This window comes from Odontesthes bonariensis, chromosome 17, assembly GCF_027942865.1.
Source record: "Odontesthes bonariensis isolate fOdoBon6 chromosome 17, fOdoBon6.hap1, whole genome shotgun sequence".
NCBI classification, from domain to species: Eukaryota; Metazoa; Chordata; class Actinopteri; order Atheriniformes; family Atherinopsidae; genus Odontesthes; species Odontesthes bonariensis.
Genome location: NC_134522.1, coordinates 998678 through 1142856, shown reverse-complemented (window position 1 = coordinate 1142856; position 144179 = coordinate 998678). Strand labels below are relative to the sequence as shown.

The following is a 144179-nucleotide window of genomic DNA, read 5'->3' as shown; positions in this document are numbered from 1 at the left end:
TTGTATAAGTAATCAACTGAGGAAGTTTCATGGTGATATCTATTATTTTAAAATATTACCCTATTCACCTGTAGCGTCTCGCCTTAAGCGGCAGAATGAAAGTTCTTTTCATGCTTCCAGCGGCCCGTTTCGTGCCTCCTCATCATGTCCGATGGGACCTGCTGGTTATTGGACCCTCCCCGTGGGGCCCTCAGGAACAAACACAGCTGTGGACGTCCACCCCTCCGACGGGCCACGTCTCCACCACGGAGGCCGGAGCATCCGCCGGCCCGAGGGGCCCGTGCCCCGCGCTGCGTCCCCACCCCACGCCGTGCACTTTGTTTACTCGCTGGTCACATGACGGCGGCTCTGGCAGAAGCAGTCGGCTGCTCCTCGCTCGCCCTGCAGATGTTGCAGAGGTTTATTTGTGTTTAGAGCGCCTTTGTTTTGCTCGGTTGCATCAGTAAGCTGCTCCTCCACCGGTGGGGTCGCATGCCTTTGTGTCGGACTGTTTCCAGCAGCTGGACGGCTGAGGCTTCATGGACTGCAAAACATCCCCACAGTTTGTCATGGAATTTGGGCAGTTTTCCTTTATTAAACTGCCACTTTTTTATTGCTTTTTTGATTAAGATCTAATTCAGGGACTCAATCTTCAATCTTCAGTCTCTCTTTTCTTAACTCTCACATAATGATCACATTGCACATCTTCACAGTTTGGTCCCCTTCCCAACACGTCAGGGCTTAATTCTGCCCCAAGATGATAAGAAAATAACGTGGCATTCATAGATGGATAACCAAACTTTATCATGAACCTTTTGTTCATGAAGAAAAACAAGGGCTGGGCGAGTTATTATCGCGTTAACGTGTTGAGTATTTTACGACGATAAATATTTTAGCGCGCATTAACGCAGGTTTTTTTTGTTTTGTTTGTTTTAATTTTTTTTTTTAAGCGGGCAGAGAGAGGGGGAACAACATGCAGCACAGGGCCGTCCAATGGGGGACTCGAAAATTTATAAAATTTATAATTTTTTTTTAAAATAAATAAAAAAATAAAACCTGCTTTAATACGTGATAAAAAATGTATCAGCGTTAAATAATTAACGAGTTAAGCCCTATTTTAAATCCTTTCTGTAAAGCATCCTTGAGTTTAAATCCTTGTAAATTTGAACTGTTGTTATAGACCCGAACACCCAAACTGACCTTTGTCTCAAAGATAAAGTGGTTTGGGTGGAAAGCTGGTGTCCCTGCTTTCTCTTTCCAGCTTTAAACAGAATTGTTTCATAACGCACTGACTGTAAAGCAGCAAAGCTTCCCTTCAGTCCATCCCGCTCGGACATCATCAAAGACGGAGGGGACGCCGATCCGGCGGACCACAGGAGTCGTGTCTAACAGGGAACATACACAAACAGCGGAGCCCCCCCCGGCCCTCCGCGGGGCATCATGTCACTTCCTCCTGGGAGCTGAAGGTCATCGGACGGCTGTAAGTTGTTCCACCTGCTCCTCTGGTGTGAAGGCCGGCGCACCGACAGGAGTCAGAGCGCCGTGTTGTTTCAGCTTCCTCTCATCCCGAGCGTTCCCCGAGGAGCCGATCCTGGGAGAGACGTCCCGTGTCCTGGAGGGACGACATGTCCAGGACACGGTTAGAGAGGGAAACGCTCAGGAAAACACGCTTTGATGTCCACTGTTCCCTCAGCTAAAGGCAGCCACACACACTCTGTGTTTAGCTTTAAAACAGAAGAAACGGATCAATTATCCTGATCTCAGTTAAACCTGCTGAATCCAGGATAAAATGTTAAATTCTCCCTCTAACACACGAAGCTCCTGATGACCGAAGCTGTGCCGACTCTCAGAGTCAGAGACGGGCTTCGCTGTTTAACTCCTTTATCAGAAAGATAAAAGCTGGTTTCCTTTGACTTTTAAAGCTTTGAAACAAACAGAATCATTTCTTTTTTCTTTTTTTTTGTTGATAATTTCTTTTTATTGTTTTTCTTTAGCAGTGTATAACATTATGCAAGGGGAAGGGGAGTGGGGGGGGAAACAAATAAAGAACAACAAAGTGAAAAAGAACATGTTGGATCACCATGTTTCTACAGTTTGATCAATTTTCGATGTCAATGTGATTGTCCTTGTCCTGTCGTTTTTATGTATTCGGTCCATTTCTCCCACTTCCGGCAGTATTGATCCTCTTGAGTCCTTATTTTATAAGTCAGTTGTTCCATAACATGTATTTCGTCCTTAACTTTCAACCAATCTTCCTGGGATGGTGGATCTGTCTTGTACCATTTTCTTGTAATTGGCTTTTTACAGGCTACTAACATAATTTTCAATTTGTATCTATCATCTTTCAACACAACATTTTCCGCAATAACATCAAGATATAATACTTGGATACAACATAACCCAAAATTCTGCACATAACCAAATTAAATGAATCTTCCCAGATTTGGTGCTTTTAGGACAGAGCCAGAACACATGTGAGTGGTCCACATTTACATCTCCACAGCTTCTCCAACATGGCTGTGGTAATGACGTATGTTTATTCCTAATTTTGGGTGTTATGAAAAATCTAATTAAATTTTTCCAGCAATGTAGTCTCCAAACACGTGATAATGTTGTTGACTGCTGTGTTTTCCAAATATGTGACCATTCATCATCAGATATGTTCACACCCAGCTCTGTCTGCCACTTCAGCAGAATCATTTCTTTTTACTGAAATTATAAAAGATTAATGTCCTTCTGCACAGTTTGAATGTCAGATATTTAGCATTTTAGAGTATGGTATGTGAGGGTTTCTCAGGAGTTTGTTTCCAGCTTTGGCTGCAGCAGCTGTGTTGCTTTTCATTCTGCCACCCGTTTTATTCAGAGTCAGGAGGCCTGCGTTGGGTTACTGTGGAACTCCACTGTTAGTTCAGCCAGATGACCAGAAGCAGTGATGAAATGTGACCGTGAAGAAGCATTAAACCTTCCGCTGTCCTTTCCTGTAATTGTGCAACAGAACCGCTCCAGCTCGTGGTAATTCAGAAACTGTGATTAGCAAAAACAAAAAAAAGTTCATGTTGGAGGGAAAATGGATAAATGATACGTCACACAAGCTGTGAGAAGACTTTATTGATGTATTTTCTCCTTTAGCAGCAGCTAACGCTAACAGCTAATGTTTATATTCACATCAGATATTTAGCATTTTAAAACATAATCTTAATCTTAATCTTAATCTTAATCTAACGCTAACAGTTTAGCTAATGAAGGTGACGTACACCAACTTCTAAGGAGTTATTGCTGTTATTTTCTGCTTTAGCAGCAGCTAACGCTAACAGCTAATTCTAACAGCTAACGCTAACAGCTTAGCTAATGAAGGTGACATACACCAGCTTCTAAGGAGTTATTGCTGTTATTTTCTGCTTTAGCAGCAGCTAACGCTAACAGCTAATTCCCACAGCTAACGCTAACAGCTTAGCTAATGAAGGTGACATACACCAGCTTCTAAGGAGTTATTGCTGCTATTTTCTGCTTTAGCCCCCCCCCCCCCCCCCCCCCGCCGCCCCTCAGTATTACTTAATATCTCCAATCTAATTGTAAATAAAAATAAAAAACGAGCACAGACCGCTCAGTCACACATCACACAACCTGACTATCGACTGCTAACAACAATGATCAGTAACCTACACAAACCCACACACATAATGGCTCGGCGGCCAGCAATCGGATAAACCAATGAAGTGAATCAATCCTGTGAAAGAATGAAAACAAGTGAATGAAACCTGCACTCACCCATTATGAAGTTAACTCTGCCAGCCCCTCCATAACCTGCTCAGCCAACTCCTTGACGTCGGGTATGATTGGTAACGTTACGGCGGCTAGCATTAGCAACGAGGCTGCTAGGCTTGCTAAATCGGTAAGCATTAGGCTACTGAAGAAAGCTAGTCTTTTTAGCTACGTTATATTATCATCTTTCTTCTCGGCTATAAGTTAACCTTTGTTTACGGCCACTGGCCCTAACCTGACGCCCTAGCTGTCAAATCACCGGAAGTTTTCACCGGAAGTACTCGCGCACACACAAGCTCTCTCCAGACATATCTTTCTTTCATTCCGCCCAGATGAAATTTAATGCCACTCTTCGAAAATTGGCAAAATTTAAGACATTTTATCTGCCGGTGAACCCAAGTGTCCATTGTCCTGATAAAGATCTAGCCTACCAGCTGTTGTGAGGCTTCACTTTGACAGCATTCTCAGTGGTTTAAGGTAAAATAAATTGAGGCAATTGTCACAAAAACAAATAGCATCCGTTTTACACTGCCAAATGAAATACTGGCTACACAACGAGCCCCTCGTAAGCCCTCATCATCAGTAAATTTCTGAGTGGGTGCGATCAGTCTTGCTTGACTTGCGTGTTGGAATGTCTCTCTCTCGGGCATTTGTAGCTTGTCAGTGTTGTGCCAGTTCACAGCTTTTCTGAACTACTTCAAGTTCAGTTCATACATGCTCAAAGGGAAGAGTTCATGTTCAAAGTTCACAATTTTAATTCTGAACTAGTTCAAAGTTCAGTTCATTTTACTTTTTTCGTGAGATATTCAAATAAATACTTTTTTTCACACTACGAGCTAGAAATCACTATACGTTCTTTGAAACTGCTCATTGTAGACATTTGCTCATGACACTGCAATTGTGGGTTTCTTACCAGGTGATGAAACTTGCAGCAGTACAGACAAGGTAGACCAGTTCTATACTTAGTGCAATGAAATCTACCAGCATTTAATTAAAAAAAGAATATATAACATGAAATGCCGTCAGGGTCTTGGTTTGCAAGAGTGTACAATTGTTTTAAATGTTCATAAGGAGAATCGGTGTCTGTCTCCGTGCCATCACTTCCACCTGCCTTTTTTTTTTTAATTGCAGCGCGCTCTCTCTCTCTCGCTCGTCATTGGTCTGTCACTCTCTCTCTCTCTCTCTCTCACTCTCTCTCTCTCTCTCTCTCTCTCTCTCTCTCTCGTCGTTGCCTGCTACGCGGCGTTGCTATGCCTACCCCGCTCTGCTGCAACTCATCACGGGTAATGTCGTGGAAGCCAGTATGTTATTCAACTATTCTCAGCCGGACACTATGTTGCCCATAATGCATTGCGCACACAATGTCAAAACCATTTCTGTCTGGTGATACATGATTTAAGCGGCACCAGCGAGAATACAGGAGGGAGGAACTTTCTCTCGTTGCGTTTCAAAAGAGAAAACAGATGTCACTCAGTTTTCAATGGGAAACAAATTCCAACGTTCATTTACAGTGATGTCTGCCGTTCATGACACATAATGTGAACTAATTCACGTTCAAGTTCTTTATTAAAAAATGTGTTGCGTTCAGTTCAACGTTCACGAAAAAATGAGCGTATTCAATGAACGCGTTCTTTTGAACTCGTTCACGCACAACACTGGTAGCAGGTGCAGCCCTATTATTTTCATGGCGAGCTGTCCACGCGTGTGGTGCTGAAATCGCGTGTCGGAATGGTGGTATGTTGAAAAGAAAAAATCATACCGCCATTCCGACAAAAGAAAAAATGAAATTCGGAATGACGGGACGTTTCCTTTCTTAAAAAAATGTCACCATTCCGACAATTGAACGTCAATGTCGGAATGTCGGTATGTCGGAATGGCAGCATGTAACCACATTATTGTTCCCACATTACTTTGTTAGCTGAAGCTTTCTAGCTGCACGGTGCCGTTCTCTAACTCATAAGGTGTGTGGATAAGGTGTGTTTCCAACACAACACCGGTCCTCTCCTCCTGAGAGCCGCTGAGCTTCAGCCAACCAGTGACCAAAGCCTGTTTCATTCATCTCAGTAAGACCTCAGAAAAATGTGTCAAATGGTCAAAAAAAAGAAGAAAAACAGGAGCCTCAAGAAGCATAAACTTAAAGATAGTATTACAACTACGGAGCAGAACACATCCTGGATATGTGTAACCTGCCTTGTAGGACAGGACTCCGCAGTTAGGGGGTCAAACATGGATGTTCCAATGATGAAAGCATCTGAGTGGAGGAGCAGCAGACTAACAAACATCTGCAGATGAGCTGCTGTCAGGAGGCAGGCTGTTAGTTTTCCACTTCCTGTGGGTTTTCAGTCATTTTCTCCATGAGCTGCAGGACTTCTGTGGGAAGCTTGCAAGTCTGTACGTGACTACGTCTTGGAGGAAGACGTCTCTGTGCAGCCTTCATCTGAAACCGAAGCCGGCCCAGCATGCGGTACCTCTCAGATATTATCCTCACTCTCATCTCGGCCATGTTGACACAAAGCTCTCTTGTTTGGACAGTCACCAACTGATCACATAAAAACTATAAAAGGAAACTCAGCTGCCTGCGTGCACTTCCCTCTCATCCGAATGGTTTCAATAACCCATGGCGGATATAAAGGGGCCTTTTAACAACCCTAACTTTGAATATCTAATAACATTCACCCCATGAAGCACCGACGGCCTTTTCGGCTCGCTGCTACGGATCAGCGTCTCCGAGCACTCACGCTGGAGATGCTAAATTGAATTCAGCTGCTCCCTTTTTCTCTGGGATTCTTGGATTTCTCTGCTTCAAATGTTGCAAGCAAAAACTCCTGAGATCAGATGATTGTGTTGCGCTGATGATGCCGTCAGCTCGTGTCATGACATCCATTCAAGCTCCCCGCAGAGTGCCAATTTGGGATGCTCTTAGAGCATGAGAACACCGACAGAAAATCAGGCCGGAGTGCTCGCCTGTCAGCCCGTTTACATGTGCTCTCACTCAGCGGATTCTTAACCAAATGAGAAACAGCCTAACATGTGTCACTCCGTATCAGATGGATCCATTTGGCAACTCAAAGTTGCATTGCAGAAGAAACGCCACTAAATCCAGGAATCTTTTAACTGGAAAACAAGCTTTTTCTGCCTCCAGTGGCGAACGACCAAGTTGTCTTCATCGTGCCGTCATCGGTTCTTACCTTCGTAATTGTGAAATCTTTTAGCCATGAAGCTAAATTAAGTCCCCTGAGAAGACGCCTCACCTTATTTAACTTTGGGAACTCTTGCTGTGCTTGTTACTGTTCAGCAACCCTGGAAACCAGGACTAATAAACGGAGAATAACAAAATGTTAGAATCAGCTTCTGTCGGAGGAGCTTAACCAGAGAAAACAGAACGATACCATGATTTCCAAAGGTAACAAAGTGGTTACCAGCTCTTTTGGAGGGACGCTGAGGTGTTCCTAAGCTATGCAGAAGGTATCCTGACCAGAGGCCCGAACCACCTACCCTGAGGTACCTCATCCTGACGGTATCCTGACCAGATGCCCGAACCACCTCCCCTGAGGTACCTCATCCAGAAGGTATCCTGACCAGAGGCCCGAACCACCTCCCCTGAGGTACCTCATCCTGACGGTATCCTGACCAGAGGCCCAAACCACCTCCCCTGAGGTACCTCATCCTGACGGTATCCTGACCAGAGGCCCGAACCACCTCCCCTGAGGTACCTCATCCAGAAGGTATCCTGACCAGAGGCCCAAACCACCTCCCCTGAGGAACCTCATCCAGAAGGTATCCTGACCAGAGGCCCGAACCACCTCCCCTGAGGTACCTCATCCAGAAGGTCGCCTCCTAAGATCTCGCCTCTTCAGATCTAGGCTAAAAACCTACTTATTTAGGATTGCTTTTAATACCCAGTAGTATGATGACAACTTTTATCTTATTTTATCTTATTCGATTTTGTTGTATTTTATTGCTTTCACTGTTCTTTTATTGTTTTTATTTGTTTTTACTTATTCTTCTCTTTATTTATTACCTGCTGTAAAGCACTTCCCATGTTACCATGTGAACATCGCACCAATTACACTCTTTTCATGAAGCTCATTGTGCCAAAATGTTGGTAAAAACAGGACCAGAAATTCAAGGGTTTCTACCACAAGAACTACATCAAGACTGTGTAAAAATTTGTTATGGATACATGTTACAATAGAAGGAACAGAGGAAGCAGAACCACATCAGGGGAGCTGTGTCAGTCTGTCCTGACAGGCCGCAGGATCCTTTAAAACCTCTTGAACTTGTTAAAAATGGTTCTCCGGAACATTTTTGGCTTTGTTTGGTCCTGAATTCCAGCTCATCTTGTTCTGTCTTCTCTTCCCCTTATCATCCGTGCAACATTTGATTGACCAGGAGGACAGCCAAGGCCATCAATTTCACAAGAAAACACGTAAGCACGGTTTATGTAACCTCTCTGCTTTCCCCATTAATCACTTACTGTATTTGGGGGGGTGTTCCACACTCCATATCACGCTGCCATTTTGTCATCCTCCACTTGTTTTTGCATCAGATATGGAAGTGCACACGCCTGGCATGCTAACATGGGAAACAAGAGCAGTGCGAAATGGTGCGTTCCGGTTCTATTAGACTGGAGGAGACCTCCATCTTAGAATCAGATAGGACTTATCCCTCAGATATTATTTAAGTGGCTCATTTTGAAGGAATTTTTCTGAATGAACGCCTGTCTGCAAAACTGACAACGTTCTGACGGTGTTCGGAGAGTTAATCAGAAAAAATCGGAACTCCAAAGTTGTGTCAGAGGCCTGCGAAGGTTAGAAAATGAGTCAAATAGATGGTGGAGTTTGTTAGCTCTAAGGTGAAGGCAGTTTTTACACCTTTTTCTTTACCTTTCGGATCGTTTCCACATTTCGGGAGTCATTCTCTGCACCGTTTCCACTTGTTCTTCTGAGCAAAAGTGTTCATCCCGCTCTCATTTCTTTCTGTTTTCCAGAAAAAAAACATTCAATAGTTGCGACAATTTATTGAAACGTGTGCAAACTTTTCCACAGAACTGTGTGTAGCCCCAAACTATTATGGTTTAGATTGAGCTGAAACACGGTTTATTGGACACAAAACATGTGAAACCTGAGTGATGAACAGTCCTACGAATCAGAAAAATCAATGGGCCTCATGCAAGAACATTTACGTGTTTTTATTCTAAATTTCTCTTACTTTTTTCGTACGAGATCTAGAATGAACAACTTTAGGGGCTGATGGGTGATAAACTGATGAGAGTTCTGATAACCAAGGGGAGCGCACGACTCACAGAGGACTGGGACACCCCCGATCTGTCTCCAATCTCCCTCTGAAAGGTTCCAGTGGCCAAAAATCCAAAGGTGGTGAGGACCTGGACGTGTGGTGGAATTGGGTTTGATCGGCGTGTTTCTCTCTGGAGTTGTGGCTCCAGCAAGCTGCATATTTGCAGCAGCACAGCCCTTGGGAATCTTAATCGTGATGTCAGCCATTCATCTGTCTCCGCAGGATATCTACACGGTCTCGGAACACACGCTCTCTCCCAGGAGCCGCTGGTTATGCTTCCCATTGACCTTGTTATATACAGAGTCAGATTAACCTTTAATTAGTGCATAATTTAAGTCAAACAGAATAATGTCAGCATCATTATGGGGTATAATGTATATTTATTTATGTTTGCTTCAAAGTAATTAAATATACAATCCATTAGTCAAGCAAACTTGATTGGAATAACAGCGAACTATTATAGGAAACTCCTACGACAGGTCTGGATCACTCGTGAATTCTGTTCGTACCTGAAAGAAAACGTAAAATACAAAAAAATTGGTGAATGCGCAAATTCTCCTAAATCACTCGTACGCACGACTTAAGAACAAATCTGTGCGTACGAACGGTTGTTGCATGAGGCCCGAAGTTCTGAAATGATCTTTCATTCTCCACCTTACTTAAACTTTACTTCCTGTTTTATGTTGAAAGGGTTTGAAAGAAAATAGGGCCAAGAGATTGTGAGGTCTGACTTTTTCCTGGAGAACCATTTTGTGATGCAAATGTATTACTCTGTGGAACGCATATTGTTTTGAGAAGCAAAAGGCTTTATTTTTTAAACCTCAGCCAACTAGCCGGACTACCTTCATCAACACCAAAACGAGGCTGGAACTCTGCTCACAGGACGCAGCAGGGGGTAAGAAGATGTTCAGAAATGATGTTGCTGATATGGGATGTTACACAGCTTCATGTCAGAAGAGGAGAACTGTCCCTTTAAGGTGGTCGCCTACTTTAAACCCTTTGTTTCTCTGATCAGACTCATTTTAACCAAACTGAATGAATGTTTCCCCCTCTGAGCATCTTTTATCGCCTCCTTGGATCTGACACCTCGTCCTTCCATCAGTTCTGTTGCATCATCTGAAACCGGAGCAGGAAAACATGAACCGGTCCGTCATCTATCAAATTAAGCAAAGTTAGGAAAACACGAGCTGTTGGTTTTGGAGTTCCAGGGCGTGATGTCACCATGACATCACGCCGTGTTGAAAGCAGCAGAAAGCGATCCGAACAGCGATAAACTCCTGATGTCCTGATGAACCAGCCTCTCATAACCGCTGGTCAGGTATGTAGCTGGGAGACAAATTATGTTCCAGGCTGCAGTTTGGGAGGTTTTCATTGGCTCCCAGCTCTGACATCATACATCTGCCCTGCCTCATAGGCTTGTTAATCAATAGTGATGACTTCATGGGCCCATTGTGTCACGCCCAGGGACTCGTTTTTAGTTTTCATGTTTTAGGTTATGCTTTTGTTTTTCAGTCCATGCTTAGGTTTTAGTCATGCCTTAGTTTCCCTGCACCCGTGGGACGGTCCCCGGCTCCTCCTCCCGCCACGCAGACGGAGGTCTGGGCGTCCATCGGACCACCATCTCCTGCCGCCGCGCCAACGGAAGTCTGGGTGCGAACCAGATCACTGCCTGCTGCCACGTCATCGGGGGTCCGGGCGTCCGCCGGGGGGGGGGCTCTGTCACGCCCAGGGACTCGTTTTTAGTTTTCATGTTTTAGGTTATGCTTTTGTTTTTCAGTCCATGCTTAGGCTTTAGTCATGCCTTAGTTTCCCTGCACTCAGTTTATCAGTTTCACTCACTTCACCTGTGTTTTTTCCCTCAGCTGCACTCACTCTCCAATCACTCTCACTCCCTATTTAGTTTCCAGCCTCCCCTCTTAGTTTGCCGGTTCTTTGTTTGTTGCCATTCCTACCTGACCTGCCTCCCATGCTTCCCGTTATTCTCGTTGTTCCCATGTTCCACGTCGTTTTCGTAAAGCTAAGTATTTATTTATTCTTGCCATGCCAAGTCCTTTTTGTTTTTCTCAATAAAGGTAACTTCAGCCTGTTACCTTCAGCCTGTTACCTTCAGCCTGTTACCTTCAGCCTGTTACCTTCAGCCTGTTACCTTCAGTCTGTTACCTGTTACCTTCAGCCTGTTACCTTCAGTCTGTTACCTTCAGCCTGTTACCTTCAGCCTGTTACCTTCAGCCTGTTACCTTCAGCCTGTTACCTTCAGTCTGTTACCTGTTACCTTCAGCCTGTTACCTTCAGTCTGTTACCTTCAGCCTGTTACCTTCAGCCTGTTACCTTCAGCCTGTTACCTTCAGCCTGTTACCTTCAGCCTGTTACCTTCAGCCTGTTACCTTCAGCCTGTTACCTTCAGTCTGTTACCTTCAGTCTGTTACCTGTTACCTTCAGCCTGTTACCTTCAGCCTGTTACCTTCAGCCTGTTACCTTCAGTCTGTTGCCTTCAGCCTGTTACCTTCAGCCTGTTACCTTCAGTCTGTTACCTTCAGCCTGTTGCCTTCAGCCTGTTACCTTCAGCCTGTTACCTTCAGTCTGTTACCTTCAGCCTGTTACCTGTTACCTTCAGCCTGTTACCTTCAGCCTGTTGCCTTCAGCCTGTTACCTTCAGCCTGTTACCTTCAGCCTGTTACCTTCAGCCTGTTACCTTCAGCCTGTTACCTTCAGCCTGTTACCTTCAGCCTGTGACCTTCAGCCTGTTACCTTCAGCCTGTGACCTTCAGTCTGTTGCCTTCAGCCTGTTACCTTCAGCCTGTTACCTTCAGCCTGTTACCTTCAGTCTGTTACCTTCAGTCTGTGACCTTCAGCCTGTTACCTTCAGTCTGTTACCTGTTACCTTCAGCCTGTTACCTTCAGCCTGTTACCTTCAGCCTGTTACCTTCAGTCTGTTACCTTCAGTCTGTTACCTGTTACCTTCAGTCTGTTACCTTCAGCCTGTTACCTTCAGTCTGTTGCCTTCAGCCTGTTACCTTCAGCCTGTTACCTTCAGTCTGTTACCTTCAGCCTGTTACCTGTTACCTTCAGCCTGTTACCTTCAGCCTGTTACCTTCAGTCTGTTACCTTCAGCCTGTTACCTGTTACCTTCAGCCTGTTACCTTCAGTCTGTTGCCTTCAGCCTGTTACCTTCAGCCTGTGACCTTCAGCCTGTTACCTTCAGCCTGTGACCTTCAGTCTGTTGCCTTCAGCCTGTTACCTTCAGTCTGTTACCTTCAGCCTGTTACCTTCAGCCTGTGACCTTCAGCCTGTGACCTTCAGCCTGTGACCTTCAGCCTGTGACCTTCAGCCTGTTACCTTCAGCCTGTTACCTTCAGTCTGTTACCTTCAGTCTGTTACCTGTTACCTTCAGCCTGTTACCTTCAGCCTGTTACCTTCAGCCTGTTACCTTCAGCCTGTTACCTTCAGCCTGTTACCTTCAGCCTGTTACCTTCAGCCTGTTACCTTCAGTCTGTTACCTGTTACCTTCAGCCTGTTACCTTCAGCCTGTTACCTTCAGCCTGTTACCTTCAGCCTGTTACCTTCAGCCTGTTACCTTCAGTCTGTTAATTCAATTCATTTTTATTTATATAGCGCCAAATACAACAAATGTCATCTCAAGGCACTTAGATAGTAAGTCCAATTCAAGCCAATTGGAATTCAATTAATTAATAATAATCATAATTCATAAAATAATCCAATTCGTTCATATAGAGCCAATTCAAAAACAATTTCCTAGCTAAGAAAACCAACAGATTGCACTGAAAACTTTTTGTTTTTCGGTCCAATCTCCCGGCCTGAGCGGCGTGCCTGAGGCGACTGTGGAGAGAAACGACTCCCTTTGAACAGGAAGAAACCTCTGGCAGAACCAGACTCAGGAAGGGTGGCCATCCGCCTCCACCAGCTGGGGTTTGAGAAGACAGAAAAAGGGGGGGGGGGGAGGGGGGGGATGGGGAGGGGGGCAGGGGGCCAACGCGACGGCGGCACTGTAACACCATTCAAAGGATATCTGTTGGAACAGGGAAACACGAGTTAATGACCACAATAATATCACATATACATAAAGAGAGTAAAGTGAGGAAAGGTGTGACAGATGAGGCCCCCCAGCAGTCTAGGCCTATAGCAGCTTAACTATGGGATGTTTCAGGATCACCTGAGCCATCCCTATTCAAGGTAAACACAAGAAACTTGTGCTAACGAAAAAATAAATAATAAAATAAATGTTACCTTCAGCCTGTTACCTTCAGCCTGTTACCTTCAGCCTGTTACCTGTTACCTTCAGCCTGTTACCTTCAGCCTGTTACCTGTTACCTTCAGCCTGTTACCTTCAGCCTGTTACCTTCAGCCTGTTACCTTCAGCCTGTTACCTGTTACCTTCAGCCTGTTACCTTCAGCCTGTTACCTGTTACCTTCAGCCTGTTACCTTCAGTCTGTTACCTTCAGTCTGTTACCTTCAGCCTGTTACCTTCAGCCTGTTACCTTCAGTCTGTTACCTTCAGCCTGTTACCTTCAGCCTGTTACCTGTTACCTTCAGCCTGTTACCTTCAGCCTGTTACCTTCAGCCTGTTACCTTCAGCCTGTTACCTGTTACCTTCAGTCTGTTACCTTCAGCCTGTTGCCTTCAGCCTGTTACCTTCAGCCTGTTACCTGTTACCTTCAGTCTGTTACCTTCAGCCTGTTGCCTTCAGCCTGTTACCTTCAGCCTGTTACCTTCAGCCTGTTTCAGTCTGTTACCTTCAGTCTGTTACCTTCAGTCTGTTACCTTCAGCCTGTTTCAGTCTGTTACCTTCAGTCTGTTACCTTCAGCCTGTTACCTTCAGCCTGTTACAGCCTGTTACCTTCAGCCTGTTACCTTCAGCCTGTTGCCTTCAGCCTGTTGCCTTCAGCCTGTTACCTTCAGCCCGTTACCTTCAGTCTGTTACCTGTTACCTTCAGTCTGTTACCTTCAGCCTGTTGCCTTCAGTCTGTTACCTTCAGCCTGTTACCTTCAGCCTGTTGCCTTCAGCCTGTTGCCTGTTACCTTCAGTCTGTTACCTTCAGCCCGTTACCTTCAGTCTGTTACCTTCAGCCTGTTACCTTCAGCCTGTTACCTTCAGCCCGTTACCTTCAGTCTGTTACCTGTTACCTTCAGCCTGTTACCTTCAGCCCGTTACCTTCAGTCTGTTACCTGTTACCTTCAGCCTGTTACCTTCAGCCTGTTACCTTCAGTCTGTTACCTGTTACCTTCAGTCTGTTACCTGTTACCTTCAGTCTGTTGCCTTCAGCCTGTTGCCTTCAGCCTGTTGCCTTCAGCCTGTTACCTTCAGCCTGTTACCTTCAGCCTGTTACCTTCAGCCTGTTACCTGTTACCTTCAGCCTGTTACCTTCAGCCTGTTACCTGTTACCTTCAGCCTGTTACCTTCAGCCTGTTACCTGTTACCTTCAGCCTGTTACCTTCAGTCTGTTACCTTCAGCCTGTTACCTTCAGCCTGTTACCTTCAGCCTGTTACCTTCAGTCTGTTACCTTCAGTCTGTTACCTTCAGTCTGTTGCCTTCAGCCTGTTACCTTCAGCCTGTTACCTTCAGCCTGTTACCTTCAGCCTGTTACCTGTTACCTTCAGTCTGTTACCTTCAGTCTGTTGCCTTCAGCCTGTTACCTTCAGCCTGTTACCTTCAGTCTGTTACCTTCAGCCTGTGACCTTCAGCCTGTTACCTTCAGCCTGTTACCTTCAGCCTGTTACCTTCAGCCTGTTACCTGTTACCTTCAGTCTGTTACCTTCAGCCTGTTACCTTCAGCCTGTTACCTTCAGCCTGTTACCTTCAGCCTGTTACCTTCAGCCTGTTACCTGTTACCTTCAGTCTGTTACCTTCAGCCTGTTACCTTCAGCCTGTTACCTTCAGCCTGTTACCTTCAGCCTGTTACCTGTTACCTTCAGTCTGTTGCCTTCAGCCTGTTACCTTCAGCCTGTTACCTTCAGCCTGTTACCTGTTACCTTCAGTCTGTTACCTTCAGCCTGTTACCTTCAGCCTGTTACCTTCAGTCTGTTACCTTCAGTCTGTTACCTTCAGTCTGTTACCTTCAGCCTGTTGCCTTCAGTCTGTTACCTTCAGCCTGTTACCTTCAGTCTGTTACCTTCAGTCTGTTACCTTCAGCCTGTTACCTTCAGCCTGTTACCTTCAGTCTGTTACCTTCAGCCTGTTACCTTCAGTCTGTTTCAGCCTGTTACCTTCAGCCTGTTACCTTCAGTCTGTTACCTTCAGCCTGTTGCCTTCAGCCTGTTACCTTCAGCCTGTTACCTTCAGTCTGTTACCTTCAGTCTGTTACCTTCAGTCTGTTACCTTCAGTCTGTTACCTTCAGCCTGTTGCCTTCAGTCTGTTACCTTCAGCCTGTTACCTTCAGCCTGTTACCTTCAGTCTGTTGCCTTCAGCCTGTTACCTTCAGTCTGTTACCTTCAGCCCGTTACCTTCAGCCTGTTACCTTCAGCCTGTTACCTTCAGCCTGTTGCCTTCAGCCTGTTACCTTCAGCCCGTTACCTTCAGCCTGTTACCTTCAGCCTGTTACCTGTTACCTTCAGCCTGTTACCTGTTACCTTCAGCCTGTTACCTTCAGCCTGTTGCCTTCAGCCTGTTACCTTCAGCCTGTTGCCTTCAGCCTGTTACCTTCAGCCTGTTACCTTCAGCCTGTTACCTTCAGCCTGTTACCTTCAGCCTGTTACCTGTTACCTTCAGCCTGTTACCTTCAGCCTGTTGCCTTCAGCCTGTTACCTTCAGCCTGTTGCCTTCAGCCTGTTGCCTTCAGCCTGTTACCTTCAGCCTGTTACCTTCAGTCTGTTACCTGTTACCTTCAGCCTGTTGCCTTCAGCCTGTTACCTTCAGCCTGTTACCTTCAGCCTGTTACCTTCAGCCTGTTACCTTCAGCCTGTTACCTTCAGCCTGTTACAGTATGTTACCTTCAGTCTGTTACCTTCAGTCTGTTACCTTCAGCCTGTTGCCTTCAGCCTGTTGCCTTCAGCCTGTTGCCTTCAGCCTGTTGCCTTCAGTCTGTTACCTGTTACCTTCAGTCTGTTACCTTCAGTCTGTTGCCTTCAGCCTGTTGCCTTCAGCCTGTTACCTTCAGCCTGTTACCTTCAGCCTGTTACCTTCAGCCTGTTACCTTCAGCCTGTTACCTTCAGCCCGTTACCTTCAGCCCGTTACCTTCAGCCTGTTACCTTCAGCCTGTTACCTTCAGCCTGTTACCTTCAGCCTGTTACCTTCAGCCTGTTACCTTCAGCCCGTTACCTTCAGCCCGTTACCTTCAGCCTGTTACCTTCAGCCTGTTACCTTCAGCCTGTTACCTTCAGCCCGTTACCTTCAGCCCGTTACCTTCAGCCTGTTACCTTCAGTCTGTTACCTTCAGCCTGTTACCTTCAGCCTGTTACCTTCAGTCTGTTACCTTCAGTCTGTTACCTTCAGCCTGTTACCTTCAGCCTGTTACCTTCAGTCTGTTACCTTCAGTCTGTTACCTTCAGCCTGTTACCTTCAGCCTGTTACCTTCAGCCTGTTACCTTCAGTCTGTTACCTTCAGTCTGTTTCCTTCAGCCTGTTACCTTCAGTCTGTTACCTTCAGTCTGTTACCTTCAGCCCGTTACCTTCAGCCTGTTACCTTCAGTCTGTTACCTTCAGTCTGTTACCTTCAGCCTGTTACCTTCAGCCTGTTACCTTCAGCCTGTTACAGTCTGTTACCTTCAGTGTGTTACCTTCAGCCTGTGACCTTCAGCCTGTGACCTTCAGCCTGTGACCTTCAGCCTGTTACCTTCAGCCTGTTACAGTCTGTTACCTTCAGTCTGTTACAGTCTGTTACCTTCAGTCTGTTACCTTCAGCCTGTTACCTTCAGCCTGTTACCTTCAGCCTGTTACAGTCTGTTACCTTCAGTCTGTTACCTTCAGCCTGTTACCTTCAGCCTGTTACCTTCAGTCTGTTACCTTCAGCCTGTTACAGTCTGTTACCTTCAGTCTGTTACAGTCTGTTACCTTCAGTCTGTTACAGTCTGTTACCTTCAGTCTGTTACAGTCTGTTACCTTCAGCCTGTTACCTTCAGCCTGTTACCTTCAGTCTGTTACCTTCAGCCTGTTACAGTCTGTTACCTTCAGTCTGTTACAGTCTGTTACCTTCAGTCTGTTACAGTCTGTTACCTTCAGCCTGTTACCTTCAGCCTGTTACCTTCAGTCTGTTACCTTCAGCCTGTTACAGTCTGTTACCTTCAGTCTGTTACAGTCTGTTACCTTCAGTCTGTTACCTTCAGTCTGTTACCTTCAGCCTGTTACCTTCAGCCTGTTACCTTCAGCCTGTTACAGTCTGTTACCTTCAGTCTGTTACCTTCAGCCTGTTACCTTCAGCCTGTGACCTTCAGCCTGTGACCTTCAGCCTGTTACCTTCAGCCTGTGACCTTCAGCCTGTGACCTTCAGCCTGTGACCTTCAGCCTGTGACCTTCAGCCTGTGACCTTCAGCCTGTTGCCTTCAGCCTGTTGCCTTCAGCCTGTTGCCTTCAGTCTGTTACCTTCAGCCCGTTACCTTCAGCCTGTTACCTTCAGCCTGTTACCTTCAGCCTGTTACCTTCAGCCTGTTACCTTCAGCCTGTTGCCTTCAGCCTGTTACCTTCAGTCTGTTACCTGTTACCTTCAGCCTGTTGCCTTCAGCCTGTTACCTTCAGTCTGTTACCTTCAGCCTGTTACCTTCAGCCTGTTACCTTCAGCCTGTTACCTTCAGCCTGTTACCTGTTACCTTCAGCCTGTTACCTTCAGCGATTCATTTTTGGATTTTGCGTACAAATGCGATTAATCGTGATTAATCCGGGAAATCATGTGCTTAATTAGATTAAACATTTTAATTGCTGCCCAGCCTCAGTTTTTTCTGATCTCTGTTTTGTTTTCATTTGAAATTTATTGTTGAGTTGCTCATGAAATGCAACCAGGAACGTATCGCTAACGCTACTGAAACCACACACGACATAAATCTGGATTCTTCCCGGTTGTCTGGAGACCTCCACCGGTCCTTGGACGGCTTTCGCAGTGCAGAATGAGGAATGTTCAGGCAGCTCATGTGATGTTGTCTTTTATCACAGTTCTGCCGCTTGTTAACAAACTTTATTATATCATGCACCAACAGCTCTGCTGTGCAGTGACCCCAGCTTTACCCAAACCACTCAGCTCTGCCTTATGAACCTGTCGGGAACAAGTGTTTCTTAACATAATTACTTTTATATGCCTGCAGATTTCCATATAAACAGCTGGAACTAGGAGTGACCTTTAACCTTTAACATGCTGACTGAGGCCTGCAGAGTCTGAGATGTAGCTGGGTTTAAATGGCTTCTTACAGAAGCCCTGCAGACCCCATTATATGCTCACAGGGAAATAAATTCTGCCAGAGGAGGTTCACATACTGTACGTTTTAAAATGAAAACAAAAGCATTATTTCTCCTTTGTAATGAGTTGAAATGCTTTCTGGGTAAATATGTGTGGCCGTCGTTCGCCAAAGCTGTAGCAGATGCATCCAACAGAAGTCTGGGCATGTGTAAGAAAAACATGAATATTCATGAATACTCAGTTTATCAGATGGACGGATCCAGATCCAAACAAGCTAGTGGCAAAGCCAGCAGCAAAGCTAGCAGCAAAGCTAGCAGCATAGCAGCAAAGCTAGCAGCAAAGCCAGCAGCAAAGCTAGCAGCAAAGCTAGCAGCATAGCAGCAAAACTAGCAGCAAAGCCAGCAGCAAAGCCAGCAGCAAAGCCATCAGCAAAGCCATCAGCAAAGCCAGCAGCAAAGCTAGCAGCATAAGAGCAAAGCAAGCTGAAAAGCTAGCAATAAAGCTAGCAGCAAAGCCAGCAGCAAAGGTAGCAGCAATGCTAGCAGCATAAGAGCAAAGCCAGCAGCAAAGCCAGCAGTAAAGCTAGCAGCGAAGCTAGCAACAAAGCCAGCAACAAAGCCAGCAGCAAAGCTATCAGCATAAGAGCAAAGCTAGCTGAAAAGCTAGCAATAAAGCCAGCAGCAAAGCCAACAGCAAAGCTAGCAGCAAAGCTAGCAGCAAAGCTAGCAGCAAAGCCAGCAGCAAAACTAGCAGCAAAGCCAGCAGCAAAGCCAGCAGCAAAAATAGCAACAAAGCCAGCAATAAAGCTAGCAGCAAAGCTAGCAGCAAAGCTAGCAGCAAAGCCAGTAGCAAAGCCAGCAGCAAAGCCAGCAGCAAAGCCAGCAGCAAAGCTAGCAGCAAAGCTAGCAGCAAAGCTAGCAGCAAAGCCAGCAGCAAAGCCAGCAGCAAAGCCAGCAGCAAAGCTAGCAGCAAAGCCAGCAGCAAAGCTAGCAGCAAAGCCAGCAGCAAAGCTAGCAGCAAAGCCAGCAGCAAAGCTAGCAGCAAAGCTAGCAGCAAAGCTAGCAGCAAAGCTTCCGGCGCCTCTTTAATGAGAAAGCAGAGATTTTCAGTGACTGTGGCCGTGAGCGCTGACGGACTCGTGCACGTTCTTTAGACTCTGAGTTAATGAGCGCGTTAACCAGAGGACGGACATGGCAAACTAATGTTCGTAGCTCTGACAGCGTCTCTCTGACGGCTGGACGGGCTTCGGCCTCCGCAGAGGTGCAACAGCAACCTGGTTAACAGCAACCTGGTTGCCATTTCTGCAGCTCCAGATGTGGAACGTCAAACAGCCGCGCAGGGCGCTGATTACACGACGGAGTTTAAAATGGATCGAGCGAAGGTCCGGAGAGAAAATGTAGGAAACTATAATTCATAGCTTGTAAGGAGCCGGCTGTGCCAAAACAACCAAGCTGTGAGGGGTTATAAACAGAGCCGGGCAGAAGAGTTCAGGGGAGTCAGCCAGCATTATTTCACCCTTCACTGCCTGATCCAGCCACAGAGCTGTGAATCATGATGAAATCTCCCTGCTAAGTGCCGGGGCGGACCTCCATGAAGCAGCGCAGAGTCTGCACCTCCACGCCGAGGCGCGCCTCCCCGGCCCCCGAACCTGATTAACATCAGAACCAGTGTTAATGCGGAAAATGGCTACCACACTTTTCAGTGGGTCGCACTTCCCTCGCATCACGGGTTCCAGTGAACCGGCGGGGGGCTTCCAGCGGAGTGGCGGGGGGCTTCCAGCGGACCGTGGGCCGAGCACCATCAGTCATCCCACACGGTGCAGGAACAGGCCTGCTGCTAAGCTGTTTACATGCCCCCAGAACCGCCCTGAGTGGGAAATAAGTGTGAATCACTGAGCTGCCCTGATGCTGCCCAGGCTGACAGAACCTGCTCCGATGATGGATGAGCACAGCTGGATAATTGCATCTGTAATTGTGCTTTGCAAAGTGCGTTATGATGCATCACTTCTGCTTTAATGTCAGACAAACAGCTCCGATGTGGGGAGGAAAGTTAGGATCATACGGATCATACGGATCATACGGATCAAAACCGGCTTGTTGGGCAGGATTAGACCTACAGAAAACTAAAGGTTCCTTTTATATCTGTTAAATCACAGCTGAGAGAATTTTAGAGCTTTGTTCACCAAAGTGAAGGCTGACGAGAATATATGATCAGTTTTAAATATCAGTTTAAAGGTTTAAAACTCTTCAGATGAGTGTCGGACTATCTATCTATCTATCTATCTATCTATCTATCCATCTATCCATCCATCCATCCAAACCGGCTGCCCACCGGCTGCCTGAATCAAACTCAGGACCCTCATGCTTCCTGCACAGAGACTTCTGGGTCTGCAGCAGCTGTTTAAACTCCACTGGAACTGAACTCACTCTGACCTTTGACCTCTGGGCCGGTTCTACTTGCACTCTGTTCTTTAACTGGAGTTAGTGGCAATAAACCTTTAGTACGGGGTAAGTTGGTGTAAATGAAAGTGTCTGACTGCATTAAAGGCACAACACGACACTAAAGGCCTGCTCTGGAAATGCTTGATTTGTCCCTCACGGGCTGCTGTAGTACCAAGGTTAAAGGGACATTTTCCCATTTTTTTTTTTATGTGATGTCACTATAACCGACAGACTGGAGCTTCAGAGAAATAACAAAGAAATAATTTTTACTCATGAAAACATTTAGTTTCCCTGATCTGTTATACATCATTTATCTATTCAATTGATTCATTATTTACTTATAGCTCTTTATCTTCATTTGTTGCTATTCTAAAGTGGCTGCTTTGTGTCTTTTTTTTTTTATGCTTTTTGTTCTTTAAATGATTTAATTTCTGCTTCCTTTTGCTCTGCACATAGATCTAAGGTGAGTTTTTGGCCCTGGAACTTTAAGTTAAGTCAGTTTGGGCAGAAAAAGTGCAGCAGAGGGGTTCAAAACATTCATTTACCAACCCCCAGGTGGGAGTTCATCTCTTCCAGATTCTGTGTTCATGCATCTTCCAAAGGTTTATAAAGCCAAATGAAAGTGCACGTTAAATTCTGATGATTTTCTTTGTGAATCCGCAGCGTTGGGTTGGCCCTCGGGTTTCCGGGGCCTCATCCTACTGGATGGTAATCATAGGCGGGGGGAGCCGAGGTCAGGCCTGTCAGCGGGGCTCCCAGGAGGAGCTCCGAAGGCCAACAATCCCAACTATGTCTGAACTCTTCTGGGGGCTGAGGCCAATCTGAGAAGGACCGAAGCACAGGAAACTAATCAGCTAAATGTGGGCGGGGCTTGTGTTTAAAGAGGTTTACGGACATTAAGAGGCGCATACCTCTGATGTGACCGAGTGAAGACAGGCAGGCCGGTGTGAGCGCGTTTCAGGTGTTTAACCACCACGACTCCCGGGCGTTTTCCCACCAACGGGCCCAAACTCTCTGGAACAAAAGACGGTTTTGGGTTCAAAGCGGACTGACAGTAAAAGAGCACGCTGACATTTCGTCGGACAGTTTGTTGGCCGCGGGGCGAGTTTTACTGATTTCCCCGTTCCCATGGTACCGACTGCAAACCAGATGTTGAGCAGTTTTGTTGTTTATGAATGAAACGGTGATGCTGAAATATAAGCCCCCTGATATTACGTGATAAGCATTTTCCCATTTTGTTTCTGAAAGACTGTTCGTTTTGCAATGTTTAAGAATGCGGAGCCGCGTTCAGCAACACGACGGCAGATTAAACCGCTCAGGAGAAGCATCTGTGAAAGCTTTCAGACGTGTTGGTCATGCACTGACTCTCACTCATCTTTGGACGTGGGCTTAACTTCACAGATCAGCTTTTACCGGCACCTCCCATTCACTGAAAACCACAAATCTGATCAATTGAAAGATCGACTTCTTCTTCTTTCCTTTTCAGACATGAAAAGAAACATTAAAAGATGGTCCCTAGTTCCTTTGGGCCGTGTTCCCTAGTTCCCGATGCCCGTGGTCCATAGTTCCCGAGGGCCATGGTCCCTAGTTCCTGCGGGCCGTGGTCCCTAGTTCCCGATGGCCGTGGTCCCTAGTTCCCGAGGGCCGTGGTCCCTAGTTCCCGAGGGCCGTGGTCCCTAGTTCCTGCGGGCCGTGGTCCCTAGTTCCCGAGGGCCGTGGTCCCTAGTTCCCGATGGCCGTGGTCCCTAGTTCCCGAGGGCCGTGGTCCCTAGTTCCCGAGGGCCGTGGTCCCTAGTTCCCGAGGGCCGTGGTCCCTAGTTCCCGAGGGTCGTGTTCCCGAGGGCCGTGGTCCCTAGTTCCCAAGGGCCGTGTTCCCGAGGGCCGTGGTCCCGAGTTCCCGAGGGCCGTGTTCCCTAGTTCCCAAGGGCCGTGGTCCCTAGTTCCCGAGGGCCGTGTTCCCTAGTTCCCGAAGGCCGTGTTCCCTAGTTCCCAAGGGCCGTGGTCCCTAGTTCCCGATGGCCGTGGTCCCTAGTTCCCGATGGCCGTGGTCCCTAGTTCCTGATGGCCGTGTTCCCTAGTTCCCGAGGGCCGTGTTCCCTAGTTCCCGAGGGCCGTGGTCCCTAGTTCCCGAAGGCCGTGGTCCCTAGTTCCCGAGGGCCGTGGTCCCTAGTTCCTGCGGGCCGTGGTCCTGAGTTCCTGAGGGCTGTGGTCCCTAGTTCCTGAGGGCCGTGGTCCCTAGTTCCTGTGGGCCGTGGTCCTGAGTTCCTGAGGGCTGTGGTCCCTAGTTCCTGAGGGCTGTGGTCCCTAGATCCCGAGGGCCGTGGTCCCTAGTTCCTGAAGGCCGTGTTCCCTAGTTCCCAAGGGCCGTGGTCCCTAGTTCCTGATGGCCGTGTTCCCTAGTTCCCGAGGGCCGTGTTCCCGAGGGCCGTGTTCCCTAGTTCCCGAAGGCCGTGGTCCCTAGTTCCCGAGGGCCGTGGTCCCTAGTTCCTGCGGGCCGTGGTTCCTAGTTCCTTTGGGCCGTGGTCCTGAGTTCCTGAGGGCTTTGGTCCCTAGTTCCTGAGGGCCGTGGTCCCTAGTTCCTGTGGGCCGTGGTCCTGAGTTCCTGAGGGCTGTGGTCCCTAGATCCCGAGGGCCGTGGTCCCTAGTTCCTTTGGGCTGTGTTTCCTAGTTCTTGCGGGCCGTGGTCCCTAGTTCCTGTGGGCCGTGTTTCCTAGTTCTTGCGGGCCGTGGTCCTGAGTTCCTGAGGGCCGTGGTCAGCCCAATCAGCAGGGACCAAGCGGAGGCACTTAGGTGCAGTCGGTGATCCTGCTGATTGTTTGGATAAACCTGCAGATAAAGCGCTGCAGGACCTGCTTCATATGAATAGAAATATACATTTTTGAGTCAGTTTGAGATAAAAAAAAATGTCTAATTTTAAAGTGCAAAAGAAAGCAGTCCCTCTAACTTTAGAGACATGATTAACAATGCCAGGACCTCCAACTTCTCACTGTGTTTCAGAGACAGTGAAATCTGGTATCAACAGAATTTCTGCCTCCAACAACAAGAATTTCAGTTCTAAATGGCTTCTTGACCTCCAGCATTTAATGTCATGAACATAAGTCAGGTCATCAGATAAAAAAGGTGAGCTCGATGATCCGTCTATCATTAGCCTATAAATGGAAAGATCTAACATCTATAGATCTAAGATATGATTCTTTCCCAAGTGGAAGCTTGTAAAGGTTCAAGAAAATGTGGACCGAGAACTGAGCCCTGTGGGACGCCTGATGGAAAATTTCTTTCTGTTGATTTAAAGCCACCCATTGAAACCCATTGATACGTGACATCAGCTGAATGCGTTGAATCAGAATGTAACAATCAACAGAGGGCGAACTGAGGGCGTTAACCCGCTGAAATGGTGAATTTTATGTTTCCTGAAGAGAAACTTTGAGAAACTTAATTTAATTGGTGATGGGTTCATTTTACATAAGATCAGCAGTCCACAGAAATCCACGATGTGCAATAAAATATTTATCAGCGTTAAATAATTAACAAGTTAACGAGATGGTAACGAGTTAACTCGCCCAGCCCTAATTAAAACCATCTCAAGCGAGAGGATGGAAGACTTTTCTTTCTCTTTAATCTTTATCCACCTTATTAACATCTTTTAAATTCAAAGCAAACCCGGCGGCCGTGTCTTCCACACAGCAGATGTTCCAACCTGTGGACAGGTTATATCCCAGATGTTATATCCCAGATTTTATATCCCACATGTGTGCGTGTGTCCCTCACCTGCGCAACGTTAAAGGCGGTTTTCCCTGAAACATCAGGCGGCGTGCAGCTCGGGCCTGTTGCACGGAGTCTGAGCGCTGAGGCGGACCTGGCCCCGTTTCTTCACCTCCACGCCGAGCGCCGGCCTCCATTTATCAAAGCCCAAGTCTTGGCTGGGCCGAGTGACAGGCTGGGACTGCGGCTGTCATCGAGGCCATACATTATGTCAGTTAAAGCTGTTTTTTATTAGCCGGATGATAGATAGTCCTTTAATTGTTTTGTTATTTTTTTTCCTCCTTGTGAGAAAACAGAGCCTTGAACGTGGGAATGTGTGGACTGTGTGTTTGGATAGAAAAACGTCCTGCAGGATGTGGGCTTCCCAACGCAGAGACCTGCCGAGCAACCGTGGTTTTAATTAAACCTGCAACACGGAGTGTTTTATGATAACCAAACAGCTTTAATCTGTCAGTGCTGGAGCTGCTGCCTGTGATGACAAAGGTCAGAAGGTGAGGATTTATTTAGAGCGTCTTCCTGTGACCCCACATCACCGGCTGCATGTGTCCGTGGACTACGAGATCTGCTCATTCATCAAGGAAAAGGTAATAAACACTGTCCGCCATCTCCTTAAAATGTGAGGGTTTGTTGGCGTTTGGCCTTTGACAGAAAACTGAGTGAAGACGCAGACAGGAAGTGAGAGTCGGGAGGTATGAGCAGACGTTCCCAGGGCGTCGGACACAGCTGCTCTCTCAGAGCTTTGCACTTTGTTGTCACTGCCACAGAACACCAGCCGCACCAGCAGTAGCAATTCTGCAAAACGCTTTACAATGGCTGTGTTCGAAACCGCCGACTAGATACTACATACTGCATACTGCGTACTGCATACTGCATACTGCATACTGCATACTACATACTGCATACTGCATACTACATACTACATACTACATACTGATCGATCAGACAGTATCCAGAGTGTTTACCCACAATGCATTGCGCTCCTACCCGAGCCGAAATCAGCCGGCCTGAAGCTGATTTCTCTTAAGCTCTAAACTCTGTAAACTTTAGCAACATTTGAAACATTTTCAGGTGAGAAAGTAGTCGTTTAGATCCCCAACGTGTTGAAAACCTGACAAAATACCGGCTGTTTACAATTTTGTTCCCACGAATTCGGCGCTACTAAAGCTAGCCGCAGTGAGCAACGCACTTCCTGTTATTTTCACAAAATAAAATACCCGTTGCCTTTTATCATAGGGAAAGCCATTACTATACAATTGGTGCTTTTGTTTTGAAAACAGGAAGTGAACCTACCCTCGTTGTAGCTAGCTTGAAACGTTTTGACAGGAAATGGCGATCGGCGATGTTACGTTGCATCTTGGGTAGTTTGAGTATGAGTAGTAACCTCATGATGCATACCCAACATTTCAGAGAATCTAGTATGCATCCGGGAACTTCTTAGGTTCCTACAGGGGGAATGCGGCTATAGTGAGCTGAGGCAGAATGAACTGAAACTGATATTATATATTGTTATTTCTTTATAAAGGGACAAACTTTGAATAGAAAGAATGAACTAAAGTTATCTTCTCAGAGGACATTTAAGCCCCACACTGAAAGTGTTCCTGCACTCTAACTCCATCCAGTCCATTTGAATGTTGTCCTCATCTAGCTTGTGTTCGATGCCCCGTGAGCTCCTTCATGCAGACTTTATGTAAACAAACATACCTGTCCGCAAATATGACGCGTACGAGCCAGAATGCAATGCACCAGAACACCATTACCCATTCTCTGTGGGAAACGAGGACCATTTCATCCCAACTCGCATAACCTTCCAGTTAATGTGAGATCTCCCATTAAGTTCACGGGACATTGCAAACGCCTGTAGTTCCACTTCAGATACTCGTTAAATTCAGCATTTTCATGCAACCATACGGGCTGCAAGGAATGATTTTAAACATTTCAAAGCAACCCAACCACCACCGCAAAGCCTTAGATTCAGTTTGGTTCCGTGAGGCCAGTGGAATTATTGTTTTAAGTTCATATAAATATGACAAACAGAGACCGAAACACATTTTCAGACAACAACGTTTAAGTGAATTAAAACCAACTTCCTGTTTCTGCTCTAAAAAAGCTTGGAAACGACATTATTTTGAATGTTCGTGCTGAATGAACCTTACCCTACGCTGTTCGGTGTTTTACGGAGTTCGAGCTGGATCTCCACAGATGGTTCAGTTGTCATTGTGAGATCTGATCAGATTCATTTACAGGTCTAATAATAGGTAATCATTTTTTTTATTTTAAACACACATCAAATACAATGCAATTTTTCAATATGTAGAAAAAAAACTCCTTAATTTCTGAAAATGGACATTTTTGTCCCCTTTTAAAACGACATAAAAACATCATATATTAATATTTTTTTCCACTTTTTTTTCCATAAATATTTTATTCCACTTCAGTTCTGATCATAACCACCAAGTTTTCAATTATTTTCAAAAAATTAACCCTTTAAATACCAGTGTATATGAGGTAAACACCAATTTCTGTTAAAACACACACAAAAACTGTCATTGATGACCAACAACATCAGTTTTTACAGCTCTTTAGTTTTGATTTGGAAATCAGTCATATTCGTCGCGGTCAGCTGGTTTCTGGCTTCAAATGTAATGAATCATTGCATCGAAAGGCTTTGACCTTAAAGTGTAGTGAGTTCGACTCTATGGGCCACAGACAGCTGTGGACACCAGCGTGTCAGTCTAAAAATACACAGCTGTCCATTAAGTGTTACACATGCAGTTATTAAAACCGCATTCGTTCTTCAGTGTGGATATATATCCACCAAGTATGAGGGTCTCCACTCCAACGTGCTACTGAAAAACCTCATATTCTCTCCGCTGGAGTCTCAGATTTCCTAAATAAATCAGTAAAACCCTTCAGAGACCCCGGTGGCCCGTTGCCAAGAGAAACACAAGAGTCCAACTCTTCCACTTCCACCGCTGGTACCGAGGCCGGGGCCTGTTGTGGTTGGTTTCACAGTTGGGGCTCCACCAGCAGCAATAATGTGGTAATAACATCTGTAACATCTGGAAAGCATTGGAACTAAAGCCGAGCTTGTAACAGACAAATGAGGCGGGTTCCAGCAGCTGAGAGGGAAGCCGCCGCGCTCCGCAGCTTCCCATCAGGCCGGTAGCTGCCGCACAGCTGCCTGCAGAGAAAAATAACTGAACAAGCTACGAGCAGAACATCAACATATTTATGGCTGCAAAGGAGAGCCAAAGGAGGCCGAGTCAGGAAGGTGCAAAGGAGCTCATTAAAGGAACCTTCCAACCATCTCAGAAGCTCATTCTGATCCCCAAGTCCAGCGGTTCAATAAAAGTGACTTTCATGAATCTGCATATTCCAAAAGAACCAAACCAAGATGCAAAACTGTGAACCAGCAGAACACATGACATCTGCAGCAGCTTCAGGCTGGAACTCTTCAGTTTGGAAATGCTTCATTCTTTCATTCGTTTCTGGTCTAACAGACACAGAACCGGGTTCTGGCCATGGTGAGTGAGTGGCAGAGATGGAGACTCGAGTCACTGTTTTGATGACTTGACAAAAAAGAAAAGACTTGAGACTCGACTCGGACTTGGAAGTTAAAGACTCGGCACTTGACTAGAGACACGATGACTTGAATGACTTGAGTGTTATTCAGTTTATGTTTTCAGTTTGAATGTAAAATTAATAAATTAATTTAAAAAATAACATGGATTACCCGGTAGGAGCGCAGGCTGAGGCCACATTTACACATAGCGGGTATTTAGAGAAACGAATATTTCCCCCCCTCCGTTTTCAATAATAACATCGTGCACACAACATCGTTTTCAAAATACTTGTCATTTACATCAACCCGCATAAATACGCCGTCAAGCGCCATAATAACTATGCCAAACCTATTGGCGGCAGTGTAGGGAAAGGAATAAAGCCATGCAAGCCAATCAAAATCCTCAGAATCGAGGACTTTCCTCATGTGAAGGAGGAGATAACGCGAGCAAATATCACAACAAAACTGAAGGCAATAAGAGGGAAATATAGACAGTCAGTGGATACTGGACGCAGGAGCGGCCACGGAAGAGTGATGCTCCTCTGTTTGGAACTGTGCGAGCAGGTTTGGCAAATGCAATAAGGCCAGAATCCTTTGCACAAACGTAAAAATTTGTAGAACTTTAACATCATCCATGATGATCCTGATCAGTAGCCAAACAAACTGTAAACATAAGGCGCTCGCATGACGTTAAGCATTTTCTGGCGCATAATGTGACGTTTAAGAACCTAAAACGCCGTTTCTCCCAGCTGACACGGCAACACATAACCGCCGTTATCAGAAATCTCCACTTTAGCCGGAGGTTTTAGAAATAATCGTTTTCTGTGATAAAACGGGGTTTTGGTGTAAATGAGAGGCCAAACCGCAGGAAAATATGTCTTCCTATCGTGTAAACGGGGCCTGAGAATGGCGTCCTGATTGGATCCCTACCCTGTCAGTCAGCCATGCCCTCTCTGCATACCTTAGTGTTTATTGGAGAGAATAAACTCATATCAGATATGCATCAACATGTCAGCGGGACCGAGAGTCGTTGTCTTCGGCTTTCGTAATCACCATTTTGACGGCAAAAGACGAACAGCACAGTGCAAGACATGCGGCATCAACATCTCAGACAGCCAGACGACAACTGGCTTCGAAAATGAACATTTACATTTTCGCCTGGAGCCAAGGTGTGGCAGCAGCCATACCCAGTTGACGCCCATGCGTGTCCGGGTAGAAGGGGAACGAGTCTGCAACTGGTGTTGCGTGAATATGCTTACGAATAAGGAATCTGAGCATTTCTACATGCAATTTCATGCATGTAGAAATTAAGCAGTCAACAGTCTGGAGTTGAGATTTTATTTTAAAGTCTTCATTGCAGATAACTGTACATTACCAGAACATCACAGTCCTGTTATCTATGCCACACAGTCAGGGTGATAGAATTCTTTCATGATAGTTGGGACAAATGTGGATTCAAAGTTTAGGTTCACGGTAAAAGCAACCACTCTTTAATTTTAATAAAACTTTAATTAACTTTCTCCACTTATCAAGTTATATACTTTTTAAACCCTACAAACAAATAAATTGTCCAGTGACATCGTAACACAATATTATTAGCAATATATTAGCAACTAACGTGACTGATTATGTGTATGTTTTTAAAAGAAGTAGCAGAAAAACGGCAGTTTATCACACTTCCGGGCATTTCAACGGTCGAAATCTCTCCCGGATGTCCAACTGGCGGCCCTGTGAATTCTGGGTAATGAAGTATTTCGGGCTTGTTATTGTCACGTGAGGTTAGCTAGCGTTGAGGGCAGCTTGTAATGCTCGTTACCCGGATCTGCTGCTCTGTAAACGGGCTTATCTCGCCGAAATGATGAGTGGAAAAACAGTGATAGTGACCGGAGCGAACAGCGGGATAGGGAGAGCCACGGCGGCGGGCATCGTGAAGCTCCAGGGCCGCGTGATTATGGCCTGCCGCGACCTGGGCAGGGCCGAAGAGGCGGCCCGGGAGATCCGCCAGGAGACCGGGCAGGAGGCCGGGGCGGACGGGGACCTGGTGGTGGTGAGGCAGCTGGACCTCGCCTCGCTGGCGTCTGTCCGCTGTTTCTGTGAAAACATCTTAAAGGTGCTCTGAGAGGCGGAGTTTTAATGCTTAAAACAGTTAAAGTTGCGTTAATTTGAGCTTAACCCTCATACCTGATTTAAAACACAACTTAATTTCTGAAAGGGGACATTTTCGTCCCCTTTTAAAACAACTTAAAAACATCATATATTAATATTTTCCACTTTTTTTCCCATAAATCTTTTATTCCACTAATTATTTAAAAAAAATTAACCCTTTAACTGGTTTATATGATGTAAACGCCAAAAAACACAAAAACTGTACTATATTTTCAATATATGGATTGCAAAGTGGAATTGTTGAGCAGGGATAATTATGGTCTGGATAATGTCAATGATCCGCAACAACATTGATTTTTAGGGATTTTTATTTTTTTTGTAATGCCCGATTTTTTTTAAAAAAAAACTCTGAAAAGGGACATTTTAATATTTTTTCCCACTTTTGTTTCCATAGATTTTTTCTTCCACTTCAGTTTTGATCATAACTACCAAGTTTTCAATTATTTTAAAAAAAATTAACCCTTTAGATGCCAATTTGAACTTTTTAGCCCAAATTTTAAGCATTTAGGTGCCAGTATTGTCAAAATATGGAACGCAAAGTGGAATTATTGAGTAGGGATAATTATGGTCTGGGACATGTCAATGATTAGCAACGACATTGATTTTCAGGGATTTGTAATTTTTTTGTTATGTCTGATTTAAAAAAAAAAAAAAAAAAAAACTCCTTAATTTCTGAAAAGGGACATTTTTGTCCCCTTCTAAAATTATCCCCAAAACATCATATGTTCATATTTTCTTCCGCTTTTTTTTCATAGATCTTTTATTCCACTTCTGTTCTGATCAGAACTACAAAGTTTTCAATTATTTTCAAAAATTTAACCCTTTAAATACTGGTTTATATGCCGTTTCTGTAATCTGCCATTGCAGAAAAGCTATAAAAACTGATGTTGTAGCTCATCAATGACATATCCCAGACCTGATAATCCCCCATAGAATATTTCACTTTGCACTGCATACATTGAAAATGCAGCAGTTTTTGTGTGTGTTTTAACAGAAATTGGTGTTTACCTCATATAGACTGGTATTTAAAGAGTTAATTTTTTGAAAATAATTGAAAACTTGGTGTTTATGATCAGAACTGAAGTGGAAGAAAAGATTTATGAAAAATAGAGTGGAAAGAAATATTAACATATGGTATTTTGGGGATCATTTTAGAAGGGGACAAAAATGTCCCTTTTCAGAGTTTAAAAAAAAATCGGGCATAACAAAAAAATTCAATATCCCTAAAAATCAATGTTTTTGCTAATCATTGACATATCCCAGACCATAATTATCCCTACTCAATAATTCCATATTTTTGAAAATACAGGCACCTAAATGCTTAAAATTTGGGCTAAAAAGTTCAAGTTGGCATCTACAGGGTTAATTATTTTGAAAATAATTGAAAACTTGGTAGTTATGATCAGAACTGAAGTGGAATAAAAGATTTATGGAAAAAAAAGTGGAAAAAAATATTAATATATGATATTTTTAGGTCGTTTTAAAAGTGGAGAAAAATGTCCCCTATCAGGGATTAGGGTTAAAGCTCACAGATAGCTGCCATGTTTGAGTCTGGAAACTTATGGCAGAAAGTTTTAACATTTACTTTTTAGCCCAGTGATGATGATGATGATTTTTCCTGCTCAGGATGTAATTCTTAGACAAAAGAAAAACAATCGGATACGAGAGCTCCAGCTGTTATTAATCACCATGAAACACCTCTGCAGGGGCAGATGCCTCCAGCCCGAACAGAAAAACACTTTTATGAAAATATGAGAAAACCAAGAGGAGCTTCAGTAGCTCACCTCTCCAGAAAGTGTATTTTATTGCTGATTTATTGCAATTATCAAAGTTTAAATCAAAGTTTCAGCTGTTCCTGAATATAAATTTAAGTTTTTATCGGGGTAATCTAACTGAAAAAGCAAGTTAAACTGGAAGGAATGCTGCTACATGTGGTTTGATTGTTAATAACACAATAAGATGCACAACTTCTGCTATTTTAATCTAACTTTAAGGTGTTAAATTAACCAACTAACTGCTTAAATACACGAAGAAGAACTCAGTCAAGTTTTACCCTGAATCTGAGGCTGTGTTCGAAAAACGGTTGACTACATACTACATACTGCATACTACATACTACATACTACATACTGCATACTACATACCACATACTGCATACTACATACTGCATACTGCATACTACATACTGCATACCACATACTACATACTACATACTGCATACTACATACTGCATACTGCATACTGCATACTACATACTGCATACCACATACTGCATACTACATACTGCATACTTCATACTACATACCACATACTGCATACTACATACTACATACTACATACTACATACTGCATGCTACATACTGCATGCTACATACTGCATACTACATACTGCATACTACATACTGCATACCACATACTGCGTACTACATACTGCATACTGCATACTACATACTACATACTGCATACCACATACTGCATACCACATACTGCATACTACATACTGCATACTGCATACTTCATACTACATACTGCATACTACATACTGCATACTACATACTGCATACCACATACTGCATACCACATACTGCATACTACATACTGCATACTACATACTGCATACCACATACTACATACCGCATACTGCATACCGCATACTACATACTACATACTGCATACCACATACTGCATGCTACATACTACATACTGCATACTACATACTACATACTGCATACTGCATACTACATACTGCATACTACATACTGCATACTGCATACTACATACTGCATACTACATACTACATACTGCATACTGCATACTACATACTGCATACCACATACTGCATACTACATACCGCATACTGCATACTACATACCGCATACTGCATACTACATACTGCATACCACATACTGCATACTACATACTACATACTGCATACTACATACTACATACTGCATACTACATACTGCATACCACATACTGCATACTACATACTGCATACTTCATACTACATACCACATACTGCATACTACATACTACATACTGCATACCACATACTACATACTGCATACTACATACTGCATACTACATACTACATACTACATACTGCATGCTACATACTGCATACTACATACTGCATACTACATACTGCATACCACATACTGCGTACTACATACTGCATACCACATACTACATACTGCATACTGCATACTACATACTGCATACCGCATACTACATACTGCATACTTCATACTACATACCACATACTGCATACTACATACTACATACTACATACTGCATACTACATACTGCATACTACATACTGCATACTACATACTACATACTACATACTGCATGCTACATACTGCATACTACATACTGCATACTACATACTGCATACCGCATACTACATACTTCATACTACATACCACATACTGCATACTACATACTGCATACTACATACTACATACTGCATACTACATACTGCATACTACATACTGCATACTACATACTACATACTACATACTGCATGCTACATACTGCATACTACATACTACATACTGCATACCGCATACTACATACTGCATACTTCATACTACATACCACATACTGCATACTACATACTACATACTACATACTGCATACTACATACTGCATACTACATACTGCATACTGCATACTACATACTACATACTGCATACTACATACTGCATACTACATACTGCATACCACATACTGCATACCACATACTGCATACTACATACTGCATACTACATACTGCATACTACATACTGCATACCACATACCACATACCGCATACCACATACTGCATACCGCATACTACATACTGCATACTGCATACTACATACTGCATACTACATACTGCATACTACATACTACATACTGCATACTGCATACTACATACTACATACTACATACTGCATACTACATACTACATACTGCATACCACATACTGCATACTACATACTGCATACTACATACTGCATACTACATACTACATACTGCATACTACATACTACATACTGCATACTGCATACCACATACTGCATACTGCATGCTACATACTACATACTGCATACTACATACTGCATACTGCATACTACATACTACATACTGCATACTACATACTACATACTGCATACCACATACTGCATACCACATACTGCATACTACATGCTACATACTACATACTGCATACTACATACTGCATACTACATACTGCATACTACATACTGCATACTACATACTGCATACTACATACTGCATACAACATGCTACATACTACATACTGCATACTACATACTGCATACCACATACTGCATACTACATACTGCATACTACATACTGCATACTACATACTACATACTGCATACTACATACTGCATACTACATACTGCATACCGCATACCGCATACTGCATACCACATACTGCATACTACATACTACATACTGCATACCACATACTGCATACTACATACTGCATACTACATACTACATACTACATACTGCATACTACATACTGCATACCACATACTGCATACCACATACTGCATACTACATACTGCATACTACATACTGCATACTACATACTGCATACCACATACTGCATACTACATACTGCATACTACATACTGCATACTACATACTGCATACCACATACTGCATACTACATACTGCATACTACATACTACATACTATATACTAGATACTGCATACTACATACTGCATACCGCATACTACATACTGCATTCTACATTCTACATACTAGATACTGCATACTGCATACCACATACTGCATACCACATACTGCATACTACATACTGCATACTACATACTACATACCGCATACTACATACTGCATTCTACATTCTACATACTAGATACTGCATACTACATACTGCATACTACATACTACATACAAGATACTGCATACTACATACTACATACTGCATACTACATACTAAATACCACATACTGCATACTACATACTGCATACTACATTCTACATTCTACATACTGCATACTACATACTACATATTACATACTGCATACTGCATACTACATACTACATACTGCATACCACATACTGCATACTACATAAAGCCATTACTATACAATTGGTGCTTTTGTTTTGAAAACAGGAAGTGAACCTACCCTCGTTGTAGCTAGCTTGAAACTGCCGTTTTGACAGGAAATGGCGATCGGCGACGTCACGTTACGTTGCATCTTCTCGCTTACTCAAACTCGCTTACCAACTCAAAAAGTTAGTAGGAGAAGTATACGGTTTCAAAATTAAACAGAAATAATACAAAAAAACACAAAATAAAACATAAAACGAAACAAAAACAAAAACAAAAAGAAGTGTCAGGCCTAAAGAACTATCTACAGCAGATGAACAGGAGGAAATCTAACCCAAAGTCACAAAAGAAAAAAGAAAAAACACAAAAGAAAACAAAAAAACACAAAAGAAAAAAGAAAACTACAAAAGAAGAGAAAAACACAAAAGAAAACAGAAAAAAATGAAAAAAAACAAAAGAAAACAGAAAAACACAAAAGAAAACAAAAAAAACACAAAAGTAAACAGAAAAAAACACAAAATAAAATAGAAAAACACCAAATAAAACAGAAAAAAACACAAAATGAAATGATGAATCTGTTGAACAGGAGGAGCCTCGGCTGGATGTGCTGATCACCAACGCCGGAGTCTACCAGTGTCCGTACGCCCGCACCGAGGACGGCTTCGAGATGCAGTTCGGCGTGAACCACCTGGGCCACTTCCTGCTGACCCACCTGCTGCTGGACCTGCTGAAGCGGTCGGCGCCCAGCCGCATCGTGGTCGTCTCCTCCAAACTCTACAAGCGCGGCGACATCGACTTCGAGGACCTGAACAGCGAGCGGTCCTACGACAGGGCGTCGGCCTACGGCCGCAGCAAGCTGGCCAACCTGCTGTTCGTCTGCCAGCTGGCCCGCCGCCTGCAGGGCAGCGGCGTCACCGCCAACGCTCTGACCCCGGGCATCGTGCGCACCAACCTGGGCAGGCACGTGCACGTCCCCGCGCTGGCCCGGCCCCTCTTTGAGCTGGTCTCCAGGGCCTTCTTTAAGAGCCCCGAGGAGGGGGCGGAGACTTCGCTGTATCTGGCCTGCAGCCCGGAGGTGGACGGCGTGCAGGGGAAGTGCTTCGCCAACTGTCGGCCTCAGGTCCTCCTGGACAAGGCCACGGACCAGGAGGTGGCCGGCAAACTGTGGGACATGAGCGAGGTCATGGTGGGCATAGTGACGTGAGAAGTGGGCCGAACTTTGCTGTTTTTCACACATGCAGCTAAAGAAATGGGAACAAATGACGTGTCTCTGTGACAGGCTGCTGGGAACAAAGTGCCTAAAGATCCAGTTTAAAACGGCTTCTTTGCTAAGTTGTCTGTTCTGTTATTGATCAGGACTCTGATTTATTTTGTGTTTTTCTGGGTTTTTTTTTTTTTTTTTTTTTTTTTTGTGTTTTTAGTTTTATTTTGTGTTTTTTTTTTTTTAATTTTGTGTTTTTTTGTGTGTTTTTTGTGTTTATTTTGTTTTGTTTTGTGTTTTTTTAGTGTTTTTTAGTTTCATTTTCTGTTTTATTATTTTATTTTGTGTTTTTGTGTTTTATTTTGTGTTTTTTGTGTTTTATTTTGTGTTTATTTTGTTTTTTGTTATATTTTGTGTTTTTTTTGTGTTTTTATTTTGTTTTTTGTGTTTTATTTTGTGTTTATTTTGTTTTAGTTTATTTTGTGTTTTGTTTTATTTTGTGTTTTTAGTTTTATTTTTTGTTGTATTTTGTGTTTTTTGTGTTTTATTTTGTGTTTATTTTGTTTTTTGTTATATTTTGTGTTTTTTTTGTGTTTTTTTTTCTTGTTTTTTAGTTTTATTTTGTTTTTTTGTTTTTTGTGTTTTATTTTGTGTTTATTTTGTTTTAGTTTATTTTGTGTTGTTTTGTTTTATTTTTTGTTTTTTGTTTTTATTTTGTGTTTATGTTGTGTTGTTTTGTTTTATTTTGTGCTTTTTGGTTTTATTTTGTGTTTATGTTGTGTTTTTTGGTTTTATTTAAAGCTAAAGATCCAGTTTAAAACGGCTTCTTTGCTAAGTTGTCTGATTGGTCTGTGTGGACACAACTCTGGTTCATCCCTTGAGTTAGGAGCCTTTTTCCTGCCTGAATGCTTCAGAACTGTCCCTTTAATCTGGAACCTGGAGGAAAAAGCGGTGCACATGTTGCGGTCTCAGCTCTGGAATCAGGTGCACTTAATGGAATAATGCTCGGCGACTCGCTTCATTAGCAGACGACCTCGTTTACGCCGGCGCTCTGGGGCTCCGGTGTGAGTGTGCAAGGTTCAGATATCAGCTTTTTTTCTGGGCTCGGGTTCAGATATCAGCTTTTTTTCAGGGTCGGGGTTCAGATATCAGCTTTTTTTCTGGGCTCGGGTTCAGATATCAGCTTTTTTTCAGGGCTTGGGTTCAGATATCAGCTTTTTTTCAGGGCTTGGGTTCAGATATCAGCTTTTTTTCAGGGCTCGGGTTCAGATATCAGCTTTTTTTCAGGGCTCGGGTTCAGATATCAGCTTTTTTTCTGGGCTTGGGTTCAGATATCAGCTTTTTTTCAGGGCTTGGGTTCAGATATCAGCTTTTTTTCAGGGTCGGGTTCAGATATCAGCTTTTTTTCAGGGCTCGGGTTCAGATATCAGCTTTTTTTCAGGGCTCGGGTTCAGATATCAGCTTTTTTTCAGGGTCGGGTTCAGATATCAGCTTTTTTTCAGGGCTTGGGTTCCGATATTAGCTTTTTTTTCTGGGCTTGGGTTCAGATATCAGCTTTTTTTCAGGGCTCGGGTTCAGATATCAGCTTTTTTTCAGGGCTTGGGTTCAGATATCAGCTTTTTTTCAGGGCTTGGGTTCCGATATTAGCTTTTTTTTCTGGGCTCGGGTTCAGATATCAGCTTTTTTTCAGGGCTTGGGTTCCGATATCAGCTTTTTTTCAGGGCTCGGGTTCAGATATCAGCTTTTTTTCAGGGCTCGCGTTCAGATATCAGCTTTTTTTCTGGGCTTGGGTTCAGATATCAGCTTTTTTTCTGGGCTTGGGTTCAGATATCAGCTTTTTTTCAGGGCTCGGGTTCAGATATCAGCTTTTTTTCTGGGCTTTGGTTCAGATATCAGCTTTTTTTCTGGGTCGGGGTTCAGATATCAGCTTTTTTTCAGGGCTCGGGTTCAGATATCAGCTTTTTTTTCAGGGCTCGGGTTCAGATATCAGCTTTTTTTCAGGGCTTGGGTTCAGATATCAGCTTTTTTTCAGGGCTCGGGTTCAGATATCAGCTTTTTTTCAGGGCTTGGGTTCAGATATCAGCTTTTTTTCTGGGCTTTGGTTCAGATATCAGCTTTTTTTCTGGGCTCGGGTTCAGATATCAGCTTTTTTTCTGGGCTTTGGTTCAGATATCAGCTTTTTTTCAGGGCTCGGGTTCAGATATCAGCTTTTTTTCTGGGCTTTGGTTCAGATATCAGCTTTTTTTCTGGGCTTGGGTTCAGATATCAGCTTTTTTTCAGGGCTTTGGTTCAGATATCAGCTTTTTTTCTGGGCTTGGGTTCAGATATCAGCTTTTTTTCAGGGCTTGGGTTCAGATATCAGCTTTTTTTCAGGGCTCGGGTTCAGATATCAGCTTTTTTTCAGGGCTCGGGTTCAGATATCAGCTTTTTTTTCTGGGCTTGGGTTCAGATATCAGCTTTTTTACAGGGCTTGGGTTCAGATATCAGCTTTTTTTCAGGGCTTTGGTTCAGATATCAGCTTTTTTTCAGGGCTTGGGTTCAGATATCAGCTTTTTTTCAGGGCTCGGGTTCAGATATCAGCTTTTTTTCAGGGCTTGGGTTCAGATATCAGCTTTTTTTCAGGGCTTGGGTTCAGATATCAGCTTTTTTTCAGGGCTCGGGTTCAGATATCAGCTTTTTTTCAGGGCTCGGGTTCAGATATCAGCTTTTTTTCAGGGCTCGGGTTCAGATATCGGCTTTTTTTCAGGGCTCGGGTTCAGATATCAGCTTTTTTTCAGGGCTCGGGTTCAGATATCAGCTTTTTTTCAGGGCTTGAGTTCAGATATCAGCTTTTTTTCAGGGCTCGGGTTCAGATATCGGCTTTTTTTCAGGGCTTGGGTTCAGATATCAGCTTTTTTTCAGGGCTCGGGTTCAGATATCAGCTTTTTTTCAGGGCTCGGGTTCAGATATCAGCTTTTTTTCAGGGCTTGGGTTCAGATATCAGCTTTTTTTCTGGGTCGGGGTTCAGATATCAGCTTTTTTTCTGGGCTTGGGTTCAGATATCAGCTTTTTTTCAGGGCTCGGGTTCAGATATCAGCTTTTTTTCAGGGCTTGGGTTCAGATATCAGCTTTTTTTCTGGGCTTGGGTTCAGATATCAGCTTTTTTTCAGGGCTCGGGTTCAGATATCAGCTTTTTTTCAGGGCTCGGGTTCAGATATCAGCTTTTTTTCAGGGCTCGGGTTCAGATATCAGCTTTTTTTCAGGGCTCGGGTTCAGATATCAGCTTTTTTTCTGGGCTCAGGTTCAGATATCAGCTTTTTTTCTGGGCTCGGGTTCAGATATCAGCTTTTTTTCTGGGCTCGGGTTCAGATATCAGCTTTTTTTCTGGGCTCGGGTTCAGATATCAGCTTTTTTTCTGGGCTCGGGTTCAGATATCAGCTTTTTTTCTGGGCTCGGGTTCAGATATCAGCTTTTTTTCAGGGCTCGGGTTCAGATATCAGCTTTTTTTTCTGGGCTCGGGTTCAGATATCAGCTTTTTTTCTGGGATCGCGTTCAGATATCAGCTTTTTTTCAGGGCTCGGGTTCAGATATCAGCTTTTTTTCGGGGTTGGGTTCAGATATCAGCTTTTTTTCAGGGCTTGGGTTCAGATATCAGCTTTTTTTCGGGGCTCGGGTTCAGATATCAGCTTTTTTTCAGGGCTCGGGTTCAGATATCAGCTTTTTTTCTGGGCTTGGGTTCAGATATCAGCTTTTTTTCGGGGTTGGGTTCAGATATCAGCTTTTTTTCTGGGCTTGGGTTCAGATATCAGCTTTTTTTCAGGGCTCGGGTTCAGATATCAGCTTTTTTTCTGGGCTTGGGTTCAGATATCAGCTTTTTTTCAGGGCTCGGGTTCAGATATCAGCTTTTTTTCTGGGCTCGGGTTCAGATATCAGCTTTTTTTCAGGGCTCGGGTTCAGATATCAGCTTTTTTTCAGGGCTTGGGTTCCGATATCAGCTTTTTTTCTGGGCTCGGGTTCAGATATCAGCTTTTTTTCAGGGCTCGGGTTCAGATATCAGCTTTTTTTCTGGGCTCGGGTTCAGATATCAGCTTTTTTTCAGGGCTCGGGTTCAGATATCAGCTTTTTTTCTGGGATCGGGTTCAGATATCAGCTTTTTTTCTGGGCTCGGGTTCAGATATCAGCTTTTTTTCAGGGCTTGGGTTCAGATATCAGCTTTTTTTCAGGGCTTGGGTTCAGATATCAGCTTTTTTTCAGGGCTCGGGTTCAGATATCAGCTTTTTTTCTGGGCTTGGGTTCAGATATCAGCTTTTTTTCTGGGCTCGGGTTCAGATATCAGCTTTTTTTCTGGGCTTGGGTTCAGATATCAGCTTTTTTTCAGAGCTTGGGTTCAGATATCAGCTTTTTTTCTGGGCTTGGGTTCAGATATCAGCTTTTTTTCAGGGCTCGGGTTCAGATATCAGCTTTTTTTCAGGGCTCGGGTTCAGATATCAGCTTTTTTTCTGGGCTCGGGTTCAGATATCAGCTTTTTTTCAGGGCTCGGGTTCAGATATCAGCTTTTTTTCAGAGCTTGGGTTCAGATATCAGCTTTTTTTCTGGGCTTGGGTTCAGATATCAGCTTTTTTTCAGAGCTTGGGTTCAGATATCAGCTTTTTTTCAGGGCTCGGGTTCAGATATCAGCTTTTTTTCAGGGCTCGGGTTCAGATATCAGCTTTTTTTCAGGGCTTGGGTTCCGATATTAGCTTTTTTTTCTGGGCTCGGGTTCAGATATCAGCTTTTTTTCAGGGCTTGGGTTCCGATATTAGCTTTTTTTCAGGGCTCGGGTTCAGATATCAGCTTTTTTTCAGGGCTCGCGTTCAGATATCAGCTTTTTTTCAGGGCTCGGGTTCAGATATCAGCTTTTTTTCAGGGCTTGGGTTCAGATATCAGCTTTTTTTCTGGGTCGGGGTTCAGATATCAGCTTTTTTTCAGGGCTTGGGTTCAGATATCAGCTTTTTTTCAGGGCTCGGGTTCAGATATCAGCTTTTTTTCAGGGCTCGGGTTCAGATATCAGCTTTTTTTCTGGGCTTGGGTTCAGATATCAGCTTTTTTTCAGGGCTCGGGTTCAGATATCAGCTTTTTTTCGGGGTTGGGTTCAGATATCAGCTTTTTTTCAGGGCTTGGGTTCAGATATCAGCTTTTTTTCAGGGCTTGGGTTCAGATATCAGCTTTTTTTCAGGGCTTGGGTTCAGATATCAGCTTTTTTTCTGGGCTCGGGTTCAGATATCAGCTTTTTTTCAGGGCTCGGGTTCAGATATCAGCTTTTTTTCTGGGCTTGGGTTCAGATATCAGCTTTTTTTCTGGGCTCGGGTTCAGATATCAGCTTTTTTTCAGGGCTCGGGTTCAGATATCAGCTTTTTTTCAGGGCTTGGTTAGGCTGCAGTCAGCCATGCTGAGAGCGCTCATTAGCTGGGAATGTTTGCTCTCCGGCTGACCCGCGAACGGCACTTTTCCTCCCAGCGAATGGTAGCGGGACCTCCAGGATTCATGGCTCTCCCACCTGCGCTGCTCATTAGGACATTTTCTGGATCATTTCTGCAGAGCTGGAAAAAAGAGTGGAAGCGTAGAGGCAGCCACTCTATCAACTCCATCTCCCACACAAAGCTCCGTTAAAGGCCGCTCTGCTCTGTTTATCCTGCTAACGACTGTAATTAGTGCCATTACAGAGTGTGGTGGCCTTAATGGGCGCAGTAATGCCGATAGGACCTGGAATGCTAATCTCAGTCGGGCTAAATGCTGTGAGGTCCCACTCATGATGGTTCGATTAAAGGTGCATTAATTGAGTTTGTACCTGAGCTTCTGTTGGACGGAGCGCTCAGATCTCCAAGGCAAGGCAATTTTATTTATAGAGCACAATTTGTACACAAGGCAATTCAAAGTGCTTCACAGCTACATAAAACCACAAGAAGGCAATAAAATCATTAAAAAGAAATTAGAACATTTTTTTTTAATTTAAAAAAATAAATATAAAAAAATAATAACAAAACACTCCAGGCAGAGAATAAAGTAGCATAATAAAGCATAACAAAGCATAATAAAAATAACAGAGATGGGGACTCGAGTCGCTGTTTTGATGACTTGTGACTTGACTTGACATAAAATAAAAGACTTGAGACTCGACTCGGACTTGGAAGTTAAAGACTCGGCACTTGACTTGAGACACGATGACTTGAATGACTTGAGTGTTAAGCATCGAGCATAACTTCGAACTTTGTTCGTCATCTGAAGATCCATTCTGACCAGTAAGTGCTCGTCAAATTAGCTAATATTATCCTGTTAGCCTAGTCGGTAGTTAGCTAACGTTAGCTTGATATGATACGGGGTGGACAGGTTGGACACATTTAGTCCAGGCAAAGTAACTAATTTTTGAGCCAAAAATGGAACTAATTGTAAAAGACTTTTTTCAGCATAAATCATTTCTATGGAGTGTCCAGAACAACATAATACAAGTCCTAAGAAATCCCAGATGAGGAAATATGTTACATTTTCATCAATCCGAGATGTGTGCCAGTAGGGCCAAGCAACAATACACCCCAATGGGGCTATTTTTTCCCCTTACTCCTATCAAAATGAAACTTTTCACAATGAAAGTACCCATGAACAGTAAAATTTTTTGTATTACAAGTTTCTTTGAAAATAAATTGTAATATGCAAATGAGCTATACACTAATCGAATATGCCCGTATCATGTGTGCACATGATACAACTTGGGAGTGGACCCCACCACAGCCCTTTTACAGACAGCCGTTCCACTTCCTATTCGCCCCATTATAAAAAATTTGGCTGCAGTTCAGTTGATTTTCTCTGGGGGCGCTGGCGAGCGAGTGCAGAATGACCATTGGCCATAGGGCTGGCGCTAATAACTCAAAAAATGTCCCCGCTAGCGACTGAAACCTGAAAATATTACTCTGATTTCTGACAGAGGGATGTGGATTTATATCGAAAGTACAATAACCTGGGAGTTATATCTTTCTGTTTTCTTACAGGTCTGGCATTTGCGAGTCAGTCTCCGCTAGCATTTTGCTAACGGAATCTGATGAACGCACGGCAGATTACGACCGGCTGCTTTACGGCACTCGTCCACTGTGCCAGAGTGCTAACCTGGTGCTGCTAACAACAACCAAAGCTAAACCAGAGGCAAGTCAGAGAGTATGTAAAAGGGCTGTGCTGAAATCTGTAACTATTTGAGCTAACACCTCTCTGCTAGCTCAGCGCTAGGACTGACCATGCCGTAAAGTGATGCCACATGCCTGACGTCACTCGTGAGGCAATACTGACAATAAATGTGTATTTTAAAAAAATCTAGTGAGTCTAAAAAATCAAACCAAGTGCCGTTTGAAAGGATAATTTATCCTGCCTTTAGGAAAATGAAAATGAAAAAATATAAAAAATTCTATCCAAAGCAATGGCTGCATGTAAGGTGGATTTCATAGTACCACCATTGAGTTCGGCGTGCTCTGCACTGCTTCGTTGGCGCCCCTAGAGTGCAGTACCACCCGGAAATAGCTGCCAGCTTTCCCTCTCCTCATAATAGAGACTCTCTGCTATTATGAGGAGAGGGAAAGCTGGCAGCTATTTCCGGGTGGTACTGCACTCTAGGGGCGCCAACGAAGCAGTGCAGAGCACGCCGAACTCTCTGGTGATACTATGAAATCCACCTTACATGCAGCCATTGCTTTGGATAGAATTTTTTATATTTTTTCATTTTAATTTTCCTAAAGGCAGGATAAATTATCCTTTCAAACGGCACTTGGTTTGATTTTTTAGACTCACTAGATCTTTTTAAAATACACATTTATTGTCAGTATTACCTCACGAGTGACGTCAGGCATGTGGCATCACTTTACGGCATGGTCAGTCCTAGCGCTGAGCTAGCAGAGAGGTGTTAGCTCAAATAGTTACAGATTTCAGCACAGCCCTTTTACATACTCTCTGACTAGCCTCTGGTTTAGCTTTGGTTGTTGTTAGCAGCACCAGGTTAGCACTCTGGCACAGTGGACGAGTGCCGTAAAGCAGCCGGTCGTAATCTGCCGTGCGTTCATCAGATTCCGTTAGCAAAATGCTAGCGGAGACTGACTCGCAAATGCCAGACCTGTAAGAAAACAGAAAGCTATAACTCCCAGGTTATTGTACTTTCGATATAAATCCACATCCCTCTGTCAGAAATCAGAGTAATATTTTCAGGTTTCAGCCGCTAGCGGGGACATTTTTTGAGTTATTAGCGCCAGCCCTATGGAAAATGGTCATTCTGCACTCGCTCGCCAGCACCCCCAGAGAAAATCAACTGAACTGCAGCCAAATTTTTTATAATGGGGCGAATAGGAAGTGGAACGGCTGTCTGTAAAAGGGCTGTGATAATAGAGACTCTCTGGACCCCACTGAGAACTCAGCTTTCCTGCTCTTTTGACAAATGGCAACATTTGAGGGCAGGGTGGGGGAGGGGATAGATTTCTGGACAGAGAAGACATTTCATTTGACTTTATTTCACACACACACTTCTCATTTGAAGAGAACAGAAAATCGAACTACAGCAAAGCGAACAAAACAGAAAAAAAAGGGCGCGGTGTACAACAGAATAGTGTCAGTCAGTCAAGTCAGCATCTAATTTGAACAGAAAATCAAACTACAGACAATTGAACAGAAAACCAAGGATTTCAGACCAGATTTGCTACGGGCAGAAGTCATTCTTACAAACTGAACGATTCACTCACACAGAAGAACAGGTGTTACTCCTGGTGTAACTGCACACTTCTCTGGTGACATGATCATCCAATCCAGAAAGGACCAGTTCCTTAACAATAAGGAAAACAAACAACGGTTCTTGGTTGATCTCAGTGAAAAACTTGAGAGGGCTGGGTGTATCACAGACCATGCAAAGCATGACGCAGATGTGCTCATTGTTCAAACTGCCATTGCCTCTGCCAGAACAAAAGACACAGTCTTAGTAGGTGATGACACAGACTTGTTAGTACTCTTGTTGCATCATGCTGATCTGAATGCACAGGAGCTGTTTCTGGCACCAGAACCAAAGAAAGCAACAAAAACAAGACGGATATGGTGCAGAAAGCAAATGAAGGAGTTACTTGGTCCCAAGGTGTGTGACAATCTCCTCTTTATCCATGCCATTTTAGGCTGTGATTCTACAGCTCGTCTTTTTGGCATAGGAAAGGGAATGGCACTGAAAAAAGTCAAGAATGACACTAGCTTTCTTGAACAAGCTAAGGTGTTCAGCCAGTCACAGGAACATGTGGGAAAAGGCATCATTATTGCAGCAGGTGAGAAAGTTCTGGTATCACTGTATGGGGGCGAAAAAGCACTGGATATGCTGAGATACAGGCGATTCTGTGAGAAAGCCACTCAGAACTCGTCTCCAGTGGAACCTCAAACTCTCCCTCCAACATCGACAGCTGCAAAGTTCCACAGTCTTCGGGTCTTTTACCAGATAACGGAGTGGAAAGTGAACATAGATCAGCCTGCGGCACCACCAGAGATACTCGATGTAGTCCGCTGTAGTTGCAGGAAAGACTGCAGCACAAAGAAATGCACATGCAGAAGACATGGACTCCCTTGCACTGCCATTTGCGGAGAATGTCGTGGTACTAGCTGCACAAACTCACAGTTGCCTGATTTATCAGATGAATAAGAAAAAAACTAATAAAAAATAAGTAAATAAAAAAATCTAGAAAAAACAAAAACAAAAAATTAAATTAAACTATAAAACACAAAAAAAACTCCCCTGTTGTTGCTACCTTGTTGTTGCCTATTTGGATGTATTTTGGGCATATTCGATTAGTGTATAGCTCATTTGCATATTACAATTTATTTTCAATTCTATTCATGGGTACTTTCATTGTGTAAAGTTTCATTTTGATAGGAGTAAAGGAAAAAAATAGCCCCATTGAGGTGTATTGTTGCCTGGCCGTATTGGCATACATCTCAGATTCATGAGAATATAACATATTTACCCAACTATGATTTCTTAGGACTTTTAGTATGTTGTTCTGGACACCTCATAGAAATGATATAAGCTGAAAAAACTTCTTTTACAATTAGTCCATCGTAAAATGCTACTTTGCCTGGACCAATTGGCCAATGATGTTTACTGACAGTTACTTATATCTTTGTGTTTTCACTTTATTAAGATCAGATTCTGCAGGTAAAATTGCAATAATAAGGTGACTTGACTTTGACTTTGATTTGAAAAGATTACTTGGGACTTGCATATGTGTGACTTGGTCCCATCTCTGTTTTATTATGTGTTTTTTGGGCACAATTAGCTATAATCGGGCACAGTTAGCTCTGCTGAGCTTCACCTGTTAGCTAGCGTTAGCTTCTCCTCTAACGTGTGCAGAAGTTGGTTTATAATCTCACATAAAAATGTTTTTTCTGCTGCTTTTCTGATGCAAACAGCGAGGTGGACTCTCCACAGGGAGCCATTCGGATGACTAACTGTGACTATAACTCAGGCATAACGGGATCAACGCGAGGCATTCTGCTGTCGGGGCTGAATTTAAAGCTGCAGAGTGTGAGGGGGAATAAAATCTATGCCTTTCCAGTGAAATCTGTAAATCTGAAATGCCTTTCAGCCCGTTCCTTCTCCTCTGCAGAAGGAAGCTGAAAGAGGAACAGAGACTAAACCGAGACCAAGCTGAGTAGTTCTTAAGTGTAAACACTTCTGCTTCCTGACAGCCTGCTAGCCGCTAAGCTAACAAGTCTACACTGGAAAAAATGTCCCTCCAAAAATAAGTAAGAATAACAACAAATAAAAGAAGTTTTTGCTTGAAATAAGCAAAAAAATCTGCCAATGGAAGTAGTGCAAATCGGCTTGTCAAGATTTTTCTTGAGATAAGATGTGATATTTAGGACTTTTGAGCAGGGCTCCGAACCGGTTCAAGGAACGGAAACGAAAACGAAATGGTCTTCAACTGTTCCGGAACAGAAACGTTATTCTGAAATCCACAAAACCGGTTAATAACGTTTTTTTTTGTTCTCTATATATTTTATAAAATTTCACAAAAGCGTAGCCTTTGTCAGGGGAAAAAAAAAGACTACTGTGCGTTCACTTCGCTGCCCGCTAGGCTCAATGCAGGCAGCTGTCACGAATCACTTCCTTTATGCACTACTTAGTCTAGTTATCCACTAGTTATCCACTAGTTAAGTGATGGTTCGGAGTAGATTCACCCTAGGGTCATTTGAACCGTGACATCCAGCCAAGTAGCCCACCCGCAGTTTTTCCGATCTTGGCTGAACATCAGCTGAGTTACTGAGTTATCCCGAATAGCTTCTACAAGCGCTAACGGACCCTGGCAGTATCTCCAAAATTACCACACTAAAATCACATGCCATGACACCAAACTTCTACAGTAGTACAAATATGGTCTGTACTCACCAAACGATGCATTTGGAAGTTTGAAAATAGTCCAGGAGTTTATTATCATCAACACAAGCCTGATAGCTTCTCTGCTGCTAAAACTGCGTCGACGTCACTTCAGGGAGCTGGGAGCTTCAAAGTAAGATGAGGGTTGATCTACTACTGTAGACAACAAAGCAAGGCTGCTCAGTTTCTCCATTGATAAAATAAATTCACAACTCTACAACATAAAAATTCATAAAAATACATGTAGAATATAGCATATACTTTCTCTTTATTTCCAAAATAAGTTTGCATTAACAAGAGCACTAAACATTAAACTAGATACAATATAATTCTGATATGTGCATTGACTGTAGAAGAACTGAACATTGTAAACACAGTACGAAGTATTAAAGTGATGATGCAAGTAATAATGCGCAAATTTCTTCAGTAAATAACCACAAATAACAGTACAAATACAAATAAAAATACTGCGCGCAATTTCAACCCGATCAGCATCTAAAATGTGTGCTGGCCATAGAGCAGGATCAGTTGGAGGAGGCACATAAGTCTCTACAATGTCACTTGCTGATGGCCTCTCAGTGACAGGACTCACTCTGCCAGCAGTGGTGGTTGTGGGCTGTGTTGGATCCGTACCTAAACGCGAGGTTGATGGTTGTTGGCCAGGGCTGGGTGCTGTTGCAGAGTCTGCAGAGATTGGTGGTTGATGATGTGTGCTTGAGCTGCTGGTGGATAGTTGATCATCTAAATCTTCCTCCTGGTCTTGAGGAGCTCCTTGCACATATCTAAGCATTGACCCTGCATTCAGAAATACAAGAAAAAATGCTCAAGGATTGTACACTGAAATACAGTTTTTTAACTTGATTAAAAAATAATTACATATTAATTGCAGGTCTATGTAAGCCTATGTGTAAATCACTGGTGCATGGCAACATTTACAACTATTTGACCTTTAAACACAATGACTGATGGCTCACAATATTAAAAAAAAATCTACATAATTTGAAAACTATGAATGTGAAGGGAGGCGGATCATAACTAAGATTTCTTTCTTTCAAATTGTAGTTTCACCTGCACATGTCGCCCTTGGCCTATGAACCTCTCGAAAATGTCGGCATCTAACAACTACTAAAGTTGCTGAACGCCCGTCTAATTTGGCTTAACACATCTCGTTCAGTTGCAAGCTTTCTCAGAGTTTATGTTACCAGGAGCCGTTTTCCATTCATCAACTCATTACTTGAAAGTATCATCTGTAGCATTACTTTTTCCACTACAGTAGCCTACACAAGCATACTCGTTGGTGGTTCACAGTACACATGCATAACGTAGGCTACATAACAGACGCTAAATAAACGTCCTGAAATGCAGTAGGCCTATATAAGTAAACTTGGCTAATACTTGGCTGACGACTTCTGATGGCTAAAAGAACGGCAAGCACCGATTGCTAACTGAAAACAGCAGAGTGACCATAATGAATTGCATTCAATAATCAATATCTATATCAATAACATGAAATAACTTGCTAACCAGCATCAATTAATTATTTGCAACAGAACACTTAGAACACGGAGCTAACGTTAGTTTGTTGACGTTAACGTTAACACTACCTATCATGAGCATAGACATTCATACAAGGACTAAATGTTACAGAATTAGCCATTTTTATTTAAAACATTGTCTTACCTGCCATCCACGCACGTACATCATCTCGCTGTCTCTTCTGTTTTCTCTTATCCGCCCCCGACTCTTGATGCCTTTTCGAGGCCATGTGCAAACACAGGTGTCTGCCAAACTTGAGAATGATTCCAATGGAACATACCACTGGGATGTGCAGGAGGGGGGCACTAAGGGGAGAGAGAGAGGGCCGCACAGGAGACGCATCTTTTTCTCCAGCAAATGTTACTTTTGTATTGCTTATCTATTAACACGTTTTACACATGTTTATTTTAAATACATCGTGTTATTATGATTATTATTCTGATGATGATTTTTTTTGGCGCCCTACGCGCAGTGTGTGTTCTGCGTGTGCGGAGCACCGGCGCTGCTCTGACATCGCCTGGCCAGTAAGAAACTTCTCAGTTGAAGATATTTAAAGAAGTGTTTTGAGGGTTTTCCATACGCGGCCTTCAGGTATGATTGTCTTTAACGAGCTATTTTATCTACGGAGATGGGCTTTTACTTCTGCCTCAACTCTGAGCCGGAAGAAACTGGACCTGACCACTGAGGAAATCAGAGATTTCTATCAGAGAGTCTGAACACAATGAGGCGAAGGTTTTGTGTGACTGGCCTTCTAACAGCCCGCTTCAAAGACGTTTCCTCCCCAACGAGACTGAACGTAGTGGCTGATGTATGTGATGATGGTGCAACTCAGGCTGCAACATTCTGCAGCAACACACAGAGAGGGTGATGAAAATACTGAAAGAATGTGTGGGAAGATCGTGGTTTTATATCAAGATGTCGAGATTGATGGTTTCATGCAGTTACTCCCAAATATCGCTCAGATGTGTGGACAGCTCTGCAGCTGTGTTTAAGGAGCTTAAAATGTAACGAGCTGCAGTTTTATTGGAAACATTCAGTTTAGATGACAATATTTAAAGATCTGAGAAACATCTGTTGATCACAAAGAGTACGATCTGTGGGTGAGTCGCGCTCATGCTCTGTTTAATGTTCATCCCTCATCAGGTTAACTTGGGTTTAGGTTAGGTTAGGTTAGGTTAGATTAGGTTAGATTAGGTTAGGTTAGGTTAGGTTAGGTTAGGTTAGGTTAGGTTAGGGTAGGGTAGGGTTAGGGTTAGAGTTAGGTTAGGGTAGGGTAGGGTAGGGTAGGGTTAGGTTGGGGTAGGGTAGGGTAGGGTAGGGTAGGTTAGGTTAGGTTAGGGTTATATTAGGTTAGGGTAGGGTAGGGTAGGTTAGGTTAGGGTTATATTAGGTTAGGTTAGGTTAGGTTAGGTTAGGATTAGAGTAGGGTAGGTTAGGGTTAGAGTTAGGTTAGGGTAGGGTAGGGTTAGGTTGGGGTAGGGTAGGGTAGGGTAGGGTAGGGTAGGGTTAGGTTAGGTTAGGTTAGGGTAGGGTAGGGTTAGGTTAGGGTAGGGTTAGGTTAGGGTAGGGTTAGGTTAGGGTAGGGTAGGTTAGGTTAGGTTAGGGTTATATTAGGGTAGGGTAGGTTAGGGTAGGTTAGGTTAGGTTAGATTAGGTTAGGTTAGATTAGGTTAGGTTAAATTAGGTTAGGTTAGGTTAGGATTAGAGTAGGGTAGGTTAGGGTTAGAGTTAGGGTAGGGTAGGGTTAGGTTAGGTTAGGTTAGGTTAGGTTAGGGTAGGGTAGGGTAGGTTAGGGTAGGTTAGGGTTAGGTTAGGGTGGGGTAGGGTAGGGTAGGGTAGGGTAGGGTTAGGTTAGGGTAGGGTTAGGTTAGGGTAGGTTAGGTTAGGGTTATATTAGGGTAGGGTTAGGGTAGGGTAGGTTAGGTTAGGGTTATATTAGGTTAGGTTAGGTTAGGTTAGGGTAGGTTAGGGTAGGGTAGGTTAGGGTAGGGTAGGTTAGGGTTATATTAGGTTAGGTTAGGGTTATATTAGGTTAGGGTAGGTTAGGTTAGGGTAGGGTAGGTTAGGTTAGGGTTATATTAGGTTAGGTTAGGGTTATATTAGGTTAGGTTAGGGTAGGTTAGGTTAGGGTAGGGTAGGTTAGGTTAGGGTTATATTAGGTTAGGTTAGGGTAGGGTAGGGTAGGTTAGGGTTATATTAGGTTAGGTTAGGGTAGGGTAGGGTAGGTTAGGATAGGGTTATATTAGGTTAGGTTAGGGTAGGGTAGGTTAGGTTAGGGTTATATTAGGTTAGGGTAGGGTAGGGTTAGGTTAGGGTAGGGTTAGGTTAGGGTAGGGTAGGGTTAGGTTAGGTTAGGGTAGGGTAGGTTAGGTTAGGGTTATATTAGGTTAGGGTAGGGTAGGGTTAGGTTAGGGTAGGGTAGATTAGGTCAGGGTTATATTAGGTTAGGGTAAGGTAGGGTTAGGGTAGGGTAGGGTAGGGTAGGGTAGGGTAGGGTTAGGTTAGGGTAGGGTAGGTTAGCTTAGGGTTCCACATTGATCTTGATCCTCATCCTGGAATTTTAAATGTTAAAAGATATCTGCAGAGACTTGACGACAAACTCTTTCAGTTGTGATCAAATTGGTTTGACCAAGTTTCCATTCATCTAAAAACAGAAACTGCTTTACATCTGCTGACCACTAGAGGGTGTAGTTCAGTATAAAACACGGGACAAACCTGTGGAAATAAGTCGTCAAACTGTAAACTTTTACTTTATTTTACTTCTTTATTTTGAATTAAAGGCCAGAAACTTTAACATTTTATAGAGAACAGAGGGATCATTTTGACTCACTGTAATCTTAGATAACATCCATCCATCCGTCTGTTGTCAGTCCAACTCTGGAGTTTAATCCAGCTGTTAAAGGGCAGGCACACCTGGACCGGTCGCAGGTTAAATAACATATCACACTAAAACATTTGTGTTGCATGACCCTAAAGCACAGGTTAAACTGCCCTGAGGCTCAGTTCTCTTGCCCTTTTTATTTCTTTACTCTCTAACCTTGTACAAGGCTCCCAGTGATGGATTTGACAATGAAAACAGGAGGTTTTGTGCTTCATCTCCAGCAGACAGCACGGATAAGAGAAATGGTCTCTACAAGCAGTAACTGACCATCATAAAAGCTCATCTGTGCTCTCGGGTCTTTCTTTTTTCCACGGAATGATTTGAAGCCCTAATCGCTCTTGATTCTGGCACTTTGGGGAACAGCGTGCCAGCTCTTTATCTGCGTCTTTCATCTGCTTTCCTAACACCAGCTGGAGCAGCACCAAGCCTACGGCAGGCGGGAGGAAAACAACCTGACTATTTAGTTTGGCTCTGCACATCCCAATGTGCTCTGCACTTCTGTGGCCTGAGACCACCAAAATGAACTCCTCAACTTTCTCCCCATCCCGTAAAAAAGCAGCGTACCTGCCTTTTTCTGTTCCTTGTGCAATGATTGCAGCGAGTCTAAAATTAGCTCTCCGACTCCCCAATGTTTATACTGTTGGTAACGAGTAATGGGAAAACTGTTTTTGTCTGACTCCATATATCACTTCCCCACTGAGAGTGATCATCTGTCTCGCATCTCTTTAAAGAGTCAGCGGGGTCACATGGCACTGAAAGGATCAGATTATTGGCTAAATTACAATAAGAACTAGAAAGCTGCAAGCAGCCTTGAGCGGGACGCGCCCACACACACATGATGCCCTTTACATACGTATAAGGTCGTCAGGGTGGACGTGTGTGCCAAGTTTCATGACTTTGTGATGATGATAAGGCTTTAAAATCACAAACGCCATCACACGATTTTCACCGCCTGGCCACGCCCACACCGTTCAGAGTTTGGAAAAGTTTCTCCATGATTCTTCCCCCCATGTCTTAAGAGTAACCTGGCCAACCTGGTAGCATTAAATCTGTAGGACGAGTTCGATCATATGCAAGGCGTGGAATCGGGCAAAAATGGCACCAAAACCAGGATGAACCAGTGTTGTGTCCAACTTAGCAAAGAAGCCGTTTTAAACTGGATCTTTAGGCACTTTGTTCCCAGCAGCCTGTCACAGAGACACATCATTTGTTCCCATTTCTTTAGCTGCATCTGTGAAAAACAGCTTCATAGTTTCAACTTTTTTGTACATTTACGTTAAAACTGCTTTCAGTTACCAAAAGAGTCAAATTAATATAAGAAATTCAGTTTAAAAAAAATCCTAATCCTATAATAATGAACATTATCACGTCTAAAAGTAGAAAAGTAAGAAAAAAAACAGACAATAATAAGAATTGTATGTTATTCAATATCAAGAAAAAGTAAATAAGATTCAATTTAAAGCTTAAAAAGGAATATAAGATATAATCTAATGACTAATTATGGAACAATTAATATAAATGAAATGATTAAACTGTTTTATGCCACCAGAAATGAATAATCTAGAAGCTCTTTGTGGGTTTTAGACTGGAATTAAGATTTGTTCCCATTTCTTTAGCTGCATGTGTGAAAAACAGCAAAGATAACACAGTGTGACAGACAGAAAACAGGATTTGTTCCTGTTTTCCTGCCAAAACGTACAGAAATGAGGGTATGACTCGGCCCTGGTGCACAGAACTGTGCATCTACACTTAAAATATTGTGCATAGTGCTGTGAGTTGTGTTGTTTGCAGTTCTGAACCACGATCTTTACTCTTGTTTTCTGTTCAAATAAAACAAAAAGAAGAGTTGTTACCAGGAAAAGGTGGAAAAACAAACCTTATTAATGTTGCATTTGCATACGTTCTGCATTATCTGGCAGCATGAGCAACTTTTTAGTCTTATTCTGAATAATATTCCATGTTCTGACACTAAACTCGTAATAGTTTACGTTTATTAATGTGTCCGAAGATGCATTACATTCCAGCGAGGCTCTGCTGAGAGACGGCAGATGTTATTCAGCACCGCCGACTCTGAAACTTTATTACACTAAAGAAAATAAAGGCCATGAGTGAGCAAATAAAATCCCTGCCATATGTGTGTTCTAACCGTGGGGTGAGAACTCCCTCCAGGGTATTATACCTCAGAATTCATTTGAAAATAGAGGATACAGCCTGTTGTCCTCGCGGTCCAGGCGGTGTGATCATTCAGGGGAAGTGTAGAAGTGAAAATGTTCTATCATTAGCCCAGAGTCAGGGGCTAAAATCCCCCAAACTGAGGCCGGCTTCCAGGAAAGCCCCAGGCTTCACCTCAACGTTAAGGATCGGATCGGATCGGATCGGATCGGATCGGATCGATCTGCCTCTGTCGTCCTCCATAATAATTTAGCCTACTCGGATCATTTTTAAGTGAAACATAGATGATGGCTAATGGCGGTATGGACAGATCCACTTGAGGGATGGGGGCAGGGGGCGCAATCGTAACACGCACCTGCAAGGTCTGTGCAACCCCCCAAAACTGTATACAATACATTACCAGCCACATGGCCATTAACAGGCTGCTAGCAAATGTAGACGAGATAAATACATTTAAAAATCGTATATTTAAAAATGAAAATAAAAATCGGAGGCCACCGGCACCAGATGTGGACCGGCCCTCCGGGAATTTTCCCGGTCGCACAGATTGCCAGTCCGAGCCTGACCTGAAGTTCTTTTGCCTCCCGATGTGGAACCCACTGATTGTGAGTCGTTTTGGATAAAAGCGTCTGCAGAATGACCGTAATGTGATGTACTGTACAACAAATGTCATCTCAAGGCACTTAGATAATAAACTCCAATTCAAGCCAATTGGAATTCAATTTATTGTAATCATAATTATTCATAAAATAATACAATTCGTTCATATAGAGCCAATTCAAAAACAGTTTCCTAGCTAAGGAAACCAACAGATTGCACCTAAACTTGTCTCCCGTCCTGAGGCGCCTGGAAGCAGGAAGCTCCCCAAACATCGCTGATCCACATTACATGCTGTAGAGGCGGCTCGCAGCAGAGGACTCTGGGTAATGACGGGTCGCAGAGATCCCTGTCAGCCGGGCTCTGGCAAATGAAAGGTGAGCAGCAGCATCGAGCCTCTGAGCGCAGAGCCCATAAATCATCTGGAAGAGTTTAGCGTAAAGTAGCCGGAGAGCGGCGCGGGGCCCGGGGAGCGCCGGTCCAGGGCCTGCCGCTTGGCCGGGGGGATTTGTTTGCTTTAACCAATCCAAACAGTGAGCAGAAGAAAGAGCGGGCCGGCTCCTGGCCGTCCCACCGTGGGACCGTCCTCTCCTTCCCCTCTGCTTTCTGTCAAACATGCACACATGTTCCCTCACACATGTTCCCTCCGCGGGGGGGGTGCGCTGGCTAATATAAACACCATCTCAGGCCGCGGTTTAAGCTAGCGCTTCAGCTAACTTCTCTCTGGTTCAGGCCCAGGATGCGGGATCAAGTATTCTGACTCCGTTAGCAGGCCTTCGGTGGACTGGACCAATTAAAGGCTCGTGTTACATCAGGTTAGGGCCGAGGTCAGAGCCACACTCCAGGGTTGGAGTCTGAGAGAAAGTGCACCGCGAGGTAGAAGTTCACAGAAACTTTCACTTTTAAAGCTGCGAGCTCAAACTTTACGAGTCAAACTACAGAACATGAACATGTTTGATTATGGCTGCGCTGTGAGGGGTTTAAAACACTAAAACAGACTCTTTGTTAACAAAAGGAGATGAAATCAACAAGTCAACGTGTATATTTACCACTTTACCTGTGGCTCACTTTATGGGCATCAACTCACACTTCTTTTTTTATTTGTTTATTTTTTTAATGTATGAGCAGAGCGGAAATGTTAGGATTTTTATTTGTGGACATTATGAATACATTACAAAAAAGAATTGCAGACATCCCAAGTCTCCCGGAAGTTCCGGGAGTCTCCCTGATATTGATCGTTAATCACTGATGCCCGCATGTCGGAAGCCAATAACGTTCGGTGTGGGAGGGCTTCGATTTACTCTCTGACAGTCACCTGAGTTACCCCTCAAAACTGTGCATCCTGCCACATGGCAGAGGGTGAATCCTCGAGTAAAAAATGAAAATATAAGACTCATTTTACAGCAGAATATACTAAAGTTTATCCATGTCTAGTGAAGGTGAAGAATGATGACACCGTGGTGAGGTGCACTGTGTGCAGTAGTGACTTAATGACTGTAAAACATGTGGAGGTAGGCTGAACGCGCCATCATCTGCATTTTATTTCTGTAGGTTAAATGCTGTTATAAAATAAAGCAAAACGTATCAAAGACTTATTTAAAGTATAGGCCTATATCTAACTATCTATATCCAGCCTGTCTAAGCCTTTTAAAAAATCCCCAGTTTAATATGTTGATAAATAGGCAAACTTAGAGACCCCCAAAATTAAATGAGTTTTAGGAACTTGGGATGTCTGGAATTGTCACAGAATTCTCTCCTCTCCAATGTTTGCTGCCATCTTGCTTTAGACAGTAACTGTTTAACTTCTAGCAGCCAACATCTAGTTTTCATCTTTTTATTCGTCCCTCTTATTGCAGTTCATTTAAAACTAAACTTAGCTCACATAAAACCTCATTCTCTTTGCATTTGGACTTACTTTTTTTTGGTAGCAGGAAGAATTTCACCCCATCACACCGTGTATGATTGTGTATGTGACAAATAAAACTATCTTGAATCTCTTGATTGCACATGGTGTCCGGCAGCTGGAAGTCGTCTCTGTGGTGCGTTGGAGTCTTCTTCTGTTTACCCAGATGCTCGGGACTTAAGGAGACCCAGCAGTCACCTCTCATCGCTGCAGCTTCTTCAGTCTGGGCTGTAAGGGCCCTTAAAGAAGACGGAAATCTGTCGTCAGACGGCTCCACTAAATGTTCGTCTCACGCAGAGTCAGCGAAGTTTGAGTTCTTTCAGCCACAAGGACGGTTCTTCTGTAACTTTGTGGATTATTCTGACTGTTGCTTTGCCCTCATATCTGGAGCTGTCCAAAGTGTTGTGCTTAATATTCAGAGACGGGGACTCGAGTCGCTGTTTTGATGACTTGTGACTTGACTTGACCAAAACAAAAGACTTGAGACTCGACTCGGACTTGGAAGTTAAAGACTCGGCACTTGACTTGAGACACGATGACTTGAATGACTTGAGAGTTATTCAGTTCATGTTTTCAGTTTGAATATAAAATGAATAAATTAATTTAAAAAATAACATGGATTAGCCGGTAGGAGCGCAGGCTGAGAATGGCGTCCTGATTGGATCCCTACCCTGTCAGTCAGCCATGCCCTCTCTGCATACCTTAGTGTTTATTGGAGAGAATAAACTCATATCAGATATGCATCAACATGTCAGCGGGACCGAGAGTCGTTGTCTTCGGCTTTCGTAATCACCGTTTTGGCGGCAAAAGACGAACAGCTCAGTGCAAGACATGCGGCATCAACATCTCAGACAGCCAGACGACAACTTCCAACTTTGTTCATCATTTAAAGATCCATTCTGACCAGTAAGTGCTCGTTAAATGAGCTAATATTATCCTGTTAGCCTAGCCGGTAGTTAGCTAACGTTAGCTTGATATGATACGGGGTGGACAGGTTGGACACATTGGCCAATGATGTTTACTGACAGTTACTTATATCTTTGTGTTTTCACTTTATTAAGATCAGATTCTGCAGGGAAAACTGCAATAATAAGGTGACTTTGACTTGCCCAAGAAAAAATTACTTGAGACTTGAAAGCTAAGAGTTGAGACTTGAAAGCTAAGACTTGAGACTTACTTGAGACTTGAAAGCTAAGACTTGAAACCTACTTGAGACTTGAAAGCTAAGACTTGAGACCTACTTGAGACTTGAAAGCTACTTGGGACTTGAAAGCTACTTGGGACTTGAAAGCTAAGACTTGAGACTTACTTGAGACTTGAAACCTACTTGGGACTTGAAAGCTAAGACTTGAGACTTACTTGAGACTTGAAAGCTAAGACTTGAGACTTACTTGAGACTTGAAAGCTAAGACTTGAAACCTACTTGAGACTTGAAAGCTAAGACTTGAGACCTACTTGAGACTTGAAAGCTACTTGGGACTTGAAAGCTAAGACTTGAGACTTACTTGAGACTTGAAACCTACTTGGGACTTGAAAGCTAAGACTTGAGACTTACTTGAGACTTGAGACCTACTTGGGACTTGAAAGCTAAGACTGGAAACCTACTTGAGACTTGAAAGCTAAGACTTGAGACTTACTTGAGACTTGAAAGCTAAGACTTGAGACCTACTTGGGACTTGAAAGCTAAGACTTGAGACTTACTGGAGACTTGAAAGCTAAGACTTGAAACCTACTTGAGACTTGAAAGCTAAGACTTGAGACTTACTTGAGACTTGAAAGCTAAGACTTGAGACTTACTTGAGACTTGAAAGCTAAGACTTGAAACCTACTTGAGACTTGAAAGCTAAGACTTGAGACCTACTTGAGACTTGAAAGCTACTTGGGACTTGAAAGCTAAGACTTGAGACTTACTTGAGACTTGAAACCTACTTGGGACTTGAAAGCTAAGACTTGAGACTTACTTGAGACTTGAGACCTACTTGGGACTTGAAAGCTAAGACTGGAAACCTACTTGAGACTTGAAAGCTAAGACTTGAGACTTACTTGAGACTTGAAAGCTAAGACTTGAGACCTACTTGGGACTTGAAAGCTAAGACTTGAGACTTACTGGAGACTTGAAAGCTAAGACTTGAGACTTACTGGAGACTTGAAAGCTAAGACTTGAGACTTACTTGAGACTTGAAAGCTAAGACTTGAGACTTACTGGAGACTTGAGACTTACTTGAGACTTGAAAGCTAAGACTTGAGACCTACTTGGGACTTGAAAGCTAAGACTTGAGACTTACTTGAGACTTGAAAGCTAAGACTTGAGACTTACTTGAGACTTGAAAGCTAAGACTTGGGACTTACTTGAGACTTGAAAGCTAAGACTTGAGACTTACTGGAGACTTGAAAGCTAAGACTTGAGACTTACTTGAGACTTGAAAGCTAAGACTTGAGACTTACTGGAGACTTGAAAGCTAAGACTTGAGACTTACTGGAGACTTGAAAGCTAAGACTTGAGACTTACTGGAGACTTGAAAGCTAAGACTTGGAACCTACTTGAGACTTGAAAGCTAAGACTTGGGACTTACTTGAGACTTGAAAGCTAAGACTTGAGACTTACTTGAGACTTGAAAGCTAAGACTTGAGACTTACTTGAGACTTGAAAGCTAAGACTTGGGACTTACTTGAGACTTGAAAGCTAAGACTTGATACTCGCACATGTGTGACTTGGTCCCATCTCTGGTAATATTCAGTGTTGCCGGTGACTCTGACCTGTTGACTGTTCAGCTGATGAGAAACGAGTCTTTCGGCCCTCCGGCTCAGCGGCCCTGCAGTGTTTCAGGCCTCACCGGCGGAGATCGGCCGCGGGTCATCGGTTTCTCACAGCCAGAAGAAACGCAGAGCAGGCAAACATTGAGACCCCAGTATTTGCCCCCTCGGGGGGTGACCCCGGCGGCTCAGGCAGCACCTGAGGGACAGATCCACCTGACCAGAGGCCCTCAGAAGTTACCCGTTGTTAACATCACAGCTAATTGAGTGGACACCCGCGGCCCCCCGCGGCCCCCTGTGGCCCCCCGGTGTCTCCTGGGACGGCGCCTGCTGAGCATCACGGACTCCGGAGCCGTCAGAGTCGGCCGCCGGCCCCCATCCGTCTCACTAACTGTGTGAATCTGTTCCCCTGAATCCTCCACAGCCGTGTTAACATCCTCACACCAATGATGCAGCTTCCTTCTTCATTTGCAGCTTTTGACTAAATCACAAACGTTTGTGCGGCAAACTGAACCAACAGAACCGGACTGGAACCATAAGAAGCCCTCAGACTACACTTGGTTCTGGGGATTTCTGCACGTTCAGATGGAAGGAAGCAGGTTTCCTCCGGAGGATCTGTGGTGCTTTGGCTCCCTCTGCTGCTCTGAGAAGGAACTGCAGCTGGAGAGGCTTTAAAATGGACCCAGAAAACAGTAAAAACAGCTGGAACTCCAGTCTGTTTATGATGCTGGTCATGATGCACAGAGCTGGGAGTTTAAAGGGACAGTTGGCCTCTTCTGACATGAAGCTGTGTAACATCCCATATCAGCAACATCATTTCTGAACATCTTCTTACCCCCTGCTGCGTCCTGTGAGCAGAGTTCCAGCCTCGTTTTGGTGTTGATGAAGGTAGTCCGGCTAGTTGGCTGGGGTTTAAAAAATAAAGCGTTTTGCTTCTCAGAACAATATGCGTTCAACAGAGTAATACATTTGCATCACAAAATGGTTCTCCAGGAAAAAGTCAGACCTCACAATCTCTTGGCCCTATTTTCTCTCCCTTCGTATCACTGCCTGCTGTGCAGACCGAGCAGCAAACACCGTAACAGGCGCGGCTGTCGGCAGGCGGCAGCAGGCAGTGATACGAAGGGAGAGAAAATAGGGCCAAGCGATTGTGAGGTCTGACTTTTTTTTTGTGTGAATCAAACCTGGATTAGAAGCAGCAGGAGTTCAGTTCCTGGTTACCATCATCTCTGTAAAATATTTCCATTTTCTTCTCAAAAGTTGTTCATAATAAAAAAGCAAAAACATCACAGTCTGTACAAAAAAAGTCAACATTTATTAAATAGCCTGTAAATAACAACATAAAAATCAAGTAATCTGTTAAATATCCTATTTAGGATTGGGGTTTTTTTGGACAAATAATCAAACAGATTTAAAGTCTGATTTGTTCTTCATCCTTTAGCAGGACAGTATCTGAGGCAGAAGTTGGGTTTAATGGGTTTAATGGGTTTCAGGTTAGAAGACGGTGAGCAGTGTGAAGAGGCCGTACAGCAGGGCGCACGGGTAGAACACCAGCAGCTGCTGCTCCTGCATGTTCAGCGTGGAGATGAAGATCTTAGAGGCGGAGAAACTGCACCAGCAAATGGCCGACGAGGCTAAAACTGTTCCCACGAAGCCTCTGTGGAAACAAAAGATCATTTTATCAGACGGGGATGCAGGCAGGTGGAGAATCATCCAAAGCAGGAGCTGAACCAGACGGTGAACGTCTCTGAGCTATTAACCATTCAGGCAGGAAAAAGGCTCCTAACTCAAGGGATGTTGTGTCCATACAGAACAGACAACTTAGCAAAGAAGCCATTTTAAACTGGATCTTTAGCTTTAAATAAAACCAAAAAACACAAAATAAAACAAAACAACACAAAATAAAACAAAAACACAAAATAAAACAAAAAAACAAAATAAAACAAAAACACAAAATAAAACAAAAACACAAAATAAAACAAAAAAACACAAAAAAAAACAGAACAAAAAGACACAAAATAAAACAAAATAAAACAAAAAAACACAAAATAAAACAGAAAAAAAAACACAAAATAAAACAAAAAACACAAAATAAAACACAAAAAACACAAAATAAAACAAAAAACACGAAATAAAACAAAAAAACACAAAATAAAACACACAAGATGAAACAGAAAAAAACACAAAATAAAACAAAATAAAACCAAACAAAATCAAAAACACAAAATAAAACACAAAAAACACAAAATAAAACAAAAAAACACAAAATAAAACAGAAAAACACAAAATAAAACAGAAAAAACACAAAATAAAATAAAAAACACAAAATAAAACAGAAAAAATACAAAATAAAACAAAAAACACAAAATAAAACAAAAAAACACAAAATAAAACACACAAAATGAAACAGAAAAAAACACAAAATAAAACAAAATAAAACCAAACAAAATCAAAAACACAAAATAAAACACAAAAAACACAAAATAAAACAGAAAAACACAAAATAAAACAGAAAAAACACAAAATAAAACAAAAAACACAAAATAAAACACAAAAACCACGAAATAAAACAGTCCTGATCAATAACAGAACAGACAACTTAGCAAAGAAGCCATTTTAAACTGGATCTTTAGGCACTTTGTTCTCCTCCAGTGAAAGTGAAAAACAGGACTTTATATCACCAAACAGGGATAAAATTCCCTCAGATTTGGAGTCAGACGAGCAACAAAAAATGATTTGATTTGATTTTTTTTCATTAGTTTACTCAAATAGTGGCCTAAAATGAACAGAAACAGACATTTAATTATAATTTCTTGTATAACAATTAATTTCCAACCACATTTGTATGATTCTGACAGCCATATTAAGTATTTTATGTGGTTTGTGAAGCATTTTGGTCATGAGACGCCTCTTATTTTCTCTTTTAGAGAAAATTTTAGAGTCTCTTCAGTCAAAGGCTTCTTCAGTTTGGATGCAAAACGGACCGCTACAGGAAATCTTTCCTGCCCACAGCCATCAGCATCTATAATAACTCTTTGATTTAATTGAGCTACATCAACATTTAATTTCCCTCTGGGATAAATAAAGTATTTTTGAATTTGAATTGAATTTGAATTTCTTTATATTTTGCATCCAAGCAGCTTAAGTGATCTTCAGCAACAGTTTCAACACTTTCTGAAGGTTTTTCATCGTTTTTATTTGGACATTTTCTGCTTTTTTCCTCATTTTCAGTCCAGTTTTTCTTTGTTAAGCCACTTAACTCTGAGCTATGAACCATTCAGGCAGGAAAAAGGCTCCTAACTCAAGGGATGAACCAGTGTTGAACCAACTTAGCAAAGAAGCCGTTTTAAACTGGATCTTTAGGCACTTTGTTCCCAGCAGCCTGTCACAGAGACACATCATTTGTTCCCATTTCTTTAGCTGCATCTGTGAAAAACAGCTTCATAGTTTGAACTTTTTTGTAAATTTACATTAAAACTGTTTTCAGTTACCAAAAGAGTCAAATTAATATATTAATTTTTCAGTTGAAAAAAAATCCTAATCCCAAAATAATGAACGTTATCACCTCTAAAAGTAGAAAAGAAGGAAAAACTCTGGTTCTGCCTCAGATTCTGGGTTTATGTTCATGTTGGAACATGTTTCAGTGAATCTCTGCAGCTGTTACCATGGAAACATCTGCAGATATTCACTTTAAAGCTGCTCAGAACTGAACTAACTCTGGTTCTGCCTCAGATTCTGGGTTTATGTTCATGTTGGAACATGTTTCAGTGAGTCTCTGCAGCTGTTACCATGGAAACATCTGCAGATATTCACTTTAAAGCTGCTCAGAACTGAACTAACTCTGGTTCTGCCTCAGATTCTGGGTTCATGTTCATGTTGGAACATGTTTCAGTGAATCTCTGCAGCTGTTACCATGGAAACATCTGCAGATATTCACTTTAAAGCTGCTCAGAACTGAACTAACTCTGGTTCTGCCTCAGATTCTGGGTTTATGTTCATGTTGGAACATGTTTCAGTGAATCTCTGCAGCTGTTACCATGGAAACATCTGCAGATATTCACTTTAAAGCTGCTCAGAACTGAACTAACTCTGGTTCTGCCTCAGATTCTGGGTTTATGTTCATGTTGGAACATGTTTCAGTGAATCTCTGCAGCTGTTACCATGGAAACATCTGCAGATATTCACTTTAAAGCTGCTCAGAACTGAACTAACTCTGGTTCTGCCTCAGATTCTGGGTTTATGTTCATGTTGGAACATGTTTCAGTGAATCTCTGCAGCTGTTACCATGGAAACATCTGCAGATATTCACTTTAAAGCTGCTCAGAACTGAACTAACTCTGGTTCTGCCTCAGATTCTGGGTTTATGTTCATGTTGGAACATGTTTCAGTGAATCTCTGCAGCTGCTTCCTGTTTTAATATAAAATATATGAAGAAATGAGGCTGAATCAATACTTTTGTGTTTCATTTTTTTGCTATTTTTGATGAAACTCTGATTATTCATTCACATGTAATCATAGGTCCTGTATTCACTCTGATTAGTTTGATAAGAACTATCTTCAAAAACCTTTTGATTTATATGAATCTTTAAGGAACTCTGACTTACTGCAGAGAGTAGAAGACGGCGAAGGCAGACAGGGCGACGATGGGCAGGAGGCAGTACCCCAGGACGCTGGAAACGCAGCCGTAGGACACCGACAGGGAGCTCATCAGACTCAGCAGGACGTACATCCCGATGCAGGCGGTGGCGCTGATGCCGTACACATAACCGAAGTGGACCTTACCCGCCTGAGGAGAGCCGGAGAATTAGCACCAGACATCTACTAAATGGCTGTGTTCGAAACCACACACTACATACTACATACTGCATACTGCATACTACATACTACATACTACATACTGCATACTGCATACTACATACTACATACTACATACTGCATACTGCATACTACATACTACATACTACATACTACATACTACATACTACATACTACATACTACATACTACATACTGCATACTGCATACTGCATACTACATACTACATACTACATACTGCATACTGCATACTACATACTACATACTACATACTGCATACTGCATACTACATACTACATACTACATACTGCATACTGCATACTACATACTACATACTACATACTGCATACTGCATACTACATACTACATACTACATACTGCATACTGCATACTACATACTACATACTACATACTGCATACTGCATACTACATACTACATACTACATACTGCATACTGCATACTACATACTACATACTGCATACTACATACTACATACTGCATACTGCATACTACATACTACATACTACATACTGCATACTGCATACTACATACTACATACTGCATACTACATACTACATACTGCATACTACATACTACATACTACATACTGCATACTACATACTGCATACTGCATACTACATACTACATACTACATACTACATACTGCATACTACATACTTCCATACTACATACTACATACTACATACTACATACTACATACTTCCATACTACATACTTCATACTACATACTTCCATACTACATACTACATGCTACATACTACATACTACATGCTACATGCTACATACTACATGCTACATGCTTCATACTACATACTGCATACTACATACTTCCATACTACATACTACATACTACATACTTCCATACTACATACTACATACTACATACTTCCATACTACATACTACATACTGCATACTACATACTTCCATACTACATACTGCATACTACATACTTCCATACTACATACTACATACTACATACTTCCATACTACATACTACATGCTACATACTACATGCTACATACTACATACTACATGCTACATGCTACATACTACATACTACATACTACATACTACATACTTCCATACTACATACTACATACTACATGCTACATACTACATACTACATACTACATACTACATACTTCCATACTACATACTACATACTACATACTACATACTTCCATACTGCATACTACATACTACATACTACATACTACATGCTACATACTACATACTTCCATACTTCCATACTACATACTACATACTACATACTACATGCTACATGCTACATGAAAACCTGACAAAATACCGGCTGTTTACAATCTTGTTCCCACGAATTCGGCGCTACTAAAGCTAGCCGCAGTGAGCAACGCACTTCCTGTTATTTTCACCAAAATAAAATACCCGTTGCCTTTTATCATAGGGAAAGCCATTACCATACAATTGGTGCTTTTGTTTTGAAAACAGGAAGTGAACCTACCCTCGTTGTAGCTAGCTTGAAACTGCCGTTTTGACAGGAAATGACGATCGGCGACGTCACGTTATGTTGCATCTTGGGTAGTTTGAGTATGAGTAGTAACCTCATGATGCATACCCAACATTTCAGAGAATCTAGTATGCATCCGGGAACTTCTCGCTTACTCAAACTCGCATACTAACTCAGAAAGTTAGTAGGAGTAGTAGGAGAAGTATGCGGTTTGGAACACAGCCTGACTCTCTGAAGTTGAATTTGCAGTGAATAGTTTAGAGTAAATGGCAGAGAGCCGGCTTTAAAACTTGCACATCGGTGGCCTCACCATCATCAACGTGACACCCAGAGCGATGCAGAAGAGGACGGGACCCGTCATATCGCTCTCATTCATGATGCTGCCGTCTGCGGGCTTAAAGGGGTTCAACACTGTGAGCGTCTTCTGCCACATGTGATCAAAATCAACTCCGAGCTCTGAAACATCAGACAGAAAAGGAAAAGGTTGGTCGGGTCACAGGAAGCAAAGAGAAGATGCAGCCTCTGAAAGTCTGCTGGTAAGGTCCAGCCTCCAGGAGGCTTTTACCTGGGTCCAACACATCAAAATGGACTATTAAACATTGGCTAATATAAGGAAATACATACAGAAAAGTTTCATTACCAACAAGAAGGGGGGGTTCCTCCTCAGGAGACTCTGAGCCGGTGCTCTCAAAAGTTGTAGATTGCATTGTTGGCTGGAAGATCTGCTGGTCCATGAAGGGATCCAGAGCGCCCGGCATGGCATCCTGTGAGCCTCTGAAGATAGAAGAAAAAAGGTCAAAATGCTGTGAAAATAAGTCGCTTTCTGAGTTTAAAATTCATCTTTTTTTTACTTGAATTATCTTAAAATCAGGAACATCCTGTCTCAGAGTGATGCAGAAAAACTGCTCCAGAGCCTTCAGTTATCAGGCCCCTCTCTGAGGAACCAGCTGCCAGTTTGGGAGGCAGAGCCTTCAGTTATCAGGCCCCTCTCTGAGGAACCAGCTGCCAGTTTGGGAGGCAGAGCCTTCAGTTATCAGGCCTCTCTCTGTGGAACCAGCTGCCAGTTTGGGAGGCAGAGCCTTCAGTTATCAGGCCCCTCTCTGTGGAACCAGCTGCCAGTTTGGGAGGCAGAGCCTTCAGTTATCAGGCCCCTCTCTGTGGAACCAGCTGCCAGTTTGGGAGGCAGAGCCTTCAGTTATCAGGCCCCTCTCTGAGGAACCAGCTGCCAGTTTGGCTTCAGGAAGCAGACACCCTTTCCACCTTTAAGACCAGGCTTAAAACTTTCCTTTCTGATAAAGCTTATAGTTAGGGATGGCTCAGGTGACCCTGGAACATCCCATAGTTAAGCTGCTATAGGCCCAGACTGCTGGGGGAGCTCCCATGATGCACCTCTCCATGAACATGTGACATCATTGTTGTCATTAACTTGTGTTTCTCTCTCTCAGCAGGTGTCCCTGGCCTGGTGTTACGCTGCTTGTTGTCCCCTCTTTCCTGTCCTCTCAGCCCCCAGCTGGTCCAATTGGTGGAATTTCTGCTTACTGAACAGGACGGAAACTTTTTTAGATGTTTTGTGATGTTTTCAGATGGATTGCATGACAGCTGCAGAGCTGTTGAAAGCATTTCCTTCCTCATAAACTGCAAAGATGACTTAAGGATTCTAAACCTGCAGAGAAAGCTCGACTGCAGCAGGAAATATTTCAGCCTTTTAAAGCAATTTCTGAAGTGAAATCATGTGAAATTAGTTTAGGATCCTTTAAATCTCTTTGTTCTTATTTATCAGGCCGGTGCATGTAACTGACTCAAAAGGGATGCACAGGAGGCACCTTTTCAGCAGCTGAAGGGGATACTCACTCGTTTGTACTGTAGGGGTCGTAATAAGTCACAGTCTGACCCTGGTCATCGATGTAATATCCTGTTTGGTAGAAGTCCTGCTCAAACTGCTGGAAGTCTCCCATGCTGATCGGAGAAAAGTCTGAATGAATACATTAGTTTAAAACCAGCTTACTGTCACGGGAATGTAACAGATCTGAGCCAATACACAGAACTCAGCTTAGCCAGCAGTTTAAAGATCAGATTTACTGGAAAAAGATAAATGAGCTGAAATCCAGAACACAGCCTGATGCAGTGAGGTTTAAAATGCTTCATTTGTCATTTTCAGGACACGTGAACAGTTTTATATTCTGCTAAATATGAATAAGCATGAGGGTGAAGTGGTTTGAGCTTAAGGTTTAACCTCTGAAATGTTTTTTATTTCATGTATCTGGTTTCAACGGCAAAGGAATGAAAGTTTCTTACGTTCTCCAGAAAACCTTTAGGTTTTAAGAGTCTAAATAGTCTTAATAACCTTAAGTCTGAACAGGTCCTGCAACAGATACATAGCAACACAGTAAATAAGCTGTGATTCCCAGGTGAGAATGTGCTAACCACTCAGACTTTAAATCCAGCTGTGACTGCCTCTGGGTCAGGGAAAAAACCAAATGTTCCAAATCTAAAGCATCATGCCGGGTTCCTGTGAATAAACTCACCTTTGAGGCTGCAGGCAGCAGCAGAACGAGGCAGAAGTCTTCCTCACCGTGTTGTCAGGGAGCAGAACATGTGAAGTCTGCTCTGTGAGGCCGGGCTATTAATAGCAGGCTATATCTGGACCGGGCCGAGCAACTGTTCAGCAGCTCCCAGTGCCATTTTTAAATGGCCACTTTATTTTTAGAGATGTTTTTTCTGCAGTAAAAATGTAACTTCATGTTATGAACTTTTATTCGGACGGAAAGCTCGTCTGAGAGGGTTCAGGCTGTGGTGGAGGATAAAGGAGCTCAGAGCAGATATTCACTTTAAAGCTGCTCAGAACTGAACTAGCTCTGGTTCTGCCTCAGATTCTGGGTTTATGTTCATGTTGGAACATGTTTCAGTGAATCTCTGCAGCTGTTACCATGGAAACATCTGCAGATATTCACTTTAAAGCTGCTCAGAACTGAACTAACTCTGGTTCTGCCTCAGATTCTGGGTTTATGTTCATGTTGGAACATGTTTCAGTGAATCTCTGCAGCTGTTACCATGGAAACATCTGCAGATATTCACTTTAAAGCTGCTCAGAACTGAACTAACTCTGGTTCTGCCTCAGATTCTGGGTTTATGTTCATGTTGGAACATGTTTCAGTGAATCTCTGCAGCTGTTACCATGGAAACATCTGCAGATATTCACTTTAAAGCTGCTCAGAACTGAACTAGCTCTGGTTCTGCCTCAGATTCTGGGTTTATGTTCATGTTGGAACATGTTTCAGTGAATCTCTGCAGCTGTTACCATGGAAACATCTGCAGATATTCACTTTAAAGCTGCTCAGAACTGAACTAACTCTGGTTCTGCCTCAGATTCTGGGTTTATGTTCATGTTGGAACATGTTTCAGTGAATCTCTGCAGCTGTTACCATGGAAACATCTGCAGATATTCACTTTAAAGCTGCTCAGAACTGAACTAACTCTGGTTCTGACTCAGATTCTGGGTTTATGTTCATGTTGGAACATGTTTCAGTGAATCTCTGCAGCTGTTACCATGGAAACATCTGCAGATATTCACTTTAAAGCTGCTCAGAACTGAACTAGCTCTGGTTCTGCCTCAGATTCTGGGTTTATGTTCATGTTGGAACATGTTTCAGTGAATCTCTGCAGCTGTTACCATGGAAACATCTGCAGATATTCACTTTAAAGCTGCTCAGAACTGAACTAACTCTGGTTCTGCCTCAGATTCTGGGTTTATGTTCATGTTGGAACATGTTTCAGTGAATCTCTGCAGCTGTTACCATGGAAACATCTGCAGATATTCACTTTAAAGCTGCTCAGAACTGAACTAACTCTGGTTCTGCCTCAGATTCTGGGTTTATGTTCATGTTGGAACATGTTTCAGTGAATCTCTGCAGCTGTTACTATGGAAACATCTGCAGATATTCACTTTAAAGCTGCTCAGAACTGAACTAACTCTGCTTATATTTATGTTCTGATAAATCCCTGCAACTCTTTCCTATTTTCCATTCGTTAATATGAAAGAGAATAGAATAGAAAAATACTTTATTCATCCCCCAATGGAGGAAATTCAAATTAGTCAAGTAGCTCAAAAAAAATTATTAATATTTACAATGATTGTGTATTATAAACAACAATGATACTACCAATTCTAATAAAATACTACTACTAACTAATACTGATAATAATAATAATAATAATAATAATAATAATAATAATAATAATAATAAATGACTAAATACATAAAATATATAAAATAAAAAAATACATAAAAAATACTGTATGTAGGCTAAACAAATTACATTAACTTGAAATACTTAAATTTCTTTATTTATTTTGGATCTTTGGAGGAAAACGATCGGCGCTTTTCTACCTTGTCGCCATAGTAACACGTCAAGCTGCGGCTGCGCGTCATGCGCAGTGCAGCGCAACGCCGACTTCCGTCAACACACTTCAAAACCCGGAAGTCGGAGCACGACCGGAAACTAGCAAGTGTGTCATGTGATGTTTAGCTTCTTGTCTGCTTTGAAGCAGCTGTCTGAAAAGTAGTTTAAAGAAGGTAAGTGAGCGCTTTTACTCTCTTTATGTGCCTGGATATCCGTGTGTTACTGAGCAGGAATTCCACTCACAGGCAGAGCTAAGTAGCTATTAAGCTAACCTGTTGGCATGTTTGTGTCCTACTTTAACACTGATGCTCAGACTCGTTTAGTTTATCTTCGGCTGTGGGATGGTTTAACCTGACAGAGTCCGTTTTTCTTCACACAGTCATCGAGCTGAAAGCAGAATAAAGCATCATGGCTGACGTGAGTATGAACTGTTGTTATTTTCTTTTAGCAGCTGGTTTTAAACATGGCGGATGAGATGAATGATGGTGTATTTATGAGAGAACAGGCAGGGATTCAGTGTTTGTTAGATCTTATCTGCGCTGTTTGTGGGGGTCCCAGGAGCTTCCGTGACCTTCCTGAGCTTCCACAGCTCACGATCTCACGGTCACGAGCCTCAGCGACGCAGTGACTCACAAACACAAAAGTAAACAGAAATCTGCTGATCACGTGTTACAGTTTACACAGACAAATGCAACCTAAAGTTTCAGTTATAGCCACATGTGGCCATTTTATCTAAGGTGCCAATACATTTCTGTTCTCATGTGTCTGTGCATGAAATCTGCACGCTATCTTTTAACTTATCTAGACTGTTGCTTGTTTTTAAATTCATTTAAATTATTTTATTTGTTTCTCTTTATATTCTTTTATGTATTTTTAATGCTTCTTCCACTCCCTGCTGCAATGCTTTTATTTGATGTAAAGCACTTTGAACTGTTTGTACATGAAATGTGCTATATAAATAAATTTAATTTGATTTTGATTTGATACAACAAGGTGATTTAGGAATTAATATGAAACATAAAATGAATTCAAAGAAAATGTGTCAACAATATGTAGTATGTAGTATGCGGTTTTGAACACAGTCTTTGTGCTTTTCTGTGCAGGATTTGAAGAGATTCCTGTACAAACAGCTGCAGAGGTGCGTATTAATGAAGCATCACGGTGTTCTCACGGTGTGTCTCCTCTCTAAAACCTGCTCTTTGTGCTCCTTCAGTGTTGAAGGTCTTCACGCCATCGTGGTGACGGACAGAGACGGCGTCCCGGTCATCAAAGGTAAGAAACTCTTCCCTGAGCCTCCTTTTCCCGTCTAAATGAACTTTTTTAAGCCGCTTCTTCTCATCCTTTCAGACTTTTTGTTGTTTGTGCAGCTGTTGCAGAAATATTCCAGTTTTTTATTTGTACAGATTTAGCTGTATCCAGGTTAATGTGTGAGCCACTTTGAACTTTCTTAAATCATTGGAAGTAACACAAGGCCTTATGTTAAGCCCCCCTGTACAGATGTTTCTTTATCAGGCTAAAAGAAAGATGGAAGAATGTCTTTAAACAGATGTTCCTGCAGATGCTGTGAGCACAGAGTGTTGGCGTGTTAATGGAGGTGCTGTTTCCCTGCAGTTGCCAATGACAACGCCCCGGTCCACGCTCTGAGGCCCGGCTTCCTGTCCACCTTTGCTCTGGCCACAGATCAGGGCAGCAAGCTGGGCCTGTCCAAGAACAAGAGCATCATCTGCTACTACAACACCTACCAGGTGAGAACTGGGTTAGAACCAGGTGAGCCGGCCTGGTGTAGAACCAACCTTTATTAGATCTTTAGTTCCTCCATCATGACTGTTTCTGTGTTGAACAGATCGTGCAGTTCAATCGGCTCCCGCTCGTCATCAGCTTCATCGCCAGCAGCAACGCCAACACAGGTGAGTCATCGCTCTGCTTTTAGTGTGTCAAACTGATGTGGCTTCAGAGATCAGGGCTGAAGTCACACCTGTCTTTAAGCGTTGCCATGGAAACTGCAACCAGCTTCAGTGATTTACATGAACATAAACCCAGAATCTGAGGCAGAACCAGAGTTAGTTCAGTTCTGAGCAGCTTTAAAGTGAATATCTGCAGATGTTTCCATGGTAACAGCTGCAGAGATTCACTGAAACATGTTCCAACATGAACATAAACCCAGAATCTGAGGCAGAACCAGAGTTAGTTCAGCTCTGAGCAGCTTTAAAGTGAATATCTGCAGATGTTTCCATGGTAACAGCTGCAGAGATTCACTGAAACATGTTCCAACATGAACATAAACCCAGAATCTGAGGCAGAACCAGAGTTAGTTCAGTTCTGAGCAGCTTTAAAGTGAATATCTGCAGATGTTTCCATGGTAACAGCTGCAGAGATTCACTGAAACATGTTCCACCATGAACATAAACCCAGAATCTGAGGCAGAACCAGAGTTAGTTCAGTTCTGAGCAGCTTTAAAGTGAATATCTGCAGATGTATGGTTTATATTTCCCTGCATGCATGCACGTGTCCCTTTCCTTTATCTTGCATCATCTCTCCACTCTGTGTCCACAGGTCTGATCATGAGTCTGGAGAAAGAGTTGGCTCCACTAATAGAGGAGCTGAGGCAGGTGGTGGAGGTGACATAAACTCTCAGCCAATCGCCTGCAGACGCACCGGCGGGGACGACTTCCTGCTCGTTTTCGCCTGGAAAAGCTTTCTTTGTTTCCAGTTTTCAGTCGTGATGTGAGGCGCAGACCTCCTCCAACATGGTGGAACTTTCCTGGAGATGATTCTGTTCCTTCTAACGCTTTCTGTAGACATACAGTCTGAATAAATGTTTACACTTTGGCAGCTGAGTCGTTTCCTTTAGTTTCCAAATGAAAACACTGAGATAGCTGACTGAGTGAAATACATGAGTGTAAACCCCAAAGAGAAGGATGGAGGTGAGTTTAGAGCAGGATGGGAAACTGTCTGCAGTGGCAGGAGTTCTGGGTTCAACTCTCAGAGAGAACAAAGTGTCATAAATGAAGAATTTTAATGTGGTTTCAGGCCAACAGTCAGACTGCAGATTGAAAAGAATCCTGAAAATTTGGTGAAAAGCATGAAAGGACCTGTGGTGTGGTGGGTATGGCAGGTAGAGGTGTTTCAGGTTCTGGATCAAGTCCCAGGATGAAGAACGGCTACAGAAGAATGGTTTGGAACACCCCGGCCGGATAAACAAAAGTCCCACAGAGATGGGCTGAGTCCCCCCCCCCCCCCCGAGGTTCAGAGAGGTGGAAGCAGGGGGAGTAAGAAAGGAAGGTAGGAAGTTTAACCCATTTCTTCCCTCGATCATCAGGGGAAATGTGAGATCACTGCTGGATAAAATGGACGAGCTCGGAGCCCTGATGAGGACACAGCAGGAATATCAGGCAGAGACCTGGCTGCAGGAACCGCTCTCTGCTCAGCTTTAAGACTATCCGGGCAAACAGAGGCTGTGTTCCAAACTGCATACTTCTCCTGCTACTCCTACTAACTTTCTGAGTTAGTATGCGAGTTTGAGTAAGCGAGAAGTTCCCGGATGCATACCAGATTCTCCTAAATGTTGGGTATGCATCATGAGGTCACTACTCATACTCAAACTACCCAAGATGCAACGTAACGTGACGTCGCCGATCGTCATTTCCTGTCAAAACGGCAGTTTCAAGCTAGCTACAACGAGGGTAGGTTCACTTCCTGTTTTCAAAACAAAAGCACCAATTGTATGGTAATGGCTTTCCCTATGATAAAAGGCAACGGCTATTTTATTTTGTGAAAAAAACCGGAAGTGCGTTAGCTCACTGCGGCTAGCTTTAGTAGCACCGAATTCGTGGGAACAAAATAGTAAATAGCCGGTATTTTGTCAGGTTTTCAACACGTTGGGGATCTAAACGACTACTTTCTCACCTGAAAATGTTTCAAATGTTGCTAAAGTTTACAGAGTTTAGAGTTTAAGAGAAATCAGCTTCAGGCCGGCTGATTTTGGCTCGGGCAGGAGCGCAATGCATTGTGGGTAAACGCTGTGCATACTGTCTGATCGATGAGTATGTAGTATGGAAGTATGCGGTTTCGAACACAGACAGAGACTGCAGAAAGAGCGGTAACAGGAAAGGAGGAGGATCACCTGTGTTTCTTGCCGAAAAGTGTCCAAAGTTTTCTAAATTTTCTAACAGTCGGAGAAACTTAAGTGATTCAGTCTGAACTTCAACATGTTTAAAACAGACTGTAAACATTTTTATATGAATAAAGGTTATGTTGAATAATGAATCTGCATCGTGTTCAGCTCAGGTTTGAATCTAGAATGTTCTGAGATTTATGACCATAAATAACTCAAGTCAAAACAGTTTTTTAATTGAATTAACAAAGTTCAGGTTTGATTCCACAGAGTTACATTAATTTAAAACATTTAAAACATTTAAAACAGTTAAAACCAACAGTGTAAAGCTCATTGGGAGGATTCAGGTCTAGCTTCATTCCGCCGACACGGCGAAGTTATCGAACTGGGCCAGCTCAAAGGAGCGCGTTCCTATGGCCGCCCAGCCGTTCTTCGGCGTGGGAACCACGACGTTCTTCCACAGCGGCGTTCCGTCCAGCGTCCCGGAGGCGCTCTGACCCTGCGGGGGAGACGGGACACGTTACTCCGCTGCCCGGCGCCCTCCGTGCACGACCAATCAGCTGCTTACCTGCACAGTGAGCGACAAGGTGTGCCAGACGTGCGCTCCGGTACCGGCCCGGCCCTCCGCCAGCACCGTCTGTCCCGCTGGAGACAAAACGGAACCCATCAGAACCCATCAGAACCCAAAATAACCCATCAGAACCCAACAGAACCCAACAGAGCTCATCAGAACCCATCAGAACCCAACAGAACCCACCAGAGCTCATCAGAACCCATCAGAACCCACCATCAGAGCCCAACAGAACCCATCAGAACCCAACAGAGCCCATCAGAACCCAACAGAACCCAACAGAGCTCATCAGAACCCACCAGAATCCATCAGAACCCAACAGAGCCCATCAGAAACCATCAGAACCCATCAGAACCCACCATCAGAGCCCAACAGAACCCATCAGAACCCAACAGAGCCCATCAGAACCCAACAGAACCCATCAGAACCCAACAGAACTTTGTTCTAAAGACACAGATCACTGACCCAGGTCGTTGGTAACCTTGTAGGTTCCGTCAGTAAAAACCCAGAAGAAGACTCCTTTGGCGCTGCGGACCGCCTGGCCGCCTTTATCCACCCGCGCCGCCACGAAGGCGCCGCCGCCACGAACGCTCTCCATGAAGACGTCACAGGTGACCGTCACGTTCTGCCTGCGGCGCACACAGAACCCAACAGAACCCATCAGAACCTGCAGAATCCATCAGTTATCAGAGTTCTGCGGTCACAGAACCGGCCTCACCACCGATAGTCCCCGATGACGCTGACGGTCTGGTCGGCGTCCGTTGCCCAGGTGACGGGCCGCTGCATCACGACCTGCCGGAGGGTGAAGACGTGCGCGCCGGGGTCGCTGAGGTTGGCGTGGTACTCGAACACGCCCGTCTGGTCGGCGAAGTGCGGAGCCTCTGAGAACGGAGGGTTTCCTGCAGAGAGCGGCCAGAAAACGCCACCTGGTTACCGCTGACAACCGTCCTCTGAGCCGTCGCTATGACAACAGAACAAGTCGGCTTTGACTTAATTTAGTTTTTAATAAGCTGAATGAACCGGACTCAGTAAAACTGAATGAATCTGTTTACGCTTTAAAAACAAAACTGAACGAATTTATTTCATTTGAACCTTTAACCAAAGTTTATCTTGTTTGGTGTTTTTTACTCAGAAAAAATAAACCAAATTTAAAAAAAAAATTTAAAATCAGGGAAATTGTTTGAATATTTTCAGCAGATTAATAAGAAATTGTTTTTTTTTAGGTTCATTTTAAATATTTTGAGTTTGAGTTTAGACAATTTTTTTAGAAAATTAAAATCAGCTAATTTAACATTTTTTAACTTTATGGAAGTTTTTATTCTTTTATTCTTATCCATTTATTTTCTAAGTTAACATTACATTCTTACCTGTTTGGTGTTTTTTACTCATCAGGAAAAATAAATCCAAATTTTAAACAATTTGCGTCTTTAATTAATTTTTTTTTTTTAATCAGTGAAATTGTTTGAATATTTTCAGCAGATTAATAAGAAAAAAATTTTAAGGTTCATTTAAATATTTAGATTTTTGACAATAATTTTGCCCATAAAAAAATAATGATTTTTTTTCAGAAAATTAAATCGGCTGATTAAAAATATTTTTATTCTTTTATTCTTATCCATTTATTTTCTAAGTCATCGTTTCGTTTTTTTTATGTAGAAATAAATTATTTCACTTAAAAGTGAAATTAAAATAATCTTATTTCATATAAAAAAGGAAAAATAATCATAATGAATTAACTGTTTTTTTTAATTAAATCTGTGTTTTAAGTCAGTTATTGCTGCTTCTGTCTGCACTTACGGACGTTGAAGTCGTCCTTGTAGACTTTAGGGAAGCGGGCTGACGGCGGCGGCTCGGGGTGGCGGCCTTTCCGTCCCATGGTCACGGTGGTGAGCGTGTAAACCTCGTCTTCGGACAGATTCAGAGTGAAAGACCCGTTCACCAGCTGCAGACATCAGAAACAGGTCAACACAAGGCCGGCCACACGTCCTCCTCAGAGTCTCCGAGGCGTTACCTTCACTGGGGGCAGCTTCTCCAGGAAGGACGGCTGCTTGGTCTGGAAGTTGAACTGCGAGCGCCAAACCTGCAGCTCCGTGATGGAGGCCTGAAGATGAGAGAAGATGAGTAAGAGAACAGCGTCGCTGCACGCCTGAGGATGATGATGATGATGATGATGATGATGAGGAGCTCTATGGACTCACAAAGGATCCTTTCAGCTGGAAAGTTGCATTCTGAGGCGTCACGCTGAAGGGAGGAAGAGGAGGGCGGATGCAGACCGAGTGATCGTGAGTCTGAAGGAAACAGCAGAGAAACAACATGTCAGACACAGATAAATAATAATAAATTATATAATATATGATTATTAATAATATCATTATATTATTATAATAATAAATTATATAATTAAATTATTATAATAATAAATTATGATTATTAATAAATATTAATCAGATATTAATTATAATTAATATATGATTAAGAGTAATAATAATAATATATATAATATAATAATAATTATAATTATACTATTATAATAATAATAAATGATAATAATAAACTTATAATAATAAATTATATAATATACAATTATTAATAATAATTATAATAATATAATTATATTATTATAATAATAAATTATGATTATTAATAAATATCAATAATCTCTTAATCATATATTAATTATAATTAATATATGATTATTATATAATCAGAATAACGATCATCAGTGCTTGTTTCCTTGTTGCCGCCCTGAGGGCATCAGAACTGGGCCAGTTACACATTACAGCTCCTTTAAGACAGAAAGCTGCTGAACTGTCAGTTAAAACATCTAAAAGCAGCATAAAATCCATCCAAACAGGAGGCGAACGGAAGGTTTCTCCAGGTGTTTCTACAAACTCTTCAGGAAGCATCCGGCGCTGCAGGGATTCATTCTTTAACGCATCAAACTGCCACCTACTCACCATGGTTTCTATGACAACGGTGAGGTTTCCCTTCCTGTCGGTCAGGGCGACGTAGCTTCCTCCCTGCGTCAGATGTCCGACCGTCTGCAGGTACGTCCATCCGGGCTGAGCGAACTGTGTGCTATGGGCTAGAAGCAGAGCCGCCCGTCAACATCTGTCCCACATCTGTCATCATCTAATAATAATAATAATCAATTACATTTGTAAAGCACTTTTCATTTCATACGGAATCTCAAAGTGCTATGCTGATGGTGGCAGACTACTGAATTGTAGCCACAGCTGCCCTGGGGCACACTGACGGAGGCGAGGCTGCCATGCACCGGCCCCTCCGACCACCACCGGCAGGTGGTCAACCTAACATGCATGATTTTTTGGACAGTGGGAGGAAGCCGGAGTACCCGGAGAGAACCCACGCATACACGGGGAGAACATGCAAACTCCACACAGAAAGGCCCCAGCTGGGTGTTGAACCTGGAACCTTCTTGCTGTGAGGCAACAGTGCTAACCACCACACCACCGTGCAGCCCATCTGTCACACATCTGTCACACATCTGTCACCATCTGTCACACATCTGTCATCATCTGTCACACATCTGTCACCATCTGTCACACATCTGTCATCATCTGTCACACTGTCATCATCTGTCCCACATGTCACACATCTGTCATCATCTGTCACACATCTGTCACACATCTGTCACACATCTGTCATCATCTGTCCCACATCTGTCACATCTGTCACACATCTGTCATCATCTGTCACACATCTGTCATCATCTGTCACACTGTCATCATCTGTCCCACATCTGTCACACATCTGTCATCATCTGTCACACTGTTATCATCTGCCATCATCTGTCCCACATCTGTCCCACATCTGTCATCATCTGTCACACATCTGTCACACATCTGTCATCATCTGTCACACTGTTATCATCTGTCCCACATCTGTCCCACATCTGTCATCATCTGTCACACATCTGTCACACATCTGTCACACATCTGTCACACATCTGTCACACATCTACCATAATCTGTCACACATCTGTCACACATCTGTCACACATCTGTCACACATCTGTCATCATCTGTCACACATCTGTCATCATCTGTCACACATCTGTCATCTTCTGTCACACATCTGTCACACATCTGTCACACATCTGTCACACATCTGTCATCTTCTGTCACACATCTGTCATAATCTGTCATCCATCTGTCACACATCTGTCACCATCTGTCATCTTCTGTCACACATCATGTCACACATCTGTCACACATCTGTCATCCATCTGTCACACATCTGTCATCCATCTGTCACACATCTGTCACACATCTGTCAGCCATCTGTCACACATCTGTCACACATCTGTCATCCATCTGTCACACATCTGTCATCCATCTGTCACACATCTGTCACACATCTGTCACACATCTGTCACACATCTGTCATCATCTGTCACACATCTGTCACACATCTGTCACCATCTGTCACACATCTGTCATCATCTGTCATCTTCTGTCACACATCTGTCACACATCTGTCATCCATCTGTCACACATCTGTCACACATCTGTCATCCATCTGTCACACATCTGTCATCCATCTGTCACACATCTGTCACACATCTGTCACACATCTGTCACACATCTGTCATCTTCTGTCACACATCTGTCACACATCTGTCACACATCTGTCACATCTGTCATCTTCTGTCACACATCTGTCATCTTCTGTCACACATCTGTCACACATCTGTCATCCATCTGTCACACATCTGTCATCTTCTGTCACACATCTGTCATCCATCTGTCACACATCTGTCACACATCTGTCATCATCTGTCACACATCTGCCACACATCTGTCATCATCTGTCACATCTGTCATCATCTGTCATCTTCTGTCACACATCTGTCACACATCTGTCATCCATCTGTCACACATCTGTCACCATCTGTCATCTTCTGTCACACATCTGTCATCATCTGTCACACATCTGTCACCATCTGTCATCTTCTGTCACACATCTGTCACACATCTGTCATCCATCTGTCACACATCTGTCACACATCTGTCACCATCTGTCATCTTCTGTCACACATCTGTCATCTTCTGTCACACATCTGTCACACATCTGTCATCATCTGTCATAATCTGTCACACATCTGTCACCATCTGTCACACATCTGTCACATCTGTCATCCATCTGTCACACATCTGTCATCATCTGTCACACATCTGTCACCATCTGTCATCTTCTGTCACAAATCTGTCACACATCTGTCATCCATCTGTCACACATCTGTCACACATCTGTCACACATCTGTCACCATCTGTCATCTTCTGTCACACATCTGTCACACATCTGTCACACATCTGTCACACATCTGTCACACATCTGCCATAATCTGTCACACATCTGTCACACATCTGTCACACATCTGTCACACATCTGTCATCATCTGTCACACATCTGTCATCATCTGTCACACATCTGTCATCTTCTGTCACACATCTGTCACACATCTGTCACACATCTGTCATCTTCTGTCACACATCTGTCATCATCTGTCACACATCTGTCACACATCTGTCATTTTCTGTCACACATCTGTCACACATCTGTCATAATCTGTCATCCATCTGTCACACATCTGTCATTTTCTGTCACACATCTGTCACACATCTGTCACCATCTGTCATCTTCTGTCACACATCATGTCACACATCTGTCATCCATCTGTCACACATCTGTCATCCATCTGTCACACATCTGTCACACATCTGTCATCCATCTGTCACACATCTGTCACACATCTGTCATCCATCTGTCACACATCTGTCACACATCTGTCACACATCTGTCACACATCTGTCACCCATCTGTCACACATCTGTAACACATCTGTCATCCATCTGTCACACATCTGTCACACATCTGTCACACATCTGTCACACATCTGTCACACATCTGTCATCATCTGTCACACATCTGTCACCATCTGTCACACATCTGTCATCATCTGTCACACTGTCATCATCTGTCCCACATGTCACACATCTGTCATCATCTGTCACACATCTGTCACACATCTGTCACACATCTGTCATCATCTGTCCCACATCTGTCACATCTGTCACACATCTGTCATCATCTGTCACACTGTCATCATCTGTCCCACATCTGTCACACATCTGTCATCATCTGTCCCACATCTGTCACACATCTGTCATCATCTGTCCCACATCTGTCACACATCTGTCACCATCTGTCACACATCTGTCATCATCTGTCACACTGTCATCATCTGTCCCACATCTGTCACACATCTGTCATCATCTGTCACACTGTTATCATCTGCCATCATCTGTCCCACATCTGTCCCACATCTGTCATCATCTGTCACACATCTGTCACACATCTGTCATCATCTGTCACACTGTTATCATCTGTCCCACATCTGTCCCACATCTGTCATCATCTGTCACACATCTGTCACACATCTGTCACACATCTGTCACACATCTGCCATAATCTGTCACACATCTGTCACACATCTGTCACACATCTGCCATAATCTGTCACACATCTGTCACACATCTGTCACACATCTGTCACACATCTGTCACACATCTGTCATCATCTGTCACACATCTGTCACACATCTGTCACACATCTGTCACACATCTGTCACACATCTGTCATCTTCTGTCACACATCTGTCACACATCTGTCACACATCTGTCACACATCTGTCACACATCTGTCATCATCTGTCACACATCTGTCATCTTCTGTCACACATCTGTCACACATCTGTCACACATCTGTCACACATCTGTCATCTTCTGTCACACATCTGTCATCATCTGTCACACATCTGTCATAATCTGTCATCCATCTGTCACACATCTGTCACCATCTGTCATCTTCTGTCACACATCATGTCACACATCTGTCACACATCTGTCATCCATCTGTCACACATCTGTCACACATCTGTCACACATCTGTCACACATCTGTCACCATCTGTCACACATCTGTCATCTGTCATCCATCTGTCACACATCTGTCACACATCTGTCATCCATCTGTCACACATCTGTCACACATCTGTCACACATCTGTCACACATCTGTCATCCATCTGTCACACATCTGTCACACATCTGTCACACATCTGTCACCATCTGTCATCTTCTGTCACACATCTGTCATCATCTGTCATCTTCTGTCACACATCTGTCACACATCTGTCATCCATCTGTCATCATCTGTAATCTTCTGTCACACATCTGTCATCTTCTGTCACACATCTGTCACACATCTGTCATCTTCTGTCACACATCTGTCACACATCTGTCACATCTGTCATCTTCTGTCACACATCTGTCATCTTCTGTCACACATCTGTCATCTTCTGTCACACATCTGTCACACATCTGTCATCCATCTGTCACACATCTGTCACACATCTGTCATCTTCTGTCACACATCTGTCATCCATCTGTCACACATCTGTCACACATCTGTCATCTTCTGTCACACATCTGTCATCTTCTGTCACACATCTGTCATCTTCTGTCACACATCTGTCACACATCTGTCATCATCTGTCACACATCTGCCACACATCTGTCATCATCTGTCACATCTGTCATCATCTGTCATCTTCTGTCACACATCTGTCACACATCTGTCATCCATCTGTCACACATCTGTCACCATCTGTCATCTTCTGTCACACATCTGTCATCATCTGTCACACATCTGTCACCATCTGTCATCTTCTGTCACACATCTGTCACACATCTGTCATCCATCTGTCACACATCTGTCACACATCTGTCACACATCTGTCACCATCTGTCATCTTCTGTCACACATCTGTCATCTTCTGTCACACATCTGTCACACATCTGTCATCATCTGTCATAATCTGTCACACATCTGTCACCATCTGTCACACATCTGTCACATCTGTCATCCATCTGTCACACATCTGTCATCATCTGTCACACATCTGTCACCATCTGTCATCTTCTGTCACACATCTGTCACACATCTGTCATCCATCTGTCACACATCTGTCACACATCTGTCACACATCTGTCACCATCTGTCATCTTCTGTCACACATCTGTCACACATCTGTCACACATCTGTCACACATCTGCCATAATCTGTCACACATCTGTCACACATCTGTCACACATCTGTCATCATCTGTCACACATCTGTCATCATCTGTCACACATCTGTCATCTTCTGTCACACATCTGTCACACATCTGTCACACATCTGTCACACATCTGTCACACATCTGTCATCTTCTGTCACACATCTGTCATCATCTGTCACACATCTGTCATTTTCTGTCACACATCTGTCACACATCTGTCACCATCTGTCATCTTCTGTCACACATCATGTCACACATCTGTCACACATCTGTCATCCATCTGTCACACATCTGTCATCCATCTGTCACACATCTGTCACACATCTGTCATCCATCTGTCACACATCTGTCACACATCTGTCATCCATCTGTCACACATCTGTCATCCATCTGTCACACATCTGTCACACATCTGTCATCCATCTGTCACACATCTGTCACACATCTGTCATCCATCTGTCACACATCTGTCACACATCTGTCACACATCTGTCACACATCTGTCACACATCTGTCACACATCTGTCATCCATCTGTCACACATCTGTCACACATCTGTCACACATCTGTCACCATCTGTCATCTTCTGTCACACATCTGTCATCATCTGTCATCTTCTGTCACACATCTGTCACACATCTGTCATCCATCTGTCATCATCTGTAATCTTCTGTCACACATCTGTCATCTTCTGTCACACATCTGTCACACATCTGTCACATCTGTCATCTTCTGTCACACATCTGTCATCTTCTGTCACACATCTGTCATCTTCTGTCACACATCTGTCACACATCTGTCATCCATCTGTCACACATCTGTCACACATCTGTCATCTTCTGTCACACATCTGTCATCCATCTGTCATACATCTGTCACACATCTGTCACACATCTGTCATCTTCTGTCACACATCTGTCATCTTCTGTCACACATCTGTCATCTTCTGTCACACATCTGTCACACATCTGTCATCATCTGTCACACATCTGCCACACATCTGTCATCATCTGTCACATCTGTCATCATCTGTCACATCTGTCATCCATCTGTCACACATCTGTCATCTTCTGTCACACATCTGTCACCATCTGTCATCTTCTGTCACACATCTGTCATCATCTGTCACACATCTGTCACCATCTGTCATCTTCTGTCACACATCTGTCACACATCTGTCATCCATCTGTCACACATCTGTCACACATCTGTCACCATCTGTCATCTTCTGTCACACATCTGTCATCTTCTGTCACACATCTGTCACACATCTGTCATCATCTGTCACACATCTGCCACACATCTGTCACACATCTGTCACATCTGTCATAATCTGTCACACATCTGTCACCATCTGTCACACATCTGTCACATCTGTCATCCATCTGTCACACATCTGTCATCCATCTGTCACACATCTGTCACATCTGTCATCTTCTGTCACACATCTGTCATCTTCTGTCACACATCTGTCACACATCTGTCATCATCTGTCACACATCTGCCACACATCTGTCACACATCTGTCACATCTGTCATCATCTGTCACACATCTGTCACCATCTGTCATCTTCTGTCACACATCTGTCACACATCTGTCATCCATCTGTCACACATCTGTCACACATCTGTCATCCATCTGTCACACATCTGTCATCATCTGTCCCACATCTGTCACACATCTGTCATCATCTGTCACACTGTCATCATCTGTCCCACATCTGTCACACATCTGTCACACATCTGTCACACATCTGTCACACATCTGTCACACTGTCATCATCTGTCCCACATCTGTCACACATCTGTCACACATCTGTCACACATCTGTCATCCATCTGTCACACATCTGTCACACATCTGCCATAATCTGTCACACATCTGTCACACATCTGTCATCATCTGTCCCACATCTGTCCCACATCTGTCATCTTCTGTCACACATCTGTCAACATCTGTCACACATCTGCCATAATCTGTCACACATCTGTCATCATCTGTCACACATCTATCATCATCTGTCATCTTCTGTCACACATCATGTCACACATCTGTCACACATCTGTCACACATCTGTCATCTTCTGTCACACATCTGTCATCCATCTGTCATACATCTGTCACACATCTGTCATCCATCTGTCACACATCTGTCATCTTCTGTCACACATCTGTCACACATCTGTCACCATCTGTCATCTTCTGTCACACATCTGTCACACATCTGTCACACATCTGTCATCCATCTGTCACACATCTGTCACACATCTGTCATCATCCGTCATCTTCTGTCACACATCTGTCATCTTCTGTCACACATCTGTCATCTTCTGTCACACATCTGTCACACATCTGTCATCCATCTGTCATCTTCTGTCACACATCTGTCACACATCTGTCATCATCTGTCATCTTCTGTCACACATCTGTCATCTTCTGTCACACATCTGTCACACATCTGTCATCCATCTGTCATCTTCTGTCACACATCTGTCATCTTTTGTCACACATCTGTCACACATCTGTCACACATCTGTCATCTTCTTTCACACATCTGTCATCTTTTGTCACACATCTGTCACACATCTGTCACACATCTGTCATCTTCTGTCACACATCTGTCATCCATCTGTCACACATCTGTCATCCATCTGTCACACATCTGTCACCATCTGTCATCTTCTGTCACACATCTGTCACACATCTGTCATCTTCTGTCACACATCTGTCACACATCTGTCATCATCTGTCACACATCTGTCACCATCTGTCATCATCTGTCACACATCTGTCACATCTGTCATCCATCTGTCACACATCTGTCATCATCTGTCACACATCTGTCACACATCTGTCATCTTCTGTCACACATCTGTCACACATCTGTCATCATCTGTCACACATCTGTCACCATCTGTCATCTTCTGTCACACATCTGTCATCCATCTGTCACACATCTGTCACACATCTGTCATCTTCTGTCACACATCTGTCACACATCTGTCATCATCTGTCACACATCTGTCACCATCTGTCATCATCTGTCACACATCTGTCACATCTGTCATCCATCTGTCACACATCTGTCATCATCTGTCACACATCTGTCACACATCTGTCATCTTCTGTCACACATCTGTCACACATCTGTCATCATCTGTCACACATCTGTCACCATCTGTCATCTTCTGTCACACATCTGTCATCCATCTGTCACACATCTGTCACACATCTGTCATCATCTTCATTCATCTGCCGGATGGATGTGACGGCGCCATTGGCTCCCTTAAGTTTCATTGTCGTCCTTTAGCGAGGAACCTTATCCTAGGGAGTAACTTTAGGTTTGATAAACAGATATCCCATATAGATTAGACAAGCTTCTTTCAACTCAGACTGTTCGTAAAAGCGAAAGCTTTTCTTCCAGGAAATGTCCTTGAAAGATTAATTTGCACTTTTATTACGTCACGTTTAGATTATTGTACTATTGTTCCTTGTTTGTTGGGCTTGACCAGACAGCATGGCACCGTTTGCAGGTCGTTCAAAATGCTGCATTACACCGTCTGCCTGTTAATGTTAGGATTCAGTTTAAGGTTTTATTAATGGATTTTTAATGTGTGAATGGTTCGGCACCACCTTATTTATCAGAGCTCGAGCCTTCTCAGTAAGCTGTGGAACAGCCCACCTCTCTCTATAAATAAATAAACTATGACTACGCTTAGTTCATAACCAGAACTGACACAAACTGTTACTGTTACTCTGAGATGACGGATAAACCTTCATACTGATCTTTATTTTACAGAGGACTTCTGAATCGGTTCGGTTTCTGTGTCGGATGCAGACCTGTGATCCAGATGGGGGACTCCACCACATAGTTCCCGCTCCAGGGTTCCTGCGCCGTCATCAGCCCGTCCCGGCCGAACGGCAGCTCCTCGTAGTAGCTCGCCACCAGGTTCCAGGAGATGGTGCTGCGGGACGGTTCACCGTTAACCAGGCGGCTTCGTCATTGTGCGAAAGCCGGCGTGTTTGTGTGCGTCCTTACGAGGTCATGTGTCCGTTGACGTAGTTCTGGTTGAGGATGCGGGCCCAGCAGCCTCCGCCCACCTCATCGTTGAAGGTGCTGTAGTCCTCCGATGACCACAGCTTCTTCTGCGTCTTCAGAGCCTGCGCCAAGGTGGTGGTGCCCGGGTAGTGAGCCCTGATCAACACAAGCTCCGGGTTAGGGTAAGGGTACCCCAACCCTAGGGTAAGGGTATCCTAACCCTGAGACACTGCATTCCTGTTAGTAAAGGGTTTGGGTTAGGGTACCCCAACCCTAGGGTAAGGGTACTGAGATGGGAAATTCTTATTTGCCCATCTGGTTTTAAAAGTCCGTTGACTTTTCTATGACCCCATTCACCCTGTGATCCTTTTGTTTGGTCATTTAAGGGAAACAGGTTCTAAATTCATCAGGAGGAGGTTCATGGTTGACACTTCCTGGGGAGTTTAGCTCAGGGGATCGTAAAGGGGCTACCTCGTAATCCTCTTTGTTATCTTAGATCCTGAACAGAGTAAGGGGGCTATTTGTTCTTTGAGATAACCCCCCCTCCCCCCCCCGGCCCCCCGCTTAGGGTTTATAATGAATGTGTTGATTGTATTCTTGGCTCTTTGTTCTGAGCGCTCAGACAAGAGACTTCAAACGTTGTATGCCTTTGAATAAACTTAAAGAAAGAAAAAATCTGGATTTTCTCTTATTATTTTTGAGTAGCCTTCTTACCCGCTTTGATAGAAAAAAAATCCACAACAGTACCCTAACCCTAACCCTGAGAAACCGCATTCCTGTTAGTAAAGGCGGAATCAGCCGTCACACCACACCTCAGCGTTAGAAAGCAACAAGATGGAGACAGACGGCGAGCATGAAAGCAGCGCCCACGCACGGGGCTCCTACCCTATCACGTCTACGGCTCTGCTGAGCTCGGGGTCGAGCAGCAGCGACAGGGCAATGGGCTCCCACAGGTTGTCGCTGGCTATGATCCTGACCCGCTCCAGGCCAAACTTATCCAGAGTGTACCGCAGCAGCTGGTGACGGTCGCACCGGGAAATGGAGAGGAAAACACAGACGTTCACAGCTCCGACAACCTGACATGTGCAGCCAACACGTGAAGCTCCGACCCGAAGGACCGTTTCTGAGTTAAAGCCGATTTATGTCCCGTTTTCACTCATCTGGAGGCGACCATGAGGAATGTTCTGTTGTAGAAAGCTGAATCCTTTTAAAATACTTCAGAAACCCAACATGGATCCATCAGAACAAAAGAACAGAAGCAGAGATTCTGCGTTTTGCCTGCCCTGTGGGATGCCTCAGGGTTCTGTACTGGGCCCATTAATGTTCCACTTAAATGATCCAACAGCACTTCTGCCACAGTGATAACCTGCTCTTGATCATCCTCAATCTACACAAACTGCCCCATCCAGGCTCTGAGGGGGAACAGCATGCTATCGTTTTTGGTTTATTTGGTGTTTTTAGGAGAAAAATCCCCATAGAGAACAATGGAAGTTCACCAAACCAAACGAGTAAACCGGGTCCTCCTTAGAGTCCTGTAGCTCAAACATACTTAACCATCATTCAAAGCTTAAACAGGTCACTAAAAGTTGGATTTTTGGTGACAGAATCTCTATTTTCATATCTTTTACAGTTTTTACACAATTTACATACATCCAAACCTAGGAATTTGGAAATACCTAGGTTTCAAACCAGTTTCTCCTCTACATATACAGTTTATACGTCAAAACATAGGTATTTTTGTCCTATTTCACCCAGTGTGACAGTGTCAGGCCTTACAGTTTAATTTCAGATCCCCCCAAACTCCAATTTACTCCCATTATATCTGAGTTTTCTCCTCAGATTTCGAGGAGACGGGTCTCTTTAACCTGCCATAAAAACTATAAAACACACAGCAGATTAATAAAAATACATCTTTGTGTCCAGGACAAGTTTCTGCAGCTCACAGTTACAGAACCTTTCCAATCCAACTCGTAGTTTTCACACAGCGAGCGTTTGTCTACTGTGTGCTCTCCCAGCTCCCTGAAAAAGGTGGGAATTACCATAGCAACCAGTGACTCAGCAGAAATATTCCAACATGGCCGCCCCCAGTGGCCCTGTATGATCTCAGACTTTGTGCCGTCTCTGAGCATCAGGGTTTAAGGTCTAAAATCACTTGAAATGTGTTTAAAAATGTTTGTTTTGTGTTTGAAGCATTTGGACAGAAAGACTCGATACCTGCTCAATTACTCAGTTAGCGCTGCCTTAAAACCAGCTGAGAGGGAAAAACTGCTTCACGTGACGGCAGCAACACGGCACAGTTCATTAGCACCAACACCGGTCATGATCTGGGGCGGTTCTACATCCGTGTTAGTTCATGATCGAAAGGAAGAACAGCCACAAACATTCAGCCGAGGCGTTAATGGAGGAAAGACGAGTGATTTCTGAAGGAAGCCAAAGTTTCACCCTCCGAGCATCACATGTTCGACCGGCGATTTCACAGAGTTTTCAGCACACTTTGTGCCGTACTTACCCGATCACCTCAACGGAATCATTGAGATACGGGTCAGAGATCATAGAATTAGCGACGCTCCAGTCGCCGTCTGCTGCGATGATGCCAACGCCAGTCAGACCAGTTCTATCCAGCATGTTCCGCAGCACCTTGGCAACAAACACACGCTCTCAGAGGGATGTTTGAGGTTCTCCAGAGAGAACCTCAAACATCCCAGTGGGACTCAGCTAAATGTGAGTGGCTGTTTCCCCCCAGCTCAGAGCAGACTGAGCTAAAATCAACGAAATTTAAAAGATGCAGACTGAGAGTGGGCTGCGTTACCTTGATGTACTTCACGTCAAATTGTCTCTCATTCCAAATCTAAAACAGACAAAAGTGGATTTTAGTTTCATTGCAAACACATTCACCTCAAATACTGTCAAAAAGGTTCCAGTTTAATTTACAACTAAGCAACTCGAACGACTTGATTACAAAAAAAACCCCTCCTTTAATTCACCAAAAATCAGTCGGCTTGTTAGCTGAGAAGGAAGTTAGCATAGAACAGAAGGAAGCTAGCAGAGAATAAAAGGAAGCTAGCATAGAATAAAAGGAAGCTAGCATAGAATAAAAGGAAGCTAGCATAGAACAGAAGGAAGCTAGCAGAGAATAAAAGGAAGCTAGCAGAGAATAAAAGGAAGCTAGCAGAGAATAAAAGGAAGCTAGCAGAGAATAAAAGGAAGCTAGCAGAGAATAAAAGGAAGCTAGCATAGAATAAAAGGAAGCTAGCATAGAACAGAAGGAAGCTAGCAGAGAATAAAAGGAAGCTAGCAAAGAATAAAAGGAAGCTAGCAGAGAATAAGAGGAAGCTAGTAGAGAACAGAAGAACACTCGCATAGAACAGAAGGAAGCTAGCAGAGAACAGAAGGAAGCTAGTAGAGAACAGAAGGAAGCTAGCAGAGAACAGAAGGATAATAGCAGAGAACAGAAGGACGCTAGCAGAGAACAGAAGGAAGCTAGCAGAGAACAGAAGGAAGCTAGCAGAGAACAGAAGGACGCTAGCAGAGAACAGAAGGAAGCTAGCAGAGAACAGAAGGACGCTAGCAGAGAACAGAAGGATGCTAGTGTGTTAAAGTTGTTGTTATAGAAAGAAGCATCATTCCTCATGTAGGTTTGAACTAGGAGGTTGAAAATTCTAAACCACAGTGGGTGCAGTAGTACGCACCCCAACATACTGGATGTCCAGGTCGTGATACTGCTTGGCCCCGAGGATCCAGTTCACCACGTATGTGGCAGTGATGTCGGGGAAGTCGTAGGGCCAGTTCTTCCCATGACCCACCCAACCAGGGAACGCCCAGGGCAAACCTACAGGAAGAAGCTTTGGGTTTTAACCACATCTACAACCATCTTTGGTGTCTACAGAGCCTCTACAAGCAGGTATGTTCAGACCATATGAGCCTCATTCTGCTGAACCAAAGCTGGAGCTCAGCTCAGGTGAACTTATACCCGGACCTGTAAGTAGATCTGTTTAGCAGCCAGACAGAAAACATCCACACAACATAAAATCTACCAAAATTTGTTAAAACATTCACAACTCAAGATAAAAACTATAAAAACTATAAACACCTTAAATATAAAGTGAAAAAAGCTGTTTTTGTGACTCATTCTGGGACTAAATGCTCCTACCTATGAGCGTGATGTCAGGGTTCCTCTTCTTGGCCTCCTTCATCAGCCACCACTCGTAGCCTCTGAAGTAATTCTCATCGTTCTCATAGTGCATGTGTGACGGCTCCGTTCCATCTGACAAAGGCACGGCGTCATAAACCAACCTTTAAATAACTCAGTAATCACAAAGCATTTCTATAATGCCAGCTTCCATCAGAACCTGAAATCTTCCCTTTCTCAGTAATAAGAGAGACGAATGTGGCAGAAATATTCAAACTGGGGTAATAAATGTATCATAAACGTATATAAAGTCTAGGTCAAAGCTGCACCAAAGGTCATCAGCAGGTGGCGCTACTGAGCATCGCAACGGGAAAGTGCTCCATAAAAGAGGCGGTGTTGGTGACATCTACATTATGGAATACTAATTTAATCCATATAAAAACAAACACATGAAAGAAAGATCAGATCTGTGAAATAAAAAGAAGTAAACATGAAAATATGGAGAAGCACGATGAACACTTAAGCTGTGTTCCAAACCGCATACTTCTCCTACTAACTTTCTGAGTTAGTATGCGAGTTTGAGTAAGCAGAAGTTCCCGGATGCATACTAGATTCTCCGAAATGTTGGGTATGCATCATGAGGTTACTACTCATACTCAAACTACCCAAGATGCAACGTAACGTGACGTCGCCGATCGTCATTTCCTGTCAAAACGGCAGTTTCAAGCTAGCTACAACAAGGGTAGGTTCACTTCCTGTTTTCAAAACAAAAGCACCAATTGTATGGTAATGGCTTTCCATATGATAAAAGGCAACGGGTATTTTATTTTGTGAAAAAAAACGGATATCCATTGCTTCGTTGCGGCTCTGAATACTGTCTGATCGATGAGTATGTAGTATGCAGTATGCAGTATGTAGTATGCAGTATGCAGTATGTAGTATGTAGTATGTAGTATGCAGTATGTAGTATGCAGTATGTAGTATAAAGTATGTAGTATGTAGTATGCAGTATGCTGTATGTATTATGCAGTATGCAGTATGCTGTATGTATTATGCAGTATGCAGTATGTAGTTTGCAGTATGTAGTATGTAGTATGTAGTATGCAATATGCAGTATGCAGTATGTAGTATGCAGTATGTAGTATGCAGTATGTAGTATGTAGTATGCAGTATGCTGTATGTATTATGCAGTATGCAGTATGTAGTATGTAGTATGCAGTATGTAGTATGCAGTATGCAGTATGTAGTATGCAATATGTAGTATGCAGTATGTAGTATGCAGTATGCAGTATGTAGTATGCAATATGTAGTATGTAGTATGCAGTATGCTGTATGTATTATGCAGTATGCAGTATGCTGTATGTATTATGCAGTATGTAGTATGCAGTATGCAGTATGCTGTATGTATTATGCAGTATGCTGTATGCTGTATGTATTATGCAGTATGCAGTATGTAGTATGCAGTATGTAGTATGTAGTATGCAGTATGTAGTATGCAGTATGTAGTATGTATTATGCAGTATGCAGTATGTAGTATGTAGTATGCAGTATGTAGTATGCAGTATGTAGTATGTAGTATGCAGTATGCTGTATGTATTATGCAGTATGCAGTATGTAGTATGCAGTATGCAGTATGTAGTATGCAGTATGCAGTATGTAGTATGCAATATGTAGTATGTAGTATGCAGTATGCTGTATGTATTATGCAGTATGCTGTATGTATTATGCAGTATGCAGTATGTAGTATGCAGTATGCAGTATGCTGTATGTATTATGCAGTATGCTGTATGCTGTATGTATTATGCAGTATGCAGTATGTAGTATGCAGTATGTAGTATGTAGTATGCAGTATGTAGTATGCAGTATGTAGTATGTATTATGCAGTATGCAGTATGTAGTATGCAGTATGTATTATACAGTATGCAGTATGCTGTATGTATTATGCAGTATGCAGTATGTAGTATGCAGTATGCAGTATGCAGTATGTAGTATGTAGTATGCAGTATGCAGTATGTAGTATGTAGTATGCAGTATGCAGTATGCTGTATGTATTATGCAGTATGCAGTATGTAGTATGCAGTATGCAGTATGTAGTATGTAGTATGCAGTATGTAGTATGCAGTATGCAGTATGTAGTATGCGGTAGTAACTGTAGTAACACAGCTTTACACTAAAACATTTTTAATGGTCAGATTAACTGTTTCCATTCGTTTAACTTATATTCATTTAATTTATTGAGCTGATGATTTATTTATTATTTATGTTAAAATGACCCTGATGACATTCCGTACTTTCATCTGTTGGACGGATGGTTTTAATGATGAAAAAGTCTTTCAAAGCTCTGATAAAATAGATTGTTGTTGACAAAACAAACAACCCGAGGGAGTCACGTGACTGTTGAGAGCAGCCAGGTGTGGTCACGTGATGCAGGAGGAGGCGGTCTCACCTGTAGTCTGAGCGTCTCCTCCAATCTCCACCTTCAGGATGTGCAAAGAGGCTCCGAAGTTTGGCTTAAAAACGGCAGACAAACAAACAAACATTAAAAACAAACACACACACAAACAAACAAACAGAAAAACAAACAAACCAACCAACAAACAAACAGACAGACAAACACACAAACAAACAAACAGAAAAACAAATAAACAGAAGAACAAACTCAGTTAATTTCCTGCAGATTCTCTCTGACCCGCCCACCTGGGGGGGGGGGGGGGGGGGGGGGGCTCACCTTGAACAGGTAGTCCAGGATCTGGCTCCGGTACGGCTCCGCGTAGTTCACCAGTAACCGAGACGTCGCCTGCACGCGCACACGCACGCACACACAGAGATGAAGGGTCACACATCAGTATAAATTCCTGCACGCGCTCTGCCAGCACCAGGAAGTAGACGGTGGACTCACCCCTCCGCCACTCAGACCCCCGATCCCGTCAAAGACCCTGCCCAGCCCGGCCTCATCCCCCAGCGGGTAGGCCCGGCCGGAGGGAGGCTGCGCGGCCAGCAGCAGGAGGAGCAGAGCGGGCACAGCCCGGGGGGACACCCGCTGTTGCATGCTGACAGCCCGGACACGGAAGCTGCGCGGCGCCGCGGAGCTTTATAAGCGCGCTCACGCTGCTGGGAGTCACATGACAGCGCAGCTGAGGGGTCACGTGCTGTCAGAGATGGCCAATCAGCAGTTTCAGGGATCAAAGGTGCGACATTAAAGGAACATTCAAATCAAATCAAATCAAACCAAATTTATTTATATATCACATTTCATGTACAAAACAATTCAAAGTGCTTTACATAAAATAAAAGCATTGCAGCAGGGAGTGCAAGAAGCATTAAAAATATATAAAAGAATATAAAGAGAAACAAATAAAATCATTTAAATGATTAAAAGAATATAAAGAGAAACAAATAAAATAATTTAAATTAATTTAAAAACAAGCAACAGTCCAGATAAGTTCAAAGATATCGTGCAGATTTCATGCATAGACACATGAGAAAATAGTAGTTATTATAGATGGGGTTATAGTAGTTTTATAGGGTTATAGTAGTTATTATAGGGTTATAGTAGTTATTATAGGGTTATAGTAGTTATTATAGAACGGGTTATAGTAGTTATTATAGATGGGGTTATAGTTGTTATTATAGGGTTATAGTAGTTATTATAGGGTTATAGTAGTTATTATAGAACGGGTTATAGTAGTTATTATAGATGGGGTTATAGTAGTTATTATAGGGTTATAGTAGTTATTATAGGGTTATAGTAGTTATTATAGAACGGGTTATAGTAGTTATTATAGATGGGGTTATAGTTGTTATTATAGGGTTATAGTTGTTATTATAGGGTTATAGTAGTTATTATAGGGTTATAGTAGTTATTATAGAACGGGTTATAGTAGTTATTATAGATGGGGTTATAGTTGTTATTATAGGGTTATAGTTGTTATTATAGGGTTGTAGTTGTTATTATAGGGTTATAGTAGTTATTATAGAACGGGTTATAGTAGTTATTATAGATGGGGTTATAGTTGTTATTATAGGGTTATAGTTGTTATTATAGGGTTATAGTAGTTATTTCAGATGTTTTGACTCTGAACTCATGGCTGTAACAAACACAGATCTCCATCTCAGCTGTTTTTATCAGGGACTCTTCAGCAGATTCTTCACCACCATCATGTGTGTGTAACCCTATAAACTCCATAAACCTGTACAGCTCAGCGCTGGGTAAAGCCTCCTGACACAGAAGGTTTCTCTGCTGGGGAACTCTGTGAGTGATTCCTTAAAGAAGGTCACCAGGAGCAGCGTCATCACCAGGAATCTGCGGGCGGGATGACCCCGACGGGTCTCCGATGTTCCTCAAACAAAGCTGCTATCTCACAGAGCTGCGTTGGTTTGCGAGGCGCAAGGACACGAATGCAGACTTCAAAAAACAAGACTTGATTTATTAATCAAAAACCAGGTTAAAGCAAAACGCGGCTGAGCCTAATGACCTGAACATGGTGACTGAGGAAAGAGAAACTGAGGGGGAAACAATGGCAAAACTAAAGACTAAACACCAAAGCATGAGAAACTAACACCGGTTTATGTCCCGGTTCGACACGTGTTACGAACAGCTCTCGTTGTTTGATATTCAGAGTTTTGGATTATTCTCTCATGGAGCAACCATCGAGGAAGCGTTCCAAAGTGTGGGAATATTTCGAGCCACACAGTTCCTGGTCACACCAGCCTCCTCTGGTCCCTGTGAAAGAGGATTTTACATAGCTCCAAAAAAAAGAAACCGTTTGAGCCCTTCTACTGAGCAAAAACTACTTTTCTTGAATAAAAACACCTGAAGTAACACAAGCACCCTCTTTATTACACCAAGCACACTCCCAAAGAAAACATGAATGACAAACCAAACATTTTCACATTGTTTTTAAATGATTATTTCATGGGTAAATTACTCAGAATCTTTAATGAGGTACTAAAAACACATATGTACAACACACATACACACATAAGTGTTATTATATACACAAGAGATGCATCACATTCGCTTCATTTGGTGCAACAATCGCTGCTGCCAGCAGGTGTCACCCAAGGGAATTGAATGAAGCTTCGGGTCGTGAACCACTTTATGACACAATGGTTAAAAAAAACTAAATCTGTAAAACTAAGGAGCTCATTCAGCTGCTCGTCAGATAAAAATAGTTGAACCAAAATGGAGCCTGCCTCTGCAGGGGTGTTTATTACTCAGTTTATTACTGCAGAACACATTTGTCGCTCTTCGCCGAGTGTCCAGGTGAAGCCGCCTCCCCCTCCACTTGCGCCCTCAGGTGGCTCCGCCTCTGCCGCTCCGCTGCCTTCAGCTCCTTTGAAAGCCTTCGTTTCTCCTTCTCCGAGGACCTTTTGGCCCCCATCAGCATCTTCTTGGAGTAGAATCCGCCGCCGTTGGCGACTATGATTTGGTCGACCTTGTCCAGCAGCTGCCGGGTCTGCTCCTCGTCCTTCGCCTCGTTGTTGAAGACGTGATACCTGCCGGAGAACGCCCGGATCAGAGCTGTGAGCCCCTCGCTCTTTGACAGGAACTGCTCGATAGTCTGCTTCTTCAGCTGGTCTCCATGTGTGAACAGCACTAAGGAGAACCTGGCAGCCTCCTGGCCGAACGTCTTCAGGATTATCCTCAGGGATAATCGTCTTCCTGGTGGCCCAGCCTCAGGACCACCAGGAAGACGTGAGGCCCCGGAGCAGACAGCGAGAGGCAGCTTTCGATCTTCCTCAGCACTTCATCTCCACTGAAGTTTGTGTCGAACAGACCCGGAGTGTCGACGACGGCGACCTCTCTGCCCCCCACGACGGCCTCGGCCCGGTCGCACCGAAGCGTCCAGGAGGACGGAGACGCCTGGGACTGGAAGGCTTCTCTTCCCAGGATGGTGTTTCCTGTGGCGCTCTTCCCTCCGCCGGTCTTCCCCACCAGAACCATCCGGAGTGCGTCGCTCTTCTTCTGCTTCTTAGATCCTGCAGACAGGAAAGACAGATTTCTGTTCTTTAGCTGCTCAGACAATGCAACACCGAGCTCCACTGAGCGGCAGTTTGATCATCGAACATCACGGTGCACGATGCTGTCAGTCCATCCGAGTGTCCTCACAGAAGTAATGAAGCCCGACATGAACATAAAGCAACCCTCCAGGACTCTGAGGCTGTGTTCGAAACCGCCCACTACATACTACATACTTGCAAACGGCATATTCATTTGATCAGACAGTATGCAGAGCGTTTACCCACAATGCATTTCTCTCCCTCTGAGCCGAAATCAGCCGGCCTGAAGCTGATTTCTCTTAAGCTCTAAACTCTGTAAACTTTAGCAACATTTGAAACATTTTCAGGAGAGAAAGTAGTCGTTTAGATCCCCAACATGTTGAAAACCTGACAAAATACCGGGAACCTAAAAAAAGTTAAAGTTAGTAGGAGTAGTAGGAGAAGTATACGGTTTGGAACACAGCCTGTATCACCTTTATCTTACAGAGGAAAGGAGTTACTTTGGCTGTGTTCCAAACCGCCTACTTCTACTACTAACTTTCTGAGTTAGTATGTGAGTTTGAGTAAGCAGAAGTTCCCGGATGCATACTAGATTCTCTGAAATGTTGGGTATGCATCATGAGGTTACTCATACTCAAACTACCCAAGATGCAACGTAACGTGACGTCGCCGATCGTCATTTCCTGTCAAAACGGCAGTTTCAAGCTAGCTACAACGAGGGTAGGTTCACTTCCTGTTTTCAAAACAAAAGCACCAATTGTATGGTAATGGCTTTCCCTATGATAAAAGGCAACGGGTATTTTATTTTGGTGAAAATAACAGGAAGTGCGTTGCTCACTGCGGCTAGCTTTAGTAGCGCCGAATTCGTGGGAACAAAATTGTAAATAGCCGGTATTTTGTCAGGTTTTCAACACGTTGGGGATCTAAACGACTACTTTCTCACCTGAAAATGTTTCAAATGTTGCTAAAGTTTACAGAGTTTAGAGCTTAAGGGAAATCAGCTTCAGGCCGGCTGATTTTGGCTCAGGCAGGAGCGCAATGCATTGTGGGTAAACGCTCTGCATACTGTCTGATCGATGAGTATGCACTATGTAGTATGCAGTATGTAGTATGTAGTATGCTGCAGTATGTAGTATGCAGTATGCTGCAGTATGTAGTATGTAGTATGCAGTATGCTGCAGTATGCAGTATGCTGCAGTATGTAGTATGCAGTATGCAGTATGCAGTATGCTGCAGTATGCAGTATGCTGCAGTATGTAGTATGTAGTATGCAGTATGCTGCAGTATGTAGTATGTAGTATGCAGTATGCAGTACGTAGTATGCAGTATGCAGTATGCAGTATGTAGTATGCAGTATGCAGTATGCAGTATGTAGTATGCAGTATGTAGTATGTAGTATGCAGTATGCAGTATGTAATATGTAGTATGCTGCAGTATGTAGTATGCAGTATGCAGTATGTAATATGTAGTATGGTGCAGTATGTAGTATGCAGTATGCAGTATGCTGCAGTATGTAGTATGCAGTATGCTGCAGTATGTAGTATGCAGTATGCAGTATGCATTATGTAATATGCAGTATGTAGTATGTAGTATGCAGTATGCTGCAGTATGTAGTATGCAGTATGCAGTATGCTGCAGTATGTAGTATGCAGTATGCAGTATGCATTATGTAGTATGTAGTATGCAGTATGCAGTATGCAGTATGTAGTATGCAGTATGCAGTATGCAGTATGCAGTATGCGGTTTCAAACACAGCCAATGATTATACGAGCAGTCCAGAAACTTACGAAATGCAGCTGTCCAGAGAAGTCCGGATACTCGGAGACCATCGTTGCTCATTGATCATGTTGTAGATTTGTTTATTCAGATAATTAAATCCCACAAACGAGCAGTGGTTCACAGGCAGGAGAGACAGACGTGTCTTTTGAATAAACTGTGTTGTTTATTTTTTGTCCATCTGCAACCATGCTACGCTAATGAGCTAACAGTATTTTACCAAAGTTTTATTAGCTTAATTTATCAAATGTCAGCTGACACAAACAGCCTTTTTAACCTTATTTCAGGTCCACCCATTGAAAATGTGAACTAGATCTTATGCTCCACTGAATTTAGGGTATTTTGGTTTGTTTATGGGCCATATTGTAAAGATCGTGCCAGCACGGAAGGGACCCTGATATCTATAGGATCACGTTTAAACGAATATACTTTAAGATGAGCCTCTGACAACACAAGTCAGTCAATTTCCATCAATAATAATAAAATGAAACATATCTGTCCACACCAAGTAAAAAAAAAGAAGATGTTTAACAAGTTTCAGGGTACTGGCATCATCTTTATTAACAAGATGGCAACTTATAACACCCACTGACCATGGCTCCATAACATGAACACACAGCCGGTTACGGTGTAGGTTATCCCATTAACACACTGAACCACCATGTTTCTACAGGCCAACTCAAACCAAACAACGAATCTGGTTTTCACAGTTTCTGCTACATGCATGGAAGGTTTGGAGTTTAAATTATTCAGTTGAACTTTCATGACTAAATGTCATTAGTTCAAACACATTTGCTCCTTCAATATGATTACAGGAAGTTTCCGGTTGTGTCAGCTACAGTCCGTCACATTCTGGGCTGCAACAAAATGTAATCCTATGATATAAATGTTTCCCCCATCAGTCAAAGCTCAGCTGAGTAACTCATATTTAATATGAGCACTTTAAAACAAAGTTTCAGTGCAATCTGTTGGTTTCCTTAGCTAGGAAATTGTTTTTGAATTGGCTCTATATGAACGAATTGGATTATTTTATGAATAATTATGATTACAATTAATTGAATTCCAATTGGCTTGAATTGGACTTTATTATCTAAGTGCCTTGAGATGACATTTGTTGTATTTGGCGCTATATAAATAAAAATGAATTGAAAATTGAATTGAATTAATGATGATTTTCAGTAAGAATGAACTGTCTTTTGTTCTCCTTATTGTATGCTGCAGCGATCTGAGACTCCCACGGCTAAAGCTCCAACAGCAGCTCCGGCGGCAGCTCCAGCGGCAGCTCCGATTGCCAGGCCGATCGGACCCGCAGCGAGGCCCAGCACGCCGCCAATGGCGGCGCCGCAGGTGGCGGCCACAGCGATGGTGGGCGCGGCGGTGAAGTTGTTGGAGCGCTCGGCTCGAGCTCGCGCTTCGCACTGGTACCTCACGTGCAGCCGGGTCTCCTCCCGGCGGTACGACCTTCCTATGAATTTGGCTCGGAGCGCCTGCAGCTCCTTCCGCTTCTCGTCCTCCATCTCTTTCAGGAGGCGGTCCTTCTCCTTCTCTATGGCCGCCTCCGCTCTGTGGTACATCGCATTGGTGTAGTGTCGTCCACCGTTAGCCGCGGTCATCTTGTCGATCTTGTCCAGGAGCTCTCTGGTTTGTTGGGGGTCTTTGATCTCGTTGTTGAAGACGTGGTATCTGTCGTAGCACTTTCGGACGATGGCCTTCAGGTCCGGGCTCTCGGAGATGAAGCCCTCGATGGATTGCTTCTTCAGCTGGTCTCCGTGTGTGAACAGCACCATCGTGAATCTCTCTGCGTCCTCCCCGAAGGTGGTCTGGATCATGTTGACGGTGTCCTTCTCCTCCTGGGTGAACCGGCCCAGCTGCAGAACCACCAGGAAGGCGTGAGGACCCGGAGCCGACAGGGAGATGCACATCTTGATCCGGTTCAGCACTTCTTCTTGGGTGAAGTTCGTGTCGAACAGGCCCGGAGTGTCGATGACGGCCACCTTCTGACCGTCGACGTCTCCTTTGGCTTTATGACATTCAGAGGTGAGCGAAGACGGGGAAAGGTCCGACTCGAAGGCCTCCCTCCCCAGGATGGTGTTGCCCGCTGCGCTCTTTCCCACGCCGGTTTTCCCCACCAGAACAATCCTTCTCTCGTCCGGATCTGTGGCGGCCATGAACCCTGTCGGACAGAAATAAACTGTTTGTAGGAGCTATTTGTTATTGTGTATATTTGGCTCACTTATTATTTAGTTATCTTTTGGGGGTTTAGTTTGGGGAATACACCTTTTTTGGTTGTTTATGATATTTAGTATTGTTTGAGTTAATTTGGGTATTTAATTATGCTTTTATTTTGAAAGCACGGGTTAGCTGGGGCGCACAGGGAGAGTTTATTTAGATGAGCAGGCACCTGGGAGGGCAAATAGGTTTTTACCAGGGCAAGAGAGGCGGCAAAGGCCATTTTCATTTGTTTGTTTGCTTGTGGTTGGAGAAAGAAACCGAAAGAAACGTAATTTTTTGCCTGGACAATGGACTCAATTACCTGCGTAAATTCACTCCCTAGGTGTCTCAGTGGCCGTTTGATTTCATTTGGTTTATTATGGTTTTGACATCTTTTTTGTTTTGATTATCGACACAAGAGAACGAATAGCCACTACACTGTTCGTCATAGAGAAAGAAGGGATCATCAGTCCAATAATCATATGTGGAACACGTAGTATGGTTACAACAGAACATCGCAGTGTTTAATCTTTTTAGAATAAGAATCTTTGTGTTTTTGATTTCTTTGGAACAAACTACATAAAACTGTTTGCTTCCACAGAATGTTGCAGCACCGTGTTTCTACAGAAGCCCAGAGAGGACACACCCAACACTGGCTCTGGTGTTAACCCTTTGTGCGGTCTTAACATTGTGTTTACTCCCTTTGTCCTACGGGTCAGAAATGAGCCGCCCTACCAAAGCCCCAAAATAAAGCAACTTAATTGAATTCTAAATCAAAAATCTATTTTGTATGATGAAACCACCTGTTATTTATCTATTCAACTCAATTCAATACATTTTTTTATCATGTATTTTTTGTTACACAATACAAAAAGACAATCACCAGTTTTCAGGATTACACTTTTCTTTTTTTTTTTTTTACCACAAACCAACTGTCAGTTGGACCAACAGTTTTCTTGTTTTCTCAGTTTTCTTTTACATAATAAAGGTTTATTATTGCTATTATATAAATGTGAAGTAATTACTTCTGAATTAATTATATTGAAAGGGAAAAAAAACCAGTGAACTTTTTTCTGCTGTTTAAATGTTTTTATAATTCACGGGTCAAAAATGACCCATAAGACAATCTTTGTACCCTAGTGGTGTACAGCCCACATGGAAACATCAACAAAAATAAAGTGTGACTTTTTCTAATGATGGGGTCCCTTTAGGAAAAGTCATAACATTTCAAGTTGGAAAAAGATAGTTTAAGGTATTTTTTCTACAGCTAAACATGGTCGTGGCTCACTTTGGACCCGCAGGACAACAGGAGGGTTAAGTTACTTCCACTCTGCAGCTTCACCGTTAGATGTCACGACAAACTGCTCAAACTTCGAGGTTGTTTCGCGCTCAAAGAATATTTGGAATAGATGTGAGTTTAAAAAGTTTTCTGATCAATTTCAAACATTTTATGGGACAAAATTGCAGAAATTTAGAAGAAATAATGGTTCATAGGGATTGTCTCTGCTTTAAAAAATCCACCCGTCCATTTTCTATACCCGCTTAATCCGTCGGTCAGGTCACGGGGGGCTGGAGCCCATCACAGCTGTTGTTGGGTGAGAGGCGGGGGATACCTGGACAGGCCGCCCAACGCGACCCAACAGGACCCAACAGGACCCAACAGGACCCAACAGGACCCAACAGGACCCAACAGGACCCAACAGGACCCAACAAGACCCAATGTGGACCCAATGTGACCCAACAGGACCCAACAGGACCCAACAGGACCCAACAGGACCCAACAGGACCCAACAAGACCCAATGTGGACCCAATGTGACCCAACAGGACCCAACAGGACCCAACAGGACCCAACAGGACCCAACAAGACCCAACAGGACCCAACAAGACCCAACAGGACCCAACAGGACCCAACAAGACCCAATGTGGACCCAATGTGACCCAACAGGACCCAACAGGACCCAACAGGACCCAACAAGACCCAACAGGACCCAACAAGACCCAATGTGGACCCAATGTGACCCAACAGGACCCAACAGAACCCAACAGGACCCAACAAGACCCAACAGGACCCAACAGGACCCAACAGGACCCAACAAGACCCAATGTGACCCAACAGGACCCAACAGGACCCAACAGGACCCAACAAGACCCAACAAGACCCAATGTGACCCAACAGGACCCAACAGGACCCAACAAGACCCAATGTGACCCAACAGGACCCAACAGGACCCAACAAGACCCAATGTGGACCTAATGTGACCCAACAGGACCCAACAGGACCCAACAGGACCCAACAAGACCCAACAGGACCCAACAGGACCCAACAAGACCCAACAGGACCCAACAGGACCCAATGTGACCCAATGTGACCCAACAGGACCCAACAGGACCCAACAAGACCCAATGTGGACCTAATGTGACCCAACAGGACCCAACAGGACCCAACAGGACCCAACAGGACCCAACAAGACCCAACAGGACCCAACAGGACCCAATGTGACCCAATGTGACCCAACAGGACCCAACAGGACCCAACAAGACCCAACAGGACCCAACAAGACCCAACAGGACCCAACAGGACCCAATGTGGACCTAATGTGACCCAACAGGACCCAACAAGACCCAACAGGACCCAACAGGACCCAACAAGACCCAACAGGACCCAATGTGACCCAATGTGACCCAACAGGACCCAACAGGACCCAACAAGACCCAACAGGACCCAACAGGACCCAACAAGACCCAACAGGACCCAACAGGACCCAACAAGACCCAACAGGACCCAACAAGACCCAACAGGACCCAACAAGACCCGACACGACCCAACAAGATATATGCTCCTAGGAACAGGAAGGAGTTTTATATAAAAACATAAAGGTCGCAGTCATGTGACACACATCCTGTCAATCAAACACACATCCTGTCAATCAAACACACGACCTGTCAATCAAACACACCAAACTCTGACCCTCAGACTGAAAGGTCTCCGGTAAAGTGAACCTGAGGCGACTCTTACCTTGATGATTGGCCCCGTACATGCTGACAGACTCGGTGTTCCTGCTGCTGTGCGTCCTGAATGAATCTACCTGACTTCCCCACACCTGCTATCTTTCATCACACCCACATGGGCGTTCCCTCCGTCTGAAGTTTACAGAATGAGGAAGCACAGCAAAAAAAACTCAACTCTTAATTTAGTTTAAATCAGAAGTCACGAGGAGCGTCACACTTTCATATCTTCTGTTTCCTTGGTGTCAGCTGACTGAAAGCTGAGATGCCTGCAGCCGGTCCTGAGCAGGTGAGTCTCTGAACAACATTCCTCTCTTACCGGGAGCACAACATGAAATTCAGGTTTGTCTGCCAGTTTTCAGAGAAACCAAGACCAGATGGTAAAGAGATTCCCGTCAATGATCTCTGAAATGATTCTGGGTCATTCCAGAGGCAGAACAGCAGAATAAAAACTCGTCTTTCTCTGTCCTTTGACTTCTGGATCGTTCTTTCAGTGAACCAAAGGAACGCCTCTAACATGTAAACATGTAATATTTTAAAATAATAGATATCACCATGAAACATCCTCAGTTGATTACTTATACAAGTATGAAAAAAAATGTATTACAAGTTTTAGATATTTGTATGTTTAATTATGCATATTAGGCATTATCTAATAAAATTTGTGCACATTTGCATATATTTCCGGAAGATAGATCTGAACATATGATAAAGCCAGGTGCAAAATTCTTTTTTCATTTTGTTTACACACAAAATGAAAAAAAAATTATTTCAGGGATTTCAGGATATCTGCTCTCATTTCCTAGGAAATAAAATATACTGTCCATAGCCTAAAAAACTTACATTTTCGCCATATTTTTTTTATTATAAAATCATAAATCAGGCCAGGAATGATTTATCAACAAATCCTTCTGTAAATATCTTCAGAATACTGCTGAGTGTATAACTGGAAAGTTTGGTGTTAGTAGGTGCTCCATAGGCTGAGATATTGATACTGGAAAAATACAAAAAAATGATTTTGAGAAAACGGCATTTAAAGATTTAAATAGGGGAATTCATTTTTGGTCAATTTGGGCAAAACGTACTGCCGCGCTTAAACAAAATGTGATGAAATAAACATTTTAATTTATGTTTTGAAATAACACATATTGAAGGAGTAGACTGGCCCAAAATCTAAAAATTTAACCACTGCATGAAAAATCCCTGTTTTTGCCTGCCGTGTTTCGCCTTAAACGCAGCACATTCCCTGAAATGTCAGTGATTTCTGATCTGTGAATGTTTGTCAAACTATGAAGATGAGTGAAAACTGGGACGGTTGATCAGGATTCTGCTTCCTGTGACACACTCATACAGGAGATAATAGAGCTGTTAAAACCAACATTTTCTCCCCATGAGCTCCAACACAGTGCAGTACCAAAGGTGACCACAGGGTGTCAGTGTTGGCTGAGAAATATCAACCATAAACAGAAAACAAACCATCGATTCGATCCTAAACAAAGTCTCTGAGTAATTTAATCTTTATAGGAACTTTTTTTGGTCCCCAAAATGAAGTTGGCTCCACACTGACTAAGTGAACAGATTTATTTATCTGGCTGTGTGCTGAAAGGTCATAGAACAAATAAAACCATGTTAAATGACTACGTTTATGACTGGATTCTGGTCTGCATGCAGAGTTTTAATGTCAAATAATATCCAGAAGTTTGTGAAGCAGGCAATTAAGAAACACAATTTACTCAAATGCACAGATAACAATCTAATAAAAGTGAGACAAAAATAAGTAATTTAATGCTTCCATATTGTGTAAAACTCCTGGGAGCATATATCAGGGCGTCTGAGGTGTAAAACTCCTTCTTCCTGTTCCTGGGAGCATATACAGTAATAAGCAGAGGCACAACACTGAGACAGGATCTGAGTTTAAAGTCTGAGCATCATGGAAATCCTTTATATACCTTACCTTTCCTTTCCTTTCCTTTCCTTTCTTTTCCTTTCTTTTCCTTTCTTTTCCTTTCCTTTCCTTTCCTTTCCTTTCCTTTCCTTTCCTTTCCTTTCGTTTCCTTTCTTTTCTTTTCTTTTCTTTTCATTTCCTTTCATTTTCTTTTGTTTCAATCTTCCTGCTGGAGCCGTCTTAAAGCTGTGAGAACAGCCAGTTAAAGAGAACCATTTGCATACGGTGACATTTCTGAAGCAACGGTGTGTGTTGGGGCTGCAGCCTTCAGGGTGTTAGGAACCGAAGCCTGAAGTCTTTCACTGTAAATCTCACCTTCAGTTCCCTTTAAAGGTTTAAAGCTCCTGGTTCTGTTGGTGCCACATCCAGAACATTTGGGCTTTTATGTGTGGAAGGTTTGATGAAGTCTCAGCCGGATTTATGGACATGTGTTTGCACCTGTCAGTTATAACAGAAAGCAGAGAGGTTACATAAACCGTGCTTACGTGTTTTCTTGGGGAATTGATGGCCTTGGCTGTGCTCCTGGTCAATCAAATGTTGCACGGATGATAAGGCGAAGAGAAGACAGAACAAGATGAGCTGGAACTCAGCACCAAACAAAGCCAAAAATGTTCCGGAGAACCATTTTAACAAGTTCAAGAGGTTTTAAATGATCCTGCGGCCTGTCAGGGCAGACTGACACAGCTCCTCTGATTAAGTTCTGCTTCCTCTGTTCACACCTTCTATTGTAATATGTATCCATAAGTTTCTACAAAGTTTTGATGTAGTTCTTGTGGTAGAAACCTTGAATATCTTTGGTCCGTTTCACGTAGCAGGTTCAACCAACTCTGAGTCTATTCCTGATCTCTGAGTTGATCTACTCTGAGATAGAAAACCCTGAGTTTTCGGTTCCAGAAACGCTGATTTGAGTGAGTTTAATCAACTCTGAGTAGGACCTTGAGTTTAGCGCGTGCACCACAACTTTAAAAAGCCAGCATCAATGGAGCCCCGATTCGACGAGTCACCATGGCAACGGGGAAGAGGAGGGGCTACGTTTTTCACCAACCTCGAATTGGAAATCTTAATGCGCTCATACGGCGAGTTTCAATACGTTTTTAGAAATAAGTGCAACACCGCTGCAGCAGCAAAAGTGTAAGTTTAAATGTAGTCCTTTGCAATCACAATAATATTACAGGGAAACTGCTTGAATGGTAGCCCATTCATTTATTTCATTTAGGTGCAATCCCGCAGGGGAGAAGCACACTTGGCAGCAGTTTAAGATGAAATATAAAAACATTGTTCAAACAGGTGAGACCTCGGCATGGAGGTTCCTCATTTTGATCATGTTTTACACTGTAAAGTAAATATTAAGTGGCTATTTGACTGTGCAGTTATTTTATTCCCAACATAATGCTGTTTTCACACACATAAACTATGTCTTCTCATCTATACCATCCATCCATCCATCCATTATCTATACACCGCTGAATCCGTCAGTCGGGTCGCGGGGGGGCTGGAGCCTATCCCAGCGGTCAATGGGCAAGAGGCGGGGTACACCCTGGACAGGCCGCCAGTCCATCACAGGGCCACACAGAGACAAACGAGACAAACAACCATACACGCTCACACTCACTCCCAAGGACAATTTAGAGTCATCATCTATATCATGTTCTGTGAAATAATTAAGCCTATTTAAACTAACACAGACTTCTACTGAGCCAACAGAAAGAAGGCAGATGCCCGTAAAACGGGTGGTGCCCAGCACCGCCACCTCTAACGGGAGGCCAGTGGCTGAGGGAGTCCCCGGAGGGAATCCACCCCCAAGACACGAGTGCCTTTATAAAACATAATAGGCCTATATATGTCTTTTTTAAGCCTATTCATACAAATATTTATTTGTCTTTTATGTCTTTTTTTTCTTTTGTCCCAACACATTCTGATGGTGCCGCTCAAAAAGATAATTGTCTGTAAATGCAAAAATCTATGCGCGGTCTGATAACCATCTCCGAGGAATATTTATTTCTCTGCGCAATAATGCTGCACCTTCATCCACGGGATCATTGTCAAAAGGACATGTTCGTGAAAAAAGTCGCCTCCTGCTGTGCCTGATGGACTTATAGAAGTAGAAGAACTCGCTCTGCTGACTGAATGAATGAGGAAATCAAATGGCTGAAAGAGGGCGGAGACAGAGAGAAACTCGAGGTTTCTTGAATAAAACCTGGTCCCGACCAGGTTAGGTTCAGAAAGTCTGTTACTACGGTAACTGACCGTGAGGTTAAGTTACCTCTCTTTGTGAAACAGGCTAGAGTTACCCCTCTTTCTCGGGGTTGGGTTACCTCCCTTTGTGAAACGGAAAACTCAGAGTTTCCCTCATTTCAGGGTTAACCTACTCAGAGTTTTCACTAAACCTGCTACGTGAAACGGACCTCTGGTCTATGAATCTTTGCCAGTGATGGAGAAACTGAAGCTTTCTGAACCACTGAATCAATATGAAGCCATTGTGGAGAAATAGTTCAGTGTTTCAAAGCATTTGATCAAATTAATTAAAAAAGGTTCAAAGATGTTTATTTAACAACAAGATCATTTCAGCCGAGTTGGGCTTCAGTCTGTTCCTCTTCTTTGTTTGTAATAATAATAATAATAATAATAATAATAATAATAATAAATGTTTCCATCAGCTCAGTCGTCTCTGACTGAATCACACCGACAGCTTCTCATTTCCACTGATGGATTTAAAGATTAAAAGATGAAAGATTTACAGATTAAAAGTCCGTGTTTAAAGGCAGAAAATGAAGCCGAGAGAATAAAACAGGTGTCAAACTTTAGACTGCGGCTGTTCTTTAAGTTCAGACGGAACTGAAGGTTTATGGATCGTTTCCATTACTGATCATTTCTAACCCAACTTTAACAATATTATCGCAAAGGAAGAAAAACACAGAATACCATCATCATCATCATCATCATCATCATCATCATCATCATCATCATCATCACCATCATCATCACCATCATCATCATCATCATCATCATCATCATCATCAGTCAGAGTCTCTCTGCACACAAGCTGCTGCTGCTTCATCCTCTCTGCTCACATCGGCCTGTTCATCACTCCCACCTGTAGAGAGAAGAGAGAAGAGAGGAGATAAAGGAGTGTTTCAGAGCATCTCTTCCTCAGCTGCCATCAGCTTTAATAAATATAATGTAATAAATAATAAATAAAGTCTAATAAAATACAGCTGAGAGCTGCATGGACCTCCAACCCTCTACTGACCTCAGAGTCTGCAGTTTGTTGTGTGGACTCTTCACAAGATCAGACAGCTCCTTCACATCTGATTCCTTCAGGTTGTTCCCCCTCAGGTCCAGTTCTGTCAGATGGGAGGGGTTGGACTTCAGAGCTGAGCCCAGAGAAGCACAGCTGACCTCTGACAACCTGCAGTACATCAATCTGAATAAAGATTAAAACATGTGAGCTGAAGCCAACAGGATGCAGGTTAAAACAGTCCAACAGAACAAGTGAAAAAGAGCTCTCATTAATATTAATGACAACATGCTGCTGCTTCAATAAAGACGGAGTGACTTCAGCTCTTACACTCTGCCAGCTCCACCAGTGGCTCCATCCATACAAACTCATGTTGTGCAGCCAAATGATTCAAGTTTCACAGAAAACAAACATGTCAGGAGCAACTTTGGAGCAAATGGGAACAAACTGATAGAAATGGAGATCAGGTTCACTGTTTTATTGAAGGTTAAAGGCACAAAAACATGCTGCAGTGATGTTTAATGGAATCATGGAATCAAACTTCTTTAAAGAGTGGACAGCAGCAGAACTTGTTACTGTGACTTGTTGTGTTTGAATATTTCAGTCAGTGCAAACATTACAGAGCCTTAGAAAAGTGTTGGAAGCATCCAGAGGTGGACTGATTGATCAGTTTGGCTGATTAATGGATGCTGATGGACGCTTTGACTAACTATCAGAATCAGTGCAGTTTGAGGCTGATGGTTGGGAGACCTCCCCCATCTCCAGCAGGAAGCTACAAAGCTGAAGTCAAGAGGAGTCAGAGTGTTCAGTTCAGTGTTTCCATTCAGTCTTTAAACCTCACAGCTTCCATCAGAGTCACATGATTTAGCAGCAGACAGAAACACAGCCGGCAGCAGCTCCACTGAGAGACTCATCTTCAGGAAATCCAAACACTGGACTAATGAGCAGATCAGTACAGATGCTCGCTACCAAAGCAGAAACTAAGAGATGTATCTTCTGCTGTTGTCGGCTCATCCTGTTTTGTTACTGATGATCTCAGCTCAGCAAAGAACACCATGTGAGCAAAGCATCTTCTCACACTGACAGTCGGCTGTTTTGCCGGAGTGAACAGGGCAGACAATACGGCCTCTAAATAAGGCATTATCTGTCTTTATTTCACCAATACTTTAAGACCAATGACTGAATGAACGCGTACTATTGCCCTGTTAGCTCAGAGCTGCCATGCTGTTGTTATTTGGGGCTATCGGGGGCTTTCTATACACGCGTCGATGATGTCATCCCCCTGTATGGTCTAAGCCCGGTTCACTCCCGTTATAGAGTTTAAAAAGCTTAAACTGCACTTTGGTTATTTATTTATTTTTAAAGTTTCATGTTCAAACGGACAGCAAAACTAAATCTACACTTCAGGACGTACTGTGATAGAAAACATCTGATCCTTTATGCTCACATGATCATTTCTGCTTGTGTGTAACTGCTTATGTTGCCGCATGCATGAGATTAATAGCTGCACTCTGGAGATCACCACTGTCCGCTCTAAGAAGTGAGTGTCCCACAGCCTGGGCGGTACCAGCACCACTATCTGCTCCCAGCAGGACAGAAGGAAATGTCTCATGCATCCGTCTTCTCTGGCCTATAAAAGCTTCCTGAGAACTCTGCATCTCTGAACATTTGCATCACAGCTTCTGTATGTAAACCTTCCCTTGCTGCAGGAGAATTAATGTCCTCTGCTTTGGAACTTCAGACAGTATTCCTGAGTATTCTTATTCATTTTCCTGACATGCTGAAAACATGCAGTCAGCATGACTCTGAGGAGTCTGGGGAGGAAATATCTGATAAAAGCAGCAACATTTCTGTGGACTGTGTGGAGCTGCTTTTGGACAGCTTCTACATTTAGTCTGATAAAAAGCTGTAAAATATCCTTTATGTTCCATTTTAATATTAGGAGTCAGACTTGGTGAGCAGCAGGACTTGCAGATCCTGATTTTAGTCATCTACAGGCATCTGTTAATAAAAGGCACCTGGACATGATTTGTTCCCCAGTGTGTTCAAACATGTCTTATTCACTTCCAGTAACACTTAGAAGGATTCTGTGTGTTTGGGAAATACATTCAGCTTCTGATTCACTGAAGGATTCTGTGGCTTTGTTGCCCGTTAAATGGCAGCAAACCAGAGGCTGCACATGTGTCTAATTCACAAAGGCTCAGGTTCACCTCATACCAAATAACCATACAGATATCATCCCTCTGTTCCAGTGCAGTGTGTCCACATTTAAAGGAGGTTTGATGCTCAGATTCAGAGGGAAAACAGCTCATATTTCTGTAAAGTAGTTTACTTTGGGTATGTGATGGATCTGTGTTTTAGGACAAATCTACAGGAATGCAAAGGAGTGAAAGAGCACTTTGGTATGTCTTTAAACTGTGTGCGTTATATTTCATTATCAGAGTTATTTAAGCCAGATAATCAAAAGGCAGAACAGATCAACCCGTTTCATTGATCAAGGTACCTGGAAGCTGTTTTTAATCCATTTAAGCCAGAATTATATCAGCTCTCAGCTGGAAAGCTCATGAATCCTTACCTGAGTTTTTCCAGTCTGCAGTTTGGACTCTTCAGTCCAGCAGAAAGCTGCTGCACTCCTGAATCCTGCAGCTTGTTCTTACTCAGGTCCAGTTGTGTCAGGCTGGAGGACTCTGAGCTGAGAACTGAGGACAGAGCTGCACAGCTTCTCTCTGAGAGGTTACAGAGACTCAGTCTGAGGAGGAAATGAGATGGAAGGAAATAACTTGATCGATTAATCAATTAAACTACATTTAAATTTGATTAGTGGAAGAATTCTGTTTCCCTGTTTGTTTCTGTTTATACGTCTATGGAAATAAAGTAAAAACATCAAATAAAAGAAGCTAAATAGAGTTTTTTCTCTGTTAAGAACACCATGTGAGCAAAGCATCTTCTCACACTGACAGTCGGCTGTTTTGCCGGAGTGAACAGGGCAGACAATACGGCCTCTAAATAAGGCATTATCTGTCTTTATTTCACCAATACTTTAAGACCAATGACTGAATGAACGCGTACTATTGCCCTGTTAGCTCAGAGCTGCCATGTTGTTGTTATTTGGGGCTATCGGGGCTTTCTATACACGGGTCGATGATGTCATCCCACTGTATGGTCTAAGCCCGGTTCACTCCCGTTATAGAGTTTAAAAAGCTTAAACTGCACTTTGGTAATTTATTTATTTATTCTTAAAGTTTCATGTTCAAACGGACAGCAAAACTAAATCTACACTTCAGGACGTACTGTGATAGAAAACATCTGATCCTTTATGCTCACATGATCATTTCTGCTTGTGTGTAACTGCTTATGTTGCCGCATGCATGAGATTAATAGCTGCACTCTGGAGATCACCGCTGTCCGCTCTAAGAACTGAGTGTCCCACAGCCTGGGCGGTACCAGCACCACTATCTGCTCCCAGCAGGACAGAAGGAAATGTCTCATGCATCCGTCTTCTCTGGCCTATAAAAGCTTCCTGAGAACTCTGCATCTCTGAACATTTGCATCACAGCTTCTGTATGTAAACCTTCCCTTGCTGCAGGAGAATTAATGTCCTCTGCTTTGGAACTTCAGACAGTATTCCTGAGTATTCTTATTCATTTTCCTGACATGCTGAAAACATGCAGTCAGCATGACTCTGAGGAGTCTGGGGAGGAAATATCTGATAAAAGCAGCAACATTTCTGTGGACTGTGTGGAGCTGCTTTTGGACAGCTTCTACATTTAGTCTGATAAAAAGCTGTAAAATATCCTTTATGTTCCATTTTAATATTAGGAGTCAGACTTGGTGAGCAGCAGGACTTGCAGATCCTGATTTTAGTCATCTACAGGCATCTGTTAATAAAAGGCACCTGGACATGATTTGTTCCCCAGTGTGTTCAAACATGTCTTATTCACTTCCAGTAACACTTAGAAGGATTCTGTGTGTTTGGGAAACACATTCAGCTTCTGATTCACTGAAGGATTCTGTGGCTTTGTTGCCCGTTAAATGGCAGCAAACCAGAGGCTGCACATCTGTCTAATTCACAAAGGCTCAGGTTCACCTCAAACCAAATAACCATACAGACATCATCCCTCTGTTCCAGTGCAGTGTGTCCACATTTAAAGGAGGTTTGATGCTCACATTCAGAGGAAAAACAGCTCATATTTCTGTAAAGTAGTTTACTTTGGGTATGTGATGGATCTGTGTTTTAGGACAAATCTACAGGAATGCAAAGGAGTGAAAGAGCACTTTGGTATGTCTTTAAACTGTGTGCGTTATATTTCATTATCAGAGTTATTTAAGCCAGATAATCAAAAGGCAGAACAGATCAACCCGTTTCATTGATCAAGGTACCTGGAAGCTGTTTTTAATCCATTTAAGCCAGAATTATATCAGCTCTCAGCTGGAAAGCTCATGAATCCTTACCTGAGTTTTTCCAGTCTGCAGTTTGGACTCTTCAGTCCAGCAGAAAGCTGCTGCACTCCTGAATCCTGCAGCTTGTTGTTGTTACTCAGGTCCAGTTCTGTCAGGCTGGAGGACTCTGAGCTGAGAACTGAGGACAGAGCTGCACAGCTTCTCTCTGAGAGGTTACAGTAACTCAGTCTGAGGAGGAAATGAGATGGAAGGAAATAACTTGATCAATTAATCAATTAAAATACATTTGAATTTCTTAAGTGGAAGAATTCTGTTTCCCTGTTTGTTTTTGTTTATACGTCTATGGAAATAAAGTAAAAACATCAAATAAAAGAAGCTAAATAGAGTTTTTTTTCTCTGTTAAGAACACCATGTGAGCAAAGCATCTTCTCACACTGACAGTCAGCTGTTTTGCCGGAGTGAACAGGGCAGACAATACGGCCTCTAAATAAGGCATTATCTGTCTTTATTTCACCAATACTTTAAGACCAATGACTGAATGAACGCGTACTATTGCCCTGTTAGCTCAGAGCTGCCATGTTGTTGTTATTTGGGGCTATCGGGGGCTTTCTATACACGCGTCTATGATGTCATCCCACTGTATGGTCTAAGCCCGGTTCACTCCCGTTATAGAGTTTAAAAAGCTTAAACTGCACTTTGGTTATTTATTTATTTTTAAAGATTCATCTTCATGTTCATAACGGACAGCAAAACTAAATCTACACTTCAGGACGTACTGTGACAGAAAAAATCTGATCCTTTATGCTCACATTATCATTTCTGCTTGTGTGTAACTGCTTATGTTGCCGCATGCATGAGATTAATAGCTGCACTCTGGAGATCACCGCTGTCCGCTCTAAGAACTGAGTGTCCCACAGCCTGGGCGGTACCAGCACCACTATCTGCTCCCAGCAGGACAGAAGGAAATGTCTCATGCATCCGTCTTCTCTGGCCTATAAAAGCTTCCTGAGAACTCTGCATCTCTGAACATTTGCATCACAGCTTCTGTATGTAAACCTTCCCTTGCTGCAGGAGAATTAATGTCCTCTGCTTTGGAACTTCAGACAGTATTCCTGAGTATTCTTATTCATTTTCCTGACATAGTGAAAACATGCAGTCAGCATGACTCTGAGGAGTCTGGGGAGGAAATATCTGATAAAAGCAGCAACATTTCTGTGGACTGTGTGGAGCTGCTTTTGGACAGCTTCTACATTTAGTCTGATAAAAAGCTGTAAAATATCCTTTATGTTCCATTTTAATATTAGGAGTCAGACTTGGTGAGCAGCAGGACTTGCAGATCCTGATTTTAGTCATCTACAGGCATCTGTTAATAAAAGTCACCTGGACATGATTTGTTCCCCAGTGTGTTCAAACATGTCTTATTCACTTCCAGTAACACTTAGAAGGATTCTGTGTGTTTGGGAAATACATTCAGCTTCTGATTCACTGAAGGATTCTGTGGCTTTGTTGCCCGTTAAATGGCAGCAAACCAGAGGCTGCACATCTGTCTAATTCACAAAGGCTCAGGTTCACCTCAAACCAAATAACCATACAGACATCATCCCTCTGTTCCAGTGCAGTGTGTCCACATTTAAAGGAGGTTTGATGCTCACATTCAGAGGAAAAACAGCTCATATTTCTGTAAAGTAGTTTACTTTGGGTATGTGATGGATCTGTGTTTTAGGACAAATCTACAGGAATGCAAAGGAGTGAAAGAGCACTTTGGTATGTCTTTAAACTGTGTGCGTTATATTTCATTATCAGAGTTATTTAAGCCAGATAATCAAAAGGCAGAACAGATCAACCCGTTTCATTGATCAAGGTACCTGGAAGCTGTTTTTAATCCATTTAAGCCAGAATTATATCAGCTCTCAGCTGGAAAGCTCATGAATCCTTACCCGAGTTTTTCCAGTCTGCAGTTTGGACTCTTCAGTCCAGCAGAAAGCTGCTGCACTCCTGAATCCTGCAGCTTTTTGTTGTTACTCAGGTCCAGTTCTGTCAGGCTGGAGGACTCTGAGCTGAGAACTGAGGACAGAGCTGCACAGCTTCTCTCTGAGAGGTTACAGCGACTCAGTCTGAGGAGGAAATGAGATGGAAGGAAATAACTTGATCGACTAATCAATTAAACTACATTTGAATTTCTTTAGTGGAAGAATTCTGTTTCCCTGTTTGTTTCTGTTTATACGTCTATGGAAATAAAGTAAAAACATCAAATAAAATAAACTAAATAGAGTTTTTTTCTCTGTTAATAAGTAAAGAATGTATTTAAAAAGAAATATATCTATGTTGTACGTACACAGCCTTCTTGGAGGCTTTGACCACTGGCAGCAGCCTCAGAAGAGCCTCCTCTGAAGCAGAGTATTTCCTCAGGTTAAACACATCCAGATCTTTTCCTGATGACAGTAAGATGAAGACCAGAGCTGACCACTGAGCAGGAGACAGTTTATCTGAGGAGAGACTTCCTGAACTCAGGGCCTGTTGGATCTCCTCCACCAGAGAACGATCATTCAGTTCATTCAGACAGTGGAACAGATTGATGCTTCTCTCTGCAGACAGATTCTTACTGATGATCTTCTTCTTGATGTAATCGACTGTTTCCTGATTGGTCTGTGAGCTACTTCCTGTCTGTGTCAGCAGGTCTCGTAGGAGCCTCTGATTGGTCTGCAGGGAAAGACCCAGGAGGAAGCGGAGGAACAGGTCCAGGTGTCCGTTTGGACTCTCTAAGGCCTGGTCCACAGCACTCTGATGGAGATGTTTCAGACCTTGTTTATTGAACCATTCAGGCCACCAGGGGCTTGTTTGCTGCTTCAGCAGGTTGAGTCCAGAGTTGCTGAAGGTCAGATGCACATGAAGAGCAGCCAGAAACTCCTGAACACTCAGATGGATGAAGCAGAACACCTTATCCTGGTACAGCCCGCTCTCCTCTCTAAAGATCTGTGTGAACACTCCTGAGTACACTGAGGCTGCTGAGATATCGATGCCACACTCTGTCAGGTCTGATTCATAGAAGATCAGCTTTCCTTTCTGCAGCTGCTCAAAAGCCAGTTTTCCCAGAGACTCAATCATCTTCCTGCTCTCTGGACTCCAGGCTGCATCTGTCGCAGCTTTCTCATGATATTTCACATTCTTCACTTTGGCCTGAACCACCAGGAAGTGGATGTACATCTCAGTCAGGGTGCTGGGCAGCTCTGCTCCCTCTCTGGTTTCCAACACTTTCTCCAGAACTGTAGCAGTGATCCAGCAGAAGACCGGGATGTGGCACATGATGTGGAGGCTTCGGGATGTCTGGATGTGGGAGATTATTTTGGTTGCTAGCTCCTTATCTGTGAATCTGTTCCTGAAGTACTCCTCCTTCTGTGGGTCAGTGAACCCTCTGACCTCTGTCACCATGTCAACGCAGTCAGAAGGGATCTGATTGGCTGCTGCGGGTCGTGTGGTTATCCAGAGGCGAGCAGAGGGAAGCAGCTCCCCCCTGATGAGGTTAGTCAGCAGCACAGCCACTGAGGTGGGCTCTGTAGCATCAGTCAGGGGCTCCTTGCTGTGGAAGTCCAGAGGAAGTCGAAACTCATCCAGACCGTCAAAGATGAACACAACCTGGAACTGTTCAAAGCTGCAGATTCCTGCTGCTTTGGTCTCAGTAAAGAAGTGATGAACAAGCTCCACCAAGCTGAACTTTCTCTCTCTCAGCACATTCAGCTGTCTGAAAGTGAATGGAAACATGAGCTGGATGTCCTGGTTGGCTTTGCCTTCAGCCCAGTCCAGAGTGAACTTCTGTGTTAAGACTGTTTTCCCAATGCCAGCCACTCCCTTTGTCAGCACGGTTCTGATTGGGTCATCTCCAGGTGGGCCTTTAAAGATGTCTTCCTGTCTGATGGCTGTTTCTGCTCTGCCTGCTTTCCTGGATGCTGCTTCGATCTGTCTGACCTCATGTTCATCATTGACCCCTCCCTCTGTGATGTAGAGCTCTGTGTAGATCTGACTCAGAGGGGTTTTCTTTCCTGCTTCAGGAATCCCCTCAAACACACGCTGGAACTTCTTCTTCAGAGCAGACTTGAGTTTGGGTTGACACCCGTGAAGAAGCTCTGAATGACAAAATGGAAGATAAGAAGATTTCCTGTTACTGAGCAGCGTATGGAGCGTAAATATAAAGAAAATAAAGTCTGAAGTCACGTGCCTTTAAAGCTAAATTTCCCCCAGTCTCTGATGAGACACTTGTCTTAGTTACAGTCATGAATATAAGCTATTATTGCAAATGAAAGACACAAATAATTTCGATGTTTTTGTCCCTATCAATTCATTCTAACACTCAGTGTAGATGGGGAGGATCACATGTCTGCAAACCCGATAACAAAACCACTTGTAGCAGTTTGGTGTAAAACATTTGGAGTTGTGAATCACACACCCAACTCAAAGCTCTCAGTAAGGGAAGCAACTCAAGGCCTTTCCTCAGAAAAACCCCAACACAACTTTTCCACAAACTACCAACCATAAGAACAACACAAACCAAGAAAAACAAGAAGATAATCCCACTAACAACACTCCAAGTGAAAAAAATAAGTGCCAACAACAACATAATGTGTCTATTTTGCTCTGTGATTTGCAACCAGTGTGCTGAACTAAGGCTAAGCACATGTCACCCTTGGTCTTAAAGGGCCCTAAGGGATGTCAGCTCTTTAAGAGATGTTTAAATTATTAGTCCAAAAGACTAATTTGGTCAATATAACTGAATATAAAAATATAAGCCCTTATAACAGAAATATGTGGCCTTACCTGTTTGTGCTGATGGGCCAGACAACAAACCCAGCTGAGAGGAAAGTGTAGGGTCTAATTTTTGAAGATGTTCCATCATCTTCCTGCTGGCTTCCTCTCCTTTTTTTCCTACATCATCGATGAGTTTTCGTGCCCGATCTGCTCTGGTCGAGTTCTCCTCGATTATTGCTTCTTTTTCCAAACGATTGAAGACACGATCTGCTAAGAGGGCATCAAGCAGCTGCTTGAGGATTTCTTCTGTGACCCTCTCCACAAACTCCGCTCGTATTCTGTTGAGTTCGCTCTCTGCAAGGTGTCATAGACATGAACACGAATCTCACTTTTCAGTAAATGTTGTTGAAATGTAAAACTAATGCGTGTGAATCATGACTACTTCAGGGGTCCCTGTACATTTTAAAGCTGACAGTCAGTGATGAATGATGTCATGAACATAGCACCAAGAGATTGTGAGGTCTGACTTTTTCCTGGAGAACCATTTTGTGATGCAAATGTATTACTCTGTTGAACGCATATTGTTCTGAGAAGCAAAACGCTTTATTTTTTAAACCCCAGCCAACTAGCCGGACTACCTTCATCAGCACCAAAACGAGGCTGGAACTCTGCTCACAGGACGCAGCAGGGGGTAAGAAGATGTTCATAAATGATGTTGCTGATATGGGATGTTACACAGCTTCATGTCAAAAGAGGCGAACTGTCCCTTTAAGGGTTTATAACGTAGTTAAAGAGTCTAACAGTCACTGCTAACTGAAGGCTGAAGGAACCACACAGAAACAGCCGGAGCTGTGATTGGTCAGTTTGAGCATCATGTGTCTTACTGGTGTCTCCATGCAGAAACTGCTGGACTCCTACCTGCTGAAGGGGCTGCAGCTGCCGGGGGTGGAGGGTCCTCTGGGTGCCCCACAGGTGTCTCCATCTTTGCTCTAACAGAGAAAAAGAAGCCGGAAAGTTCTCTATAATGCAACAAAAACTAATAAAACTGATGCAAAAGTAAATTACTAAGTACACCTTCAGTTATCAGGCCCCTCTCTACCTTTAAGACGAGGCTTAAAACTTTCCTTTCTGATAAAGCTTATAGTTAGGGATGGCTCAGATGATCCTGAAACATCCCATAGTTAAGCTGCTATAGGCCCAACAGGTACCCCCCCCTTTCTGTCTTCTCAAACCCCAGCTGGTGGAGGCGGATGGCCACCCTTCCTGGTTCTGGTTCTGCCAGAGGTTTCTTCCTGTTCAAAGGGAGTCGTTTCTCTCCACAGTCGCCTCAGGCACGCTCAGGACGGCAGATTGGACTGAAGACAAGTTTCAGTGCAATCTGTTGGTTTCCTTAGCTAGGAAACTGTTTTTGAATTGGCTCTATATGAAAGAATTTGATTATTTTATGAATAATTATGATAACAATTAATTGAATTCCAATTGGCTTGAGTTGGACTTTATTATCTAAGTGCCTTGAGATGACATTTTTTGTATTTGGCGCTATATAAATAAAACTGAATTGAATTGAATTGAAGGTCAATAATTAGGTTTGTTTTTAGGAACTGGTTCTTCAGGTTCAGTTCCAGGTGTAGTGAACAGCGAGGTGGACGAACAGGAAGGGAAGTGTTTCTGCGTTAGAAAATATGAAGCTGGTGACAGAGCTTGGTCCGGATGCAGGTTGAAGTTTAGGTCCATGTCCAGCATCATGAGAAGTTTGTTGCTGTTCTGGTCTTTAACACAACACTTAACTTTTTTTTTACTGTGAATAAAGGTGGTTTGGTGATGTGAGTGCTGAGCTCTGACATGGAGAAGAGTCACGGACAGTTAGAGATGGTCCTCTCACCTCTGAGCTTTGCTCTGGCTCTCATGTTCCCCACACAGAGAGGTTTCAGTGTCCTCACTCTGATCCATGCTGCTGAACTCACATCAGCTCACACACACTTTCTACCTTCATCTGCAGAGGAAACACACATCATTCATCTGCACAGCAGCTCACATCCTCCTCTCCATCATTTGGGCTGTAAAAGGATCAGCTGCTGTACTTCCATCAGTCCACTAGATGGAGGCATGGAGCAGCACCGACATCATGATCCTGATGAAACATTTCCATTCACTGACACACACTGATGATCTGAACCTGCAGCATGATGATAAATCTGCTGTCTGAAACACTCTGATGGGCTGAATGCAGGACTGAACTGTACATGAAGAGCTACACTGCAGATAAGTAGCAGCAGGACTCCAGAAATCCATCCTGCAGGATCACTGCAGACTGACAGGAGCCACCAGGGGGCACTCACTGCTCTCTGTTAAATATGATCTAACTTTATTATATATATTATTATATGAACCCGCTGATGAGTCCACATGGTCACACCCAGAGGCTCCAGCACACCTGAATTATGATCCTTCATAAAACAGGTTGAGGATCAGAGTCCAACAGTCCAGGATTTATCTGGATCTCATATCAGGACTCTGAGTTTCACTGTGAGTGTGTTCAGAGAGCAGTGATGAACAGAGTGTGAGTGAACAGCACATTCCAGGCAGAGTTCCTCTGTTGGAGGAGAAAACAGCAGCAGACTGAGTGGGAAACATTTCATGTTGCTAACAAGCTGCAGCTCCTCATCAGCACACTGATTGTTGCTGTTTCCTCTCAGCTCACATGACTTGTGTCTCATCAGCAGAGGAAATCTCTCTCTGCTCGGAGACTTTGTTAAATGAATCAAAGTGTCACTTACTCAGCTTCTTCATGAACTTCTTCCCTCTGCAGCTCTCTGCTGGACCAGGTCTGTGCAGAAGAAGAGGAAATCCTCTGCTCCTTCTCCGACACCAGTCCTCTGTGTCTGAGGGCTGCTGTCACTCTGAAACTCTGCACAGCGTGAAAGAGTCTTAAAGTGATCAGAGGTCAGCTGCTGTAGCTTTATATGACGGTAATTCATCAATAAGTAACCCGCAGCAGCTTCCTGCTGCCGCTCTGAGGAAAGCTGAGAACAAACAAGTCTCTTTGTTTGGAATCTGGACCTTTTATTTAAATGAAATGTTTGTTAAGCACTTTCTCTGTTTCTTGTCTTTTATATCAAATCAAAAATGATATATTTACATTTCTTCAGTTCTGAGCGCCGGGTAATTTAATCATTTCCATGAATTATTAAACGTACTGAATATTTGTTCTTGGTAGAGGCAGACAGTTAGGTAATAGTTATAGTTAGGTAATAGTTTCCAGCGATTATCATAAGGTAGACTTGGCATTTTTCTTGATTTACAGCAACTAATAAAAACTTTAGAAACATCTCAGTGAATGGGTAGACGTGTCCAGACTTGTGACTGGTTCTGTGTAAAAATATAAAGGCCTCTCCATACCTGAGTGTGTGTGGATCCTTCAGAGCAGCCGTCAGCAGCTTCCCTCCTGAGGCTCCTGGATGGTTGGAGCTCAGGTCCAGCTCTCTCAGGTGGGGGGGGAAGCACAGCCTTCCTCTGTGATCAGACAGCCTGACAGGCTGCACACACACACACACACACGCACGCACGCACGCACGCACGCACGCACGCACGCACGCACGCACGCACGCACGCACGCACACACACACACACACACACACACACACACACACACACACACACACACACACACACACACACACACAGAAACTCTGAGGCTGTTTTCACATGAGATGCACAACAGTCACAGCTTCATCAATCTGTTAAAGTGACAGCGTTAAGCGTTCACACATGGGGGCCTTTTATATTCATGTTCCTCCTGATTCTTTCTGCTGCAATATATATTTATTATTTGCACGAAATGAAACAGCACACCCCCCTGCGTAGAATCCCCACCTTAACATGGTGGAGGGGTTATCTCAATGGGCCTCATGCAAGAACCACTCATACGCTGTTAAGTGGTGCGTACGAGTTATTTAAGAGAACTTCACACATTCACCAATTTCTTCTTTTTTTGAGTTTTCTTTCAGGTATCAACAGAATTTACGTCTATAAATAAATCTGCTGTCTGAAACACTCTGATGGGCTGAATGCAGGACTGAACTGTACATGAAGAGCTACACTGCAGATAAGTAGCAGCAGGACTCCAGAAATCCATCCTGCAGGATCACTGCAGACTGACAGGAGCCACCAGGGGGCGCTCACTGCTCTCTGTTAAATATGATCTAACTTTATTATATATATTATTATATGAACCCGCTGATGAGTCCACATGGTCACACCCAGAGGCTCCAGCACACCTGAATTATGATCCTTCATAAAACACGTTGAGGATCAGAGTCCAACAGTCCAGGATTTATCTGGATCTCATATCAGGACTCAGTTTCACTGTGAGAGTGTTCAGAGAGCAGTGATGAACAGAGTGTGAGTGAACAGCACATTCCAGGCAGAGTTCCTCTGTTGGAGGAGAAAACAGCAGCAGACTGAGTGGGAAACATTTCATGTTGCTAACAAGCTGCAGCTCCTCATCAGCACACTGATTGGTGCCGTTTCCTCTCAGCTCACATGACTTGTGTCTCATCAGCAGAGGAAATCTCTCTCTGCTCGGAGACTTTGTTAAATGAATCAAAGTGTCACTTACTCAGCTTCTTCCATGAACTTCTTCCCTCTGCAGCTCTCTGCTGGACCAGGTCTGTGCAGAAGAAGAGGAAATCCTCTGCTCCTTCTCCGACACCAGTCCTCTGTGTCTGAGGGCTGCTGTCACTCTGAAACTCTGCACAGCGTGAAAGAGTCTTAAAGTGATCAGAGGGCAGCTGCTGTAGCTTTATATGACGGTAATTCATCAATAAGTAACCTGCAGCAGCTTCCTGCTGCCACTCTGAGGAAAGCTGAGAACAAACAAGTCTCTTTGTTTGGAATCTGGACCTTTTATTTAAATGAAATGTTTGTTAAGCACTTTCTCTGTTTCTTGTCTTTTATATCAAATCAAAAATGATATATTTACATTTCTTCAGTTCTGAGCGCCGGGTAATTTAATCATTTCCATGAATTATTAAACTTACTGAATATTTGTTCTTGACAGAGGCAGACAATAGTTAGGTAATAGTTTCCAGCGATTATCATAAGGTAGACTTGGCATTTTTATCTGCAATAAAGAAGTTATTCGAGGTCTTCTGGAGCCAGATAAGATTCTACTTTGACAATAAATCTGATAAAAACTGGTCCTGACAGCTGTGCTCATGTAGAGGCCTGAAAATATGTTAAGAACGTGATATTCAATTAATAGGTATATTTATTTTATTGGGCAAGCATTTATTTTATTTAGTATTTAGTTAAAACAATTCATTTGGTTTATAGCTAAATATGTGTTAAAATTACTTTATTTTTTTAATTTATTTCATAGATTTCTGTCATGATAATACCCCTTTAAGAACGACACAATGCATGATGGGAGTTGAAAGTTCACGACCTGTGATTAATACGGAAAGAGAAAACAACACACGCTGTATGCTCGAAATGGTGATTTTGTTTAATAAAGTTGCACAAAAGGGAATATCTATTTAGATTTTTTTTTTTAGTTCTTTTCAAGGGTGCAACACTCACCTGCTTCTTTATTTAAAAGAACTTTCTAAAAACAAGATGTCTAACCGAGGAGGAACTAAGAGAAGCAAAAGGGCCGAGAGTTATCTCCTTCCAAATGAAGGATGAACGGCTGCAGAAGGACGGAGACGTCCAGCCGAATGGGGACGTAAATCTGGAGGTCATCAGCATAACGACGAAAGGAAATGTTAATGTCCGTCCTCCTCTTAACCCCTTAACGCCTATTGTCGCATATATGCTACAAACCGTTTTCTACCTTCATCTGCAGAGGAAACACACATCATTCATCTGCACAGCAGCTCACATCCTCCTCTCCATCATTTGGGCTGTAAAAAGATCAGCTGCTGTACTTCCATCAGTCCACTAGATGGAGGCATGGAGCAGCACAGACATCATGATCCTGATGAAACATTTCCATTCACTGACACACACTGATGATCTGAACCTGCAGCATGATGATAAATCTGCTGTCTGAAACACTCTGATGGGCTGAATGCAGGACTGAACTGTACATGAAGAGCTACACTGCAGATAAGTAGCAGCAGGACTCCAGAAATCCATCCTGCAGGATCACTGCAGACTGACAGGAGCCACCAGGGGGCGCTCACTGCTCTCTGTTAAATATGATCTAACTTTATTATATATATTATTATATGAACCCACTGATGAGTCCACATGGTCACACCCAGAGGCTCCAGCACACCTGAATTATGATCCTTCATAAAACAGGTTGAGGATCAGAGTCCAACAGTCCAGGATTTATCTGGATCTCATATCAGGACTCAGTTTCACTGTGAGAGTGTTCAGAGAGCAGTGATGAACAGAGTGTGAGTGAACAGCACATTCCAGGCAGAGTTCCTCTGTTGGAGGAGAAAACAGCAGCAGACTGAGTGGGAAACATTTCATGTTGCTAACAAGCTGCAGCTCCTCATCAGCACACTGATTGGTGCTGTTTCCTCTCAGCTCACATGACTTGTGTCTCATCAGCAGAGGAAATCTCTCTCTGCTCGGAGACTTTGTTAAATGAATCAAAGTGTCACTTACTCAGCTTCTTCCATGAACTTCTTCCCTCTGCAGCTCTCTGCTGTCTGGACCAGGTCTGTGCAGAAGAAGAGGAAATCCTCTGCTCCTTCTCCGACACCAGTCCTCTGTGTCTGAGGGCTGCTGTCACTCTGAAACTCTGCACAGCGTGAAAGAGTCTTAAAGTGATCAGAGGTCAGCTGCTGCAGCTTTATATGACGGTAATTCATCAATAAGTAACCTGCAGCAGCTTCCTGCTGCCGCTCTGAGGAAAGCTGAGAACAAACAAGTCTCTTTGTTTTTTTGTTTTTATTTAAATTAAATGTTTCTTAAAGGGGAACTCCGGGGCATTTGAAGCGCAATCCCATTGCTAGAGGTTGTTAAATACTGATAGTAGGACACAGAGAGGTGCAAATCTGCGCTCCCTGTGTGGCGACTGCGCTGTTTTCGCAGCCTGTCATGCGAGGCTAATACTTAGTGGCTAAGGGGCAACTGCTAACCCTTCCACGTAAAACAACAACTTGCACACTGCAGAAACGTCACACCACTTTATAACCCATCCGACAATAAAGTCACAAGCCTTACCATCAAAACCATATGCATGGTTCTCACATTACTGGCATGGGGACGTTACAAAACAACTTTATAAACAGCATGTAACTCACCGGCTGTTGGTACGCGCGCGCATGTGAAAGCCCAAAAGAGTCGATGGACGATACGAAGCAATTATCTTCTCTAGAAAAACTGCATTCAAGTATTTAAAACATTACAACAATATTACTGGGCATGTACTGTTGTAATGTTTTAAATACTTGAAGCAGTTTTTGGAGCTGCTGACATAATGCTGTCATGATGCTGAGCGAGGCGCCGGCTCAGAAGCTCCATAGATTATGATCTGAATCTCTTTCTCTCTCTCCATCTTTCTCTCCCTCCTCCTCTTCTTCCTCTCTCTCCCTCCTAGCTTAAACAGCTGATCTGTAGGCTAAGTCTGAGTTATTTAACACAGTGAGTTCTTCATCTCTGCTGATGTTCACATGTTTTTTATCCTTCATCCTTTCATTTAATAGCAGCAGCAGCGCATTGGATCATTGTATGGTGGCAGCTTTCTTTGGTGATGGAGTTGCTGTTTGTATTTCTAACTGTTGAACTGATTTGAAGTTGTTTTTGTGGAAGTGGTGCAATTTTGTGATCATTGAATAAAACTTTTATTTATAAAGCATTGTTATGCAGCATTTTTACTCATCATAAGTGCTTAACAATGTCAAAAATGAAACAAGATAAAACAAGCTTTTTATTTATTTACATCATTCATTTACATGATATTTTTATTTACATTACATTGTTGGATTTTTTTACGTTGACATGCATTATTTACATTCATGTGTCATATTTTTTTTACATTACAGTTGATGTACATTTGACACCCTAAAACATATTTTGACTGAAGGAATTCATTTTATAGCAAAAATCCGTATTTCGTCTTAACGCTGTAGTGAAGGCTATTCCTGTGTTTCTTTCTCATACACATGCGTGTGCAGGTGAGAGCAGTATGATAGTAAGGTGAGAGCAGTATGACAGTAAGGTGAGAGCAGTATGATAGTAAGGTGAGAGCAGTATGACAGTAAGGTGAGGGCAGTATGATAGTAAGGTGAGAGCAGTATGACAGTAAGGTGAGGGCAGTATGATAGTAAGGTGAGAGCAGTATGACAGTAAGGTGAGGGCAGTATGATAGTAAGGTGAGAGCAGTATGACAGTAAGGTGAGGGCAGTATGACAGTAAGGTGAGGGCAGTATGATAGTAAGGTGAGGGCAGTATGACAGTAAGGTGAGGGCAGTATGACAGTAAGGTGAGAGCAGTATGACAGTAAGGTGAGAGCAGTATGACAGTAAGGTGAGGGCAGTATGACAGTAAGGTGAGAGCAGTATGACAGTAAGGTGAGAGCAGTATGACAGTAAGGTGAGGGCAGTATGATAGTAAGGTGAGAGCAGTATGACAGTAAGGTGAGGGCAGTATGACAGTAAGGTGAGGGCAGTATGACAGTAAGGTGAGAGCAGTATGATAGTAAGGTGAGGGCAGTATGACAGTAAGGTGAGAGCAGTATGACAGTAAGGTGAGGGCAGTATGATAGTAAGGTGAGGGCAGTATGACAGTAAGGTGAGGGCAGTATGACAGTAAGGTGAGGGCAGTATGACAGTAAGGTGAGGGCAGTATGACAGTAAGGTGAGGGCAGTATGACAGTAAGGTGAGAGCAGTATGATAGTAAGGTGAGAGCAGTATGACAGTAAGGTGAGAGCAGTATGACAGTAAGGTGAGGGCAGTATGACAGTAAGGTGAGAGCAGTATGATAGTAAGGTGAGAGCAGTATGACAGTAAGGTGAGGGCAGTATGATAGTAAGGTGAGAGCAGTATGACAGTAAGGTGAGGGCAGTATGACAGTAAGGTGAGGGCAGTATGACAGTAAGGTGAGAGCAGTATGATAGTAAGGTGAGGGCAGTATGACAGTAAGGTGAGAGCAGTATGACAGTAAGGTGAGGGCAGTATGATAGTAAGGTGAGGGCAGTATGACAGTAAGGTGAGGGCAGTATGACAGTAAGGTGAGGGCAGTATGACAGTAAGGTGAGGGCAGTATGACAGTAAGGTGAGGGCAGTATGACAGTAAGGTGAGAGCAGTATGATAGTAAGGTGAGAGCAGTATGACAGTAAGGTGAGAGCAGTATGACAGTAAGGTGAGAGCAGTATGACAGTAAGGTGAGAGCAGTATGATAGTAAGGTGAGAGCAGTATGATAGTAAGGTGAGAGCAGTATGACAGTAAGGTGAGAGCAGTATGACAGTAAGGTGAGAGCAGTATGACAGTAAGGTGAGAGCAGTATGACAGTAAGGTGAGAGCAGTATGATAGTAAGGTGAGAGCAGTATGACAGTAAGGTGAGAGCAGTATGACAGTAAGGTGAGAGCAGTATGACAGTAAGGTGAGAGCAGTATGACAGTAAGGTGAGGGCAGTATGATAGTAAGGTGAGAGCAGTATGACAGTAAGGTGAGGGCAGTATGATAGTAAGGTGAGGGCAGTATGACAGTAAGGTGAGGGCAGTATGATAGTAAGGTGAGGGCAGTATGATAGTAAGGTGAGGGCAGTATGACAGTAAGGTGAGGGCAGTATGACAGTAAGGTGAGAGCAGTATGACAGTAAGGTGAGGGCAGTATGATAGTAAGGTGAGAGCAGTATGACAGTAAGGTGAGGGCAGTATGATAGTAAGGTGAGGGCAGTATGATAGTAAGGTGAGGGCAGTATGACAGTAAGGTGAGGGCAGTATGACAGTAAGGTGAGAGCAGTATGACAGTAAGGTGAGGGCAGTATGATAGTAAGGTGAGGGCAGTATGACAGTAAGGTGAGGGCAGTATGACAGTAAGGTGAGAGCAGTATGACAGTAAGGTGAGAGCATTATGACAGTAAGGTGAGAGCAGTATGACAGTAAGGTGAGGGCAGTATGACAGTAAGGCGAGAGCAGTATGACAGTAAGGTGAGAGCATTATGACAGTAAGGTGAGGGCAGTATGACAGTAAGGTGAGAGCAGTATGACAGTAAGGTGAGGGCAGTATGACAGTAAGGTGAGAGCAGTATGACAGTAAGGTGAGAGCAGTATGACAGTAAGGTGAGGGCAGTATGACAGTAAGGTGAGGGCAGTATGACAGTAAGGTGAGGGCAGTATGACAGTAAGGTGAGGGCAGTATGACAGTAAGGTGAGAGCAGTATGACAGTAAGGTGAGAGCAGTATGACAGTAAGGTGAGGGCAGTATGATAGTAAGGTGAGGGCAGTATGATAGTAAGGTGAGGGCAGTATGACAGTAAGGTGAGGGCAGTATGACAGTAAGGTGAGAGCAGTATGACAGTAAGGTGAGGGCAGTATGATAGTAAGGTGAGGGCAGTATGACAGTAAGGTGAGGGCAGTATGATAGTAAGGTGAGAGCAGTATGACAGTAAGGTGAGGGCAGTATGACAGTAAGGTGAGGGCAGTATGATAGTAAGGTGAGAGCAGTATGACAGTAAGGTGAGAGCAGTATGATAGTAAGGTGAGGGCAGTATGACAGTAAGGTGAGGGCAGTATGATAGTAAGGTGAGGGCAGTATGATAGTAAGGTGAGGGCAGTATGACAGTAAGGTGAGGGCAGTATGATAGTAAGGTGAGGGCAGTATGACAGTAAGGTGAGGGCAGTATGATAGTAAGGTGAGAGCAGTATGACAGTAAGGTGAGGGCAGTATGACAGTAAGGTGAGGGCAGTATGATAGTAAGGTGAGAGCAGTATGACAGTAAGGTGAGGGCAGTATGACAGTAAGGTGAGGGCAGTATGATAGTAAGGTGAGAGCAGTATGACAGTAAGGTGAGAGCAGTATGATAGTAAGGTGAGAGCAGTATGACAGTAAGGTGAGGGCAGTATGACAGTAAGGTGAGAGCATCATGACAGTAAGGTGAGAGCAGTATGACAGTAAGGTGAGGGCAGTATGATAGTAAGGTGAGAGCAGTATGACAGTAAGGTGAGAGCAGTATGACAGTAAGGTGAGAGCAGTATGATAGTAAGGTGAGAGCAGTATGACAGTAAGGTGAGAGCAGTATGATAGTAAGGTGAGAGCAGTATGATAGTAAGGTGAGAGCAGTATGACAGTAAGGTGAGGGCAGTATGATAGTAAGGTGAGAGCAGTATGACAGTAAGGTGAGGGCAGTATGATAGTAAGGTGAGAGCAGTATGACAGTAAGGTGAGGGCAGTATGATAGTAAGGTGAGAGCAGTATGACAGTAAGGTGAGAGCAGTATGACAGTAAGGTGAGAGCAGTATGATAGTAAGGTGAGAGCAGTATGACAGTAAGGTGAGGGCAGTATGATAGTAAGGTGAGAGCAGTATGATAGTAAGGTGAGAGCAGTATGATAGTAAGGTGAGAGCAGTATGATAGTAAGGTGAGAGCAGTATGACAGTAAGGTGAGGGCAGTATGACAGTAAGGTGAGAGCATCATGACAGTAAGGTGAGAGCAGTATGACAGTAAGGTGAGAGCAGTATGATAGTAAGGTGAGGGCAGTATGATAGTAAGGTGAGAGCAGTATGACAGTAAGGCGAGAGCAGTATGATAGTAAGGTGAGAGCAGTATGACAGTAAGGTGAGAGCAGTATGACAGTAAGGTGAGGGCAGTATGACAGTAAGGTGAGAGCAGTATGACAGTAAGGTGAGAGCAGTATGATAGTAAGGTGAGAGCAGTATGATAGTAAGGTGAGGGCAGTATGATAGTAAGGTGAGAGCAGTATGACAGTAAGGCGAGAGCAGTATGACAGTAAGGTGAGAGCAGTATGACAGTAAGGTGAGAGCAGTATGACAGTAAGGTGAGGGCAGTATGATAGTAAGGTGAGAGCAGTATGACAGTAAGGTGAGAGCAGTATGACAGTAAGGTGAGGGCAGTATGATAGTAAGGTGAGAGCAGTATGACAGTAAGGCGAGAGCAGTATGATAGTAAGGTGAGAGCAGTATGATAGTAAGGTGAGAGCAGTATGACAGTAAGGTGAGAGCAGTATGACAGTAAGGTGAGAGCAGTATGACAGTAAGGTGAGAGCAGTATGACAGTAAGGTGAGGGCAGTATGATAGTAAGGTGAGAGCAGTATGATAGTAAGGTGAGAGCAGTATGATAGTAAGGTGAGAGCAGTATGACAGTAAGGTGAGGGCAGTATGATAGTAAGGTGAGGGCAGTATGACAGTAAGGTGAGGGCAGTATGACAGTAAGGTGAGGGCAGTATGACAGTAAGGTGAGGGCAGTATGACAGTAAGGTGAGAGCAGTATGACAGTAAGGTGAGAGCAGTATGACAGTAAGGTGAGGGCAGTATGACAGTAAGGTGAGAGCATTATGACAGTAAGGTGAGAGCAGTATGACAGTAAGGTGAGGGCAGTATGACAGTAAGGTGAGAGCAGTATGACAGTAAGGTGAGAGCAGTATGACAGTAAGGTGAGGGCAGTATGATAGTAAGGTGAGAGCAGTATGACAGTAAGGTGAGGGCAGTATGACAGTAAGGTGAGGGCAGTATGACAGTAAGGTGAGAGCAGTATGACAGTAAGGTGAGGGCAGTATGACAGTAAGGTGAGGGCAGTATGACAGTAAGGTGAGAGCAGTATGACAGTAAGGTGAGGGCAGTATGATAGTAAGGTGAGAGCAGTATGACAGTAAGGTGAGAGCATTATGACAGTAAGGTGAGAGCATTATGACAGTAAGGTGAGAGCAGTATGACAGTAAGGTGAGAGCAGTATGACAGTAAGGTGAGGGCAGTATGACAGTAAGGTGAGGGCAGTATGACAGTAAGGTGAGGGCAGTATGACAGTAAGGTGAGGGCAGTATGACAGTAAGGTGAGAGCAGTATGATAGTAAGGTGAGAGCAGTATGATAGTAAGGTGAGGGCAGTATGACAGTAAGGTGAGAGCAGTATGACAGTAAGGTGAGGGCAGTATGATAGTAAGGTGAGGGCAGTATGATAGTAAGGTGAGGGCAGTATGACAGTAAGGTGAGGGCAGTATGACAGTAAGGTGAGAGCAGTATGACAGTAAGGTGAGGGCAGTATGATAGTAAGGTGAGGGCAGTATGACAGTAAGGTGAGGGCAGTATGACAGTAAGGTGAGGGCAGTATGACAGTAAGGTGAGAGCAGTATGATAGTAAGGTGAGGGCAGTATGACAGTAAGGTGAGAGCAGTATGACAGTAAGGTGAGGGCAGTATGACAGTAAGGTGAGAGCAGTATGACAGTAAGGTGAGGGCAGTATGATAGTAAGGTGAGGGCAGTATGACAGTAAGGTGAGGGCAGTATGATAGTAAGGTGAGAGCAGTATGACAGTAAGGTGAGAGCAGTATGACAGTAAGGTGAGAGCAGTATGATAGTAAGGTGAGAGCAGTATGACAGTAAGGTGAGAGCAGTATGACAGTAAGGTGAGAGCAGTATGACAGTAAGGTGAGAGCAGTATGACAGTAAGGTGAGGGCAGTATGACAGTAAGGTGAGGGCAGTATGATAGTAAGGTGAGAGCAGTATGACAGTAAGGTGAGAGCAGTATGACAGTAAGGTGAGAGCAGTATGACAGTAAGGTGAGAGCAGTATGATAGTAAGGTGAGAGCAGTATGATAGTAAGGTGAGAGCAGTATGACAGTAAGGTGAGAGCAGTATGACAGTAAGGTGAGAGCAGTATGACAGTAAGGTGAGAGCAGTATGATAGTAAGGTGAGAGCAGTATGACAGTAAGGTGAGAGCAGTATGACAGTAAGGTGAGGGCAGTATGACAGTAAGGTGAGAGCAGTATGACAGTAAGGTGAGAGCAGTATGATAGTAAGGTGAGAGCAGTATGACAGTAAGGTGAGAGCAGTATGACAGTAAGGTGAGAGCAGTATGACAGTAAGGTGAGAGCAGTATGACAGTAAGGTGAGAGCAGTATGATAGTAAGGTGAGAGCAGTATGACAGTAAGGTGAGAGCAGTATGACAGTAAGGTGAGAGCAGTATGATAGTAAGGTGAGGGCAGTATGACAGTAAGGTGAGAGCAGTATGACAGTAAGGTGAGAGCAGTATGATAGTAAGGTGAGAGCAGTATGACAGTAAGGTGAGAGCAGTATGATAGTAAGGTGAGGGCAGTATGACAGTAAGGTGAGGGCAGTATGATAGTAAGGTGAGGGCAGTATGACAGTAAGGTGAGGGCAGTATGATAGTAAGGTGAGAGCAGTATGACAGTAAGGTGAGAGCAGTATGACAGTAAGGTGAGGGCAGTATGATAGTAAGGTGAGGGCAGTATGACAGTAAGGTGAGGGCAGTATGATAGTAAGGTGAGAGCAGTATGACAGTAAGGTGAGGGCAGTATGACAGTAAGGTGAGAGCAGTATGATAGTAAGGTGAGGGCAGTATGACAGTAAGGTGAGAGCAGTATGATAGTAAGGTGAGAGCAGTATGACAGTAAGGTGAGAGCAGTATGACAGTAAGGTGAGAGCAGTATGACAGTAAGGTGAGAGCAGTATGATAGTAAGGTGAGGGCAGTATGACAGTAAGGTGAGGGCAGTATGATAGTAAGGTGAGGGCAGTATGACAGTAAGGTGAGGGCAGTATGATAGTAAGGTGAGAGCAGTATGATAGTAAGGTGAGGGCAGTATGACAGTAAGGTGAGGGCAGTATGATAGTAAGGTGAGAGCAGTATGACAGTAAGGTGAGAGCAGTATGACAGTAAGGTGAGGGCAGTATGACAGTAAGGTGAGGGCAGTATGATAGTAAGGTGAGAGCAGTATGATAGTAAGGTGAGAGCAGTATGACAGTAAGGTGAGGGCAGTATGACAGTAAGGTGAGAGCATCATGACAGTAAGGTGAGAGCAGTATGACAGTAAGGTGAGAGCAGTATGATAGTAAGGTGAGAGCAGTATGACAGTAAGGTGAGGGCAGTATGACAGTAAGGTGAGAGCAGTATGACAGTAAGGTGAGGGCAGTATGATAGTAAGGTGAGAGCAGTATGACAGTAAGGTGAGGGCAGTATGATAGTAAGGTGAGAGCAGTATGACAGTAAGGTGAGAGCAGTATGACAGTAAGGTGAGAGCAGTATGATAGTAAGGTGAGAGCAGTATGATAGTAAGGTGAGAGCAGTATGACAGTAAGGTGAGGGCAGTATGACAGTAAGGTGAGAGCAGTATGACAGTAAGGTGAGGGCAGTATGATAGTAAGGTGAGAGCAGTATGACAGTAAGGTGAGGGCAGTATGATAGTAAGGTGAGAGCAGTATGATAGTAAGGTGAGAGCAGTATGACAGTAAGGTGAGAGCAGTATGATAGTAAGGTGAGAGCAGTATGACAGTAAGGTGAGAGCATCATGACAGTAAGGTGAGAGCAGTATGACAGTAAGGTGAGAGCAGTATGATAGTAAGGTGAGAGCAGTATGACAGTAAGGTGAGAGCAGTATGACAGTAAGGTGAGGGCAGTATGACAGTAAGGTGAGAGCAGTATGACAGTAAGGTGAGGGCAGTATGACAGTAAGGTGAGAGCAGTATGACAGTAAGGTGAGAGCAGTATGACAGTAAGGTGAGAGCAGTATGACAGTAAGGTGAGAGCAGTATGACAGTAAGGTGAGAGCAGTATGACAGTAAGGTGAGAGCAGTATGATAGTAAGGTGAGGGCAGTATGATAGTAAGGTGAGAGCAGTATGATAGTAAGGTGAGAGCAGTATGATAGTAAGGTGAGAGCAGTATGATAGTAAGGTGAGAGCAGTATGATAGTAAGGTGAGAGCAGTATGACAGTAAGGTGAGAGCAGTATGACAGTAAGGTGAGAGCAGTATGACAGTAAGGTGAGAGCAGTATGACAGTAAGGTGAGGGCAGTATGACAGTAAGGTGAGAGCAGTATGATAGTAAGGTGAGAGCAGTATGACAGTAAGGTGAGAGCAGTATGACAGTAAGGTGAGAGCAGTATGACAGTAAGGTGAGAGCAGTATGACAGTAAGGTGAGAGCAGTATGATAGTAAGGTGAGAGCAGTATGACAGTAAGGTGAGAGCAGTATGACAGTAAGGTGAGGGCAGTATGACAGTAAGGTGAGGGCAGTATGATAGTAAGGTGAGGGCAGTATGACAGTAAGGTGAGAGCAGTATGATAGTAAGGTGAGAGCAGTATGACAGTAAGGTGAGAGCAGTATGATAGTAAGGTGAGGGCAGTATGACAGTAAGGTGAGAGCAGTATGACAGTAAGGTGAGGGCAGTATGATAGTAAGGTGAGAGCAGTATGATAGTAAGGTGAGAGCAGTATGATAGTAAGGTGAGAGCAGTATGATAGTAAGGTGAGAGCAGTATGATAGTAAGGTGAGGGCAGTATGATAGTAAGGTGAGGGCAGTTTGACAGTAAGGTGAGGGCAGTATGATAGTAAGGTGAGAGCAGTATGATAGTAAGGTGAGAGCAGTATGATAGTAAGGTGAGAGCAGTATGATAGTAAGGTGAGAGCAGTATGATAGTAAGGTGAGAGCAGTATGATAGTAAGGTGAGAGCAGTATGATAGTAAGGTGAGGGCAGTATGATAGTAAGGTGAGGGCAGTATGACAGTAAGGTGAGGGCAGTATGATAGTAAGGTGAGAGCAGTATGATAGTAAGGTGAGGGCAGTATGACAGTAAGGTGAGGGCAGTATGATAGTAAGGTGAGAGCAGTATGACAGTAAGGTGAGAGCAGTATGATAGTAAGGTGAGAGCAGTATGATAGTAAGGTGAGAGCAGTATGATAGTAAGGTGAGAGCAGTATGATAGTAAGGTGAGAGCAGTATGATAGTAAGGTGAGGGCAGTATGATAGTAAGGTGAGGGCAGTATGATAGTAAGGTGAGGGCAGTATGATAGTAAGGTGAGAGCAGTATGATAGTAAGGTGAGAGCAGTATGATAGTAAGGTGAGAGCAGTATGATAGTAAGGTGAGAGCAGTATGACAGTAAGGTGAGGGCAGTATGATAGTAAGGTGAGAGCAGTATGATAGTAAGGTGAGAGCAGTATGACAGTAAGGTGAGGGCAGTATGATAGTAAGGTGAGAGCAGTATGACAGTAAGGTGAGGGCAGTATGACAGTAAGGTGAGGGCAGTATGATAGTAAGGTGAGAGCAGTATGATAGTAAGGTGAGGGCAGTATGACAGTAAGGTGAGAGCAGTATGATAGTAAGGTGAGAGCAGTATGATAGTAAGGTGAGAGCAGTATGACAGTAAGGTGAGGGCAGTATGATAGTAAGGTGAGAGCAGTATGACAGTAAGGTGAGGGCAGTATGACAGTAAGGTGAGGGCAGTATGACAGTAAGGTGAGAGCAGTATGATAGTAAGGTGAGAGCAGTATGATAGTAAGGTGAGGGCAGTATGACAGTAAGGTGAGGGCAGTATGACAGTAAGGTGAGGGCAGTATGATAGTAAGGTGAGAGCAGTATGATAGTAAGGTGAGGGCAGTATGACAGTAAGGTGAGGGCAGTATGACAGTAAGGTGAGAGCAGTATGATAGTAAGGTGAGGGCAGTATGATAGTAAGGTGAGAGCAGTATGATAGTAAGGTGAGGGCAGTATGACAGTAAGGTGAGGGCAGTATGACAGTAAGGTGAGAGCAGTATGATAGTAAGGTGAGGGCAGTATGATAGTAAGGTGAGGGCAGTATGACAGTAAGGTGAGGGCAGTATGACAGTAAGGTGAGAGCAGTATGACAGTAAGGTGAGGGCAGTATGATAGTAAGGTGAGAGCAGTATGATAGTAAGGTGAGGGCAGTATGACAGTAAGGTGAGGGCAGTATGACAGTAAGGTGAGAGCAGTATGATAGTAAGGTGAGGGCAGTATGACAGTAAGGTGAGGGCAGTATGACAGTAAGGTGAGGGCAGTATGATAGTAAGGTGAGAGCAGTATGATAGTAAGGTGAGAGCAGTATGACAGTAAGGTGAGGGCAGTATGACAGTAAGGTGAGAGCAGTATGACAGTAAGGTGAGGGCAGTATGACAGTAAGGTGAGGGCAGTATGACAGTAAGGTGAGGGCAGTATGACAGTAAGGTGAGGCAGTATGATAGTAAGGTGAGGGCAGTATGACAGTAAGGTGAGAGCAGTATGATAGTAAGGTGAGAGCAGTATGACAGTAAGGTGAGAGCAGTATGACAGTAAGGTGAGAGCAGTATGACAGTAAGGTGAGAGCAGTATGACAGTAAGGTGAGGGCAGTATGATAGTAAGGTGAGAGCAGTATGACAGTAAGGTGAGAGCAGTATGACAGTAAGGTGAGAGCAGTATGATAGTAAGGTGAGGGCAGTATGATAGTAAGGTGAGAGCAGTATGACAGTAAGGTGAGGGCAGTATGACAGTAAGGTGAGAGCAGTATGACAGTAAGGTGAGAGCAGTATGACAGTAAGGTGAGAGCAGTATGATAGTAAGGTGAGGGCAGTATGATAGTAAGGTGAGAGCAGTATGACAGTAAGGTGAGGGCAGTATGACAGTAAGGTGAGAGCAGTATGACAGTAAGGTGAGGGCAGTATGACAGTAAGGTGAGGGCAGTATGACAGTAAGGTGAGGGCAGTATGACAGTAAGGTGAGAGCAGTATGACAGTAAGGTGAGAGCAGTATGACAGTAAGGTGAGAGCAGTATGACAGTAAGGTGAGAGCAGTATGACAGTAAGGTGAGGGCAGTATGACAGTAAGGTGAGGGCAGTATGACAGTAAGGTGAGGGCAGTATGACAGTAAGGTGAGGGCAGTATGACAGTAAGGTGAGAGCAGTATGACAGTAAGGTGAGAGCAGTATGACAGTAAGGTGAGAGCAGTATGATAGTAAGGTGAGGGCAGTATGACAGTAAGGTGAGAGCAGTATGATAGTAAGGTGAGGGCAGTATGATAGTAAGGTGAGGGCAGTATGATAGTAAGGTGAGGGCAGTATGATAGTAAGGTGAGGGCAGTATGATAGTAAGGTGAGGGCAGTATGATAGTAAGGTGAGGGCAGTATGATAGTAAGGTGAGGGCAGTATGATAGTAAGGTGAGGGCAGTATGACAGTAAGGTGAGGGCAGTATGACAGTAAGGTGAGAGCAGTATGACAGTAAGGTGAGGGCAGTATGATAGTAAGGTGAGGCAGTATGACAGTAAGGTGAGAGCAGTATGATAGTAAGGTGAGAGCAGTATGACAGTAAGGTGAGGGCAGTATGATAGTAAGGTGAGGGCAGTATGACAGTAAGGTGAGAGCAGTATGACAGTAAGGTGAGAGCAGTATGACAGTAAGGTGAGAGCAGTATGACAGTAAGGTGAGAGCAGTATGACAGTAAGGTGAGGCAGTATGACAGTAAGGTGAGGGCAGTATGACAGTAAGGTGAGGGCAGTATGACAGTAAGGTGAGGGCAGTATGATAGTAAGGTGAGAGCAGTATGACAGTAAGGTGAGAGCAGTATGATAGTAAGGTGAGAGCAGTATGACAGTAAGGTGAGAGCAGTATGATAGTAAGGTGAGGGCAGTATGACAGTAAGGTGAGGCAGTATGATAGTAAGGTGAGAGCAGTATGATAGTAAGGTGAGAGCAGTATGACAGTAAGGTGAGGGCAGTATGATAGTAAGGTGAGGCAGTATGACAGTAAGGTGAGAGCAGTATGACAGTAAGGTGAGGGCAGTATGACAGTAAGGTGAGAGCAGTATGACAGTAAGGTGAGAGCAGTATGACAGTAAGGTGAGAGCAGTATGATAGTAAGGTGAGGCAGTATGACAGTAAGGTGAGAGCAGTATGATAGTAAGGTGAGGGCAGTATGACAGTAAGGTGAGAGCAGTATGATAGTAAGGTGAGGGCAGTATGACAGTAAGGTGAGAGCAGTATGATAGTAAGGTGAGAGCAGTATGACAGTAAGGTGAGGGCAGTATGACAGTAAGGTGAGAGCAGTATGACAGTAAGGTGAGGGCAGTATGATAGTAAGGTGAGGGCAGTATGACAGTAAGGTGAGAGCAGTATGACAGTAAGGTGAGGGCAGTATGACAGTAAGGTGAGAGCAGTATGACAGTAAGGTGAGAGCAGTATGATAGTAAGGTGAGAGCAGTATGACAGTAAGGTGAGGGCAGTATGATAGTAAGGTGAGAGCAGTATGATAGTAAGGTGAGGGCAGTATGATAGTAAGGTGAGGGCAGTATGACAGTAAGGTGAGAGCAGTATGATAGTAAGGTGAGGCAGTATGACAGTAAGGTGAGGGCAGTATGACAGTAAGGTGAGAGCAGTATGACAGTAAGGTGAGGGCAGTATGACAGTAAGGTGAGGGCAGTATGATAGTAAGGTGAGGGCAGTATGATAGTAAGGTGAGAGCAGTATGATAGTAAGGTGAGAGCAGTATGATAGTAAGGTGAGGGCAGTATGACAGTAAGGTGAGAGCAGTATGACAGTAAGGTGAGGGCAGTATGACAGTAAGGTGAGGGCAGTATGATAGTAAGGTGAGAGCAGTATGACAGTAAGGTGAGGGCAGTATGATAGTAAGGTGAGAGCAGTATGATAGTAAGGTGAGGGCAGTATGATAGTAAGGTGAGGGCAGTATGACAGTAAGGTGAGAGCAGTATGACAGTAAGGTGAGAGCAGTATGACAGTAAGGTGAGAGCAGTATGACAGTAAGGTGAGGGCAGTATGACAGTAAGGTGAGAGCAGTATGACAGTAAGGTGAGGGCAGTATGATAGTAAGGTGAGAGCAGTATGATAGTAAGGTGAGAGCAGTATGATAGTAAGGTGAGAGCAGTATGATAGTAAGGTGAGGGCAGTATGATAGTAAGGTGAGGAGCAGTATGACAGTAAGGTGAGAGCAGTATGACAGTAAGGTGAGGCAGTATGACAGTAAGGTGAGAGCAGTATGACAGTAAGGTGAGAGCAGTATGACAGTAAGGTGAGAGCAGTATGATAGTAAGGTGAGAGCAGTATGACAGTAAGGTGAGGGCAGTATGATAGTAAGGTGAGGGCAGTATGATAGTAAGGTGAGAGCAGTATGATAGTAAGGTGAGGGCAGTATGACAGTAAGGTGAGAGCAGTATGACAGTAAGGTGAGAGCAGTATGACAGTAAGGTGAGAGCAGTATGATAGTAAGGTGAGGGCAGTATGACAGTAAGGTGAGGGCAGTATGATAGTAAGGTGAGGAGCAGTATGATAGTAAGGTGAGAGCAGTATGATAGTAAGGTGAGGGCAGTATGATCAGTAAGGTGAGGGCAGTATGATAGTAAGGTGAGGGCAGTATGATAGTAAGGTGAGGGCAGTATGACAGTAAGGTGAGGGCAGTATGACAGTAAGGTGAGAGCAGTATGACAGTAAGGTGAGGCAGTATGACAGTAAGGTGAGGGCAGTATGACAGTAAGGTGAGAGCAGTATGATAGTAAGGTGAGAGCAGTATGACAGTAAGGTGAGGGCAGTATGATAGTAAGGTGAGAGGCAGTATGACAGTAAGGTGAGAGCAGTATGACAGTAAGGTGAGAGCAGTATGACAGTAAGGTGAGAGCAGTATGATAGTAAGGTGAGGGCAGTATGACAGTAAGGTGAGGGCAGTATGATAGTAAGGTGAGGGCAGTATGACAGTAAGGTGAGGGCAGTATGATAGTAAGGTGAGAGCAGTATGACAGTAAGGTGAGAGCAGTATGACAGTAAGGTGAGAGCAGTATGATAGTAAGGTGAGAGGCAGTATGACAGTAAGGTGAGAGCAGTATGACAGTAAGGTGAGGGCAGTATGACAGTAAGGTGAGAGCAGTATGACAGTAAGGTGAGGGCAGTATGATAGTAAGGTGAGGGCAGTATGACAGTAAGGTGAGAGCAGTATGATAGTAAGGTGAGAGCAGTATGACAGTAAGGTGAGGGCAGTATGATAGTAAGGTGAGAGCAGTATGATAGTAAGGTGAGGGCAGTATGATAGTAAGGTGAGAGCAGTATGACAGTAAGGTGAGAGCAGTATGACAGTAAGGTGAGAGCAGTATGATAGTAAGGTGAGGGCAGTATGACAGTAAGGTGAGGGCAGTATGATAGTAAGGTGAGAGGCAGTATGATAGTAAGGTGAGGGCAGTATGATAGTAAGGTGAGAGCAGTATGATAGTAAGGTGAGAGCAGTATGATAGTAAGGTGAGGGCAGTATGATAGTAAGGTGAGGGCAGTATGACAGTAAGGTGAGGGCAGTATGACAGTAAGGTGAGAGCAGTATGACAGTAAGGTGAGGGCAGTATGATAGTAAGGTGAGGGCAGTATGACAGTAAGGTGAGGGCAGTATGATAGTAAGGTGAGAGCAGTATGACAGTAAGGTGAGGGCAGTATGATAGTAAGGTGAGGGCAGTATGACAGTAAGGTGAGAGCAGTATGACAGTAAGGTGAGAGCAGTATGACAGTAAGGTGAGAGCAGTATGACAGTAAGGTGAGAGCAGTATGACAGTAAGGTGAGAGCAGTATGACAGTAAGGTGAGAGCAGTATGACAGTAAGGTGAGAGCAGTATGACAGTAAGGTGAGAGCAGTATGACAGTAAGGTGAGGGCAGTATGACAGTAAGGTGAGAGCAGTATGATAGTAAGGTGAGGGCAGTATGACAGTAAGGTGAGAGCAGTATGACAGTAAGGTGAGGGCAGTATGACAGTAAGGTGAGAGCAGTATGACAGTAAGGTGAGGGCAGTATGATAGTAAGGTGAGAGCAGTATGACAGTAAGGTGAGAGCAGTATGATAGTAAGGTGAGAGCAGTATGATAGTAAGGTGAGAGCAGTATGATAGTAAGGTGAGAGCAGTATGACAGTAAGGTGAGGGCAGTATGACAGTAAGGTGAGAGCAGTATGATAGTAAGGTGAGAGCAGTATGACAGTAAGGTGAGGGCAGTATGACAGTAAGGTGAGAGCAGTATGATAGTAAGGTGAGAGCAGTATGACAGTAAGGTGAGGGCAGTATGACAGTAAGGTGAGAGCAGTATGACAGTAAGGTGAGAGCAGTATGACAGTAAGGTGAGAGCAGTATGACAGTAAGGTGAGAGCAGTATGACAGTAAGGTGAGGGCAGTATGACAGTAAGGTGAGAGCAGTATGATAGTAAGGTGAGGGCAGTATGATAGTAAGGTGAGAGCAGTATGATAGTAAGGTGAGAGCAGTATGATAGTAAGGTGAGAGCAGTATGACAGTAAGGTGAGGGCAGTATGATAGTAAGGTGAGAGCAGTATGATAGTAAGGTGAGAGCAGTATGACAGTAAGGTGAGAGCAGTATGACAGTAAGGTGAGAGCAGTATGACAGTAAGGTGAGAGGCAGTATGACAGTAAGGTGAGAGCAGTATGACAGTAAGGTGAGAGCAGTATGATAGTAAGGTGAGGGCAGTATGACAGTAAGGTGAGAGCAGTATGACAGTAAGGTGAGAGCAGTATGACAGTAAGGTGAGAGCAGTATGACAGTAAGGTGAGAGCAGTATGACAGTAAGGTGAGAGCAGTATGATAGTAAGGTGAGAGCAGTATGACAGTAAGGTGAGAGCAGTATGACAGTAAGGTGAGGGCAGTATGACAGTAAGGTGAGGGCAGTATGACAGTAAGGTGAGAGCAGTATGACAGTAAGGTGAGAGCAGTATGACAGTAAGGTGAGAGCAGTATGACAGTAAGGTGAGAGCAGTATGACAGTAAGGTGAGAGCAGTATGACAGTAAGGTGAGAGCAGTATGACAGTAAGGTGAGAGCAGTATGACAGTAAGGTGAGAGCAGTATGACAGTAAGGTGAGGGCAGTATGACAGTAAGGTGAGAGCAGTATGATAGTAAGGTGAGAGCAGTATGACAGTAAGGTGAGGGCAGTATGATAGTAGGTGAGAGCAGTATGATAGTAAGGTGAGAGCAGTATGATAGTAAGGTGAGAGCAGTATGACAGTAAGGTGAGAGCAGTATGACAGTAAGGTGAGAGCAGTATGACAGTAAGGTGAGAGCAGTATGACAGTAAGGTGAGAGCAGTATGACAGTAAGGTGAGAGCAGTATGACAGTAAGGTGAGAGCAGTATGACAGTAAGGTGAGAGCAGTATGACAGTAAGGTGAGGCAGTATGACAGTAAGGTGAGAGCAGTATGATAGTAAGGTGAGGGCAGTATGATAGTAAGGTGAGAGCAGTATGATAGTAAGGTGAGAGCAGTATGACAGTAAGGTGAGAGCAGTATGACAGTAAGGTGAGGGCAGTATGATAGTAAGGTGAGAGCAGTATGATAGTAAGGTGAGAGCAGTATGACAGTAAGGTGAGAGCAGTATGACAGTAAGGTGAGAGCAGTATGACAGTAAGGTGAGAGGCAGTATGACAGTAAGGTGAGGGCAGTATGATAGTAAGGTGAGAGCAGTATGACAGTAAGGTGAGGGCAGTATGACAGTAAGGTGAGAGCAGTATGACAGTAAGGTGAGGGCAGTATGACAGTAAGGTGAGAGCAGTATGATAGTAAGGTGAGAGCAGTATGACAGTAAGGTGAGAGCAGTATGACAGTAAGGTGAGAGCAGTATGATAGTAAGGTGAGAGCAGTATGACAGTAAGGTGAGAGCAGTATGACAGTAAGGTGAGAGCAGTATGACAGTAAGGTGAGAGCAGTATGACAGTAAGGTGAGAGCAGTATGACAGTAAGGTGAGAGCAGTATGACAGTAAGGTGAGAGCAGTATGACAGTAAGGTGAGAGCAGTATGATAGTAAGGTGAGAGCAGTATGACAGTAAGGTGAGAGCAGTATGACAGTAAGGTGAGAGCAGTATGACAGTAAGGTGAGAGCAGTATGACAGTAAGGTGAGAGCAGTATGACAGTAAGGTGAGGGCAGTATGACAGTAAGGTGAGAGCAGTATGACAGTAAGGTGAGAGCAGTATGACAGTAAGGTGAGAGCAGTATGACAGTAAGGTGAGAGCAGTATGACAGTAAGGTGAGAGCAGTATGACAGTAAGGTGAGGCAGTATGACAGTAAGGTGAGGGCAGTATGATAGTAAGGTGAGAGCAGTATGATAGTAAGGTGAGAGCAGTATGACAGTAAGGTGAGAGCAGTATGACAGTAAGGTGAGAGCAGTATGACAGTAAGGTGAGAGCAGTATGACAGTAAGGTGAGAGCAGTATGACAGTAAGGTGAGAGCAGTATGACAGTAAGGTGAGAGCAGTATGATAGTAAGGTGAGAGCAGTATGACAGTAAGGTGAGGCAGTATGACAGTAAGGTGAGAGCAGTATGACAGTAAGGTGAGAGCAGTATGACAGTAAGGTGAGAGCAGTATGACAGTAAGGTGA

General features: G+C 43.4%; 5 protein-coding genes and 1 pseudogene across 7 annotated transcripts; 2 read left to right on the top strand and 4 right to left on the bottom strand.

Moving 5' to 3' along the window:
- The first annotated feature begins 29914 nt into the window (after nucleotides 1-29914).
- On the top strand, nucleotides 29915-36787 carry LOC142366393 (retinol dehydrogenase 14-like). The gene is made up of 2 exons (XM_075448263.1): nucleotides 29915-30256; nucleotides 35995-36787. The coding sequence occupies exons 1-2, from the start codon at nucleotides 30002-30004 to the stop codon at nucleotides 36610-36612; spliced, it is 873 nt and encodes a 290-aa protein (XP_075304378.1). The 5' UTR covers nucleotides 29915-30001; the 3' UTR covers nucleotides 36613-36787.
- Nucleotides 36788-61142: 24355 nt separating this feature from the next.
- LOC142366116 (protein YIPF5-like) lies at nucleotides 61143-68821 on the bottom strand. Of its 2 annotated transcripts, none has more exons than XM_075447920.1 (6): nucleotides 68693-68821; nucleotides 68019-68139; nucleotides 66808-66941; nucleotides 66478-66623; nucleotides 64449-64630; nucleotides 61143-61501 (listed from the first exon to the last, which is right to left on the bottom strand). In XM_075447920.1, the coding sequence occupies exons 2-6, from the start codon at nucleotides 68120-68122 to the stop codon at nucleotides 61339-61341; spliced, it is 729 nt and encodes a 242-aa protein (XP_075304035.1). In that variant the 5' UTR covers nucleotides 68123-68139; nucleotides 68693-68821; the 3' UTR covers nucleotides 61143-61338. The 2 variants fall into 2 exon arrangements, with proteins under 2 accessions (XP_075304035.1, XP_075304034.1); XM_075447919.1 differs by having other exon boundaries at nucleotides 68019-68123; nucleotides 68693-68818.
- Nucleotides 68822-70631: 1810 nt separating this feature from the next.
- lamtor3 (late endosomal/lysosomal adaptor, MAPK and MTOR activator 3) lies at nucleotides 70632-73396 on the top strand. Its single transcript, XM_075447702.1, has 7 exons — nucleotides 70632-70740; nucleotides 70947-70984; nucleotides 71671-71705; nucleotides 71781-71839; nucleotides 72179-72312; nucleotides 72411-72474; nucleotides 73121-73396. Exons 2-7 carry the CDS (start codon nucleotides 70976-70978, stop codon nucleotides 73192-73194), a joined length of 375 nt encoding a protein of 124 aa, XP_075303817.1. The 5' UTR covers nucleotides 70632-70740; nucleotides 70947-70975; the 3' UTR covers nucleotides 73195-73396.
- A 1500-nt stretch (nucleotides 73397-74896) lies between these two features.
- Nucleotides 74897-94643, bottom strand: LOC142366047 (galactocerebrosidase-like). 2 transcript variants are annotated; one of them, XM_075447837.1, is made up of 17 exons: nucleotides 94464-94643; nucleotides 94293-94361; nucleotides 94011-94074; nucleotides 91586-91699; nucleotides 91125-91264; nucleotides 90245-90283; nucleotides 89945-90072; nucleotides 87436-87591; nucleotides 87237-87361; nucleotides 78210-78337; nucleotides 77451-77540; nucleotides 77264-77353; nucleotides 77050-77194; nucleotides 75971-76151; nucleotides 75718-75881; nucleotides 75250-75326; nucleotides 74897-75180 (listed from the first exon to the last, which is right to left on the bottom strand). In XM_075447837.1, the coding sequence occupies exons 1-17, from the start codon at nucleotides 94611-94613 to the stop codon at nucleotides 75037-75039; spliced, it is 2004 nt and encodes a 667-aa protein (XP_075303952.1). In that variant the 5' UTR covers nucleotides 94614-94643; the 3' UTR covers nucleotides 74897-75036. The 2 variants fall into 2 exon arrangements, with proteins under 2 accessions (XP_075303952.1, XP_075303951.1); XM_075447836.1 differs by lacking the exon at nucleotides 89945-90072 and adding an exon at nucleotides 88321-88451.
- Nucleotides 94644-96069: 1426 nt separating this feature from the next.
- On the bottom strand, nucleotides 96070-104799 carry LOC142366606 (GTPase IMAP family member 8-like; annotated as a pseudogene).
- A 4299-nt stretch (nucleotides 104800-109098) lies between these two features.
- On the bottom strand, nucleotides 109099-123658 carry LOC142366381 (NLR family CARD domain-containing protein 3-like). Its single transcript, XM_075448248.1, has 10 exons — nucleotides 123504-123658; nucleotides 120768-120878; nucleotides 119804-119874; nucleotides 118955-119239; nucleotides 116481-118266; nucleotides 116083-116259; nucleotides 114197-114373; nucleotides 112320-112493; nucleotides 109757-109930; nucleotides 109099-109600 (listed from the first exon to the last, which is right to left on the bottom strand). The coding sequence occupies exons 2-10, from the start codon at nucleotides 120833-120835 to the stop codon at nucleotides 109591-109593; spliced, it is 2922 nt and encodes a 973-aa protein (XP_075304363.1). The 5' UTR covers nucleotides 120836-120878; nucleotides 123504-123658; the 3' UTR covers nucleotides 109099-109590.
- Nucleotides 123659-144179: the final 20521 nt, after the last annotated feature.

What these genes read in the sequence shown, in the direction of transcription:
- LOC142366393 (XM_075448263.1), top strand. Translation starts at nt 30,002, where the DNA reads ATGATGAGTGGAAAAACAGTGATAGTGACCGGAGCGAACAGCGGGATA. An exon ending in TCTGTGAAAACATCTTAAAG is followed by an intron (nt 30,257 to 35,994) that starts GTGCTCTGAGAG and finishes TCTGTTGAACAG; the next exon opens with GAGGAGCCTCGGCTGGATGT.
- LOC142366116 (XM_075447920.1), bottom strand. Translation starts at nt 68,122, where the DNA reads ATGGGAGACTTCCAGCAGTTTGAGCAGGACTTCTACCAAACAGGATAT. An exon ending in TGGGTGTCACGTTGATGATG is followed by an intron (nt 64,631 to 66,477) that starts GTGAGGCCACCG and finishes GGCTCTCCTCAG; the next exon opens with GCGGGTAAGGTCCACTTCGG. An exon ending in GCCGTCTTCTACTCTCTGCA is followed by an intron (nt 61,502 to 64,448) that starts GTAAGTCAGAGT and finishes TTGTTTCCACAG; the next exon opens with AGGCTTCGTGGGAACAGTTT.
- lamtor3 (XM_075447702.1), top strand. An exon ending in CTGTACAAACAGCTGCAGAG is followed by an intron (nt 71,706 to 71,780) that starts GTGCGTATTAAT and finishes GTGCTCCTTCAG; the next exon opens with TGTTGAAGGTCTTCACGCCA. An exon ending in CGGCGTCCCGGTCATCAAAG is followed by an intron (nt 71,840 to 72,178) that starts GTAAGAAACTCT and finishes GTTTCCCTGCAG; the next exon opens with TTGCCAATGACAACGCCCCG.
- LOC142366047 (XM_075447836.1), bottom strand. Translation starts at nt 94,613, where the DNA reads ATGCAACAGCGGGTGTCCCCCCGGGCTGTGCCCGCTCTGCTCCTCCTG. An exon ending in TGGACATCCAGTATGTTGGG is followed by an intron (nt 90,284 to 91,124) that starts GTGCGTACTACT and finishes TGTCTGTTTTAG; the next exon opens with ATTTGGAATGAGAGACAATT. An exon ending in GTCATCGGGGACTATCGGTG is followed by an intron (nt 75,882 to 75,970) that starts GTGAGGCCGGTT and finishes TGTGCGCCGCAG; the next exon opens with GCAGAACGTGACGGTCACCT.
- LOC142366381 (XM_075448248.1), bottom strand. Translation starts at nt 120,835, where the DNA reads ATGGATCAGAGTGAGGACACTGAAACCTCTCTGTGTGGGGAACATGAG. An exon ending in TGGCCCATCAGCACAAACAG is followed by an intron (nt 118,267 to 118,954) that starts GTAAGGCCACAT and finishes TTTGTCATTCAG; the next exon opens with AGCTTCTTCACGGGTGTCAA. An exon ending in AAAGCCTCCAAGAAGGCTGT is followed by an intron (nt 116,260 to 116,480) that starts GTACGTACAACA and finishes TTTCCTCCTCAG; the next exon opens with ACTGAGTCGCTGTAACCTCT.